This window comes from Notechis scutatus, chromosome 5, assembly GCF_049901735.1.
Source record: "Notechis scutatus isolate UNSWTSFEM ecotype Mainland chromosome 5, rNotScu1.2, whole genome shotgun sequence".
Taxonomy (NCBI): Eukaryota; Metazoa; Chordata; class Lepidosauria; order Squamata; family Elapidae; genus Notechis; species Notechis scutatus.
Window position 1 is genome coordinate 75,789,843 of NC_142013.1, and position 144,179 is coordinate 75,934,021.

Here is a 144,179-nt window from a genome sequence, read left to right on the forward strand (position 1 = left end):
CCTATAAAGTGGTAAATTGGCTACTTGCTGCCCAGATCAAATCATGGTAATCTGCCTTATTCAGTGGAAGAAGAGGCTAAATTGCAAGGTGCAGTTAAATGTGTCATCAGTTTGGAGTCCATGAATTCTATTGGCCCTTTTCTATCACCAATTTAGCTTTGATCATTAGTTGAGTGGATTCATGCATTAGATGTAGCAATAATAAACTCTTCTGTGCTTTGAATTCAACAAATGGTCCTGGTTATTTGTGCCTAACTGTATTAGCTTAGGATTGTCTACCCCCTTGGACATTAGCTTGACTAAATTTAGAATAGAGTTTTCCCCAGTCCTACATGGAGAAATGAATCAATCATGGCATTTTCCCCTTCATCTAAAGCAAAACTGGCTGGGGAATTCTGGGAGTTGACATTTACACATCTGAAATTTGCCAACTTTGAGAAACACTGATATAAAGTCTTTCCCTTCTTCTAAGGAATAGTGATGACTGATCTGCAAAGGAAAATACTTGTGTCTACACATAGAAATATTTTGTAGTGGTGATGGGAAACATACTTTAGTCTCTGAGATGAGCAAAGTGATATACTAGTTAGGTCTTTTATCTGATCAATATGAGCTCTCATGAAATTTGGGGTGGGTTTGGAGAGAAAATGGTAATGTGGAGCAATCTTTTTAGCCTCACTTAAATCTCTTTTCCATATTAAAATAGTTCTTTGGAGAACATTTGATTCAGCAAATTAATTGCAATGTTGAGAAATAAGTTATACTGAAATATTGCTGATAAAAATGAAACCTCCTGAATTAATAGCTTTGCATCCTACATAATTCAATATTAATTGTTTTTAATCTGAGCAATATTGTAGAGAATGACCTTTTGAGGTATTCTCTCCAGTGGCCCTAGATACAATAAAGTCTCCTTGCCTTTTGATGGATGACAGACTTTCACTGTTATTTCACCCAATGGCGGGTTTTAAGACTGCACTGAGCCGTCCATGCATTTTAATCACTACAAGAAGCTAGAAATGTTTTAATATGCCTCAAAAACAAAAAACCCTGGTGTGATTGGTGGAGATGATTTTGTTATCATCAGATCTCTGGCAGGTAGTGTTGACTGTTTTGTAGTTCACATTAATATCACCGTCTTAAAATGTGACTCTGGATATATATTATTAAGAATTGAAAAAATTGATTAAATTCAGGATATTAAAACCATTCAATGCAAACCACAATGTATTTCCTAAGTAAGAAGGAATTAAATATTAAAGCTTATGATAAATAAAATATGATGGCATACCTTGCTCAGTGCCATAAAGATAGTGGGTTTCAAACTGAGAGTTTCACTTCATCATTTTTTTGAAAAATATGCTGCTTCTACCATTTGACCCTATCCTACCCCAATCACATTTTCCCATATAGAATATGTCAGTGCTGCATAGGAAGCAGGAAACTTTTTGGTTCTTGATTTTCTTTGGAAAACAAGTCTAGGTGTTTAGTTGTGATAATGCCCTTCCTCATAGTTTCTAATCCAAACACAATCAGAGGGGAGAAAAAAGAGGAGGAAATAATCAATAATATGCTACTAAAAAAATATTTTTCTCAAATGGGCTATGAAGTCCCATGGCTCCTAGCAAAGTCCAGCTGCATAAGTTAGGAGTCAGATTGTGATGTTCATAGTTCCTGACATTCGAGGCTGAAGACAATGAAGTAAGAGAAAATTCTGTGATATTAAAAAAAGGTTTGGTATGAATAGAAACTTATTCAAAATAGAGCTGGAAGGGATCTTGGAGGTCCAACCCCCTGCTCCTATACTATTTCAGACAAATGGTTGTCCAATCTCTTTTTAAAAACCTCCAGTGCTGGAGCACCCACAATTTCTGGAGGTGAGTCGTTCCACTGATTAATTGTTCTAATTGTCAGGAAATTTCTCCTTAATTCAAGGTTGCTTTTCTTCTTGATTAGTTTCCATCCATTGTTTCTTGTCTAGCCTACTGGTGCTTTGGAAAATAAGTTGATCCCTCTTCTTTGTGGCAGCCTCTCCAATACTGGAGGACTGCTATCCTGACACCCCTAGTCCTTCTTTTTTCTAGACTGGCCATACCCAATTCCTGCAACCGTTCTTCATATGTTTTTGTCTTCAAGCTGTCTCTCTGTTATGGGATTCCTATCTTTAGGTTCTCTCTTCATAGTCTTCAAAAGCAAAATGATGACAAATACCTATTTAGTACAACTCCATCAAAGATTAGGGTTAGGCTTTAATGAAGTCATGGTTAAAAACAGTCCCTCTCCCTCTCTCTCTCTCCCCCCTCTCCTCCCTGTCTCTATCCATTGTAAAATTCTAATTGGAAGGATGCCAGCTAATGTAGCTAATGTTAAGTCAGATTTTATTCAACACAGGGCTAAAAAACAAAACCACAGTTTTGGGCCTCTTATATTTATCTCTGGACCAAAATAATGGGGAAATGTCATGCCCGAAATTGACATAAGTGTAGCCATTTTAGTTAGGCTTAGTATATATTCTTTTTCTTACTTTCTCTGTGGCAGTCATGGGGGAAGGGTTTCGGGCTTGCCACATTCCTAAGGGGGGAGGAGTGGAGATAAAGAAAGTGATTTGGCTAGGTGATCTTTCTTCCACTGGGAAACGAGGTGGAGATTTATGACATCAAGCAACACTGAATTACTTCTATTGGAGAATAGAAGTCATAGGAATGGGAGTTGTTTCCAACTTGTAATATTGTGGGGTAATTCCGGGTTGTGTCAGATCCAGAATTACCACGGACTTTGCCAATTTGATGTTTTCCTAAATAAAAGAATTTGTTTTGGAAGATGGACTTTGTTCTTTTATTTTTAAATGGATTTAATCACTTGGAAACCTGACAGAAAATACCAATGAGGGGATATGTCTACTTAGGGATATCATTATGCTTCTTTAAAGTCAGGACACAAACACACAAAAATAATGGTAGATTTATCCTGGAACAAACGGCATGGGAAAAGACATTCAATATGAAAACAACGCATAGGAATTGGGTTAGGTTTCCTAAAACTAGATTGAAAAAAGCAACATGAAGCTCAGATTCAGGATATATACTGTGTGTGTGTGTGTGTGTGTGTGTGTGTGTATGTATGTATGTATGTATGTATGTATATATATATATATGTATATATGTATGGCATTCGGCTTTGTTCGGGTATTTTCCCACGTCATTGTAGTTGTTCTTTTAAAGTTGTAGCAACGTTTCAGCGGAATCTCATCTGCCATCATCAGGCTTCTGTATAGTGTTCGTCTGTGAGTCAGACTTTTACAGTGGTTTCAGATTTAATATATTTATATTTATATTTATTTATTTATATATATATATATATATATATATATATATATATATATATATATAAAATTCAGCTTTGTTCGGGTATTTTCCCACATCATTATAGTTGTGCTTTTAAAGTTGTAGCAACTTTATATAACTCATAGCATCAACTTCAATGGCACCAAAACCCTAGCCACTATAGAAAACCCCAGCCACAGAATTATCAGAGAAGCCATAGAGATTGAAAAAAGACCTGAAAGCATGAATAGAAGAGATGATTCCACCAGACTGTCAATCATTTGGAAGCCTGCACTCACAAACAAAAAAATCTCCACACCACTAGCCAGGCAAACACCTGGGCACAAGCAGATCCCCACTGATACCTCCAGCTCAAACACACCCCAACTAGGCACCCAGATGAAACCTAGCTTCCTAACAAATGATAGACGTCCATTTACTCGGAGCCAAGCTGCACTAAAAGCCTCCAATACAGGAACACAATGTTGCCAGCCAATCAAGACACAAAAAAAGCCACAAAACAGACAGAAGATATTAGAAACACCAATCAAGCAGAACACAGCAAACTCCAAGACCAATAAACACAGACCAAGACTCCCAACCAATCAGGATGAAGAAAAAACCATTCTGGCACAGCAGTAGGCTAGCCCCAAATTTAAAACTGAAATAGCTGTAAAAGTCTGACTCACAGACGAACACAATACAGAAGCCTGATGATGGCAGATGAGATTCTGCTGAAACGTTGCTACAACTTTAAAAGAACTACAATGACGTGGGAAAATATCCGAACCAAGCCAAACACCATACATGTAAGTACCCGCGAAAACTTAAGAAAACATATATATATATATATATATATATATATATATATATATAAATGTATATATGTATATATATATATATATACCCTGTTTCTCCAACAATACAGCCTCCCCCAATAGGAAGTCCCAGCATGTTTTATAGGCATGAAATGAAATTAAGCCCCTCCCCCCAAATTAAGGCCTATATTAAAACATGCGAAATGAGGGGAATGGTGGGGGGGCTTGCCGTTAGGGAATACTTTTGTTGCACACCCGGATATGGTGCTGCCTGCGTTGACCCCGATACGAAGTGCCCCACCAACGCCGAGGTCAACATCCAAGCTGTCACCACCCGCCCGAAGATGCAAGGGGGGGAATTAAGTCACCCCCGAAAAGACAGCCTAGCCATTTTTTCGGGGCTCAAAAAAAAATAAGACCCGGCCTTATTATATGAGAAACACGGTATATATATATATATATATATATATATATATATATATATATATATATATATATATATATATATATATATATATATATCCGAACAAAGCTGAATGCCACACACACACACACACACACACACACACACACATATGCATTCCCCCATTTTTGTATACAATCTTTTAATCTACAGATATATTGGTCCCAATTTTCTAATGTACAATGTAATTTAAACTAATGGCTGAAATGTACGAATTTTGTACTAGAGAAAGATCTAAGGAGCAAGCCTCTATTGTTTTAGAGACTATGTTATCATCAAAATCCTTTTTTTCGTTTGGGGTTTGCATTTCCTCCTCTTTCATTTCCTCCTCATTTTAAGTCATCTGTCTTAACTGTGTTGCTTATGTTGGGAATTGCGTTGTATTTCCTTTATGCAGTTCTATCTTTTCATCTGTCACCCTTTGCCTTCATTCAATTACTTTTTCCTTCATTTATGTAGACACCCCAGACAGTTTTGTTCTCCATTTTTGTGAGTAGATGTTAAAAAAGGGGGTCTTACACCCAAGTCAAAGGTGGTATTCAGTAGGTTCTGACCAGTTCTGGAGAACCAGGAGCAGAAATTTTGAGGAGTTCAGAGAACCGGCAAATACTCACCTCTGACTGGAGATTTTACAGTATCCTTACCCTGCCAAGGGTATGCCCACCAAGCCATGCCCACAGAACCGGTAGTAATTTTTTTTTAATCCCACCACTGACCCAAGTGTATCATTATGTTGATGAAATGACATTCACCAATACAGTAGTTGTTGTATGTGGATCTATTAGGTGGATTTCATGTTTCAAATCTCCTTTCATGAGGTCTGCAATAAAAGGAAAAGAATGAAAATCCCACATGCAGGTGAAAGTTTACTTATATAACATAAAATGTAGTCCTAAAATGTTTACATATATCTCCAGATGGTCTTGATAAGAAATTATTTTCCCTACAGAAAGCGAGAAAACTCAAGGTCACAAAGTTGATATGTCTGCCTATTAGTGCAAGGAAACAGCCTATGCTCCTAAGAAGTTATTAGAACATTAGATTCTACATTTAATTAGAAATAATGAAAGCTATTTTTCAGAGCAGATTAAAATTAAAGTCAAAGCAGAATTCAAGTATTCTGATATATTTATGATTTAATATACTTTATAAACACCTTTTCAATGCAGTTCCTGGGTATCAAGGTCTGTGTCAGTGTCTCTGTGTAATTACATCTTGAGAAATTGAATACTTTCTTTTTAAAATGGCTTTTTCAAAAGTTCACAAAGAACATTATCTTCAGGGCAAAAGATCAATTTGTTCACTGTTATTTATTTTATTCCTAAATCTCTCAATTCATACGTGCAGCAACATGCAGAAAACATTTTGGTCTACTCTTCAACATACAGGTGAAACTCAAAAAATTAGAATATCGTGCAAAAGTTCATTTATTTAAGTAATGCAACTTAAAAGGTGAAACTAATATATGAGATAGACTCATTACATGCAAAGCAAGATAGTTCAAGGTGTGATTTGTCATAATTGTGATGATTATGGCTTACAGCTCATGAAAACCCCAAATCCACAATTTCAGAAAATTAGAATATTACACGTAATCAAACACGGATTGTACATAGAACAATATTGGACCTATGAAAAGTATAAGCATGCATATGTATTCAGTACTTGGTTTGGGCCCCTTTTGCAGCAATTACTGCCTCAATGCGGCATGGCATGGAAGCTATCAGCCTGTGGCACTGCTGAGATTGGGCGTTGGTTCTTACCTGATACGCCTCTTCTCGTGGAACTGCGTAGAGCATCCATAGATTGGGAGGTGCTCTAGTCTCGCATCGTACAGGCTGAGCTATAATTGAGGGAACGCCCTCCTCCTCCACGTGACTCCTCCTTGCGTTCCCCCAGTTTTACGAAGACGAGAGGACAAGAATAATCCTCTAACTTAACTAGAAAAAATCAACTCTGAACAATAATAAACAAAGTCATTGGCCGAAACAGGATTCCCTACCAGACGGAAGAAGAAGGGTGGGGATGGATGCTCTACGCATTCCACGAGAAGAGGCGTATCAGGTAAGAACCAACGCCCATTCTCCGTAGAACTGCTATGAGCATCCATAGATTGGGACATACCAAAGCATGTTTGTCCTACGGGCGGGACTCCGTCTGGATCGGAATCTCCTCTGGCTCTCTCACCACCTGTTGAAGGACTCGCCTACCAAAAGAAGCCTCAGCGGAGGCATAAGTGTCAATTTTGTAGTGTCGTATAAAGGGAGATGGGGAAGCCCAGGTGGCCGCCCTACAGATGTCATGGATGGAAGCCTGGGTGGCCCAGGCTACCGAAGTAGCCGCACTCCTGGTAGAGTGAGCAGTAATCCCACTAGAAACCGGCAGAGCCTGTGCCAAATAGGCCTTAGAAATGGTAGCCCTGATCCATCTGCCTACGGTAGATGGGGAGACTTTGCCACCCAGCGTCTTCGGCTGAAAAGAAAGGAAAAGTGACTCAGACTTTCTGATAGGCTGAGTTCGATGGATGTAGATACGGAGGCCTCTGCGCACATTGAGGGTGTGCCACTGCCGTTCCTTCTCTCGTACAGGCTTCGAACAAAAGTTAGGCAGGACCAATTCCTGTGCTCTGTGAAAGGCCGAATTAATTTTTGGCATAAAGACAGGGTCAGGCCTTAAAATCACCCGATCAGGATGGAAAATGCACAGGTCCTTTCTGACGGATAGAGCTGCAATTTCAGATATCCTTCTTGCTGAAGTGATTGCCACTAGGAACACCACTTTAAGGGTGAGATACTGGAGCGACGTTTCCCTGAGAGGCTCGAAGGGAGGCTTGGTCAACGCCGTTAAGACCTTATTAAGGTCCCAAGTCGGGTATCTATGAACCATTGGGGGGCGCAGATTGGAAGCTCCCCTGAGAAAGGCTCTAATACGGGGATGGTGGGAAAGTGGTGCAGACGAGTCGCCACGAACCACGGTTGAAAGAGCCGAAACCTGCCTTCTCAGAGTGTTGGGGGAAAGACCCTTGTCCAGGCCGTCTTGCAGGAAAGCCAGAATCTGCGCAACGGAAGGGGAGAGCGGATTAATAGAAGATTGACGGCACCATTTGGAAAAACTGTTCCAGGTTGCATTATAAATGCGAGTGGTGGAAGGGCGCCTAGCTGCCATAATGGTGGTGATGACCTGGGCCGAAAGACCCTCTGCCTTTAGTTTTTCCCGCTCAACCTCCAAACGGCTAACTGAAGCCACTGTGGATCCGGATGGAGGAGAGGGCCTTGGGACAGGGAGATCCTGTCCCGTGGAATCCTCCACGGAGGGGCCACCGACAGGTCACGAAGGTCCGCGAACCACGGTCTCCTGGGCCAATACGGTGCCACCAGGAGAATTTCCGCCTTCTCTAGAACCAGTTTCCGAATCACCTTGGGGATTAACGGAAGAGGAGGAAAGGCATATAGAAGACCGGGAGGCCAAGGGCAACGCAGGGCATCGTAATTCTCTGCCCCATTGGTGGGGTATCTGGAGAAAAACCTTTGTGTCTGAGCGTTGTGCGGAGAAGCGAACAGATCTACTAGAGGCTGGCCGAAGATGGTCACTGCCTCCTTGAACAGAAGAGGATGAAGGCGCCATTCCGCTTGGTCCAATATGGCCCTGCTGAGCCAATCCGCGTGCACGTTGGAGGTTCCCGAAATGTGTTCCGCTCTGATGGATAGGAGATGGGTTTCTGACCATCGACACAGACGCTCGGCCTCCCTCATAAGACGAAGGGAGTGAGTGCCCCCTTGGCGGTTGATATGCGCCTTGGTTGTGGTGTTGTCGGTGAGGACTAGCACGTGGCTGTTTTGCACCTGTGGTAGGAAAACCCTCAGGGCCAAGTACACCGCGTGAAGTTCCAACCAATTGATGCTGCAACACTGTTCGGTGACCGACCAAATGCCCTGGGCCGAAAGGGAGTGTAGGTGTGCTCCCCATCCTGAAAGACTGGCATCTGTAGTGAGCGTGACTCTTGGAGGATCCTTGAATAGATGGCCCTTGTTGATGGAAGATCTTGTCCACCATAGAAGGGAGGCGAGGACTCTTGGAGGGACCCTCACCTTGATGTTGGAGTTGCTTCGTCCGGAACGTTGGTACGGCAGAAGGAACCACTGCAACGATCTAGAATGCAAACGTGCCCATGGAATAATGGAAATGCAGGAAACAAGCTTCCCCAGCAGCTTGGATAAATCAAGCAAGGAGGCCCTACCAGACTGCCTAATGATTCTGATGGAGGCTTGAATGCTGGTGAGCCTATCTTGGGAAAGGAAAACCTTCTCCCTAACTGAATCAATAATGGCCCCCAAATGGGCTATATGGGTGGAAGGAGTGAGTTGACTCTTCTCCCAGTTCACAAGGAAACCGTGGGCCTGTAGCACCGAAAGGGTGGTGGCAGTGTCCCGTGTAGCCTGGGTTCGGTTGGGCGAAACAATTAAAATATCATCAAGATAACAATGAACTCGAATTGGGAAGTGCCTGAGGTGGGCCGCTAGAGCTGCTAGCACTTTAGTAAAGGTCCTTGGGGCCGAAACCAGGCCAAAGGGAAGGGCCACATACTGAAAATGCTGATGATTGTAACAAAATCTCAAGTATTTGGAGTGCGAGGGGAGAATAGGAATATGGAGATAAGCCTCGGACAAATCTACTGAAGTCATCCAGTCTCCCTTTCTAATACTCTGCAAAATGGATTGAAGAGTATGCATTTTAAATTTATGTCGGATAATAAACCGATTGAGCCTTTTCAAATCCAAAATGGGCCTCCAGCCTCCAGAATGCTTAGGGACTAAAAAGAAGAGGGAGTAGAACCCCTCTCCCCGCTCCGAGGCAGGTACGGGCTGGATAGCCCTAATATCTGTGAGATGCTGGATGGCTGATGACATAAGCGTCCGCTTAGCCGGGTCTCTGGATAGGGGAGAAACCATAAAATGATGTGGTGGTGGGGAATGAAATTGGAGGGAGAGACCGAATTTGACAGTGTCTCTGACCCAAGCATCCGAAGTGGATGCTACCCATTGGTCAGCAAAATGCCTAAGGTGGCCACCAATGGGATAGGAGACGGAAGGACTACCTGGGCCTTCGGGACGCCCTGTTTCCTGAACCTCTGAAGGGCCTCCTGTAATTTCCTCCCCTCCTGCCTCTGTCACTTGAGTCTCCCCTGTCCTGATAGGTTGGCCGAAAGGACTGCGAGGCCTGATACCTAGGGGTGAAGGAATGCTGGAAGGAGGGACGAAAAGAGCCCCTCCGAAAGGGCTGGGACCCTCTGGCATCTGATCTACGCAAAATGGATGGAAGAAATTTTTTCTTATTGCGTGTCTCCATGAGCAATGGTTCTAGGGCAGGGCCGAATAGCTTACCCCCCGAAATGGGTGCTGAGGCTAGCTTTGACTTGTTCTTCACATCGGCGTGCCATTGCCGGAGCCAGAGTAGCCGACGAGCAGCCACGTGGGAGGATATGGCCCAGGCCGAGAACTTCACTGAGTGGAAAGTGGCGTCAGCTGCAAATTCCGCCGCGGCTGTGAGCTTGGCGATGTCCTGTTGGGCTCTTGTGTTAGAAGCAGGGACATGCTGCTTTAGTTGTTTAAGCCACCTTATGGAAGAGCGGATAAAAAAGGAAGCCGCTGTGGCCGATCTTATGGCCCAGGCATCTGATTGATGCGCTCGCCGGAGCGCCAATTCTGACCGTTTATCTTCCGGTTTAAGCGCCTCTAGAGAGTCAGTGGGATTGGAAGAAGAAGAGGCCAATCTAACGATAGGATCGTCTACCTCCGGAGTAGCCAGCATTGCTGAGAATTCCGGGTCGAGATTGAACAACCTCTTGTCCTGATTAGAAGGAGCAGGGGAAGGGCCTGTAGACGCCAGTTGTCTTGCTACCAGATCGGAGAATATCAGGGGTGGGGTGGGGATCACCTCAGTCTCAATGATGGGATGACTGAATATGGAGTCTTCTGGACCCCCCGGGATAGCAGGAGACGGATCAGAGGCGGACTGAGGAAGAAGACCTGAGATATTTTTAGCCTTAAATAATAAGGATTTAAATAACTGAGGCTTGAACAGACCCACTATAACCGGCTGTTCGGGGGAAATGCCCTTGTCCTCTGACATTTCCCCCTCCATGGGATCCATCTCAAATAGGGGCTCAGAATAGTGAAGTGACCCCCTATCGGAACCTTCCTCATCCCCGAAGGACTGAAAGTCCCCTTCCTCCTCCACCAGGGCCTCCTCACCCTCCAGGCATGGAGTGTCCAATTGGAGAGGTACCTGTCCTTGCTGTGATGCCAATCCGGCGATAGGTCTGGTGGGCACGGATTCAAATCCAGGTGCCATTCCTTGAGGCTCCGACCTTGACAATTGTTGCATGCCTTCAGCAATCCCTTGACGGATGGCGAGTTGCATCCACTCCTTGATACTATCAGGAATAATAGAAGAGGCCGGGTCCTCATTCCATAGGCCCGCTGCAGTAGGTGTGAAGGTTGCCTCAGGGGCACGAGAGGTCTGAAGACTTCGGGTGGAACTACACCTGGAGGGGGAAGACTGCCCTGGGGGGGCTGAACAGCAAGAGAGGGAGGGGCAAGAGCTACAGAAGGCGAGTCCTTAGAGTGTTTACTAAATTCTTTCTCAAGAGCCTTATGACGCCGCAAGGCATCCCTTTGGGAAGCACTGGAGGAATCCTTGTCCCTTGTGCGCAAATAGTGGGTTTTGGATTTGGCCTTTAAAGAAGGCCCACTAGGATTGCGCTCTGCCATAATACCAAAGGAAAATAGGAGAGGCGGTTGGTGCGCCGAGCAGTTCGGCCTATTACCTAGGCCGGTTTTCCTAAGTTGGGTCACGTCCCCCTTTTGGAAGGAAAAAAGAGAATTTCTCTTAAATAACTATCTGCTAAAAATAGTCAAAAAAAATCTTTAAGGAAAGGTGTAGCCAAAAGGCTGACCTAATAAAAGCAAAAAAATTTTGTTTTATTTTAATGTCTAATTTTTAATTTAATTTTATTAATTTTATATATATATATATATATATATATATATATATATATATATATATATACATACATATATATATACATACACATATACACATACACACACACACACACACACACACACACACACACACACACACACACACACACACACATATATATATATATATATATATATATATATATATATATATATATATATATATATATATATATATATATATAAAAGGGGCAGGCCCCAAGGTAGTTAAGTATGAAATGAAACCTACTGAAAGACTAACTAACTATAAACTGTACAAGAGAAGCCAAATGCAACGCTGAGGCCAGTGCACAGAAAAAACTTTTTAATCCTTCTATATACAAAGGGAAGGACCACTTGCACAAACGAAAGCAAAAAAAGGTGTGTGAGGAAAGGCCTCCAAGGGCAGCCTCCCAGCGAACTTGGAAGGTCCCTGCCTGGGTCGCTGAGCGAGTTACGGGTAAAGACCAACACCAACAGAGGCAAAAGGAAATTAGAGGAGAATAACGGCACGGAGCCACGGTATTCTCAATAAATTCAGAGTCCACGCGGCCTATTAATCACGCTAAGGACCACCGACAACCACGCAACTTCGAGGCTTTCAAAATGGCGCCGACCACGAGGTGAGCCTAAAATGGCCGCCCGCAATGGCGCTAATAGCCCAGACACACACCAGCCCTTAAACTCAAAAAAGGAATGAAATCAGAAGAGCTGGGAGAGGAAGCGGAGCTTCCTCTAATAGCGTTAGTGGGGGGAAGACGCAACGATCGGAAAGATAAAAAAGGGGAAAAAAGCGGTCGGCTCCACGGAGCGCGATTTTAAACCGGCAGAGAAGAAATAAGGAAGGTGGGGGGGGGCAAAGCTCCAACTCCCCCTAACGCTCCCGCAAGAGCGAGAAACCTCGCTGAGGTAACAATTTGGACCACACTATTAACGCAAGGAACAAGGATTTAAGAAAAAAGGCAAACCTGATAGGAATCAAAGATTAGGAACCTGAAACGGCCAAGGAATAAATTAGCTGCCTGTCTCGTCGACGGCTGAGCTAAAACTGGGGGAACGCAAGGAGGAGTCACGTGGAGGAGGAGGGCGTTCCCTCAATTATAGCTCAGCCTGTACGATGCGAGACTAGAGCACCTCCCAATCTATGGATGCTCGTAGCAGTTCTACGGAGAAGTTATGGAAGACCAGGATGCTTCAATAGCAGCCTTCAGCTCTTCTGCATTGTTCAGTCTCATGTCTCTCATCTTTCTCTTGGCAATGCCTCATAGATTCTTTATGGGGTTCAGGTCAGGCGAGTTTGCTGGCCAATCAAGCACAGTAATCCCACGGTCATTGAACCAGGTTTTGGTGCTTTTGGCAGTGTGGGCAGGTACCAAGTCCTGCTGGAAAATGAAGCCTGCATTCCCATAAAGCTCATCTGTGGAAGGAAGCATGAAGTGCTCCAAAATCTCCTGGTAGATGGCTGCGTTGACCCTGGACTTAAGCACAGTGGATCAACACCAGCAGATGACATGGCTCCCCAAATCAACACAGACTGTGGAAACTTCACACTGGACTTCAAGCATCTTGCAGTGTGTGCCTCTCTATTCTTCCTCCAGACTCTGGGTCCTTGGTTTCCAGATGAGATGCAAAAGTTGCTCTCATCAGAAAAGAGGACTTTGGATCACTGAGCAATAGACCAGTTCTCTTTTTCTTTAGCCCAGGTAAGACGCTTTGGATGTTGTTTGCTGTTCAGGAGCGGCTTGACAAGAGGAATACAACATTTGAAGCCCATTTCCAGGATCTGTCTGTGTGTGGTGGCTCTTGATGCACTGACTCCAGCCTCAGTCCACTCCTTGTGAAAGTCCCCAACACTTTTGAATAGCCTTTTCCTGACAATCCTCTCCAGTCTGCGGTCATCCCTGCTGCTTGTGCACCTTTTTCTTCAACACTTTTTCCTTCCACATAACTTTATATTAATGTGCTTTGATACAGCACTTTGGGAACATCCAACTTCTTTTGCAATTACCTTTTGAGGCTTTCCCTCTTTATGGAGGGTGTCAGTTATGGTTTTCTGCACAACTGTCAGGTCAGCAGTCTTTCCCATGATTGTGCTTCCTACTGAACCAGACTGAGAGACCATTTAAAGGCTCAGGAACCCTTTGCAGGTGTTATGGCTTAATTAGTGGGACACTTTGAGCCTAGAATATTGAACCTTTTCACAATATTCTAATCTTCTGAGATTGTGGATTTGGGGTTTTCATGAGCTGAAATCATCATAATCATCACAATTATGACAAATCACGGCTTGAACTATCTTGCTTTGCATGTAATGAGTCTATCTCATATATTAGTTTCACCTTTTAAGTTGCATTACTAAAATAAATGAACTTTTGCAAAATATTCTAATTTTTCGAGTTTCACCTGTATAGTATGAAGCAGTGAGCAATCACTATTTTGTTTTTTGTTTTATGTTCTTCAAGAAAATATGTAATCTATCGAAGTATGTACAGGGGAACAGTAGGAGAGTGTCCATCAGTGGTGGGGTTCAATTTTCTTTACTACCAGTTCTGTGGATATGGTTTGGTGGGTGTGGCAGTGGAAGGTTACTGTAAAATCTCCAGTCAGAGGTGGTATTTGCCGGTACTCAAAATTTCCGCTACTGGTTCTCCAGAACTAGTCAGAACCTGCTGAATATCACCTCTAGTATCCATCTTTTGCTTGTGAGACCAGAGAGACAATAACTGCAAGAAACAAAATTCTGGATTGAAATGAGTGCATTGAATATGATTCAGGACAGCTATTCTAATATTCATAAGTGTATGTATGTGTGAATACAAATACACACACACTTGGAAAGATTATGGAGCAAATCATAAAGCATTCAGTCTGTAAGCACTGGAAACAATTCAGTGATTACTAGAAATCACATTGATTTCTGAAGAACAATTCTTATCAGAGTAGCTTTATCTTATTGCTTGAATGGTTTTATATATATATAAAACCATTCATCAGTTTGACAGCCCTGTGCTAGCCTATAGAGTTGGACTTTCTTTCTAATTTCCTCATCCAAGTACTACCTAGCCCTGCTAAAGGCTACTTGAGCAGAACAATGTTTAGCAGTACAGTGTTTTACAGTGTTTAGTTAGCTACAACCTAGCCCTAGCTAAGCACCAGTTAGCACAGTGTTTCTCAACCTTGGCAAGTTCTGTGGCTGAGGAATTTTGAGAGGTGAAGTTGAAGTCTACCCATCTTAAAATTGCCAAGGTTGAGAAACATTGGGTTAACATCTGAGCTAAGACAGAGTTGGCCAAATATTGCTATCTACCACTGAGATGGCATGCAAGCAAATTATTCACAATGTGATGCCTTAAAAATGCCTTAACATTTTTCTCAATGCTTGAGTTCATGTATCAGCATATATGTGTTCATGCTTTGTTACATGCAGTGATCTTTAGGGATTTGAGACACTGACTCGGAATAGTTGCTCATAGTTTCCAGAAATCATGTTGTTTTCTTTCATTTTACAGTAAATGCCACTTGGGCTTAGATTCATGATTGTTCTATTATTCGATGAAAACAACTATGCTTTTATAATGTCGTAAGCTCTGTAGACTTGAAATTAGTAATGATTACTTATGAGAATTATTTTGAAAATATTAGTCACCTTTAATTTACCGCCTACAAAAAATTATTTCCTGAATTTTTAGAGGTGCAAACATAATTCTCTTTTTTAAAAAGGGTAAATTAAAATTTTAAATAGGGTTAATGAATAAAGTTAAATAAATGAGGAATAATATGCTTTAAAGCTTGCCTTAAAAGATGCTACTGTAACTTTACATATGCTGAATTTCTTTTTTGCTCATTCTATGCATTAGTGTCAATATGTGACCTAGTTAAGGTTTGTCTTTCTACCTGTGTGTGTGTGTGGGGAGGGGGGGGGAATAGCTATATTCTTATGAAGTACATTTCTAGAAGTCTATTTCACAGTATTCCTCAGGCTGTAACTCTCACATAATTAATAATACAGTGGAATATACAACTATGTCTTATTCTACTTTGAATCTATGTTCCACTTCATGCATTATATTGTTCAAAATATTTGCCTCTTATCAACTGTTCTTCTTCCCCCTAAAACTCATACAAAGGTTAAAATCTCTTTTGAACTGAGCTTTACTCTGATGAATATAGAAGTGGTTTGCTATAGAACTTCCGGTTTGAGCTTCTTCGGTGACAGACCAAAACCTCGTCTCTCCGAGGCTTCGATCCGTGCTCGCTGCTGGAGCGCCCCGAGCCAGCTGGTTTCAGGGCTAAACCACCCCGTAGAGGTGGTGAAGAGGGGGGAGACTGCCTGCAGGGTTGAGGAGAGCCGCATCTCTCCTCCCCAGCTGGCCATTACTCCCTTTCCTGAAGGCGGTTGTAGCGGTGGTCAGAAATGGCCACCACAAAGAAGAACTTGACCGGAAAAGAATGTGCAGGAGGAAGATAAGAAGAGAAAGTTTTGGTTGACCGGGTCAAACAGCAAAAGCAACAAATAAGGTACCCTGGAATTTAAACTTAACAACATTGTTCCCAAAGAAGATTTTGAAGCTGCGAAGGAGAGAGAGAAGGGAAAGGATTAGGTTTTTTTTTTCTTCCCTTCCTTATACTGACAGCTAAGAGACTTAAGCAAGAAACTGAAAAAAAAATCCACTTTGACATTAATAGGCATCTAAGCTGAAAATAAAAGTCAAAGGGATAAATAAAGATTTCTGGACATTTAAAAGTTTTTAAAAGCTGGAAAGGAGAAAAAAAAGAATAGAAGGGCAGGATCTGGAAAAATGGAGGAGACTGCCTGGAATTAAGGAATGGAACTGTAATTAAAAGGAACTTACAGTGAAATTTTAACAAGATTCCTCAAAGATACATTTTAATGGAAACTTGGTAACAAAATAATAGAGCCCCAGGAAGAGAAAGTGAAAAAAAGAAGCAAGTAGAAACAGCCTTGGATTATTTGGATTACGTGGTGATTTTTGGTTTTTGCATCTAGATGACTAAAATTAACTGGGTGGTTGTTTAAAAGTTTTTAAAATGGTATCACTCTTAGAAGAACTGAAAACGGAACTTTAAAAATGGAAAGAAGATGCACAAGAAGGGAGAAGTTCTTTTGGCTTCGTGTTTCAATTCTTAGAAATGGAGATCTGAAACTATGAGAAGCAACAAGAAACGCTTGCAGAACAAGAAGATTGGGACAAAGAAGAAGCCATCTTTAATGATCAAATAATTTTAAGTGGTGGGGGGGAAGAAAAGGGAGGAAAGAGAATGAAAAGTTTAAGATTTGAAAAAAAAAAAAGAATAGTTTGAAAAATAAGTATAATATTAGAAAGCAACAGAAGAGGGGATTACAGATGAGAGAGTTAGAAGTAGAGAGACAAGGGGGTAAAAAGGGGAGGGAGAAGAAGAGGGGGAAGAAGGCAAGGAAAAGAAGCTGTAAAAGACAGAAACAAGAAATGGAGAAACAGGGAAAAGATATAAGGATTGTAACCATAAGTTTGTTTAGAGATAATGGGTGAAAATTTAATTATAAAAGGGATTCTGCAAAGGTACATAAGATAGCTTTGTTATATTACAAATAGAAATAACTTTAGAAAATATGATGATGGATAAAATATTTATTGTAATGCAGTGGGATGTTTGTTAATATATAAATGAATTAAAATGATTGAGAGAATTAAAAGGGAACATTTTTAATTATTAGTAATGATTTATAAAAATATAAATGAGAAATATGAAAAAAAAAAAGAATTAACTATGGAAAGTTTATAAGTGTTCCCAAGGAAGTATGATATTCAATTGAAAAGAAATGTTAAAGATGTTAAGATTTTAATGCATATTAATGATAGAATTGAATTGGAATGGAATGTGTTTTATTTACATATATATATAATTTTTTCTTTTTAAGAATATAGTGTCTATTTTAAGAATGTACCAAGCAGAATTCGATTGGAAGTTATGTATTATATTGAATGCTATAATCTTAAAGCTATACATTGAAGCTTAAATAAGAGCTTGAATGGATAAAATTAAAGGATATAAAGGTGTCATACTCTAATTGGTAACTACAGGGAAAAATTTGCTTAATAAGAAAAGATAATGTGAAATTGTAACAGGACAGACAAAAGTATAAATATAATGATTTGAATTGAGATAATTAAAACAAAGTTGAGAAAATTAGAAGAGGGGAAAAACTATGTAGAAAATATAAAATGGTAATAAGATATGGAATAGAATATAAAAATGAGCATGAAATTGAGTTTTGTGTCTGTATGAAGAAGTGATAACCTGGGACCATGCTATTTTCAAAAAAGATGTTTTATTTGTATTTTGTTTTTGTGAAAACCCAAATAAAATTTTCAAAAAAAAAAAAAAAGTGGTTTGCTATTGTCTTCTTCTAAGATTTTTTTTCTTTTTCTTTTTCCGGTCTACTTAAAGCATTAACATTTTCTGTTTTTGTCTCATCATACTCTGCTTTATTTTTTTCAAGCTCAGCCAAGATCACATAGACACTAGATCTGCTAAGGAACTTACAAAATTATAATATTAGGAGAAGATGTAAAATAAGGCAGTATTTTCTTATAGGAAGGCAGGGAGGGCAAACATTCTAGAGAGGTATCAAGAGGCAGTAAGTTATGTAGTATATTTCCAGTTCAGCAAATTGCTCTATTTTAGTATAGGTAGTCCTCAACTTACAGTAGTTCATTTAGTGACCATTTGAAGTTACAATGGCACTGAAAAAAGTGCATTCTGACTGTTTTTTGCAGTTACATTGCATCCCTATGGTCACATGTTCAAAATTCAGATGCTTTTTAACTGACTCCTGCAACCATGTTACTAACTTAACAACTGCCACGATTCACTTAACAACTGTGGCAAGAAATGTCATAAAATGGGTAAAACTCACTTAAATGTTTCACTTAGCAACAGAAATTTTGGCTCAATTGTGGTCATAAGTTGAGGACTATATGTGTTGACTGATTCTAATATATAGGACACATTAGGTAAATAGTTGCAGACAATAATACAATGTTTCCCCTAATCTATCATATTCTTAAGAATCACTTACAGTTTGCTCTTATTTTTCTGGAAATAAAGAAATTAAAGCATCCTTCTATATTTCCAGAACTAACATAATATACATAATCTTAACTTACCGTATTTGCCGGCGTATAAGACGACTTTTTTGCCCCAAAAAACATGCCTCCAAGTGGGGGGGTCGTCTTATACGCCGGTATATCCACTGCCGGCTTTCGGATGCTTGTTGGACGCAGCGAAGGCGCCTCTGGCTTCCCGGATCCCCTGCGTCGCTTCCGCTTCACCTCGCTCACCTCGCTCCGCCCGAGGCTGCAGCCTTCCTGCTCTTCCCATGGCCCCTGGCACTCCGCCCTGCCGCTGCAGCCCCGGGGATTTCTGGAGGGCGTTTCCGGTGGTGGTGGGGGGTCGTCTTATACGCCGGGTCGTCTTATACGCCGGCAAATACGGTACATTTAAACTTTCTTATTTTTAAAAAAAATACATTTAGTGTTTTACAACCAGATATCATATTCTGCTTATATTCATTGTGTTAGCTCCTAATTTATGTCAACTTAATTTTAGAAATGCCTATTTTTAAAACTAAATGTTGAATCAGTGTTTTGGTTTTAGGCATAATTATAATAATTTGCTTTTTGGCCCCTATCTTGCAAATGTAAGACTTTTAAACATCTCAGTGTGGATACAATCAGATATAATTTTTCAGTTTTGTAAAATGAACATCTAAATGCATTTAAAACCCTAATAATGATGTCTTTGTTCTTATACACCTATAACTGTATTTCATTTATAATATAACAACCAGTAAGAAGATAACTTTTCCCATCAAACTGCATATAGTAAATCTTTTTTTAAATAATAAGCAAAACACATAAGCAAATAAAACAGCAAATAACCTTTGAAATTTCATTTCATTATAAAAGATGTACAAAAGCTACAAAATGCAGCTATAATGCAAAATAGATCTGCAAAGAAATGGCAGAATGTTGCAAAAATACCCAGAATGCTTAAGAACACCTGCATTTCTGTATGCTGATACCCAGAAATTCTTCAGTTTGGTACCTAATTACTTGTAGAATAGCATTGCTCATTTTTATTTGCACCTGAATTTTTTAAAAAAGTAAACATATGCTAATTCCTTCATCCTTTAGCCAGCATATCTTCTTTTTTTTTGCTGGGTTTTTGTTTAAGTGATGTAAAACCCAGTTGTAACAGAAGCAATGAGAGAAAATGACTTTGTCAAGGAACAGATTTTTAGACAATTTTTTACACCAATGACTCACTAAAACTTCACTGAATCATGCAGCCACTGTAAAATCAATATAATCAATTTGTAGATATCTCTCCAAAATCATTCATTAGTAAAAATAAGTGAAAGGCTTCAATTTCTTCTGCACAATCTTTACAAATACGCAATCAACATTTTGTTTCATATTTATATTTTCCATGTTAGTCTTTTACCTTGCACCAAATAAAACAAAACAAATCTAGGTCTCACAGAAAAGCTACAAAATGCAGATGTCATAAGGGTCCAGGCAGCATTATAAGCAACAATTTATAGAAAGATCTTGTGGGTTTTCAGACAATCAGAAAAACTCCTAGAGGGAACTCCTCGAACTCCTAGAAGCAATATTTTCCTTCTCAATTCTGATTTCCATTTTGAAATACTTGGTCATACATAAGATTACTATACTTGCATATGTTAAGATTTCAAAGAAGTTTTATTTGGACAACTAAAATGAGAGTTCTGTAAAGAACAGACAAAAAAGGGAATATGAAAAATTATAACCATATATTGTTTAATTTCTCCCCTGCAATCTGTCAGCATGAAAATATGCCAAATACCCCATCTACTGGAATCATATACAAAATATAGCACTACATTTAGCATTAATGTATATAGGAGTAGAATGGTAAAGAAGCAATTCATGTGGAAACTACCATATGCATAATTGCTTGCACATTGCACAATGGCCATGTTGTCCATTCAGCTCTCAAAAATAGGGTTACATGATTTGTGCAACTTTGGAGGGAACTATTTTCTATGGCCCATCTCCATTTTGTGCAGAACTCCTTCCTCATTAGACATAAGCTAGAAGTTTTTGGGAACTTCCTAAGTTGTACAAGACATACCTCAATTTTTATTCAGTTCCAATCACTTACAATCAGTGAATGAGACAGACCTAACTGAGAAACCAAACCAGCTTAGCCACAGGATTTAGCTCAGCAGTGTATAGAATAATAAGAACATGATATTGGAAGCAGAGGTTTCAGATGAGACAGGGTGGTTTACTTGATGAGTTACTTGAAAATGACTTCCTAGTATTAGCTATTTGCATTGAGTCATGTCTTGCTTGATTGAAAAGTATTCATTTTAGGTACCAACATTTCTCAGCAACTCTCAAATTGAATGAACCCCCTAGTAAATCTATCAATAGTACAACAAAAATTATTAACAACTAAATAATGAAATAGCAGCATGGTTCCAAAAGGCCAGGGTTATCACAGTTACATGGAAGACCATGAAGGTTCCAAATAGCAATTTCCAAATAATTTCAAAGAAGTAAAAGTAAGGAGTCTTAATTTTATTTAAGAATCTTTTCCATTAGTGAAGTAACTGAGCCTCTCACAGTGGGAAAATTTGAATTCCTCCATATTTCTGAAGATGTTTATCACTATTCAGAAGAAACTGAACTCAGCCTCAGGGTCTACTTTCCTGCATATCCCTATTTAATTTAACGATCATCAAGCATTAAGCAATTGCTTGATAATTAATTACTTGCCATGCTATATATTATATCAGATTATTTTTTGTGCTGTTGTTTATTGTATTTAGTTTGTTTCTCAACAAAACATTATTACAAGAAATTATTTTAGATTGTGATGAGTCTCATATGATCCTTGTTACAATCTGACCTGTGAAGTCCTCCATTTGTGGTCTAACTTTTGTCCCATCAACTTTGGTACTCTTAGTCTTCTTCGCTTACTTCCTCCAATGAAGTCCCTTGCAAGTCACTTACTTTTATGTTCTGAGCATGGGTGCAAGGAACGGAGACGAGTCAGAGAACTAGTGAACTTCAACTCTTTATTAAGGATTAGGAACAGAGCGAGCAAACCCTGGCCAGCAGCAGCTCTTTTATAGAGCTGGCTGCTGACCCGTTAACCAATGAATTGTGTCCAAATGCTTAACTTTTGCCCAATGAGAGATGTTCAACTAATAGCCAATCAGGCTGCTCCGTAAGGACCAATCCCTGTTCGCTATCCATGGGCCAATCAAAGGTGCAGGATTACAAGCCTGCTTATCATGAGGTTGACAAGTTTTATTAAATAGTTTTTATTAGTTCATAATACTTACTTTCTCTACTTATCTGTTCAGTGTGCACAGTGTCTGGGGAACTGGGTTGCTTATATGTCCCCTAAAGTTATTTCAGCTTACTTATCTGAAGCAATGCTTCAATTCTATTCAATGGGCAATCAGCCACACACAGAAAAAGAGTTAACAGTAGCAATCAGTCAGCAGACTCTCTCTTGGCTCTTTTTCTCTCTTCCGTCTCTTCCTTCTCTCTCTCCTGACAAAATCCAGGTTTTTTTCTCTCTCTTCACTCTTTGGTGAAATGTTTCTACATTTTATTATTTTAAGGGCGACTACATGGACAATAATAATTCTGATTAAAGAAGCCATATCTGATACTATTTACATTCTGTTCAGCAGTACAGTTCTAAAAGAAGGAAAGGTAGGTCTACATTTGTGGTATATTGCCTTTTCATTTATATACTGCATTTAAACAGGGTTTTAGCTGGAAGTATAGAATTAGCTTGTCTTCAACATCATCCTGCAGTCTATCTTCATGCATCACTTTTCATTTGTGCTGGTGATATCAGGTGCAAATAGCTCAGATGAATATAGCAAAATGAAAATGTGAAGCAGGCATGATTGAATTCCTTTTTCATATGTGTTCCCCAATGAGGAAGTTTTATCAAACTACTATTCTATTTATCATTATCATGAAGCAATGAAAATATAAATGCTTGTGGAATTCATTCAGTTTTCTGTTGCATCCAATCTTTTTAATATTAAAACCTGCTTAGGGTTTTAATACTGTTATTTTGTAGTTTTATACCATCTTAATTTTCTTTATTAGATCTTTCACTTGAAAACTGGTATGTTATTTCAGATAAAATTTAGCTGATTATACTTGCCATATGAAGGTTCCTTTCTTTTATATGTTTGAAAAGTTCTACATTACAATTCATTTTTTCTTTTAGTTTGATCTGGCCTTACAGCTTTTCTATAACTTTCTTAATAGAACAATATCTTCTCAGAAAACAAAGATAAGACAGAAAAGAGTTAACATACAGTATTTATTTGGCAAAATTATTGACCATTATTATTTAGGTAATCAATTCAGTTTTCTTTATACCTAAATCCTTTGAGGAATATAAATAAGATAAGGATATAGATACATTCCTGGCCTCTGGAAAAAAAATCTGAGAAGTTTTGTCAGACCTTGTACAGTGTGTTGGAAGGAAAATCCACCTGGTTCATTTCCAAACTGGGAGAAAGATGCTGGAAACAACAGGGAGGCTGATTGGAAATAAAGTTTATTGAACAGAACCACAAAGACAGTGTGCAGTTCTGGGTCAGCTGAACAACCAACTGGTAAAAGGAAGGGTTCTTATATGGTTCTATGATTTTGAAGTTTGGGGATTTGTGCAATATGGGGTTTGTGTTCTGAAAAGGTGATGGGCAATTCCTATTGTGGCTAATTGCTTTTCTGTGCTGGATCTTGGGTGAGGGGCTGCTGTACTAATCCTACCATTCTGCTTTTGTTAGCTGTCAAACTTTGCTGCAAGGAGTTTTAAAATATCCTGCCTTGAATGGATTTCTGCCTGCAGTACTTGCTTTGCTTATGAATAGAGCCATCTAGATAATTGGTTTCCTCTTTTAAGAAGCTGTTTATCTGCTGTGGCATCTGCTGTGGGCTATTAAGAAATCTGGAGGTGGCTTTCTGCCTCTAAAACATGTTTCTCCATTTCTCCTTTAGGGAAATATAATTTCTACCTTCCCACAAATGCATAACATTTATTTGTGATAAAATTAGCTTCCTAATACTTTTTGAATCAAATTCCCTGACCCAATTTCAGAATTAAAAAATGAAGTGGTATTCAATGAACTCATAAAGAGTTTTTTGAAGTTTTTTGAAACAAAAAACCAATCCTTAATGGAACTGCACCTAGATAAAACGAAGTACAAGGCAGCTTTGTCTTAGGCCCAATACTCTTCTATATTTTCATCAATGATATAGGTGAGGAGATAGGTGGGGAACTCAGACGACACCAAGATGACAGGAATAGCCAACACTGCAGAAGATGGGCTTAATATACAGAAGGATCTTGACAGACTTGAACATTAGGCCTGATCTAAAAAAATGAAATTCAATGGTGAAAAAAGTAAGATTCTTCATTTGGGCAAGAAAAATCAAATGCACAGGTATAGTGTAGGTATACCCAGCTCAATAGTAGTAACTGTGAGAGGGATAGCAGACAATCACTTAAATATAAGCCAGCAGTGTGCTGCAGCTGCCAAAACAATCAATGCAGTCCTAGGCTGCATTAACAGAGGGATAGAATTAAGATCATGTGAAGTGTTAATGCCATTTTATTGGTCTTGGTAAGACCACCCTTGAAACACTGCATCCAGTTTTGGTGCCATGATTTAAAAAAAGATGTTGAGACTCTAGAAAGAGTGCAGAGAAGAGCAACAAAGATGATTAGGGGACTGGAGGCTAAAACATATGATGAACACTTATAGGAGTTGGGTATGTCTAGTTTAATAAAAAGGACTAGGGGTAACCATAATAATAGTGTTCCAATATTTAAGGGGCTACCACAAAGAAGAGAGGGTCAACCTACTCTCCAAATCACCTGAAGGTAGAACAAGAAGCAATGAATGGAAACTAATCAAGGAGAGAAGTAACCTAGAATTAAGGAGAAATTTCCTGACAGAACAATTAATCCGAGAAATGCCTCCAGAAATTGTAGGTGCTCCAACACTGAAATGATATAGGGTTTCTTGCCTGAGCAGGGGATTGGACTAGAAGACCTCCAAGGTCCCTTCCAACTCTGCTATTCTGTTATAAAAATAGATTATTTGGTGCAGGCATGCACTCAGAACACTGATGTTGTAGTCATCAGGTAAGAGGTGAGTAGACCAATTGGATATGCTGCACTTAAGACTGGGACTACACTGAAGTGGCAAATGGAAGACAGGGAAGGCATGAAAAGGGTATCATAAATCTAGATCTCAGATTTTTCATCAAGTCCCATTAGAATTATTTCACACAAATCAGCTGGAGAAAGGGGTGTTACTCAATTTCTGGCCTTTCAATTTATGGTAGTACTACAATGGATAGAAAAGGATAAACATAACCATATCTAGCAGTTGCACTCAGTTTTGTAATGTTGTCTGGATCTTGTTTGTTAAACAAGTGTGATATAGCCTGTTGAACTGGTTATGAGAATAAACTAAAAATCTAACAAAACCTGCCAGATTGTTAAGGATCACAGTAAACTCCAAGTTATATCAAACTTCAGGAACTCAGTGCCACCTTTTTTTGTAGTGATTGGCACCATTTATTGACCAGATTTCTATGCTTGATGAATTAGATTATCCAGGGGTGGGATTCAAATTTTTTAACAACCAGTTCTGTGGGCATGGCTTAATTGGTGGGTGTGGCTTGGTGGTCATGTGACTGGGTGGACATGGCTTGGTGGTCATGTAATTGGCTGGACGTGCCCAACACAATATCACATCGAGGCACGCATCTCCTCACTTGGCCTCTCATGACTGTGGGGATGCTGCAACAGTTGTAAGTGTGAAAAACAGTCATAAGTCACTTTTTTCAGTGCCATTGTAACTTTGAATGGTCACTCCACACAAACAAAGTACCAGCAAAGGAGGGAAAATAACTCCAGAGAAATTCCAGAGACAGGAAGTCTAGTCCTGCCAAGAATGTAATAAGGGTTAACGGAGAGGCAGTTTCTGTAAGCAACACCAGAATGTTTCCTTCCTGCCTTCCTTACAGGATTAGGCCAGTAATTTCTTCCAACAACTGGTTCTCCGAACTGCTTAGAATGTTAACAACCGATTCTAGAGAATAGGTGGGAACCTGTAGAATCCCACCCCTGAGATTATCTAATAATAAGTGGAAATATAGAGAAAGAAAGCTTGAAACTTACTGGATATTAGCCAAACATTATACTTTTACTGCTGACACTTTCCTGTAAATATAAATGTCAGACTGCTAATGAAATAGAAATGGAGAAATATAAAAGGTCACTCCCACTTTCATTTTGTAAAGTTAGATCAGGGAAACATAAATTTATACCCTGTCACCCACATTAAAACATTAGAAAGGAGTTGTAGAATACCTACAGACAGGGGTGAGATTCTACCAGTTCACACCTATTCGCTAGAACTGGTTGTTAACATTCTAAGCAGTTCGGAGAACCAGTTGTTGGAAGAAATTACTGGCCTAATCCTGTAAGGAAGGCAGGAAGGAAACATTCTGGTGTTGCTTACAGAAACTGCCTCTCCGTTAACCCTTATTATATTCTTGGCAGGACTAGACTTCCTGTCTTTGGAACTTCTCTGGAGGTTATTTCCCTCCTTTGGTGGTACTTTGCTTGTGTGGCGTGACCATTCAAAGTTACAATGGCACTGAAAAAGGTGACTTATGGCCATTTTTCACACTTATGATGGTTGCAGCATCCCCACAGTCTTGAGAGGCCAGGCGAGGAGATGCATGCCTCAATGTGAGTGATATTGAGTTGGCCACACCCAGCTAATAACATGACCACCAAGCCATGTCCACCCAGTCACATGACCACCAAGCCACGCCCACCACATAAGCCATGCCCACAGAACCGGTTGTTAAAAAATTTGAATCCCACCCTTGCCTACGGATCATACTTATTGCCACATTAGGTAAGTATCCCCAAACAACCAGTAATTAGGGTTAGGGCTAAGGTTACTTTAGCTTATAGTCTCATCTCTGACTCCTCCATGCAGTAACACATTTGAAGAGTTTGGAAGCTATGCAAGAAAATAATAGGTCCAAGGATTTATGGTAAACCTTTTGAGACTTGGTCCATTATTTGACATTTACTTTCTCCTTAATGTTTTTCCTCCCTAGAGCCCAGAACTAGATAATGTTTAAATCAAATTAACTGACCCTCTCTCCAAAAGCAATACCATGCCACTGATACTATTGAAAAGTACACAAAAACCTGTCTGCTCCTGCTGATGTCAGACAAATTGGGGCTGTTCTATAGTGTCCTACAAAGAGTTATATGTTGAGGCAGGGTTAAGTATTAAGGTCTCCAAATAATCCTGTCATTTTTGTTGCTGTTTGTCTGTTATACACATTGTACTAATTTATTTACCAAATTTATTATCAATTTTATGGACACTTATATCATCATTTGGTACCGCCTCAAAGTAAGAGAACACAGTTAAGGACATACACTTTTTAAAAGAAAAATTTAAATGTATTTAAAAAACTAATAAAATTCTATGCAAATTCAGTAATAAAACATAATCTCTCTCTCTCTTTCTCTCTCTCTCTCTCTCTCTCACACACACACACACATGTAGGCACACACGCGCGTGCGCGCACACACACACACAGACAGGCATACATCTTTTTTTTTTAACAATGTACACTTGAGGGAAGCTACCTCTATGTGTCAAGAAAAGCTTATGTTAAAAAGTTTTGTATGTATGAGATGATTTTCTGCTCCTTCTCATTCCATGCTCAGGTAAAATAATTAATTTCAGAAAGTATTTATTTGAGGTAAGATAATTAGCACTTCCCCCTTCCCTATCCCCTTCTTCTCCTCCTATCCTTTCCCTTCCTCTTCTATTCCTTCCCCCTTTCCTTCCTCTTTTCCTTCACCACCACCTCCTCCTCCTCCTTTTCCTCCTCCTTTCCCTTCTTCTTCCCCCTTTCCTTCTTCTCTTCTACTTCTCCTTCTCTTCTGTATTTTAGAGAACATCGAATATCCAGTCTAAGAATATCCAGTCTTTTTATTCTTCTAGAGACTGTAAAAGATAGGAAAGTAAAAGAATTTTGCAATGTTTGTTGGGCATTTTAATTTTAGAGAAAATTTAATAAATGGGAGATATTTGAGCATGGGCTTAACTCTCTATCAGAATTCAGTAACTTCCAAGTGTTTAAGCGAAGCTGTGTCACACAACCTGTCAAATTACTTAGAAGGGGAAAAAGTCAGATCTTTATTACTTATGAATTGATGGGACTTAAAGTAATACACTTTGTACCATTAGTGGTAGAATGCCATTAAAAGATCACTGTGCAACATTTCGTAATTTTTTTGAAATTAAAGAACTGCAATTTGGAGTTTAAATGACCCATGAATTATTTATGTGTTTATACAAAAAAACTTTTAATTTATTCTACTTCTCTAATGCTGTTTTTTTTTCTTACTAAAATGCTTGAAGGCAACTTCTCTGCTTTCATAGTACTTAGCTTATAGTCTAGAACTGTCAATCCTCATTTCCAAGAAAGTGTGTAAATTGCAAGGCTGGTAATTTGGAGCAATTATATGCTTTCTTAATTACTAATTTGAGTAAATCAAGATACAGTAATTTCTGCACTGTGGGTGAGAATACACTAAACTTCAACCCAGCTGTTTCTCGCTACTTTATATAACATGAATATTAATGCATTTTGATAACCAGAATAATTCATTTCATGTCACAGATTGACATTCAATTAATAAAGATGAAACTTTTTTTGTCCCAGAATAGATCACAAGCCCAAAATTAATCAGCAGAATTTGCAATAAGAGCTAAATGCTGGATTGAGTGGATGGATTCAACATGCAAATATCAATCAGGATGTTTACAGTATTCATTTTTAATTTGTAAATGTGCCAAACATTCAGATGCATTTTGATAAAGTCTTGTCAAGAATTATTTAGGAAATCAGAAAGTACATATTTTGGAACTTAAATTCTAGACAAGACGGAGGGAAATTATGTTGGAGGAGGAAGTAATAACTTTCACTGGTAATCACATGGGGGGGGGGGGATGAAAAATATATTTTCAAATAACTCTCTAATACTTTTCAAAATTAAGGAAATCTTTCCCCTGGTTTACACATTTACTGTAAATTAGTTAGTTAATTAGTTACTTATATTGTATTGATTGGGATGTATTAGTCTCTTTTCCAAATGCAGTCCCAAGAACATTGAAATTTCTAAAGTATCCACAATTATAAAGAAATAAAAGTTGAGCAGAATAAAACTGCTACTTATAACTCTTCTCTCTGAAAGTATATCAGAATACTATTCCTTTCTCTCCAGTGCAAGAAAGCAATGTGGTATGTTGTGGTAGGTCAACAAATCCCACCCAATGACTCAGCACATCAAAATCTATTTGCATATCCATAAAGCTTATATTTTTATTTTTTCAGTAATGGCCAGGATTGAATAGGATACTACACAATTTATTTCTGTTATCTGGTCATGTGGTACTTCAAAAAGAATTTGGATTAGCTGAACAAAAACACTACATGACCAATTTCAAATTATTAATGATTAGTCTGATATTTTTGTTTCGACAATATAGAATTAAAAAGAAAAAAATACGGAGTTTTCTTCTTTGTTTGTACCCATATTATTAGCATATCTTGAGAGAGAGGGGGGAGAGGGGGGAGAGGGAGAGAGGGAGAAAGAGCAATGTGGGATTGTGGAGAAAAGAGCCAATTCCTCTGACTGTTAATCACCTGTGAGCAACTTACTTGTTTCTTTTTCACCATGGTAGAAATGATGGATTAAAGCCAGTCCTGTAACTGATGGCAATGTAGAAAGCAATTGTATTTTAACAGAGAAAATTTTGAGAAAATTAAATCCCCATGATCCATTGGGCTCTACCTATATAAGTCTGTAGGCTGCAATGTAAACCTCTGATTGGCTTTGTTGCCTCCTATTGACTTGATAAAGGAAAGTCAGTATACAATACTGTCAAGACTAATCATAATCCCCTTATTCCATCTGATCTTTCAAACCTTGAGGAAAATGAGATTATTTTCATTTTGTATAAACTGCTGTTCTGGAATATAATAAATGGTAGATCAAAAAGGTAGTATTTTTAAAATATGGCAGGAATAGAATTGTTAAAAAATATAGAGCAGACTACAGCATGATGCATATTCATATCGAGGTAAGATTGTTTTGTTAAGGTTGATGTTATTTTTGCTCTTTTTTGATCAAGGTAACAACAGATGGACATTTGTGTCATTTGTGTCCCGGGTATCTTTCTCTGAAAAGAGCTGGAGAGATAGTCCACCTTGTTGTTGTTTTTGGTCTTTAAAAATATGAGCTTTAATAAACCAATGTTTTATTCATATTAAAAAGTGTTAATATTTCAAATCTGAATTTCCCCTGAGAACATGTAAAATTTAATATGAAAGCCATAATTTGACATACTTTTAAAAAAAGTCTTATACATTGTAATGTCTACTTACATTAGAAAACTTAGGTCTTGTTTAGAAAGTACTATAATACTTCTATAATCTATAATAGATTTGAGCCAGAGTTTGTTCCAGAATTTGCTGAGTTGTTAGATTAGATACTAGAAACCAGAGGTCTCCAAACTTTGCAACTTTAAGACTTGTGGATTTCAACTCCCAGCTATATTGGGTGAGGAATTCTGGGGGGGTTGAAATCCACAAGTGTTAAAGTTGCCAAGTTTGGGGACCTCTGCTCTAAGTAGATACTCCTCATTGCTAGCCTATCTATCTATCTATCTATCTATCTATCTATCTATCTATCTATCTATCTATCTATCTATCTATCTATCTATCTCTAGTCACCTAGCCACTTCATTATCCAATAGAAGATGAAGCAGGTAGGCAAAGGCTGCACATATGGATAAGGAAGGCAGGCTGAGAATATTTCAATATGAGGATTGCCATTGTAGTAGGTTCCTCCTGGAAGATAACCTTGAGAAATTCCGTTTTGCTTGGATGTCTAATGTGATAATTTATTCATAAAAGAAGCTGCATCATTGGTTTGGAAGTCAATTCAATTTCCATATAGTAATACTATTAGCCTTATAATGTAGTCCAGACAAAAAGCACAAGCAGGAATACCAGCTCTATCCTTATTGTAAGGTTACTTTATCAGAATGTTGCAAACCTGAAAGTATCCTTCCTATATCCTCCATGTTTACTCTTCCAAAATCTAAGAATGGTCCCTCCTGATACACTTTTGCTCCCATTCATCTTTCAAATGACATTTTGCTTATCAGACTGTTGATGTAAGTCTTTCCAGATAGACCAGACAGGAAACAGGAATAGATAAGCTAATTCTACTTTATTGCCAAGACTTCATTAACACAAAGTTGTGGGTCTGAAAGTACAAACTTACAGATGCCACTTTTAACCACCTGCAAGTCCTTCCTAAATTTCTTCCTCTAATCATTAATTCATTGGGGGCTCTTGTCTCTGTCTGATTTTTTTTCCAGGCAGTATCTCTTCCCCTTATCCCATAAGGCCATCCACTTCCATTAGAGTTATTTTATTTTTTTATTTATTTATTTATTTATTTATTTATTTATTTATTTATTTATTTATTTATTTATTTATTTATTTGCTTGTTTGTTTATTTATTTATTTATTTATTTATTTATTTATTTATTAATTATTTTATTTTGTCAAATGATTATTAGATAACAGGTATAAGTATAAACATGGTTATAAATACATGAAATGGATATGAATAAGAAAAAAAGAAAAAAAATAGAACAGGGACGGTAGGCATGTTGGTGCACTTATGCATGCCCCCTACAGACCTCTTAGGAAAGGGGTGAGGTCAATAGTAGACAGTCTAAGGTTAACATTTTTGGGGTTTGGGGAAGAAACCACAGAGTCAGGTAGAGTATTCCAGACATTGACCATTCTGTTGCTGAAGTTGTACTTCCTGCAATCAAGTTTGGTGCGGTTTATCTTGAGTTTGTATATATTGTGTGCTCCTGTATTGTTTTGGTTGAAGTGAAGTATTCATTGACAGGTAGGACATTGCAATGTATGATTTTATATACTATACTTAGATCAAACCGAAGGCACATAGTTCTAGGTTGTCTAGGTCTAAAATTTCAAGTCTGGTGGAATAATGGTCATGGTCATGATGTGCACTGAAGATGGTGTCTGATTTCATTGTATGAGGTGCAAAGACAATAAAGTAAAGTAAAGGTATTCGGCTACAAGTAGAGCAGTGGAAGACTCTTCTTGTAAAACATTTCTTGACTTTCTCAATTGTATTAATATCAGATATGTAATGCGGGTTCCAGACTGATGAACTGTATTCAAATATTGGTCTAGCAAATGTTTTATATGCTCTAGTTAGTAGAGTGATATTATCAGAGAAAAAGCTATGCAGGATTAGGTTAACAACTCTTAATGCCTTTTTGGCTATGTAGTTACAGTGGGCTCTAGCACTTAGATCATTAGAGATGAGTATTCCAATGTCCTTGACAAAGTTTGTGTCATCAACAAGGTCTTGACAATTCAGCCTGTATTTTATTTTCTGATTGTTTTTTGCCAATATGTAGGACAGAGCATTTATTTGTTGAGATTTGAAGTTCCCATTTGTTTGACCATTCTGACACATAGTCAAGGTCTTTTTGAAGGATAGCAGTATTGCCAGTGGTGTTGAATAGCTTTACATCATCAGCGAAAAGAATGCAGTTGCTCTTAATATGATCACAGAGGTCATTTATGTAGAGTATGAAGAGAGTTGATCCTAGAACGCTGCCTTGGGGAACACCACTGTTGACAGGTACAGAATTTGATAGGACGCTCCCAATTTTAACCATTTTTACCTGTTTGACAGGAATGTTTCTGTCCAGTTATGCAGGTATCCAGAGATACCATAAGATTTTAGTTTTAGGAGTAGTTTGTTGTGTACCACTGAATCAAAGGCTTTACAGAAGTCTATGTAAATTGCGTCAATTGCTTTGTCATGATCATGTTGTGTAGTCCATATGTTTTTACAGTGTAAGAGTTGAAGATTACAGCATAGTTTTTTTCTGAAACCAAATTGTTTGTTAGAGAGTAGGTTGTTTGTCTCCAAGTGGAGGATAATGGATTGGTTAATAATTGATTCCATGACTTTACAGGTGATGCAGCATAAAGAGATTGGTCTGTAATTTTCAACTAGGCTGGGGTCTCCCTTTTTAAAGTTGGGGATGACCGTGGCTAATGACCATAGGTTTGGCAAGAAGCTGGTCCTGAAAGATTTTTCAAAGATTATGCTTAGAGGTTCAGCTATGACAGTGGATAGCTTTTTTTAAGAAGTAGGCACAAATTCCGTCCGTTCCAATAGATAGAGATGTTTAATAAATATTTAAGCTGTGGCTTTTCCTTTTGTCTCCCAAAGACACGGTGGTGCAGTGGTTAGATAGCATGTTAACTGAGCTCACTACCAGGGGTTTGATCCTGACCAACTCAAGGTTGACTCAGTCTTCCTTCCTTTTAAGGTCAGTAAAATAAAGACTCAGCTTGTTGGGGGCAATATACTGACTCTGTAAACTGCTTAGAGAGTGCTATAAAAAGTGCTACAAAGCACTATAAAGTAGTATATGTCTAAGTGCTATTGCTATTCCCATATATCATATATGGGAATAGTAATATAGTAAAGTTGATTTAATATCGGGCATTTCTGCTACTCTAGTTCAATGTTAATAAACAAGCAGAGCATGCTAAAAATGGTCTATAATTCAAAAGCACTGTTCTCAGCCAACAAAATAAGAACTCATACATTGTGTTGTTAATAGATTTCTCTAATAAAATCAGAATACACACAATATCCCTCCCAAAAAATAAGGCAGTTCCAATATGATGGTTGACATTGAAATAGATTCTTCCTGGCAGATGGTCTTTCAGAAATTCTCAGTTAGGCAATATCATGTCTAATAATAAGGCAAGTCATTCATTCATTAAATATTTCTCTTTATATAATGATACCCCCTGCATGTATATCAGGAGTACAGAATCTTTTTCATACTCCTTGAATGCAGACATGAAGACTGAGAAATTTAGTGAAGTTCCTTCCATGAACATACCAAAGAAATAATTTTGGATGGGAATTAGTGCATTTATACTATATCCTGCAGTCATCACCAAAGAAACATTTTTCAGATAGAGATAACAGTGGAATAACATGCATGCTAGCTTCAAAAGTTTGTGTCTATGTAATTCTCATAAGAAATTATGATTGGCCTTCATTCTCAGTGGCTTGACACTATCACACTAGAAGGGAAGAAATGGAAATGCTATGATTATACTTACAGAAGAGCACATTTATGGCAATAAATAAATACAGCTGAAATACCATTTTTCTATGCTGCACTATCCAGTAAGCACTGGGCGTGAAAAAATCATTCATTGTATCACAAAACATCATATTTGGAAATAATTTGTATAAGACAAATATTCAGATTGGGAAACTTTAATAAGTTGATATCTTCAGCTGAAGGATCATAGTATAAGAGAGATACTTGCCATAGTCATTTCGGTAATAGTTAGTGTCATGTGCAGCAGGCATTTGGTTCTTATCATTGGGAAAACTTGAACAGTGAAACCATTACATGAGTAGCAAAAATCCTCAATACCACAGTCTTGTAACCCATTCAACATAAAACTAATTATACAATATTTTCTATAGTCCATGGGCTTTGATATGAAAAATCATTGCCACTGTTAGCTTGTGAAATATATCCCACACATACTTCTTTCAGAATAGAATGATAAAATGTAATGTATTGCCTTTTTATGCTTCATCACTGCTTGAACTATTCTGTTCCTTCCTGGTTTAAATATTTCCTGTCTACTCAGAGAACAGATTCAAGGTCATCAGATAATTTGAAAGCCATTCATTTTGCAACAAAGGAGTAAGTTGGTATTGAAATATAAAAGACGGAGAGAACTCCACTCTTAGCTTTTCTGAAAACATCTTGGAGTTCATTGCTAATATTTTCCAGAATTAAACGTCTTTTCTTTTGTCCATGTCTCAATAACTCTTTTAATTGAGAACAATTTAATTATGCTATTCTTGAACATATTTTCCTATCTTGTGCAATAAAATTGCATTGTATGCAATACAGTAAAAAAAATGGAAAGAAGAATTTATGTCATTTTTATCACAGAAGCCTAATTCATGTTCCTATTTCTTCCACTGTGAATATCTCTGCATAAATCATAAAGTCTTTCAAAGTACTAATTTATTAATGATAACACTGGATAAAGAATCTTTTGATACAGTGAGAAAATGATACATGGGCGAATAAATGTTGACTAATCTTTTATTCATAAATGTTCCCTTAAGTCAGTTTGCCCCAATCTGGCAATGTTGAGATATGTTACCATCGCAAAATTAGAAAAAAAATCAAAAGCATTCAGTGTGGCTTCCATGGGTCTTTGGCTCATGAACAATATATCATGCATTCCTAAATATATGCTTGGTTGATCTTATCAGAATAATCTGCATTTTACCCAAAGAACCTACTTTTACCAGAATAAATCCTGGTACAGTTTTATCAAATTACTTCCAGAGCACGGACATGTTCTATATTCTTCTCCTTCAACTTGTGTCAACTTTCTGATTTACATTATAATTAGGCTATAAGAGTAAATGAAAATTTTCACAAAATACATTTAATAGCAAAGGTCTAGCACTAGTCTAAATCTAAAATGGTCTTGGAAGAACTGAGCACATTTTAAGCTATTTGTTCGTGCCTGATTACTATATGAAAGTCAAAAGACTCAAAATGTCAGTATCTGTCAATCAATCAACACAAGGTACAGAAATCTTGACCTTCCTTCTTGTCAACATATTATTTGAATTAGTATGTTCTAAGTCAATCTGAACCTGGTCAATAGGACCCAGTTCTTTTAAATAGATGTTTCCAACAACTTTTTTGTAATACTCTCAAATTCACAAAGTAGTGAATTTCACTCTAAGAGATAACCCACTTGCATGGGTTAAAATCAGGGGTGGGATTCTACGGGTTCGCACCTATTCTCTAGAACCAGTTGTTAACATTCTAAGCAGTTCAGAGAACTGGTTGTTAGAATAAATTACTGGCCTAATCCTGTAAGGAAGGCAGGAAGGAAACATTCTGGTGTTCCTTACAGAAACTGCCTCTCTGTTAACCTTTATTACATTCTTGGCAGGACTAGACTTCCTGTCTCAGGAACTTCTCTGGAGTTTTTTTCTCCTCCTTTGCTGGTACTTTGCTTGTGTGGAGTGACCATTCAAAGTTACAATGGCACTGAAAAAAGTGACTTATGGCCATTTTTCACACTTACAACTGTTGCAGCATCCCCACAGTCATTAGAGGCCAAGTGAGGAGATGCGTGCCTCGATGTGAGTGATGTTGAGTTGGCCACACCCAACCAGTCACATGACCACCAAGCCATACCCATCAACTAAACCACGCCCACAGAACCAGTTAAAAAATTTGAATCCCACCCCTGGTTAAAATGATAACTATAATATATACTAGACAACAAAGATACAAAACAGTAACTAATGTATTCTAGCTGCTAGAAAAGAACAAGGAATGTATGGGAGATACATAGGATAGGATAGGATAGGATAGGATAGGATAGGATAGGATAGGATAGGATAGGATAGGATAGGATAGGATAATAGAGTTGGAAGGGACCTTGGAGGTCTTCTAGTCCAACCCCCTACTTAGGTAGGAAACCCCATATCATTTCAGACAAATGATTATCCAATCACTTCTTAAAAACTTCCAGTGTTGGAGCATTCACAATATCAGAGTACTGCCAGGAATGTTGCTTTGTGCTTAGACTTTCATGTGTTGCGTAATTGGCAGCAGTTTAAATCTAAATAAAAGGAATAAAAATATGTCACATCTCTTTCAAGCTTAATATTATAGTTACTTGACTGTGAATAACAAGCAGAAAGCATTAGCTTCCTAACAGATCAAGAAACTTCTTTTCATAATTATTAAAATCAACTCCATAAAATTGCCACCTAGGAACATGCTCTATATAAACTTTGCAAGTGCTAAATTGGTGTTCATGTACAATTAGCAATATAGTTTCTTTATTAGCTACACACAGGCCAGTGTTAAGGGCAATTAGCAGGAGAAAACAAGAGAGAGAGAGAGAGAGAGAGAGATTTCATATTATGCACTAGCCTTTGTTATTTACCCATATTCATTACTTATTTGGAGAAGAGATTAAACTTTAGGTGCTATATTCACAATTTTAATTAAAAAAGTGTTGTGAATCAATAAAAGTAACTTGGCCCAAATGCAAAGCAGGTTTTGAAAGCCTGCACACCTGATTGGTCCTTAAACAATGAACAAGGATTGGTCCATAATAAGCCCCTGATTGGCCAATATTAGGACACTTCTTATTGGGTTTTAGTTGAACTTGTTGCATATATTATTGGTTAATAGGGTAGCAGCCAACCCTATAAAAGGGTTACTGCTGCCCATAGCCTTGCTCTGTTATGTTCTATTTACTGTTATTAAAGAGTTGAAGTCACTGGTCAGATGTCTGGTCTCCATTACTCTCCAAACTTAACACTGGCGACGAGGATGGGATGCGGAGACCGAAGAGCTGACTGATCTACAGAGCAACTAACAGAGCACGTGGTCGAACACACACTATCAACGGCAACATGGCCAGCGGTGCCGTACCACCCGCTCCATTCGACCCAGAAACCGAAGACTGGGAGTCGTACATGGATAGGTTCCAGATGTTTCTGGAGACCAACAATTTGAAAGATGCAACAACCGGCAAAAAAAGAGCTATATTTCTAACCCACTGCGGGCCTACCGTGTTTAAAATGGCAAAATCACTTGCCAAGCCAGCCGAAGTAAAAGAGATGGACTGGGACGTCCTCGAGCCGTTACTACGGGCCCACTACGCGCCCACCGTGCCAACCTTAGTCAGAAGACATGAATATTACCAGAGGAACCAGCGGAAAGGCGAAAGCCTTGCCAACTACGTCGCAGACCTCTGCAACCTTGGAGGCCTCTGCGGGTTCTCTGACTTAGAAGAAGCCCTCCGAGACCGCCTAGTTCTGGGCCTAGAAGACTGCGCGGTCCAGAGTAAAATCATGGCTAAAAGGGACATCAGCCTCACCGATGCCCTTAAAGAAGCCACTGCAGCGGAGGCAACCAAAAAGTCGGCAGCCCGAATGCGTCACACCAGCGCACCGCCACGTCAACTCGCCAACGATACCTCGCCTCGCTCAGAGAGACACCCGGTATCGACTCACCACGAAGACCAAGAATCCCCGTCAGAAAGCGATGAGGAAGAGGTCAACCGACTCCGAACGGAACGAGACCAGTCCACACAACGCTCATTTCGACCGTGTGCAGGATGTGGAGCTAATCACCCACGATCCGGCTGCAAATTCCTCGACGCACTCTGCCGCATTTGCGGGAAAAGAGGTCACATCGCAAAGGTTTGCAGAAGCAAACAAAATTCCAAACCCCGACAGGCCGAATACCAGTCTTCAGGATTCTTCGGCACAACCCGAGACAAACTGAATCACCAATGGGGAAGCCACTCCTACAGAAACAAACTGTCCACCACTTCCACCAGGCGTGAAGAAACCAGGCGGGAAGAGACCCACCAAACAATTACCATAGGCCACGCTACATCCCTTGATGCCGGGAAAATCAGAGTGAAGGTCGCTATTGAAAACAAACCTTGTGTAATGGAGGTGGACTCAGGATCATCCCTCTCGATGGTGTCCTGGAAGACGCTCCAACAGCTCATTCCGACGATTTGCTGCCAAGACCTCTACCCTCAAAGGGTTATACTCAAAGACTACCAGGGTAACCGAATTCCCGTTATCGGGTCCCGCCGATTCCAGGTCTCTTTCAAGGACCGCACCATCGCACTGCCATTGACTGTCGTGGACCGTGACCGGCCTAGTCTTTTAGGCCTGCAATGGTTCAGACCGCTCGGAATCACTGTAGCCGGAGTCCACCGTGCCGAGAGCAACGATTGGGAGGAAGCCCTCGTGCAAGAATTCCAAGACATTTTCGCGAACGGACTAGGCAAGTACAAGGGGACCCCGATCTCATTTAACCTGAACCCTGAGGTAGCACCCATCCGCCTTAAGCCGCGTCGGGTACCGTTCGCCCTGAAACCTAAAATCGACGAACAACTCGATAAGCTAATAGCACAGGGCGTGCTGGAACCCACCGACCACGCCTGGTGGGAAACCCCAATAGTGATGCCTATCAAGCCTGATGGGTCACTGAGAATTTGCAGAGACTACCGGGCCACCCTAAACCACGCACTTCAGCAAAGTGCATATCCAGTGCCGGTAGTGCAACACCTGCTCCATTCCCTGGGCGGCGGGAAAGTTTTCGCTAAATTAGACCTAGCGCAGGCGTATCAACAATTGCCTGTAGATCCAACCATCGCGGAGGCGCAAACTATCGTCACGCATAGGGACGCATTTAAATGCAACCGGCTCCAGTTCGGGGTAAACGTTGCACCAGGAATCTTTCAGAGCTTAATGGAAAGGCTGTTACAAGGAATAAGAGGGGTCGTACCGTATTTCGACGATGTACTCATCGCCGCCCCTAACAGAGACATTCTAGAAAAATGACTCCGAGAGGTCTTACAAAGGTTCCAAAACGCAGGCCTCAAAGGTAAAAAAAATAAATGCCAGTTATGTACCGAAAAAGTGGAGTTTTTGGGATACCTCCTGGACAGTCAAGGAATCCATCCCACTGAAGACAAATTAAAGGCAATTAAGAAGGCCCCCACTCCAAGGAACAAGGCAGATCTACAGGCGTTCCTTGGACTTATCAATTTTTATAACGTCTTTTTACCCAATAAAGCAACGGTAGCTGAACCATTACATAGACTCTTAGACAAAAAAGCAACATGGGTTTGGGGACAACGTGAACAATACGCTTTCCAACAAGTAAAGAAATTGCTAACTTCTGATTCTGTACTTATGCAGTACAACGAGACTCTCCCGCTAACTATTACTTGTGACGCCTCACCTTTTGGGGTTGGAGCAATCCTGGCCCACGTATTACCGAACGGAGCGGAAGTTCCCATCGTGTTTTTTTCGCGAACTTTAGCTAAAGCTGAAAGAAATTATAGTCAGCTGGACAAAGAAGCTTTAGCTATTGTGGCTGCAGTTAAAAGATTTCATGAATATGTGTATGGGCGTGCGTTTACAATAATTACTGATCATAAACCACTACTGGGGATTATTGCGGGTAATAAACCAACCCCGTATATATTGTCCCCCAGAATGATCCGCTGGTCTGAATTCTTGGCGGCGTACAACTACACCTTGCAACACCGCCCGGGGAAATCAATTCTCCACGCTGATGCATTGAGCAGAACGCCGCTCCCAGAATCGGTTGAAGATCCAGCCCCAACCATCACAACGCTGCAAATTGAGGCTCTACACGTACCACCACTGACAGCGAGAGACATTGCCCTCGAAACAAAACGTGATCCGGTTCTGCAACACATCCTACGCTGGGTTGAACGTGGTTCACCAACAGAACAATTATCACCTGAATGGGCGCCTTTCAAAGCCCACCAAACCGAACTGTTTTCCCAAAAGGGCTGCATCTTGTGGGGCGATAGAGTCGTAATCCCGGGCAAACTGCAACAAACTGTTTTGGCGGTATTGCACGACGGACATCCGGGCATCGTGCGGATGAAAGCACTCACACGGAGCTACGCCTGGTGGCCGGGAATCGACAAAAGAATCGAGGCCTGGGTCGCTACTTGTCAACGTTGCCAGGACGTCAGCAACGCCCCACCTAAAGCAAGCCCAACCGAATGGGAAACTCCGAGGGGACCATGGTCCCGTATTCATATTGACTTTGCGGGGCCTACAAAAGGACACACTTTCCTTATTACTGTCGACGCCTATTCAAATTGGCTCGAGATCCATCGAATGAACACAACTACAACGGACTCAGTCATCAACAAATTAAACAGGCTATTTGCCACACATGGTTTTCCGGACGTTTTGGTCTCGGATAATGGCCCACAGTTCACAGCATTACCATTTGAACAATATCTTGCTGACCGGGGCATCCGCCATGCGCTAACCTCGCCCACACGCCCTGCGGCGAACGGACGTGCAGAGCGCATGGTACAGTTTGTAAAAAAGACCCTCCACAAAATGGAATTCGGAAACATCGATGAAAAAATCAATCGAATTTTATTGTTGCAGCACATCACGCCCCACAGCGTTACCAACAAAACGCCCGCCGAACTTCTCATGGGGCGGAAACTACAATCACACCTTGACCGGCTCCACCCCGCATACGCACCCGAAAAGCCTTTCGGCTCTAGCAGCAAATGCCGGGAATTTAAGGTAGGCGACTTAATCTTTGCCAAAAACTTCTCCGGCGACCCTTTATGGATACCCGCAATCGTCACCCACCTCACAGGGCCTAGATCTTACCGCCTGCTAACAGACGATGGAAGGGTGTGGAAACGCCACATAGACCAACTCCGTTCGAGATTACCACCCAGCGCCCAGGGCTCCCCGGGTTCACCAACTGAGGGGGGAGGAAATATCGAGGAAATTGACTTTGATATGACAAATAGCAGGCCAACGGAAACACTACGGCCCAGCGAAGTACCGGGAATTGAAGCGGGGAGGGAGTTGACTGTCCCATGGGACCTTAACACGGGGGAAACCGAACTGCGAAACCCCGAAGAAACACTGATTGGCGGAGACAACCATAGCGGTAGCAGCACGGAATCACCGTGCAGCGAAACGGAACTTAATTGTGATCATCCAAACGCTCCACCGGAACCGGACTTTAGGCCAAACCCGGTGGAGGAAATCATCCAGACAGACCAAACGGCCTGTCTATCTTGAAGATTTTGTTACAGCCCCCCTCAAACGGAACCCAAGGGGGAGGGGTGTTGTAAATCAATAAAAGTAACTTGGCCCAAATGCAAAGCAGGTTTTGAAAGCCTGCACACCTGATTGGTCCTTAAACAATGAACAAGGATTGGTCCATAATAAGCCCCTGATTGGCCAATATTAGGACACTTCTTATTGGGTTTTAGTTGAACTTGTTGCATATATTATTGGTTAATAGGGTAGCAGCCAACCCTTTAAAAGGGTTACTGCTGCCCATAGCCTTGCTCTGTTATGTTCTATTTACTGTTATTAAAGAGTTGAAGTCACTGGTCAGATGTCTGGTCTCCATTACTCTCCAAACATAACAAAAAGCATGCTCAAAATGGATGGCTATGAACAGTGGTGGGATTAAAAAAAATTTATTACTGGTTCTGTGGGTGTAGCTGGGTGGGCGTGGCAGGGGAAGGATACTATAAAATCTCCAGTCAGAGGTGGTGTTTGCCAGTTTTCCAAACGACTCAAAATTTCCGCTACCGGTTCTCCAGAACTGGTCAGAATCTGCTGAATACCACCTCTGGTTATGAAGGTTAAGGTACTCATTTTGAATAGCCTCACAAAACAATGACATTTCACCACCAGATTGCTCATGCTTTAGTGATATGTTTTGTGATATTTTGACAAATTAGCTCTAGACAGACAGCAAAACAGTACTCCAGATCATGCCTAGAAGACTGTTAGGGATAACATTGTTTTACCCTAACTGTTTTGGGTAAAGATAATAAAATGATGAATCATGGTTTGTCAGATAAAGTGTATGTGACTTTAAGCTAAAGGAATGTAATTAAGGGTGCAGCTGTAAAAGTACTATATAAGCAGCAAGGCACTCTCTGGCTCTTACTGGCTGGCTTATTGAAGACTGCATTCTTGCTAGATCGGGGAGGAGAAGAAGTGTTGGATTACTTTGAAGATATTTCTCAACGGAGAGAAGATAAGTTATGGACAGATTTATTGTAAGTGTACTGACATTGGCTATTCAACACGGACTTTGCAAATAGAGTATCCCTGACAAGACTTGACTGAAATTGATATATGACTACTGGACTGTTTACATGACTATGCTATAATTCTTAAATGGAATAAATTATAATTTTTGATAGCACAAGCGTATCTGTATTTTTACTGCGTGTTAACTAAAAAACTTATCTCACACATTTACCTGTCTTTCCTATCTGACTTCGCTGCACGTTCTGTTATAGTTTGTTTTCCTTAACACCCGTTGGGGAATCCAGGCTTAACAAAGACAACTGTTTGCCCAAGTCACCTTTCAGAAACAGTTTTGACTTGCTATGTTCATATAAAAAGTGATCTGATCCATAGGGATTCATTCATATTCTGTTAATTTTTGAAAATGGTATATGGATAAAATGAAAAATGCTTATAATAAGAAATCAGCATGATTTCTGAAAAGATTTTCCTCACTTTCAATATTCAATAATTATCTAAATGTGGGTGGGCCGTGACATTTATAATTTGGGTTCTTTTCTCCTTATTTAGTTTATAAGTCTCACATCCTATATACATGAGTATGGATGGCTTATATATAAAACAGAATTTAAAATAATAGAAATAACATGAAAATATCAGCCAATTATAATAAGCGTAAATACTCAAATTGTCCATGAAATGGCTGATAAGCTAACAGATATTTAAAGAACATTTCACAATGGCTCCAAGATTCCTCAACAAAATCAATAACCATAGGATAAACAACAAGTGAATTTGAAGCTAGTTAATATATAAAAAAACCAGAAAGTAGTGTGGGAACAAATACTTCAATTATCCTGATATCAATTGGAAAACTAATTCTGCACCAAGTGAGAAATAAAATAAGTTCCTAACCAACCTGACAACTTTGTTGTCCAAAAGGTAGAGGATGGAACCAGAGGAACAGCCATACTGGGACTTAATTCTTTCAAACAGAGAAGAAGTGATAGAGGGAGTTGAAACTGCAGGAACCTTGGGTGAGAGTGACCATATCATACTAGAATTCAACATAACACAAACACAAGCAACAGAACATAATGACACCAGAGTCTTGGATTTTCAAAGAGCCGATTTTAATAAATTCAGAGAGAACTTGGGAAAGATTCCATGGACGAAAATCCTAAAGGGGAAAACAACTCAAGAATCTTGGGAAACTCTGAAAAGTACGATCATAGAAGCCCAGACCAACACAATACCACTGAGAAAGAAAAACAAGAAATCCAAGAAGAAACCAGCATGGCTACACAAAGATCTCTCTGTCAAATTGAAAGAAAAAAAGGACAAGTACAAAAAATGGAAAGAAGGACATACCACTAAGGCAGAATATCAGCAGATAGCCAGAATCTGCAAAGACGAAGTCAGAAAAGCAAAGGCTCAGAACAAACAAAGACTTGCAACAAAAGACAAAAATAATAAAAAAAGTTTCTTCCAACATATGAATAACAAGAAAAAAAATCAAGGAAACAGTTGGTCCAAGAAAGAAAGAAGATGGCAAGGAAGTAACAGGCAACAGAGAGAAAGCAGAACTGCTTAACTCATTCTTTGCATCCGTCTTTACACAAAAAGAAACTATAGCTCAACCCACCAAAAACATAACTTTAAAAGACAGACCAGAAATAAAAATTAAAATAAGCAAAAAAATAGTAAGAGAACACCTGTCTGACCTTGATGAACACAAATCACCAGGGCCTGAGTTTTAAAGGAGCTGGCAGCTGTCATCTCAGAACCACTGCACCATATCTTTCAAAAATCCTGGAACACCAGGGAACTACCAGAGGACTGGAAAAGAGCTGATGTGCTTCCCATCTTCAAAAAAGGAAAAAAAACAGACCCAGGAGACTATAGACCAATCAGCCTAACATCAATACCCGGAAAGATACTGGAAAAGATAAAAAAAAAAGATCTGCCAGCATCTAGAAACAAGTAAAGTAATAAATAACAGACAGCACGGGTTTGTTAAGAACAGATCATGCCAAACCAATCTAATTTCATTCTTCAACATAGTGACTAAATTAGTAGACCAGCAAAACACTGTGGACATAATATATTTAGATTTCAGCAAAGCATTCGACAAATTAGACCACAACCTACTTCTTAGTAAGCTAGAAAAAAGTGGATTAGATAGCACCACCACTAGATGGACTTGCAACTGGCTGACAAACTGTACTCAACAAGTAGTCCTTAATGGGTCTAAGTCTACATGGAGGGAAGTAAGCAGTGGGGTGCCACAAGGTTCTATCTTAGCCCCAGTACTCTTCAATATCTTCATTAACGACTTAGATGAGGGAATAGAAGAGGAACTTACCAAATTTGCAGGTGATACTAAGCTGGCAGGAATAGCTAACACCCAAGATAGGCTCAAGATCCAGATGGATCTTGACAGACTAGAACACTGGGCCATATCTAACAAAATGAAATTCAATGTAAAGAAAAATAAAGTCCTACACTTAGGTAAGAAAAACCAAAAGTACCCATATAGACTGGGTGAAACCAGGCTCAATAGCAGTAACTGTGAGAGGGATCTTGGAGTCTTAGTGGACAACCAGCTAAATATGAGCCAACAGTGTGCAGCAGCTGCCAAAAAAGCTAATGCAATCCTAAATTGCATTAACAGAGGGATACAATCAAGATCAAGTGAGTACTAGTACCACTCTATAAAGCCTTAGTAAGTCCACATCTAGAGTACTGCATCCAGTTTTGTTCACCACATTATAAAAAAGATGTTGAGACTCTAGAAAAAGTGCAGACAAAAGCAACTAGGATGATTAGGGGACTGGAGACTAAGGCATATGAAGAACGGTTTCAGGAACTGGGCTTGGCTAGTCTCGTGAAGAGAAGGACCAGGGGAGACATGATCGTGTTCTTCCAATATATGAGGGGCTGCCACAGAGAGGAAGGATTCAAACTATTTTCTAAAGCAGGGGTCGCCAACCTTTTGGACTTCAGGGACCACCAAACTCATAATTTTAGATCCCAGGGACCACTAACTGGTTCTGTGGGTGTGGCCTAATTTGTGGGTGTGGCTTGGTGGTCATGTGACTGGATGGGCATGGCTTGTATGCAAATATTATAAATATTTATATAAATATTGAATGTTTTATAAAAAGAGAGCAACTTTTACCCAAAATCAGGCAAAGCAGGCAGGCAGATTGAGTTGCTCACAGAATCATAGATGCATTCAGAGATCTATCTATCTGCCATTGGCTAGCTCAGTCTGTCACATAAAATTTGCTTGCAAGCAAACTCATAAAATTTGCTAGCAAGCAAACTCACAAAATTAACTCACAATACACCATGCATGTAAATATTGAATTTTTTTATTAAAAAAAGAGCAACTTTTATCCAAAATCAGGCAAAGCAGGCAGATTGAGTTGCTCACAGAATCATTCAGTGATCTATCTATCTGCCATCGGCTAGCTCAGTCTCTCATATTTGCTTGCCGTGAGTCTGCACTGAATTTGCTTGCAAGCAAACCTTCAGTCCTAAGGGAGGTTTGGCTGTTCTGAGCCGAAGATCTAAAGACTAACTAGAAAGCAAGAAATACAATCATTTCTTGTTTCCTAGCTAATCTAAATCTCCCGGCGCAGCAGAACAGATGATGGTCGGAAAAAGGAAAAATAGCAATTTAGCAGGCAAGTTTACCAGATAAGGAGTGAGTGGGTGGGGAGGGTTCCCGCAGGCCATGTGGACGGCGCAGCCTTGTGTTTCTGCGCAGCCTGGATTAATTGCTTTGTGGAGGTGCTCTGGGGGTGAGATTTCTCTGCTGCCCACCAAAATTTTCTTCCGGCCCACCAGTTGGCGACCACTGTTCTAACCACTGGTTGGACTAGATGACCTATAAGGTCCCTTCCAACTCTGATTATCTGTTATCTGTTACTTTTATTTTTCTAATTTTGTTACTAAAACCATTTAGGGTATTAAAATTAGAAAAGTTAGAAGATACATTAGAAAATATATTGGAGGAAGAATCTCTGCAAGCTGAGTCAAATATGACAAATGTGGTTCATTGAAGAAATACAAAATGATAAACCTCAGAAAAAAAATGGAAACATCACACATATCAGCGGGATCTAAGCTGGTAATAACTTACCAAGATGTTGGGCAGCTCAAAGAAAATGTCAATCAATGTGCAGCTCTTGTAAAAAAGGGAAATTAAACTCCATATTTAAAATAATTAGAAAAAGAAGTATAAAACAAGTAATTAGCTTGCAGATAATATTACATTGTCCTTTTCAAAGCAATGAACATTAAACAAAGTTCAGAAAATGAATAAGACACTCTAAAGTAGCAGAATAAAACCATGAGGTAAAAAAAGAAATGTAGCAAAATCTAGTTTATACCAACACTGAAAATAGCATTGCCTTTATAAAAATGAATGATGAGATTGAACTTTAAAGTACTAAATGCAGTTCTGGTTAAGAATAAAGCTTATTGTAAGGCTAGAAAAGAACAAAAATAGCCATCAAAATTTACAAGGCTAGAGCATTTTTTCTATGAGGAAGCAATACAGCATCTGAAGCTTATGCATATACCTGGGTTGTCCACAGATAAGTAGAGATCAGATAAAAGCATGTGAGGGCGTAAATGAGGTAGAAAATGCAGACTGAGAAAAAAGAATTCTTTTCAACACGTTTTCCATGAAACTAATCTAATAAAGGAAACTGTTGATTTACACAATTTATATTTGCTCATCTAAATAATTATGGTTGTTATACAAAAAGCTTTAAAATAATTTGGTGAATCAAGCTATTGGACTTGCCTGTCTGATGCAGGTGACATGCTGTGACTACATATGGTGCATACCTTAGGGTACCTTCCTTACCAGGTGGAGCTTCCTGACTACATTTGCCTGGCCACTGAACCGCTGAGTAATTGACCCATTTGTTCAAATAGTTAAGTCCTAGTATTGGTATGGTCTTCATTGGGGATTTAGTGTAATTATTTCAAGATCAAAATAATTTCACAACTATGGAATTAGAATTTTCATATTTCATATTTCATAGGGCTAGGAAAAGCTGCTTATGGAATATGATCATTGGAAATATTTGCCAACTGACATGGACTATATGAAGACAAATAAATTTGAAGCCCACATTTGAGTAATTTGACAGCTCATCCTTATAGGTTCAGAGTAACAAATTTATTCTATTTTATATCATTTCCTCTTACCAATTTACATTTCTGGGCTTTGGTATAAAGTCAGTGTCTGCCTTGTTTTCCTTTCTTATACAGGTATACCTGTGTGCTATTAGGAATGAGCCTTTATTGGAAACAATAATTAAAATGAACAGTATTTTCTTTTCTTTTTTCAAATTTAAAATTTAAATCACAGTCTTCTGATTTTATGTTAAATTTGTTTATTTCATCTAGAATTATTTCTATTTGCACTTTATTTTCTGTTTCCATTTCAGAATCCACAACCTTTTTTTACAATTCTTCTCAATTTGTAATTAGTTCTATTGCTAATTTGAAAAGATTTTTTATTGTTGTTTGTATCTGCAATTTTTCCAAGGAAGGTTTTATCAGAATTAAAATACACGGGAAGCATTTATAAGCACTTATAAAGAAATGAAAATTTTATTTTTCTTCTTTGATTATTTTCCTCCTTTTAAAAACTGTATGTCTGCCTTTGGAAGTATGGCCATATATTTGTATTCCCTTCCCACCATCTTTAAACAAGTCAAAAGGAAACAAAACAGGGACTTGCCTCTCAGTAGCTAGCAACAAGTCTCATGACTCACTAAAAGTTCAAAGATTGCTAATCTGGATAGAAATAAAGCCTAGAAAAATGTTGAAGAGAAGCAAAATTATTGGAAGAGAAGGAATACTCATATTGGACTTTGTTGAAGTCCTATATAGAAGGAAAATTTCAATTGCAATGAAGATGCTACTACTGTGTTTCTGTGAAAATAAGACTCAACCAGAAAGTAAGCCCTAGCCTATTTTTAGTGTGCTTGTAATAGAAGACCTACCAGCAAAATAATCCCCAGTTAAGGTCGTCATCAGCTGGGGGGCATGGCCAGCACCAGAGGTGGCAAGGCACAGGAGTTGACAGTGTCTGGCAGCAGCTGCAGCCCACCTTGGTCAGTGCGCTCTGGGCCTATCCAGCCCATGTGGCATAGGTGAGTTGATTACCTGTCCAAGCAGCAGGTGAAGGCAGAGGTGCAGGAGGGAGGCACAGAATCTAGATGCACCGTGTGGACCATGGGGAAGCTGAGAGTCAGTCAGCTGTAGTGGATTGCTGGCCACAGGAGGCTCATCTTTGCATGGTGCATCGGCAGCAGATGGAGACAGAGGTACAGATTTTATTTTCAGGGAAACACAGTAGTATTCCTCCAATTGCACTATACGTATGTATGTGTGTGCGTATGTATGTATGTATGTATGTATGTATGTATGTATGTATGTATGTTAGGGAAATTCTTATTTATACAGAAGTATACAATAGGGTTGAGGGGAGCACTTTAAAAACTGCAATGCTACTTCCTCTATATGCATACACTTATATTTTCATTGTTAGAAAATACAGGCAGACCAGCCCTATCCTGGGATGACACTTTTTGAGAAGTCCTAATAATAATATAAAACATCTGGGGGAGGTGAATGTCTCAATGAGATAAACAGCTTTACCACAGCAAAATGACCTACTTAACATCTAGATAAATTTCAGTTTGGAAGAATTTATAGTGAAAGGTGAAAATGAAGAAAGTACCCTAGACTTGGTTGATCTTGTGAATGTAGTCAGTAGGGTTTCCTGATGTCAGAACTGCTTTTAAATATGGGTACACACCAGTGGTGGGATTCAAATAATTTAACAACTGGTTCTCTGCCCTAATGATTTCTTCCAACAACCAGTTCACCAAACTGCTCTGAAAGTTAACAACCATTTCTCCTGAAGTGGTGAGAACTGGCTGAATCCCACCACTGGTACACACACACATTCTATAGGAAATTTAACTTTCTTGAATACATTGTGTGATTTTTATGGGTAGTCAGTTGAAAGCAACTTACCCATTGCCCTTATTTTGAAATTGTTCATATAAAGAGATTTTAGCAGGCTCTAGTTATGACTGTCAACCATTTTTAGCATTCCATATAACCATTTATATAGCAATCCTCCATCAGCAATAGATCTATTCATGATCCACTTTTTGTTCCTTATCACCTATTATTTTTCTATCAGATTATATTATACAAATATTATATAATGATATTTACATTATTGTTGATATAAAGTTCATTTCTAAATGAAAATTCCTCCAAATATCTAATAAGTGATCTATAAACAAGTGTAACAGATGTGCAGTATTTTCTTTTGGTGATTCATTTCCATACAAAGTTAATATATGTGGTACTTACACTTAGAATAACTATATTGTTATTTTCTCATTATATTATTTGGTTATTACAAATTGAGCAATTTAAAGTAAGTATATGAATAATGATTAAACAGATGTCTCAAATCCATCTCATAATCTGTAAAACCAGTTTCAAGAAGAAAGGAAGCTTTTTGAATTGTGTGGTATTGATTTGATTTCCTGCATAATGCATCAATGTAAGCAAAGCGAATAAATTATGCACTATAAATAACATGTCAAACAATATATCTTAAAGTATCAGTCACCAAACCCACTGTAGATTGCTGAATTTGCGTATGATTTACAAATATGACCGTACCACAGAAGCATTTTTAAGTAATACAAAATGAACATTTTCTTAAAATACATAAAATACAAAAAATGACTTTATCTATACATAAGGTGCTAAACAAACAAACAAAGAGAGCAACTATAATTAGTGGATAAAGAAAGAAAAATAAACTAACAATATAAAAGTAATTTCTAGCTTTTTAAAAAAAAAATCTATTTATTACAAACTTTGATAGTTTTTTTTATCAATCTCTTTATTAATCATGTCATTATCACTACATAATGTATATCGCAGGTGTCAAATTCATGGTGTTGCCTTCACATGACATTTCGTGATGACTTTTCCATTTGTGGAGCTGGGGTGGGTGTGGCCTGCACATGATTTATGCGCTAGTTTGACACCCCTGGACTGTATATTTGTTTCCTTATTTTTTTCCCAATTGAATGATATATAGACATTTTAGTACTGATAAAAGAGAGGGTTAAAGGGCTTTGTACCTACAAAACAGTCCTACTAGCCTAACAGAAAATGACTGGTGTAAAGATACTCAAGTAATTTCAAGACTGAAGAAAGATTTATATGCAGGTCTGCTATTCCAGATTCAAATTATGCTAGCATATTGTTGATAAAACATTTATAATTTAATCACTTGAATATGTAAACATCCCAAGAGTTGGATGTTTTATAAGCCCTCCTTTACCCTACAGTCCTTGCTTTGTTATAATATGTTTGTGGCTTATTACTGTTGATGCTATTTTTGAGAAATAAATCCAATTAAGACATGTGTATACTATATCCTGGGGAATTGTACCATCCATTTGCAAAAATTGACTTTTGTGATTTTGCATCTGCCCATTGTCCTGTAAACATAGTCTCTCTATGAATGTCATTTGGAAATTATGTTTATTCTAATTAAGATAATGCTTTTATTCTTGCAGTTTATGTCTAGGTATAATTGCTCAAATACTAATTTCATATTGCCCCATTCACTGGCCAAGCATCCACACAGAAATTATACAGCAAACGATTCTTCAAGACTTCATTTCCTTAGGGGTGAATATTCCATATCCTTCTGCAAATAAAATAGTAAAGCTGATACATTACATTAACCAGGGGTGGGATTCAAACTTTTTAACAACCGGTTCTGTGGGTGTGGTACATTACATTAACCAGGGGTGGGATTCAAATTTTTTAACAACCGGTTCTGTGGGTGTGGCTTAGTTGGTGGTCATGTGACAGAGTGGACGTGGCTTTGTGGTCATGTTATTGGCTGGGTGTGGCCAACTCAATATCACTCACATTGAGGCATGCATCTCCTCGCCTGGCCTCTCATGACTGTGGGGATGCTGCAACAGTTGTAAGTGTGAAAAATGTCATAAGTCACTTTTTTCAGTGCCATTGTAAACTTTGAATGGTCACTCTACAAAGCAAACTACCAGCAAAAGAGGGAAAGAAAACTCCAGAGAGGTTCCTGAGGCAGTCTAGTCCTGCCAAGAATGTTAACATTGCTTACACAAATTAGACAGAACCCAGGAATAAAGGGGCTAAACATTAAGAAAGAAGAATACAAACTGAGGTCATTTGCGGATGATATGGTGTTTTTTTTATAGAGGAACCAACTGAAACAGGTCAAGAACTACTGAAAGAGTTAGATCAATTTGGGAAAGTTGCAGGACTTAAAATTAATAGGGAAAAAATGAAAATAATAACTAAAACTCTAACAGAAAAACAGAAATTAAAACTGGAAAGGATAATGGGACTACAAGTGGTTAAAAAAATTAAATACTTAGTAATTTGGCTGACAGCTCATTATAAAACCCTAATGGAAAATAACTGTAGTAGATTATTACAACAAGTCAAAAAGACTTAGAGCTATGGGTTAAATTGCAAATCTCCCTATTAGGGAGGATTTCTACTATTAAAATGAACATTCTTCCTAAATTTATCTATTTATTCCAAAGAATATCAATAAAAATACATAAAAATTATTTTGTGGAACTTAATAGGATAACCACCAAATTTATTTGGCAAGGCAAAAAACCGAGGATAAATCTAAAGGCAATACAAGATATGAAGAGCAGGGGCGGGTATGGCACTCCCAAATTGGGAACTATACTATAGCGCAGCCTCCTTACTTTGGTTAAAAGAGCAGGTAAACTTGTCAAATAAAAAAATCCTATTCCTAGAAGGCCATGACTTACAGAAGGGGTGGCATGCATTTTTATAGGACACTGGAAAAACCAAACAGAATTATTTCCACAGACATATAATTAGAGACTCTTTATTGGCTAATTGGAATAAAATAAAATAAAAATCTAAAAATCCCAATTTGGATCTCAACGATGGAGGCGATGATCATCCAAATAATTTGGATCTTAACAAGATGATAAAATACAAAGACCTTCTAGATGCCCAAGGAACTTTAAAATCTTGGCAGGATTTCCAAGAACAAGGGCTACGAGTAGACCGGTGGGCTTACCTGCAAATTCAAAATAGATACAGTCAGGATAAGAAAAATTTCTGAATTTACAGTAAGCTACAACGACTAGATAAAATCTTATTAGGTCCAGATAAAAAATATATAACCAAATTCTATAATTATCTATTAGAGATAGAATTAGAAGAGGAAGTAGTCAAAGGCAACATGATAGCTTAGAGTAGAAATATAGGATGTAGCATCACATTATCAGAATGGGAAAAGGTCTGGATCAGGAATAATAAAATCACAAAATCAGCAACATATAAAGAAAATGCCTATAAAATGTTTTATAGATGGTACCTCTCCCCTTCGAGAATAGTGAAGATGTCTCCTAACATGAATCCGAATTGCTGGAAATGTAAAAAGAAACACAGAACATTCTTTCATATGTGGTGGTCCTGCACTGAAACCCAAAGATACTGGCGTAGAATAAAAAAATGGTTAGAGGAAATAACGATAGAGCAAATTGAATTAAAACCAGAATTCTTCCTATTAGGGGTATTTAATAGACAACTTTCTAAAAAAGCTAAATATATAATATTGCACATTCTTACTGCAGCCAGATTAGCCTTCGCACAGTGTTGGAAACAAGCTGACATTCCAACAGAGGAAATGATCATTCAGAAAATAACAGCCTGTGCAGAGATGGATAAACTAACCCTAGCACTTAAGGATAAAGAATCATCAGAATATTATAAAAGCTGGCAATGTTGGTATGATTGGATAGAACAAAAATAGAAAATATATTAGTAAATATTGTTAAATTGTAATAGAGGTAGTATTTACACATTCGCAATAAGACTTATTTGTAATATGACACCAATAATGATAACAAATAAGGAACCACAGACTGTTGATAATGGAATTGTTTGTTTTTATTCATTTTCATTTTCTTTTCCTTTTTTATGTTGTGTATGTGTTTGTTTGTTATTTTAGTTGTATAATCAATAAAGTTTGCTTTTAAAAAAAAGAAGAGGGAGAAAGATTTTTCTGATGAAATGAGATAGAACTTACAACTCAACACTATAAAGGTGAAATAAGAATTCACCTTGCTATCTAAATGAATTCAGATCTCTGGGGATAGTGAAAGTATTTTCCAGAGCATTAAAGGAAATTAAAGGAATGATCTCAGAATTTCAGAATATAATATTTGAGAACTATCAGAGAGTAAGGTGCTGGAAGACTGGAGTATAACAAGGTTCATGTTCAAAAAGAGAATGAAGATCCATTGAACTACAAAATAGTCAAAATGAATAATGATACTAGAGTAGGTGATCAAGCAGAAAATCTGAAAGTATTTAGGAAAAAAAGCAGCAAATATAAGAAGATGGTGTTAGTTTTTAAGAATAGAATACATTGGATTAAATTTAACTGTTTTCCTGACAATATAAATAGTTTGATAGACAAAGAGAATGTTTTGGGTATAATCAACTTTGATCTTAATAATGTTTGATATGAAATCTTGATAGCCAATATGTAAAAGTTGTGTTCAGGTTGTCCTTAGATGAATAAACATACCAGAAGTTGCTCATAAATGATTCTACATTAATTCCATTCTAGCTCCATATATTCAACATCTTTATAAATTCCCAAGAGCACAGGATGAAAGAGATGCTAATCAAATATGTAGCTGACATCAAAGGTAAATTGAGTAATACCTAAGAGTAGAAAATCATAGTACAATATTATCTCAACAAAACTGAAAATTAACCAAATCCCAATAGTCAAAAAGATTGGGCACATTTACCTTGGATAATACTAAGAAGACTAAGAGGGAGATATTATAGTAATCTGTATATAACTAAAGATAACCTATTATATGGAAGGAGAATCATATATATTCTTTGTTGAAAACAAAAAAGAAATTAAAAGACAGAAAATCCAGATGGAATATTAGGAGGATGCTCTTGGTATTGAGAAAGCTGTTAAACACTTGAACAGATTGCCTAGATTTTTGGTGAGTGGTCAACATTGGTGAGTGGTGACTGTCAGAGATGATGGATGGATTCCTGCTCTGGGCAACTGGGTGGCCCAGATGACCAAAATATCTCCATTATTCTCCTTTTATTCCCATTCCTATTTAGCCACATTTATCCTGGGGACATTTCTACAGTGCCGTGCATTAAAAGTTGTTAAGCAAATGAGAAAGCAAGAACAATTAAGGGTATTGTTAGCATGAAACTAATTTTCTGCTGCTGAGTATAAATTGTAATTAAGCTAGGCAAAATGAATACATTGCCTTTCATTTCCAGATATGATAAGAGATAAATGCCCTTAGCAAGCAGCCAAGAAATACTGGCAGCTGAGATTACATTTCCCTTCCCTGTGATCCTTTGACTGCATTTACTTGCACTAGGTTTTTAAGTTCATACTACAGAATTATCTGAAAGAGTCAGAAACATAGATTGGACTGGTATTTCTAAAAAGTATCAAAACAATATTGAATGTCAGCACAGGAACATTTATAAAATGGTAAAATCTTTCAGTACTGCAATATAAACTAAAATAACCAAACATTTTCAAGATGATTCAACAAGAGATATTTAATTGCAGTTTGTTGGTTTTTTTAAAAAAATTCCATTTTCTCTAACTTTCATTATTAGATTAAATGGCAGATGAGCACATCTAACAACTGGCTGAAAAACAAGAGTTTCGCTGAATCAGTGGTGAAATGCTACCTGTTCAGCCTGTTTTGGCCAAACCGGTAACAAAAATTGTAAAAAAAAAAAAACTTTTGACGATCAACTGAGAAGAGAAAGAAGAGAAAAGCGCAGGATTGGCCCTCCCCCCTGCCCCTGCATTTTTCTGTTCTTTATCCTCTGAGCTGATTGGTGCGGCAGAGCCTCAGCTGGTGTTTGGAAAGCTATGTGCGGGCATTCAGTGCAGCGCGTGAAATACACACGAAGTGCGTAATCAGTGAACCGGTAGGGAAACTGGCCGAATCTCACTACTGTGCTGAATGTCTGCATTCATGAGGTAACCACATCCTTTGTATGTGGTTACCTCATTTTCATAAAATGTAAATCTACTCAAAATGTGAATATGAATACAAATGATTCTGATGTACTAAATCAGGGATCCTCAAACTACAGCCTGTGGGATGGATATGACCTTCCAATGCAATCTATCCAGCCTGTGCACAGTGATGATTCATTCCCGCCCCTCTCCTCCCAGCCACCCCTTTCATGGTTGGCTGAGCTGCCTGCATCACCCCTCCTCCAGCTGTCACCCTTATCTTCCAGCCCATAGCAGTCTGCTCACTGCAAAGAGAATGTGATGACCTGGAGTGTGGCACAAAGGCAACACAGTCACATAAGTAAGAAAAGTCCCTTTAATACCTCCAACTTTGCCCCCAATGTCCAGTTACCTTCCGCTGGAGAAAAAAACACTCCCAAGAACAGGCTTTCAGTCCAAAAACAAAGTACATATAAACTGTAAATAAAAATCCACACAAACCACACTACAGCAATTAACTGGACAGGGCAGGATAAGGAATTGCAGACTTCAAAGGCAAACAAAATACACGCAGTTGGGAAGATGCCAGGAACCCACATAAGCCTCGACAAAACAAGATAATACATGATTTAAGTTACTCTGCACAAATTTCCTTTTTAAATACTGTTCCCAGCTGCAGCTAATGAAGGGAATCAGGGCCCTTTCCTCCCCTATAAGCCAACAACTCACGTTGCTCCCTTCTCCGTTCCTCCCTGCATGCCCTAGGATGAAGAGGGGATGGGCCTGGATCTTCCTCTGAATTCCCTCTGCCTTGCTCTACCTCTCCACTGCTCTGCCCAGCCAGACTGTGCCCTTCCTCAGTTTCTTCCTCAGCCAATGGAGCCCCACTCCCACTCCCTGTCAGCTGCTTGGCCTCCCCCTCAGAATCAGATTCCGACAGGGGCATGACAGGTAAGGGCGAAGGACGCGGTTAAAGTTTGCTCACTGCTAAGATAAGGCTGAAGGTCACAGGCCTGTGGATGGGTGGGTGGGTGGGTGAGATGCTGACGGCACAGCCACATGGTCCCTGGCTGCCCACAGCAGCTGCACTATGGAGAGTCCAGGTGGAGATGTGGGCTGGAGGAGGGGGCTGAGCACTATCAGTCTTACCTTTCAGCCCATGGGGCTTGCAAAGCTTACCGCAGCTGCCTGCGAACATAAAGCTGACAGTGGGGCAGGGAAACATGCCCCGCACCCACTGCACAGCTGAAGGGCACAGGCTGGTGGGTGAGTAGGAGAGAGCCAGCTGGCCAGTGGCACAGCCACATGATACCTGGTCACCCCAGCAGCTGCATTGCGGAGAGTCTGGGTGGATATGTGGCCTGGGAGAGGAGTAAGTGTGCTATCAGCCTTACCTTCCAGCCTGCGGAGCTTTCAAAACTCACTGTGGCTGCCCGTGAATGTAAGGCCAATGGCAGGAGAGGGAGACTCACCATGTTTGGCCAAAGGGCATGGGGCACCTTGGGGACTGACAGTGAGGCTTTCGGGCCTGCCTCTTGTCTTCCATGGAGTCTTTGGACCCCTGCTGCTCACCCTCCCATCTGCCTTGGGCCCTGCATCTAGCTGGGGAATGCACCGCTTCTGGGCCAGTCCTGAAGTATCACCTGTGAGACCCAGCAAGAGATGAGACACAGTTTATTGTTTTCACAAGTTACTCTATGTCTCGGTTACTTCTTTCTGCTGTTGGATTGGTTCTCTTCGGAACCCTTTTGGATGGACTTTTGTATGTGTATGAAATCTGCAGGTGTTTTGTTGCAGATGGGGTTTGTGGGCAATTTGTTTTGTGTACCCTGTTTGAGTGGTGGGAGTACACTGACTTCTTGCACATGACTGAAACTGCGCTAAGCTGCAATCTCATTGCTGCAAAGCCGGGTGACCGTGGGCTAGGAATTTCAGAAAATTAGAAGGGGCAGGTCACCTGACAAAGGAAGCCATCCTTCTTAATCAAGCAGATTATCTTTGAAATAAAGCAGGATTTTATTGCTGGCTTTCCTAATCACAGACTTGATTTCATCACAAATATCAAAGTTTGGACACAGGTAAAGTGTGTTCTTAAATGTGATCATAATATATTCTCTTGGATTGGAAAGTTTTTCAAGACATGATCTTGATAGGAACAAATCCTTTGTTGAAGGAGAGGTGTTTAACCAAGAGAAGGGACAATAAGAAGCAATGAAACCTTTCTCTTCAAGCCTTTCAAGAGCTTTCCTGTACTAAGCAAACAGATTTGCTTCATGTTTCAGAACCAGTGAGTTCATATTATGAGGAAGGGGTTTATATGCTAATCACAAAACCTTTCAGCTTTCAATAAAATAAAAGATGCCACAACTCTTTCAGAAATAAGGTGATCCAGTCTATGCCTCACTCAAGATCAGGATTTTTATGGGCTTTGCTGTTGGAGGTTTTATCTCCACTCTCTTCCCAGGTATTTGAATATCTGCAATATAACCAGTTATAAATCCATATTAATAAATAAATTGGCCATGCCAAGTTACATTACCACCTGGCCATGCCCATCCTGACAGACCACCACCCCAATAGTCTGAGTCACTGTGAATTGGCCCCATTTAAAAAGTTTGAGGATTCCTGTACGAAACTAATCATGGAGAAAAGTGGAACGGCTTGCCTCCAGAAGTTCAGGGGGCTCCAACATTGGAGGTTTTTAAGAAGAGACTGGACAGCCATTTATGGTATAGGGCTGTGATGGTGAACCTATGCCATGCATGCCGGAAGTGGCACGCTGAGCCATCTCTCCAGACATGCCAGCCATTACCCATTGCTCTTCTGGGTTCCAGCGCTTGCATGCACACTGGCCAGCTGGTTTTTAGATGCATGGGAGTGCCAGAATCTGTAAGAGCAGCTCATTGGAGCGCATGCATGCACCGGCCAGCTAGTCTTCATGCGTGTGGGAGCGCCAGAAACCAGAAGAAAAGTTCCCCAGAGTGCATGCACACGCTGGCCAGCTGGTCTTTGCGTGAGCATGCACGTTAGAAAGCAGAAGACCAGGTGGCTGGCACATATGTGCGTGTGGGAAAGCTAAGCTTCTGGTTTCTGGTGCTCCAACGCATGTGCATCAGTAAGCTGCTCTTCCAGTTTTCGGTACCGAAAAGTTTAGCTACCTGCATGAGCAGGGGTGTGTGGATTAGAAGACCTCTAAAGTCCCTTCCAACACTGTTATTCTAACTATACTGACTAGATTTTGGCAGGATAGTTATGGTTCAGAAAAAAGCGCCCTGGTGTTGGGGCAATTCCCAATACACACATCCAAATACGCCCTGGTTTTCAGATTCTATGCTGGCTGACCAGGAGCAACAAGAGAAGCAGCAGAAATCTTGAATCACAAGAGATTGTTTTGTTCTGGAAGTCCATTCTAAACTGCTTTCAGAACATTTGTTATTGACTCCCTTTAAATGCAGAAGTCCATCTGATTTTATATTCTTTATCACATATGTCATACATGCCATGTGTATACAAGCACCCATCCTTAAGTTCATTTTCTATTATACTTTATTATTTTTTCTTTTGTCTGCAAATAAAAAAATGCAAATACCTTTAACAATAGTAAAATCCTTCAGTTTCAGATATACAGCCATAAAAAAGCTGAACTGTAAATGGCTGGCACTTTATTTTTGATTGTGGTTGAGCAACTGGATTGGTTGGCAAACACTCCATACAGTGGAGTTGAGATGCCATCAGTGGTTTTCTCTTTTTATTCAGATCATTACAGAGCAAGATTAGTGATTAAATGGAGCTAGTTTTCTTTTCCCAGAGTGGCCTTGGATAGCAAAGCCTGTAATTTCCTAACAGCTGCAGAGAATTAGCTGAAAACAATCTTCTGCAAGCAAAGACAATTCAGATTATCCAACAAACGCAAACAAGCCATTTATACAATCAAGAGCCTCATTCCGCAACTTTATTTAGATGTGATGATCTACTTCAGGGTGAGCAGAAAGGTAACTAATATAACCGTGAAAAAAAAACATATATTTTCTGGTGACTTGCGACTTTTTGATGAGCTCAGGTACACAACCTTTCATAAACATATACATAGACTTATGCACCACTGACCACTGACTTAGAAAATTTAGTTATTTGATCCCATAGGGCAGGGATGTCAAACTCGATCCCATTGCGGGCCATATCAGGATTTTGTTTGCCCTTGGTGGGACTGGGGTGGGCTGGTTGTCACAGCTGACTGGGTGCATGGCCAGGGCCTGGGGCGGCACAGGGAGGTCCCTTGCTGTCCCCAGGACAGTTCTGTGGGACAACTATGGGCCTATCCACCTGTTTGACACTTGTGCTCTAATGCTTCAACAACATTTTTGTTCCATAGGAATTTCATATAGGGAATTAGGAGAACATATTCCACTCCTGAAAAGGTATAATTATTTATGAAAACATTGCCAGCTTAACAATTTTAATAATTTATTTTGTGCTACAATAAAATCCATATCTGTTTTTTTTTAATTGATATGCTGTTTCCTTCCCTCCAAATTTGCATTTTTTTTAATTCCCTGGTAAAGTGGCACTACTTTCTCAGAAAGGAAAGTTCTCTTGAACTTTCTCAGAAGTTAAAAGAAAATTCACACCCAAAAGATATATTGTTATTAATAAGTAGTAGTCACATGGATATTTAAAGACTAAAATAAAAGTTTGGAAGGAAAATGTGTTGTTCAAAGTGCTCAACAATACCTGTCATAATCTTGTAGATTTATAATATTGATCTCCCTATTAATTTTAATTTATAATTTTATAATGAAAATAGTTAATCCATGACTTGCTATGTCATATTCTTTACACATGTAGGCCAGAGGAAAATCCCTTCTTCTTATTACCCTCAGCAGATTTTTGTTGTTATTTGGGTATTATTGTTATGCTGATTTGACTCTTAGTCAAACCTCATTTGGAAATCTCCTGTCTTGGTTAGGTCAGCAGATAAATAGAAATGAATAAACTCTCGAGTTGCCTGTTAGTTCATTTAGTGTTTAGTTCAGACTCTTTGGGTGTCAGTCACTCAACAGTGATGTGTGACCTTTTTTGCAAAGTTGTTATTTGTACTAGAGTTGAGTTAATTGAAAAGATGAACTTTTACTTCACAAGAGACTTAATACAGTCACTTGATGCAAGATATCATTAGCTGTCTTGTCCTTCTATTTGAAATAGCCTTTTAAAGTTCAAAGCTTGCCCATTTCATTTTAAATCCATAATGCAAGATTTTGTTTAGAAGAAAAATATTGGTTTTAATGTTATCTCAAGGCAGAAGATTTTTTTTTATTTTTTATTCGGTAGGTTCGGGAGTTATAGTTCAGGATATTATCTATAACTTGCAAAAATCTGGATAACCGCTTTGTAAAAACAAAAAGGTTAGAGAAAGAAAATCATTCTTTGATGTAATTTAGTGGTCTTCAAGACTTGTTCAGCACAAATGGAAATCATACTGTAATAGACAAATGAAAAACAAATCAAGTGGAGAACTTTCCTTTCCTTCTGTCTAATCTTACACAAGCAAAGATCATTTTTCCTTCTAATGTCTTTTACTCCTGGTGAATAAAAACCAACGGTACTAGCCTTAAGCAACAAAGATTCTGCACTACCTATTATTTCCACCACACAGTGTTAGTGTGTGTCTTGAACAGCTTGAAGAAATAACTCATCCAGAAAAAAAAAAGATATCTCTTGTGGTGGATGCTGAGATTTTCTAAAAGCCTAGAGCAGACTGCCAAGAAATCATTTACTAAAAGCTAATAGACCATAGAAACATCTAGAATTTTATCATCCACACCTTATTTCAAAGGTTGCTCCTCTAGATTCGCTAAGTTTTATGACTGAGGAATGGTTGAATAGTTAGAAAAGATGCTTTCTTTAGCACTTACACACACAAAAAATGAATAAAAGAAGTGCAGATTCAATCAGACCTTTTAAAGTACATTTTTGGCCCTCTGCACACTTTAGTCAATATGAACATAATACACAGAGAAGGAGAAAAATTGCACATATGGCCTTCATTCAATCCTCACTTTGCATCTTTACATCAAAATCACAATCAAGTTTCCTATGGCACTATCAGCCCTGGGAATGGCATATAGATCAATGAGACAAATACAATGTGCTCATGGGATATTATATTGCGCATGTTATATTCGTACAACTTTGACTGAAGCTGGAGGGTGTCAGACAGATGTAATACAGTTTTTATCTTACTATAGTCAGTTTATATCTATTAAAATGAGATTAATGTAAATGTTTCTGAAACATAATTTCAATTATATTATGGTGGAGGGGAGACATATTAAGCACTAACCAGAGCATCCTGCATCCCTTATCCAATTAAAAACTTTAGAAACTGTATTTATTTGCACTTGCAGGTAATCAATTTGCATCAAGAGATATGTGCTATTAACTTTATGAATATATTTTATTACAGTTTTTTTCTGAATCATATGAGATATTAAATTGCAAAGTGAGTGATATCAAGATTTGCCACTTCTAAAACTTTCAATCATTTTTTTCAGGGAGGGAGTAAAAGACAAGTTCTTATGCATCATTAACCCACTGTGGAGGTTCCCACTCCTGCAACGATTGATTTTTTTTCTGGGTCCATTTCCACCCCAACAGGTGAAATACAATGTCCCAAGAAGTCAATCGTGGTTTGTGCAAACTGACACTTCTCATGTTTAGCAAACAGGTGGTTATCATGCAAACATTGCAACACTAGCCACACATGCTGCCAATGTTCCTGCAGGAAGTCTGAGTAAATCAAAATGTCATCTAAATAAATGACCACGAATTGATCCAACAAATCACAGAAAACATTGTGCATGAAATGCATGAACACAGCTGGGGCACTGGTTAATCCAAAAGGCATCACGGTATACTCAAAATGCCCGTACCTCGTCCGGAAAGCTGTTTTCCACTCGTCCCCTGCACGAATGTGAACCAGATTGTAGGCCCCATGCAAATCCAACTTCATAAAGATCTTAACTTGACGAAGCCGCTCAATCAGTTCAGGGATGAGAGGAAGTGGGTACTGATTCCTCACTGTGATTGCATTCAACTTGCGGTAATCACAACACAAATGTAGCTCCCCCAATTTCTTTTTCACAAAAAGCACTGGTGCAGCCAATGGGGAGGTAGAAGGCCGGATAAACCCTTTCCAGAGGTTCTTGTCAATAAAATCCCGCAACATGGCCAACTCCAGTTCCGACAGGGAATATATCCGACCCACCGGCAATTTTGCATTGGGCAACAAGTCGATTGGACAGTCATACGCCCGATGCGGAGGCAACTGATCTGCCTCCTTCTCCCCAAACACATCAGCAAAGTCCACCAACTCCGCAGGTAGATCCAGGTCCACGGGCGTAGCCATACTCCCTGCACAGGAGCGCAAGCAATGGTTGTCACACTTCCTTTCAAGGAACTGCACAGCTCCAGACGACCAGACAATCTGTGGATCATGGGCCTGTAGCCACTCCAAACCCAGCACCACCGGAACATGAGGCACTGTGGTAGCGTAAAACATGGTTTCCTCCACATGCTGCCCAATACGCATGCAAAGGGGTTTGGTTGCAGCAACCACAGGTCCTGAATGAAGGGGCTGACCATCAATCATCTCCACCATTACTGGTGGGGATACCTGTTGCTGAGGAATGAACCACTGCTTGACAAAATGAGCATCCATGAAATTGGCTGTGGCCCCTGAGTCGACCAAAGCTGGGATCTCCACCACTCCCACACCAGGCACGAACGCACTTGCTGGCAGCCCAAAATGCTTCACCAATAGCGACTGTGGTTGAGATGTTGAAGATGTCAAAGGTGGTGAGGATGGCAAGGTTGGTGGATTTTACACCCCGACCTGCAGACCCCCGTAGGCCGAGTGATGCTCATTTCCTGCCACCACAGGTGTCGCTGCTGTGGATGTCTTAACAGGACACTTGGCCACAAAATGGCCTCGATTGCCACAATAGAGGCATAAACCATCACGACGACGTCTATTCTTTTGTACTTGAGTCAGGCGAGGGCGGCCAGCCCCCAACTGCATGGGTTCCTCCAAAGGCACTTCCACCAAGGGTGCCATCTTGCTGGAAACAGATACAGTCTCTGTCCATCATCGCACCCGTCACTGCTGAAGTCTAGCATTGATACGAAGACACAAATGCATGAGCTCCTGAAGGGTGTGAGGGCATTCAGTGTGCGCCAACTCATCCAGAATCTCCGATGACAAACCCTCCTGGAACTGGTCTAATAGTGCTGCCTCATTCTATTGTACATCCTGAACAACCACACGAAAACTAGCAATATAATCCATGAGTGAGCCACACCCCTGCTTCAACTCTCTCAAACGTCTGCTTGCTGTTTGGCTTCAAACAGGGTCCTCAAACATGGCCTGAAACTGACGGCAAAACTCGGCGTAATTGTCCAACACCTGGTTGGGCTGGGTCAGCAGAGGCGTCACCCAATGTGCTGCACAGCCTGACAACAAACTAATCAAAAACCCCACCTTATCCCGGTCAGTGGGAAAGTCCTCAGGCCAAAGGCTCATGTAAAGCTGGCACTGCCCAAAAACTGCTGGAAATTGGGCCAGCGAACCATCAAATTTATCCGGCACTGCCACTGGGCATTTTCGGCATGGCTGGCCAGCTTGCATTTGTGCCACCTGTGCAGTCAAAAGAGCCACTTGCTGAGTTAACTGGGCAATCTCTGCTCTGAGCTGATCCATGTTCACCCCCCCAAAAAGCAAAAATAAGTTGAAGGGGTGGCTGAAGTCAAAATGTGATGACCCATAGTCTCTCAAAATAACCCAAAAACCCAAAACATATATTAAAGTCCGATAAAGCCTTCAACTTAACTTCATTGTTTTATTAGGCACAGTTTAAAGTCACAAAAGTAAATAATGAGGCAAACAGAAAAACCAAAACAAACCGCATTTATGAGAGTTCTGAAGCAAGCCAAGATAACTAATTATAAACTCCAGGAAAATAACCGAGAAAAGTCCATGGGAAGAACACCAGCAAAGATAAACCTCTTTCAAGGTAAACACTAATTGACTTCAGCAATTCTAACTGCGCAGTTGCAAACTTATATACATAGCTCCCACCTGCAAGCCATGACGAGGCTCATGGTAATCTCCTCTTGAGTAGACCTCGCTTTTCCCTGATCCTCTCCTCCCTGCGTGACCTAGGATGGATAGGGGGTGGGCCTGGATCCTCTTCTGACTGTTCAGCTGGCCTCTGCCTTTCCCCAGCCTCCACCACCACCTCTGGAGCCACACTCCCACTCCCTGTTGGCTGTTCCTCCTCTTCCTCAGAGTCAGACTCCACCAGGGGCATGACAGAGTCTGCCTTTAATCCTGAATGAAATAAAACTTTAATTATAAACTTAAGAATGTAAAATAAATAGCAAAAAGCAAAAGACAATTATAATAAGAACCTAGGTGTGAGGGTTTGAGCAGAAATCAACAGTTCTTAGTGTGGTTCAGGGCTAGCTAACATGGTATAAGAATCTGTTAATCTACAGAAATAACAGGAAGAGGAAAAAAATCAATTCATTTTATCATATTAGGTATAAGGGTAAAGATTTTGATATTTCCCAGAACTTCTCAGAAAATCAAGAGGCTTGAGATTGTGCACTGGGAGCAATCATTCAGAAGCAATCCTATTGAAAGCCTTCATCACCCTATGCCAAGTTAAATTAGTTTCTAACTGGAAAATTCTCCAAGCCCCCTCTGGAAATTGATTGGATTCAATAAGCCCTTGAGGTGAATGAATGTATTTGCTACATCTTACTTGTAACAAACTGTGGTTCAAGAAAATGTTTTTTTTCCTATGACATTAAATTTTTTATATTCCTAATTACAGATAACATCTCAATTACTCCCACATCTAATATTATTCCTTCTTACCTGCTTATCAGCTCATGATAATATGAGACAAACCAACAGTTGTTGCAGTGGCCATGATATCAACTGATTATTGAGAGAGGCCCAGAATTTATGGCATGTTCCTGGAAACCCAATTTTAACTACTGGTAGAAAAGTACCTTGCCTTTGAGATAAGTGAAAATATTAGGATCCAAGTTAGACCCCATCTTTGCCCAATTTCCTTTCAGATTATTAGCAAATATGCATGTACAAATTTTAAATTAGATCTAAAACTTGAAGCTAATACATAAAATGTATAAACTGAGCTGACAAAAATCTTATATATATTTCATCGAATGCAGACTTTTAATATTATTCTAATTTAAGAATAGTAATTGCATTCCCAATGTTGGTAAGGAAGTTTTTAGTAGACTTCAAAAATGTGTATTATTTTTGGTTTCAGGCATTAGTTAAATATTCTAAAAGAAGTAAGAATGTCAGCACTTGCACTTCATTGTCTAAATATAAAGCAGACTTTGAAAAACATAGATGGTGAAATCTTTCATTGTTTCTCATTATGTTCATATTTTATGAAGCAAATGTCAGAGAAAAAGTAATGACATTGCTCCATTTGTAATGGCAATGATCATTTCTGAAGCATTATTGAAACATGAGGATCAAATTAAGTATAACGTGTGGTGCATTTTTGTACTATGTTATTCTCATGTAAGAAAAAAAGTCGGCTGGGTTTTGATGGTATTAGACTAAGAGATTCTTAGATGGCATTAATCTCTCCTTAAGTGTTTGTGGTGTAGGGTAAATGGAACCTGTTGATGTTTAACTGTGAAGAGGAACCAATGTTAGACAAAGAGTAGTGAGGGACATATTTTGAGGTGACACAGTATGAAGGAACTGGAAGGGAGGAGTTAAAAAAAATAAAGCAGTTTGTGTGCAGAGAACTCACGTGTTGGGAGTATTATTACAAAATACGACAGTGTTCAAGGCCTATTTTTTATATATATATATATATATATATATATATATATATATATATATATATATATATATATATATATATATGTGTTTTCTTAAGTTTTCGCGGTACTTACATGTATGGTGTTCGGCTTGGTTCGGGTATTTTCCCACGTCATTGTAGTTCTTTTAAAGTTGTAGCAACGTTTCAGCAGAATCTCATCTGCCATCATCAGGCTTCTGTATTGTGTCCGTCTGTGAGTCAGACTTTTACAGTAGTTTCAGATTTGAATTTGGGGCAGCCTATTGCTGTGCCAGAATGGTTTTTTCTTCATCCTGATTGGTTGGGAGTCTTGGTCTGTGTTTATTGGTCTCGGAGTTTGCTGTGTTCTGCTTGATTGGTGTCTCTAATATCTTCTGTCTGTTTTTGGCTCTTTTTGTATCTTGATTGGCTGGCAGCATTGTGTTGCTTTAATGGAGGCCTTTAGTGCAGCTTGGCTTCGGGTAAATGGACGGCTATCATTAGTTAGGAAGCTGGGTTTCATCTGGGTGCCTGGTTGGGGTGTGTTTGAGCTGGAGGTATCAGGGGGATCTGTTTGTGCCCAGGTGTTTGCCTGGCTTGTGGTGTGGAGATTTTTTGTTTGTGAGTGCAGGCTTCCAAATGATTGACAGCCTGGTGGAATCATCTCTTCTGTTCATGCTTTCTGGTCTTTTTTCAATCTCTATGGCTTCTCTGATGATTCTGTGATTAGGGTTTTCTATAGTGGCCAGGGTTTTGGTGCCATTGAAGTTGATGCTATGACCTGTGGCTTCCATGTGTTGGACTAGTGAGGAAGTGTGTTCCAGCTTTTTGACTGCATTTTTGTGTTCATCCAGGCGGGTGCTTATTCTTCTATTAGTCTGTCCAATGTATGTGGCCGGGCATGATGCACAGGGGACTTCGTATATGCCTTGGTTTTCCAGGTCAATTTTATCTTTGGGGTTGCTAAGGATGGCTGCTATTTTTCTGTCTGTTTTGAAGGCAGTCCTGATGTGATGTCTGTGTAGTACCTTACTAATTTTGTCTGTAGTACCTCTTATGTAGGGCAGGACAGCTGTTCCATAGGTCTGTTCATCTTCTGGGTCTCTATTATGTTTCAGTGTGTTTTTGTGGATCAAGCTGGTGATTTTGCTTTTGTGGAAGCCGTTGGCTGTCAGTACTTTAGTCAGGGTGCATAGTTCAGTCTTAATGTGTGTCTTGTCTGCCAGGCGTTTGGTTCTGGTAATTAGTGTTTTAGCCACGGAGTTTATCTGTGCTGGGTGGTGGTGGGATTGGGCGTTGAGGTAGCGGTTGGTGTGGGTTTTCTTCTGGTATATGGTGTGTCCTAGTGTGCCATCTGTTTTTGTAGATTAGTACATCTAGGAATGGTAGTTGTTTGTTTGTTTCTGTTTCCATGGTGAACTTGATTTTGGGGTGTGCGCTGTTTAGGTGTGTTAGGAAATTGTTTAGGTTTTCTTGTCCATGGGGCCAAATCACGAATGTGTCATCGATGTATCTTAACCATAGTTTGGGTTTGAGGGTGGCATTGGCCAGGGCTCTGGATTCGAATTCTTCCATGAACAGGTTTGCAATGACAGGTGACAGTGGTGATCCCATGGGAGCTCCTTCTATTTGTTTGTATCTTTGTCCTTTGTATATGAAATATGTGTTGGTTAAGCAGTGTTCTGTTAGTTCCATGAGGTATTTAGCTGGTTGGTATTTATTTTTGATGATTTCAAGGGTCTCTTTTATCGGGACTTGAGTGAATAGTGAAACCACGTCAAAACTTACAAGCAGATCTTCTTGCTCCACGTGTAGATCTTTGATCATTTCCAAGAAGTGGTATGAGTTTTTTACAAAAGAGCTACAGCCCCATGCTGAAACAGCAGCTTCTCATGTAAAAAACTCATACCACTTCTTGGAAATGATCAAAGATCTACACGTGGAACAAGAAGATCTGCTTGTAAGTTTTGACGTGGTTTCACTATTCACTCAAGTCCCGATAAAAGAGACCCTTGAAATCATCAAAAATAAATACCAACCAGCTAAATACCTCATGGAACTAACAGAACACTGCTTAACCAACACATATTTCATATACAAAGGACAAAGATACAAACAAATAGAAGGAGCTCCCATGGGATCACCACTGTCACCTGTCATTGCAAACCTGTTCATGGAAGAATTCGAATCCAGAGCCCTGGCCAATGCCACCCTCAAACCCAAACTATGGTTAAGATACATCGATGACACATTCGTGATTTGGCCCCATGGACAAGAAAACCTAAACAATTTCCTAACACACCTAAACAGCGCACACCCCAAAATCAAGTTCACCATGGAAACAGAAACAAACAAACAACTACCATTCCTAGATGTACTAATCTACAAAAACAGATGGCACACTAGGACACACCATATACCAGAAGAAAACCCACACCAACCGCTACCTCAACGCCCAATCCCACCACCACCCAGCACAGATAAACTCCGTGGCTAAAACACTAATTACCAGAACCAAACGCCTGGCAGACAAGACACACATTAAGACTGAACTATGCACCCTGACTAAAGTACTGACAGCCAACGGCTTCCACAAAAGCAAAATCACCAGCTTGATCCACAAAAAACACACTGAAACATAATAGAGACCCAGAAGATGAACAGACCTATGGAACAGCTGTCCTGCCCTACATAAGAGGTACTACAGACAAAATTAGTAAGGTACTACACAGACATCACATCAGGACTGCCTTCAAAACAGACAGAAAAATAGCAGCCATCCTTAGCAACCCCAAAGATAAAATTGACCTGGAAAACCAAGGCATATACGAAGTCCCCTGTGCATCATGCCCGGCCACATACATTGGACAGACCAATAGAAGAATAAGCACCCGCCTGGATGAACACAAAAATGCAGTCAAAAAGCTGGAACACACTTCCTCACTAGTCCAACACATGGAAGCCACAGGTCATAGCATCAACTTCAATGGCACCAAAACCCTGGCCACTATAGAAAACCCTAATCACAGAATCATCAGAGAAGCCATAGAGATTGAAAAAGACCAGAAAGCATGAACAGAAGAGATGATTCCACCAGGCTGTCAATCATTTGGAAGCCTGCACTCACAAACAAAAAATCTCCACACCACAAGCCAGGCAAACACCTGGGCACAAACAGATCCCCCTGATACCTCCAGCTCAAACACACCCCAACCAGGCACCCAGATGAAACCCAGCTTCCTAACTAATGATAGCCGTCCATTTACCCGAAGCCAAGCTGCACTAAAGGCCTCCATTAAAGCAACACAATGCTGCCAGCCAATCAAGATACAAAAAGAGCCAAAAACAGACAGAAGATATTAGAGACACCAATCAAGCAGAACACAGCAAACTCCGAGACCAATAAACACAGACCAAGACTCCCAACCAATCAGGATGAAGAAAAACCATTCTGGCACAGCAATAGGCTGCCCCAAATTCAAATCTGAAACTACTGTAAAAGTCTGACTCACAGACGGACACAATACAGAAGCCTGATGATGGCAGATGAGATTCTGCTGAAACGTTGCTACAACTTTAAAAGAACTACAATGACGTGGGAAAATACCCGAACCAAGCCGAACACCATACATATATATATATATATATATATATATATATATATATATATATATATATATATATATATATATATATATATATATATATATATATATATATAAACAGTGAAGAGAAGAGAGAGATAAAGATTCAGTTTTCTCACACAATAAATATTGAAATAACTCTTACTAATTAATTAAAGAAAAAGACAATCTGAATACTGAGCAATGTCTAAATTGTTCTGAGTCATAATATTGATTTTGGATGAGAGCTTTTACCTGTAGTTCTCCCTTTTGTTTAGGGTAGAAAAAGCACAATTCTAGCAGCCTCTTAGCCAGTAGTGGGAATTCAAATTTTTTTACTACCGGTTCTGTGGGTGTGGCTTGGTGGGCATGGCATGGCTTGGTGAGTGTGGCAGGGGAAGGATACTGCAAAATCTCCATTCCCTCCCCACTCCTAGGGAAAGGTTACCACCAGTTCTTTGAACTACTCAAAATTTTTGCTACCAGTTCTCCAGAACTGGTCAGAACCTGCTGAATACCACATCTGATTCATAATCACACTATATCATTGTGAAGAATAGCCATATCATCAGCATATAAGAACAAGGATCGAGTGTCACCACACCCTTAATATCTTGGCTGTCTAATAAAAAAAAAGAGAGAGAGAGTGCCTTTTACTTAGAGCTGACAGATTGAAGTGCCCTAGGACCATAGGTTTAGGGAATTCTACCACAGGAACAGAGAAGCTGTTATGCAGCAAGGAGACTGGTATAATAGCAACAATCCCAACTGACTCCTACAGCTCAGCTCATTATTAGGGTCCCAGTCTAGCTCTTTATGGAATGGTATCCCTGACAACCTTCTTGAAAAGTCATATCAGCAACCTGCCTTAGCCCAGAGGTCATGCAAAGCTGATGACAAACCTGGAATTAATCAGGTCATATTCTGGCTTCTCCCCAGCCTAGCTAGTTTTCCCCAGTCTCAGAAATGTATGTCAAGTTGGTTCTCTCATCCATTAAATCTTGAATGAGGTAAAAGAGCATCTGGGTATTCAAGGGTATCAGCCAGAGTCCAAAGCCAGGTGATAGTTCAATAACCAAGTTGAAGGTTACATTTGACAAGAGGCCATTCTAATTACTGCCATGGTGTAATCTGACAAACAAATCAATTTATTAATAAGTTTAGCCACTGGGATATACTAAATTGAAATATAATGAACAAAAGAGGATGGAAGCTTGATTTTAGAACACACTTTACAAATTTAAACTAAATCGTGTTGAAGACCATGTCATGTCCAACAAAATTAGAACAGATGGTTCCAATTTGTCAACTGCAATATCCAAAATATCAATCATTATAAGTATAGTTAGTTTTTATAAAATTGAGATGTGTGGATTATAGATAGCATTATAACAACATTATAGCAACCTAATAATTTTGCACTTCTGCTGTTGAATTCCAATATTTTGGGGTAATACATTTCAGAGTGTTTTCAATTTGTTTTGAATTCAGTAACACCAATTTTAATTTTGCTATTATAAATGCTTGGTATGATTCATCTATGGGATTCCTAGCATATAGCAAAAGTAAAATTTAACTATCTCTTCCAAGTGTATAAACTAGAATCTTTGAGTCTCTTTTTTTTGCTGAGGCAAAAACAATAATAGGTCTCCAATAAAAGCCTTAAACAAACCTTATGAAATTAATTTATTGGTAAAGCATTTGATTTATTGGTCTATTAATTTCCTTCTTGGAACACATCAATATTTTCTTTCTTGATATATTCTAGCAGTTACTTAAAAGAGAAATATTTGGATACCATTCAGATTTAGCTAATTTATAGGCATTGGAACAAGATTACAGAATTACAGAATAACAGAATTGGAAGCAACCTTGTAGGTCATCTAGTCCAATGCCCTTCTCAAGCAGGAGATCCTATACCAGTATTGACAACCCTTTTTGGCACCAAGTGCCAAAACAGGAGTGCGCGCGTGCATGCAGGGGAGGACTAGAAACAGGTAGAGCACTAGAAATAGGTAGAGCAGCACACATGCACATGTTGGGAAGCCGAGCTTCCAGTTTCCAGCATGTTTATGCACGCCGGCCACCTCGTCTTCCAGTTTCTGGTGCACATGCATGCATGAAGGCCAGCTGGCTGGCGGCATGTGGGCACCAGAACCCAGAAGAACAACAGGCAATGGTTGGTGTGCCCGGAGGGATGGCTCTGTGTGCCACTTCTGGCACACGTGCCATGGGTTCACCATCACGGTGTGACAAATGGCTGTCCAATCTCTTCTTAAAAGCCACCAGTGATGAAACACCCACAACTTCTGAAGGCAAGCTGTTCCATTGGTTGATTATTCTCCATCAACTAATCAACCAATGTAAAAATGTGAATTTGCAATGAAACTTATTGACTTGAGTTGATCCAGCAAAGTAAAAGAGATAAATACATAACTTAATTTAAAGCAATTGTGGTATTCATGTGAAAAGATATATTTATTAAGCTTTGGATTTTAAAAAGCCCATATCTATTAACTTTAATCTAACTTTAATTTCAATACATATCTTGCAGTACTTTCCAATTTTGGGAAAAATTAAACATTTTTTTAAAAAAGTATTTCTATTTAACTCAGATTTTTTAGTTCACAGATTACTTTAAAATATTTGACACAAATTATGTATAGTAGTTTGTATTATATAGAGAAAAAATTATGAATTATTTCAAGAGTGATTTTAATGAAACCATATAACTTAATCAGAGCAAAAATGATGGTAACTATATTTAATCAAACCATATACTCTCATATACTGTTTTATATTTTGATACTGTATTTACCAATCGGTCACATCTTCCTCAAAGGAATTCTGGGCAGTGTACAATACAGTACCAAAATAATGAATAAATGAAAACGTTCTTCAGAATTTTAATATCCACCAACATTTTCAAGTTACTGTTAAATGTAATAATTAGCCTACATGGTATTGTGGGGGGTTTGGCAATATGGAGCACTGTTTTACAATGGGTCCATTCCACCTTCAGTAAGTAGTTCAAGTCATTAGGAATAAGCATGAAGAAGGAGGTCAACCTGCTGGCCACTCTTTTATGAAATTTTACATTATATGTAACTAATTGCAGGACCACATATTCCAGCCAGAACTTGATCTGCCCAAGGAAGTGCTTTTGTGAGTTGAAATGGGTTGAGGCTAGCAAGTATTCCTTTTTTAACATAATACAAGTATACTAGAGCAGCTTTCTTCTAGAAGCTAGATGGCCACATCCAAATGATAGCTTCCTATAAGTCAGCGAAGCCCTAAACTTTCTGGACAGTCTGTGAGATATATTTGATCTCCATCAATATATTATAATTTTATTTCATATCATAATTATTCTTTGTCCTTTTGATTTGTTATCATTTATTTTATGCTGTTATTTGGGGCTGTGAGTTAACTTTTATTAGAGTTGCTTTATTGTATTTCTGTTATTTTTTTCTCCTTATAGAATGTTTATTTCACTTTATTCTATTGTAAGGTGCCATGAGTCTAGATTTGCTTGCTTATTAAATTATCTATCTACATTTATTTCTGCTAACCTATTCCTTATGGAGAACATTGTCTCCTCTGTTTCCAGGAATTTCCAACTCAAATTACAGTAAATATGCAAGAAGACAAGTTCATTGAGTCAGGGCGACAATCCCGAAACCCTTTATACATTGAGGCAAACTTATCTAATGATTCAGAAATAAAGAAATCAATAAATAATTAAAACATTTATTAAAATTGTTTTTAAATGCTTTCTGAGAAATTGTGCTACCTTTGTAATTAACAAGATCTGTAGTGTTTGCCCTGGTTGCCATTGCATATCATAAATCCCTTATCCATCTGAAACTTGACAGATTTCAGATATATCTGAAAATTATTTCCAAACAGCAAATATAGATTTTGTAATACTGGCAGAAAAATATAATGACTTTGGCAATAAAGGTGGGTGGGGAGAATAATAGTTTCTTCCTTTAATTTTGCATGTATCATGCTTTCAGAAGAGGCTATAATTTCTCTAGATTTAGTCAAATAAAATACTTTTATTTGGGTACTTTTAATGGAATGCAAGATAGTTATTTGGTCATTTATTTATGAAATGTGTAAATCACCTCAATCTCAAGGTGATTTAGAGGAAAAACAATATAGTATAAATACAGTAAAAGTATAACATAATTTAGAATAGTATCACATTGACACTTGGAACTAAATAACTGTAATATAAACTCTAAAGGATTTCTGGGAAATGAAGCTTTTTCAAGTTTAAGAAGCGAAAAGAACAGGTTAGCTCTTGCACAAATACTATCACCCTCTTTTTTTTCCTGTCCTTCTCATAAGCCTTTATAATAGTGGGGACATTTAATTGGCATTCTTTCCTACAAAGAGTCAATAGGCAACATCTGTCCACAATTATGGATATTATAGATATTCAGGCCCTGAACCACACAAGACTTTCTAAATAATCAGTGCCATACTTCCAGCATGAAGTTTGTAATTATGAATTTTTATTGCTATTGTTGTTCTTTAATTTATCTGGAGCTCCACCTAATGGCCAAACATGAGTCTTTATTGAGACCTGACCCTTTAAAGGTCATCTTCCCACCATCCCTTATTCCAAAAAACAAATGCATCCTGGGAAGCCACGCTCCCTTTCCTTTAACATTTGGAGGAAACAGAAGTACCAGGGAGAATCCAGCTGAATTCATAGCACATGTTCAATGAGGAAAAAATCCCCATCCCATACACGCAATATTACTGGTGAGATTTAACTTTATCTCTATTTGTTCGTTGTTATGCTCACCAGCAATTCAACACTACTTATTTTGTATTTGGGTTATCTTATGGTATGTGTTTTTAATTTTTCCTAGTTTCACTATCCTGTTCCCTTAATAAAGGAACCAAATCTATGCATACAGTCTGTTTTATTGGAAGATAAATGGGTTTAGCTGAATGTCAGGGTGCACACAGAGTAATATGGTGAGGACAGAATAACCAGCCTCTTGAACTCAGAAATATACTGTTAGCCAATGTTTGATTAAATAAATCAAAAAAATTTCAGACAGAAAGAAAGCAATTGCCATTTGGTGTTTTCCAATTATAATGAATGGGGAAGCATGGAGAAATGATGTTTTTAATAAAGTTTAATGCTTGAGTGTAGATTCACTTACTGTATAGGATTATCTGGGACTGACAGATGGACCACTACTTTTCTGATGACCTTGCATTGGGAAGGGTAACATTTCCAGGAAGTGATGCACCATAAATCCCAAACCAGGTGCATGTCAGCATTCCAGAAAACCTCAACTCCAACCAATAACTCAGAGACAGATATCTTCTCAAAGATTAGAGTAGTCAACTGGCACATCTGGGAAATCCCAAATCTGAAAGTTCCGGGTTTCCCTTCAATAAATAAAATATTACAAATCTACCCCCTGCACCCCTCATTGAATCACATGCCCCAATCACCATCCGTCCCAACTTGAGTTGTCCTCTCAACCACTCCTCAGCCAGGTGTAGAAATAACATGACCTTGACTTAGAAGAAGAATGCTATTGTGTCTAACCACATATGCTCCAAGAAATTTCCCCCTCCCATTTCCCCAGGCTCAAGAATGTGGCAGTGTGGAAGCGTCTGGTGCTAATATGGCTTCCAAAGCTGACAGTGCACTTCCTAGATAACAGGAGAAGAAAAGTCATATGAGAAGATCTCTATGGAAAATGCAGCACCTTTTCTTTTTTTACCTTGACAGTGGAAGACCATAACTGTCAGAGGCAGGAGCAAGAGAATGTCCTATTTTAGCCACTTGGGAAGAGACAGCTTTCCATTCTTCTCATCAGAAAGCAACCAAGTTCACTGGGGTTTGCTGAAGGATTTCACATCATTGCTGCTTCCCACCTCTTCCTCCTCTCCTGCCATTTCACAAGTAAGGCAAGCAGAGCAAAAGAAGACCTGTGCAATGGTAGTCTCACAATACCTGTCCTATGGTCACCATCTATATGAAACAACCAGAGAATCCGAGCAAAAAGTGGTGCACTAGACTGGGAGGAACATGGATCTCTTGACAAGAATGATGGCCAAATGCTATCCTTGTCTTCCTTACTGATGGGAACAAGGGTGTGTTTCTGATATTACTTTAGCCAGCAACATCAGCAGCAAGGTGACATATCATATCCTTAGTTATGATATAAATTTGGCATGGAGTGGAAGTGCACAAGATGATCTAAAGGGTCAAATGCAGCTTACGAACTGTGTGTAAGATCCTAATCTTACAAAGTGAACTGGGGTCTACTATAAGAATAAACTACTGAACATACACCTTCAGTTTGCTAGCAGAAGGAAAACAAAGATGAGAAAATGCTTTTACAACCCTTGTAAGAAAAGATGAAAAGATCATTTTTTCAAGTAATGCAGAGCTATATGCAAACAACCTGTGTTTGCTTTGTGCTGTATTTTTTACCATTTTGTTCCAAGAAACAGGAACTGAGCAAATAGATGATGTGGGAAAACAAGCAGTTCAGTGAGAGAAAAGATGAATGATTTTGCTTTTATAGCTTGTAAGGCATTTAATATTACTTTCTATATGTACTGATGGCAATGGCAACAACAGGCAGGGATTTAGATCTGTTCAGAAAAATAAACTGTGTTGCATTCTCTTTAGTTTTAATTCACTCCTTCCTAGAAATTATCAGACAGTATTCATGACCTCCATATAATATCTTATACTAAACAGCTTAAAGGAATTATTGTTATGTATTTGAGTTACCAGCTTTGGTTCAAATTGTCTTTTCTACATGCAGCAGATATTTACCTAAATGGGCATTTTGACTTTAGTTCAGCGACTGAAAAATTAACTTAGAAGCTGTCGTGTTGTTAAAATCAGTGTGATTTACATGAAGTATTTTTAGGAGCACAAGGCCTTAACTGGGGGGAAGGTTTCAATTGCTATGAATCAATAAAAATTCAAAAAAATTCAAAAAAAACCCCTGCAATTTTGTGAAAATAAGGAATATTTTATTAATGTGCCATGTAATGTGGATTTATTTAGCAAGATCACTTCTTGTCATTCTTACAAAGATACCTTATATGTGGATTTGATATTTCACTCATATAAGGACAAATAACTTGGTACTCTCCAGATTTGTGGACTACAACTTCTATAATCCTGCCTCTAGCACTGTCATTGCTGCCATTTCTAATACTCGAAGCTAATATAACTGGAGGTTATAAAAACTGGAGAAAGCTAAATTACTTGTTTTGCTGAGGTGATCAGTTTTTCTGATACCACTCAGTATACCAAAGACTAAACATGAATTGGTGATGTATGGATAGGGTAAAAGAATTTAAAAAATGACCCCAAGCATTTGCAAACACAAATCTGTCAGCATTTCCAGCAAAGAGCTCTATTTATATTCAGATTAATACCACATAATGAAATCAGAGATATTGTGGTTATACTAGCATGGATGAATCTATACACCTTACTCAAAACAGGGTTGCTGAAGAAATTTTTGAGGTGCAAAGTTCTTTATTTAGTCAACAGATAGAAGGAAAAATGAGAATCTGAAGAAAGAGGAACTGAAAAAGGAACTGACTTGAAGAAAACAAGCAAACAAATTAACAGAGGTGACAAAATGAGATGTTAATGAGAAAGAAATGAATGTGAGGACAATCAAGTGGTTAAGACCAGGATGTTCTTAATTGCTATGAGGAAGAGGGGTGAACATGGAACCGGAAACAACAAAATGCAATTTTGAAAAAAAAATTGAAAATTATAATTTATCAGAATATCAGGAACATTCACATAAACCTCTTCAAGTACTATAAGCATATCTGGATTGGGCAATCGTGCTAACTCACCCAGACCTCCCCTGCTACTATGCAAATACACAGTGAATTATATTAAATAGTTGAGTTAATTTTTGAACTAATTAATTATTTTTGCTTTTATGTTTTTACAGCAGTAAAAAAAATCTGAGGTTATCAGAATTATAAGAGAAGAAAATGTGATTATATTGGACTAGGAAATTGGAGGAACCTAAGCTAAGAAATAGCAGTTTGTTTGCTTCAAAGACTAAGGAAACTAAAAATGAGTTACCCACTTAATATTATTTTTATTCATATGGTAATAACTCTGCATTTTATATCTTTCTATCACAAAGTGACCTTTGATGAAAATGTTAAACTTTAGTTTGATGAAGAATTAACATTCCCCCCAAATGTTAACTTCTTGGCGTAAGTTCTCCTGGCCCAGATTCTTGCTTAGCCATTTTTAACGCCCTGCATTTAGGTCGCAAAACTGTCATCTTGTCATTTACTGTAGCTTTGTCCATTTGTCAGGAAAGTTAATTTGACTCCCTATATATAGCAGGTTTCCTTGGCAACTCTTTGTTATGACCTGGAAATAGAGAGGCCTCTATTGCCTATTTGTGTGAATTCCAAGAATCATCTGCTTCCAATATTAAGTGGAAATATGCAATTAAAAATAATTCAGACAATGAAGTTAAAGTTGATCTGATCATCTTTTTATTTTTATTACTAATAAAGATTTGATAGGGGTGGAAAATAAATTTCCTCATGCAATTCAATTTTCTTGCCATTGCATGCCAAGTTTCTGACTGTTGGCAAATAGATGGGAGGGTACAGGATGCATTTTATTAATCTGGATTGTCTATGATCTGAATCCTTACAAACAACTTTTGTTATAAATATAATAAACATAAAATATGATATACAATGGGTTGAATTATACCACTTTGGGTTGAAGATACTTTCAATATAATCATCAGTACAAACATTTTCTAGAAGATGACATAAAACATCAAAAATGAATCAGTGTCTAACATTATAATATAATGTTATTGTTGTGATGATCTGCAATCAATAGAGATAATAGTAAGAATCTATTATCTTTGAATTCTGCATATGGATGAAAGCCTTTCTCATCCAGTAGGGCATTCCTCTTGTTATAAAACAGGGTGTCAAATTCAATTTCATTGAGGTTCGCATCAGGGTTGTGTTTGACCTCTGGGGGTAGGGGGGGCATGGCTAGGGTAGGTGTGGCCAGCTCGATGTCACTTGTGTCAGGGGTGCCTGTGGTGGTCCGAGTGCTCTGCCAGTGAAAACAGGCTCCCAAGTTCCGTTTTTGGTTAGACAGCCTCCTACAACCCTCTGTCAGCAAAAGTGGAGCTTGGGAGGGCTGTGTGCAGCTGTCCCAAGTTCAGTTTTCACTGGCAGAGGCACCATGGGCCAGTCCTTCTCTATTTCCAGGGTGGCCCCATGGGTCAGATCTCAGCAGCCCATGGGCCAAATCCAGTCCCCAGGCCTTGAGTTTGACACCCCTGCTATAAAGTAAGCCATTTTTAGGAAATCCCATATGAAGAGATATTTTGTCTCCTGGGAAGTGGTACAACAGAGACATACAATTTTCAAACCAGTAAACTTATGGTTCAGTTAGTCACTGGGTTAACACTGTGGTGAGGAGAAGGTGTCTGGAATGCATTATCCACTTTGACATCAACCAGGTTATAGTAAGTAATAGTTGGAGATTAAGCCTCTTGGTTTTAGATTGTTTGACCAAGAAATATTTTCCTTATAATTAAAAACATCAGAAATACAGTGAATAAATCCAGTTCAGAAAAATGAAACTTAGGCTTCTGTCAGAAACAGAAATAATTACACATTCGTTAAAAAGGGGAATCTTCTTTGAGAAATTAATTTTGGAAATAAAAATTATTTATTTGTTAGTTTGTAAATTCATTCATTCTATTTATTTATCATTAAATCTGCTAGGAACTCCCAGTAGTTTACAACAACAAGTCATATATTATACAATTTAGAAGAGTCAGATAATTAAATTAAAACATCCTTGGCTTATTAATTAAATTTTTTAAATGCATTTATTATAAGAAATCTCATAGTGCTGTCATAATCCTGAACAAGTGACAAAGCAAATAACTAGTAGTGACAACCAATTAATTCCAAATGGTCTCAGGAACAGTTCTGCCTTTACCAATTTCCAGAACAGTGTTTAAATAGGGAAAATGTAGTGCATCTCTCTCAACACCAGACCTACCCAAGATCTTAAACAACCAATAACAGTCCCATCATGCTCAGTTTCAACTTCATCCATGTCCCTACAACCAGGGGTGGGATTCTACCGGTTCGCACCTATTCGCTAGAACTGGATGTTAACATTCTAAGAAGTTTGGAGAACCGGTTGTTAGAAGAAATTACTGACCTAATCCTGTAAGGAAAGAAGGGAGGAAACATTCTGGTGTTGCTTACAGAAACTGCCTCTCCGTTAACCCTTATTACATTCTTGGCAAGACTAGACTTCCTGTCTCAGGAACGTCTCTGGAGTTTTTTTCCCCTTCTTTGCTGGTACTTTGCTTGTGTGGAATGACCATTCAAAGTTACAATGGCACTGAAAAAAGTGACTTATGTCATTTTCCACACTTACGACTGTTGCAGCATCCCCATAGTCATGAGAGGCCAGGAGAGGTGATGCATGCCTCGATGTGAGTGATGTTGAGTTGGCCACGCCCAGACAATAACATGACCACCAAGCCATGTCCACCCAGTCAAATGACTACCAAGGCACGCCCACCACCTAAGCCACACCCACAGAACCAGTTGTTAAAAATTTGAATTCCACCCCTGCCTACAACATTCAGATATGTGTACAGCATCACCTGTTTCGCCTAAGAAAGCATTGAATAGCTTGGTATTGTCATAATGTTAATGATACCAATACTTCCAAGTGATGGATAAGCAACTTCATTAAGATGTTAAGCAATAGCTGAAAAAAGACCAAACCTGTAGCATCCCACATATGATTGGTAACCAAACTATTCCTTTTCCCCATGTAATTACTGGATTGACAAACACAAAAACAAACTCATCCATGCATCCTCCTCCATTGTCAATAAAGGAATGGATACCCAATAGTGCATCTTAACCTTTGGCCACATGTGGTCCCTGTGTCTGAAGGCTTTTTGGATCTGGAAGAAAAGGAACAGACCCAGGCTTAATTCTAACATAACCAAGTGGCTATGGTTATTGGCCTCTCTCAGCCTCTATCTTTAGTCTTAGAGGGGATAGCACTTCCCTATTTAAGACTGGTATGCACTGTGGGGTAATTTTGGATTTGTAGCTCTTGTATAAAGATAAAATGGAGGTTGGGACCAATATCTTTGCACAAATCCTTTTAGTGCACTAGTTGTATCTACTTGTGGATCAGTATACTCTCCAGATTGTCAGTCATGTCCTGATCACTTCGAAAATGGACTACTATAAAGGTCCAGAGACCTTTCCTTAAAGAATATATGGAAGATATATCTGCTTCAGAGAAAAAGAGAGCTTGTGAGCAATAATGGACATGTCACAATATGCCCACATGATACCACTGCTCTGCAAACTGTACTAGGTTGTAATTGGGTTCCAGATAAAATCTAAAGTGCCTTGATATCAGTATTTCTTTTTTCTTTGTATTTTTATGGAGACACAGGAAGGTTAAGAAACACAATAGACAAATATACTTAATTTATATGTACCCAATTTATATGACAGTTTGGGAACCTTATACTACTGTAAAATCTTTATAAATAGACAGTAGTTTTCTACTTATATAACAATGCATTTGTAAACTGAGATTTGTTTATGTAGTAATCTTAGTACTTTGTTTCAAAAGATAAATTGTATTTATTGCTTAAATTTCTTTAATGTAATAAAGTTAAAGAACATATTGGGCTGATTTAGTATTATCTTAAATAGAAAGGGGAAGAAAAAAGGTGTGAGATGGCTGCAAAATTAAATGAGATCCTCTAATTTCTTCATTTCTTTTGTTAGTATAATATATTATATATACTGTTTATCACTTTCACCTTTTCTTGATGATAGTGTTTTTAAGATGCATTTTTGCACAATCAACCTATGGTGATAAGTATGTTTACTCTTGAACTGATTGGTCTTGAACTGATTGGTTATATCTAGATTTCTGTACTATTATGCAGCCTCAGCTTTTCTAACCAAAGCATGGGGAGCAATGTATAATTAATGAATTGCTAAAGTTACTTTGGAGCACACTGAAAATTTCTAGCCCAATGGAAAGAGCACTTGGGGCAATATAACAAGAAGAATGGAACTCCAAAATTTGCTCTGAGGGCTTTTGAAAGTGAGGATATTAATAGAAAGCAACTTCATGTGTTCCTGTCCTGGACAACAAAATAGTGTTGCCAAGCTCTAAATTAGTTTTAAAACTGTTTTAATTTTTAAATAGTATTTTAACTAGGTTTTGTTAAAAGTTTTAACTGTAAGGTACATGTTTAGTGTTATTTTCTAAGAAACAATACATTGTCAGAGATTTGAAAGAAAAAATGTTGATTCATTACTGAATAGCTGATATATTTTAATCTATAATCCATTATACTTACCAAATTTATTAGGAGTAAATTTATTGAACTCAGGAGTATTCCTACTAGTCCTTCAGAGAACTGCATTGCTATAGTTTACTTACTAACCAATTATATACAAAATTACTTACAGCAACCTATAGGTTGCAAAACTAATGGTTCGCAGTGCTGTCACTGCCTGTCACTCTTAGACAGAAAATTGAAAAGCGGCAACAACTTTACTTCTCAGGCAGGAACTGACAAAATTAAATTAATGTATATATTCTTGTAGCTTCAGAAATAAATACTTGGAAAATCATTTTTAAAGTTTATACAGCTCAAGAACTTTACTTAACTACATTAAACAAAATCAGAACTTGACTGTGTGGATTCAAATAGAATTTTCTCTCCAGTGTTGCCTTTGAATATGAAATGACAATATCTACAGTTGTTTGCATGTTTAAGGATATTTTTTTTAAAAAAAAACCACACACCTTCCATTCCCTTTTTTCCTAAAAAACCAACACATTTTTGTTATGAACTGCAATATCAAGTGAGAGGTAATGCACTCATTTCTTATTAGTAGATAGAATTTAAGAAGACTTATAAACATGAGGCAACTTCTCAATTTTCTATCACCCAAGCATTTAGAGGCAGAACGAAGGCAGCTTTTCAGCCCCCAAAAGGTCATAAATGAAATAGAATGCCACAGTGCTGACAACAAACACTTTAAAGGTCTGTTTCAGGCCTGTTAAGGGCTGTTTGCTCATGTATGAAGGATTGCCTATTAAATTTGAAAAAGGTTGCAAGCTGAATAAACATCTTCCAGCAGAGTCAGTCCTCTTTAAAGTCATGTAACAGAAAGCAGTTAATGATTTGGGCACTTGGTAATACCCACTAGATTTACATCAAACCAAATGCTGATGGAGGATCAGGGCAAGCTTCAAATGCCAGTTATAGGAATGGGCTTTAGCGGATTCATTATTTGTTTAATAAACAAAAAATACTGTTAAAACATTCTTCAAATATTCTCCTCCTACACAGGACAAAGCTTTCTATTTTACCATATCTGAAGACAAAAGCGGACCAAAACAAAATGTAGAAAAGCTGAAGACCAGTTGAACTGTCAAAGAGGTCAGCAAAAACCTCAGTATCCTGGTCTTGAGAATGAGAGGTATTTAATATATTTTTTCCCAGAGAATTGTTGAGTATTGTTGATAACTTCCTCTAAGAAGCCATCTCCACACAAAAATATATTATTACCATCAGCCGTGTTTTAGGAAACTTGCCACACAATTTCAGAAAGAATTGCTGAAAGTCTCAAGAAGAGTCATAGGAGAGCAAACATCGTGTGCTTAATGGTTTTGCCCAGCTGTTTTTCTTTCAGAAGCTCAAGGACTGGGATCAGTCATACTGTAAAGTCTATCTTTAGGTTAACAAAATACAATTGCTGAGTTCACACAAAAAGCTATTCCCAAACAGATGAAGTTAAACCATAGTACAGCTTAACATAGCAGCCTGCATCACAAGAAATGCTAACACAATGCTCTGCTGCTATAACACAGAATCACAAAAGCACTCTTTAGAGTCTAGTATAGCATATGATGAAAAGACAGCTAAGATGGCAGTTTCTGAGAGAGTGCAAAAGCAGAGAGAATGTTAAGCATTCAGACCACGTACATCAGGGGTGTCAAACTCACGTCGTCACAGTGGCATCACATTACTTATTGGGCCTTTTCCCCCTTCGTTAAACCGGGCATGGGTGTGGCCAGCATGTGACGCATCTGTCCCACTGGCTGGGAGTTTGGCAACCTTGACATATGTGGTCAACCATAAAGATCAGTTTAGAAAATTAGCTTCAGAAAATTAGACCTAAAATGATGGTAGTATTCTTATCAGTAACATAACACTATGTTCCTAATTAATACATAATCATCCTGTTTATAAATCCACAGAATATCAGAACAGTATGTCTTTCAAGATACAGTGTTTCTTGTTAATTGATTTACAGTAAAGCAACACATGCAAGATATACAATATGTACTGTACATCTTATATTAGTGTCATATTGGAGTTTCAGTTAATGTTAAAGGGTATCTTCATGCTAACAAGAAAACAATGCTTTCTTTGAAGCAGCTGCTGGGTTTAAATATTCTAACAAAATCAGCTTAGCAATTGGTTCATAGCATTCTTTTGCTTTCTATTCCAACTGACTTTTTTTGCTTATACTCATTATACTCTTCAAGAAATGTTTTCTGAGAAAAGGCAATTTATCATTCTCACCTAGGATGCAAACTCATGCTTTTAAATATCCATACTACTTGACCAGGAGTAATACAGCAGTAGAAAAATGCAAGTATTTTCAAAGCAATAATTCTTAAAAATCTATGCCAATCTATATTTGCAAAATAGTACTGATGTGCTTTATTTTGTTTCTTAGCTTTGAAAGTTTCATTCTTAGTGATAGAAGTGAATTTAGATTATTCATTTATAGCCACATTAAACAATTAAAGTCAACAGCTCTGTTCAGAGACAAATGAGCTAGGAACTGCAGTAGAAAACAAAAGCTAATGAATATCCTAATAAATGGACATGAATTTGGTATAAGTTTCCTTTTCATTTTCCCCCCTTTTTTCCTTTCTGGTAGAATGAGATTTTAGCATTACTGATAGAAATTATTAATTCCAATTCTGGTGATTTATTGCTACTAAATATGGGAATCATTCTTCTCCGATATACATAGACCTCTAAGATCTTTACAGGGCATACTATCTGGAAGGGATTTATGAACACCCTACTCCCATTCTGATTAGTACTATAAATAATAAAGGACATAGAATGATAAATATTAAAAATAAGCCCAATCTGACTTTCTTGGGAACTTCTGAAAATCAAAGCCTTGCCTTGTCTCATACATTGCAAATATTGAAGTGATAAGGACATCAACTAATAAAGTCATTTTGAATTATTGAAAACTGATTAGTTTATTTTCTGATTGGAGATCAACTGTCTTCCACTTTCTTTATATTTTTACTGGTTGATATGTATTTTTTCTTATCATTAGGTCAGGATCCATTGGAAAACATGAAATAAGATATTAATTTAATTCCTCTTGGATGAGAGGCAAATTTGTGATCAATAGGATAAAGTTGCTGTCAGTCTGAGGCATTCAGGGGTGGGATTCTACCGGTTCTATCCAGTTCTATAGAACCCCTTGTTAACTTTCTAAGCAGAGAACCAGTAGTTAGAAGCAATCTCCTTTTGTTTTTTTCCATCCTTATTACATTCTTGCCAGACAGCCTAGACTTACTGTCTTTGGAGCTTGGCTTTCTTAAAGGGGAAAGGTTGTTTTAAGATTTTTACACTGCTGTTGGGAGGAAATACTTCCCTGGACAATCAGCACTTTGAAGAAATAATTGAATAATGAAGCAAAGCTTTTAGTGACAGGGAACCAAGATGAGTGACATTCACCAAGGCTTCTTGGCTAGCTTGAAAGATTGACATTCAAACGTGAGTTTACATACCCTTTCTGAGTTTTGGTCTAAAACTGGTTTTTGGTGAAGGTTAATTCTGTGCTTGGTGACGTTTAATCCTGTGTTTATTCAAGGGATAATTTTCCCTATTCAGCTTCAACAAACAACAGCTACTGTTGTGATTTAATTATTTGTATTGTGTTTGAATTTTTCTTGCCTCGTGGTTTCTTTTTCTATTTGGGGAGGGGATCTTCCTCACTGCTTTAGTACTATCTGGCACTGTCCTTATGGGGTATACTTCCTAGAGGCAGGATGCAAGCTTGGCACTGATTTTTTTTACTGACTTTCTGGGGGACATGTGACCTTTCCTTAAATCTGGATGATTTCCTTAGGATATCTTGTGAGGTGAGTGAGACCAGCTGGTATTTTTAAGTGGTGCAAGTGGATCTAAGGATTGCTTTTCCTGGGTGTGCTTTTTCTGGAGAGCTTAAATGACCTCTTTGCTAAAGGGTTTCGCTTTATGAACAAGAGTTGGCTGCTTGATAGTTACCACTGCATTTAAACTATTTTCATTCCTCAAGGTGCTCTGGCACCCTGCCTGATTTGTAACTCCGGCTTGCAGGTATTTTTAATCTAATGATTGGTATTTAGGGCAGCTTTTTGCAAGCAAAGAAGCTTTTTGTATTTTTGTACAGATAATCCTTGACTTACAACAGTTCATTTAGTGACCATTCAAAGTTACAATGGCACTGAAAAAAGTGACTTATGACCACTTATGACCATTGCAGCATCCCCACTGTCATGAGAGGCCAGGTGAGGAGAAGCGCCCCTTGACATGAGTGATGTCGAGTTGGCCACACCCACCCAGTCACATGACCACCAAGCCACACCCACCAACTAAGCCATGCCCACAGAGCCGGTTGTTAAAAAACTGAACTCCACCCCTGGAGGCAGTGTATTATTTTTAAATATATGAAGTAGCATGCATACTACCACCAACAAGGTAGGAGAGGCACTTGAAGTTTAAAATAAAATCACAAAAAGAGGTCTGGTTTTTTCCAAACAGTCCCCAACATGTAAACTGTAGTGCTGAGTGTTTAAGGGGACATTCCGTTTTGTGGGATTTGGGTCTGGATAAAGAAGTGTGTAGCATGTACCAGAAACAACAGATTAATAACAAGGTCAATAGTACAGATGCTTATCCTTCCAATTAGAATCAGTGGTATTTAAAGAAAATATGAGTCCAGCATTTCCTGCTGCCATTTTAAGTGCTGCATGGAATTTGGGTGCTTTGATCAGACCATGGGGAGAGATCTTACCAGAGTCTCTGTTCCTTTGCTGGCTCTTGTACTACCTCTTCTTCTGATACAAAAGATTTCTAATTAATATATCAGAACAGACTTTCTAGCAGGGAGAAGGGTCTAAAAATCTAGTTTCTCCTAATTTCATCAGTATAAATGCTTATCTGAATCAGAAGTCATCTATTATGAAAAAAAAACTTTCACTGAAGGAAGAGAAGTTGTGCCTAGAACCTTCAACTTAGCATGTCATTAGGAATCTGAAAATAGATTGCTACATGCAGGGAAGCTTTCTCCAAAGTGTATTAGAGATACTTGGCACCTACTTTATTATCTTTCCAGCTCTATGAATGGACATTTTTATTCACATAGGCCTTGTAATATGGTCATATTTTAACAAGTCTATTAAGATGCAATGGAGCTTTTAAACACTTTTTTCCTACTGTGTTCTTTCTTTCCCCCTGCTGAGAACTTAATACTTTGAATGCTGGTATTTTTAGCTCCTGTTGTTGGTTAAATTTTAATCTGTTTTGATTCTGTAGACTGCCATGGAGAAAACTTTGTTTTGAAAGCTGGCATAAAAATGTTAGAAACAAACTAAAATAAATGTCACAATTCAACCTTCAGAGTGCTCAGATGTACCAGAACTACTCCTTAAACACCAAGATAAAATTGTACATAACCGGCATCTTGAACTTCATACAGTTCTGCTAAATATCACATATGGTAAATTTTGTTTAGTCATAAGTTTATGAAGAGCCTGGACCACAAGTTAAGGTAGATATGTTTAAACTATATACTGCATATCCTTTGACTTTGTAGAGTTAAATGTTTAAATGTCAAATAAAATAGGGGCAATGGGTGATCCTATTTATTTCTGGATTTGAAGACCTCCAGATCTTTAGTTGGAAATCTGTTCAGGGATGTCATGTCATATTATTGCAATTAAGTGTCAATTAACATCAAGTGATTCACTGCTATGCCCTTTTTGTCTGTAGTGAAAGATGAGCTGTGGTTTAGTTTAGCTTAGTTTATCTTAGTTTAGATTAGATTAGAAAATGTAATAGCAGTTGAACACCACTTCCATACTATTGTCAATAAAACTCATGAATGTAATGTAGTTAGATAGTCTGTAAGAGCAAAGTTGGATGCCCTTAGAACCCAGAGGCAAGACTTGCTGATCCAATGTTGTTATTATTAAAAAAAAGATAGATCTAAAGAAAAGCATTAAGACTTAAGCAACCTAATTTATTCATCTATCAAAGTGAATGAAAACTCTTGAGATTGTGTACTATATATTCCTAATTTTTAAAAATGTGTCTTCACTATAAATCTATCAAGTAAGATAAACAGAAAATCTCAAGAAAATGCAACTACTATAGTAATATAAATGTGCAAACATAATTTTTCTTCTAGTGTACATCCGTTGCCAGTCTTACCATGTATTCTGTATTGGTGGGGGGAAATCTAGTTGAAAGTAATGTCAAAAATTTTAATATATATTGATAGATGAGCAATTGTAACTCCTTTGGGATAATGTCTTCCCTATCACAATCAGCAAGTGGATATATGCGTGGTATAGACTTCCTATTCCTTCTGCAAATGAGGAAGATTGGCAACATGATAAATCTGAAAATGAAGGGCTAGCAAACGTGTTCCTGTTTTATATCTGCAGATAATTTTAGGATGGACAATCTGAAGTTTTGGGTACCTCTGACAGATAAACCACATTTTAATTTTGAATTGAGAAATACATAAAATGAGTATAAGTATCAAATGAATATAAATATAGTTGTATTCAGTGATACCTTCATGTGAAGATCTCAATCTGTATATGGAATTCAACATAGGAGGCTCAGGGAATAGCCTTTTCTTTCTCTAAGATGCTCTTGTATGTCACTGAAAAGCCAATCACAATGAGTATAGTATGAATGTATGAAGTGAGGAGCTTTTGCATGCTATTGTTCTTACATGAGCCAGATCCTGCAGAAAATTGTGTATGGCTTGCCACATAACAGAATAACAGAGTTGGAAGGAACCTTGGAGGTCTTCTGGTCCAACTCTCTGCTAGGCAGGAAGCTCTATACTATTTCAGACAAATGGTTGTCCAATGTCTCTTAAAAACTTCTAGTGTCGGAGCATTCATAACTTCTGGAGGAATTAATTGTTCTGTCAGGAAATTTCTCCTTAGTTCTAGGTTGCTTCTCTCCTTAGTTAGTTTCCATCCACTGCTTCTTGTTCTACCCTCAGGTGCTTTGGAGAATAGCTTGACTCCTTCTTCTTTGTGGTAATCCCTGAGATATTGGAATACTGCTATCATGTCACCCCTTTTCATTAAACTAAACATTCCATCAACCATTCTTTATATGTTTTAGCCTCCAGTCTCCTAATCATCTTTGTTGCTCTTCTCTGTACTCTTTCTAAAGTCTCGACATCTTTTTTTACACTGTGGCAACCAAAGCTGGATGAAGTATTCCAAGTGTGGTCTTACCAAGGCATTATAAAATGAACAAACACTTCACATGATCTTGATTCTATCTGCATTTTAGGACTGCATTGCCTTTTTTTTTTTTTTTTTTTTTTTTGCGTGGAGGGGGGAGTGGAGCATACTGTAGCATACTGCTGGCTCACATTTAAATGTTTATCTAAATGTTTATCTCCAAGATCCCTCTCACATTTACTACTGTTGGGCCAGGCACCACCTATACTATACCTGTGCATTTGGTTTTTCTTGCCTAAATGTAGAACCTTACTTTTTTTACCATTGAATTTCATTTTGTTAGATCGGGCCCAATGGTCACATTTGTCAAGATCCTTCTGTATCTTAAGCCTATCTTCTGGAGTGTTGGCTATTCTTCCCAGCTGGGATAGTAAACCCCATAGCCTAGTCAATAGTTTTGTTGAAAGCAAACAGAAAGATGCTTATATCCCTTCAGTTTGGGGAAACATATGTAGCAATACACAAACTCTCATGAGACTGAAAAGCCATGGCATGGTAATGTAATGTGATTCTAATCTACAAAGAGATACCAGTTGAATGGCTGTTTTCAGAATTTATTCTGTATAACCAAGTCATGATTAAATATTTTAATTTTCAAAAGGAGCTAGGAAATATCTATAAATTATCTTCAGCTGCCAAAAAAAATGAAAGAAAGACCCTTTTTAAATCAATTTCAGCTAGTAATTCCTTTAAGCATAGTCAGGATTGGTCATTGGAGAGTTCCATTAAATCCTCAAGATGGCCATGCTTTTCTTCACTTCTCTCTATGGTTGCCTATTACTGAATGGTGGAAACTCCAGATAGGATTTTTATAGAACAATACATCACAACCTTTTAAACCCCTTATGTGCAGATGAGAATGCTTGTAATGAGTTCAAGATTGTCCCCTATTAGAAATTTATCAGGAGCTGTAGTGTGTATCATACGCTAAATACTATCAATACCCTTGCAGAACAGAAGGTCTTCTGCTTTTACCAGAGGATACTTTATCTACTTTACTTGATTGTCATTGCACCTCATACAACGAAATCAAACACCATCTTCAGTGCACATCATGACCATGAAAATAACCTTCACCCATTGAACCGGAAATGCCCGACACCACACCAACACTGCATTATACAGCAGAATTCAAAAGAGCTACTGCCCTGCGATAGAAGCTGTTTTTCAGCCTATTTGTCCTTGTTTTTATTATTCTGTACCATCTGCCAGATGGTAATAGTTCAACAAAAGGTTTCCCAGGATGAGATGGATCTTTGAGAATGTTTTGAACTTTCTTAAGGCAGCGGGAGCTATAAAACTCTTCCAAAGAGGGGATAGGGCAACCAATGATCTTCTGGGCAATGACATTAACCCTCTGGAGTGCTTTCCTATCTGCCACTGTGCAATTGGCAAACCATACAGAGGTGCAGTATATTAAAATGCTCTCTATGGTGCAGCAGTAGAAGGTCACCAGCAGTTTCTCATTCAGTTGTTGTTTTCTGAGGAGCCTCAGGTAGTATAATCTCTGCTGGGCCCTTTTGACCAGGGCTGCAATGTGGGCACCCCAGGTCAGGTCCTCTTTTAGGGTAACACCCAGAAACTTAAAACTGGCCACTTGCTCCACTCGGTCTCCACTGATAAGCAAGGGCTGATCTGTTCCTTCTATAATCCACTATAAGCTCCTTGGTCTTATTGGTGTTGAGGACCAAGTTATTGGCTCCACACCATGAAAGCAACCAGTCCACCTCATCTCGGTAGGCAGACTCATCCTCCTTGGATATTAGTCCCACCACTGTTGTATCATCTGCAAATTTAGCAATAGTATTACTAGCGTGAGTGGGAATGCAGTCATGTACATAAAGAGTATAGAGTAAGGGACTCAACACACAATCCTGTGGTGTACCAGTGTTAAGAATAAGGGCTGAAGAGGTATGATTACCTAATCTGACCCTCTGTGAGCGGTCAGACAGGAAATCCATAATCTAAAAGCAGATTGAATTAGAAAGCCCAAGGTCCAGAAGTTTAGACACTAGTCTACATGGAAGAATTGTGTTAAATGCAGAACTAAAATCCACAAAAAGCATCCTCACATAGCCCTCCCGCTGTTCTAGATGAGTAAGAGCAGTGTGAAGAGTGATGGTTATAGTGTCCTCTGTAGATGCTATCTACTCCTAGATACAGAAAGAGATACATATTTTTGTATATGGAATGTGTGCACACATATTCATCCATGGCAGTGCTTTTGTACCCATCATGACAATTAAATGAGATTCTAGCTTATGGCAAAGTATATTCTTATAACGGAAACAAAGCTGAATATTATAAATTACTCATATGAAATACAGCAGTTTTTATTTTCTCTTGTTCATCTAGGTCAGTGGTTCCCAAAGTGGGTGGTACCACCCCCTGGGGGGCAGTGGGATGCCTTGGGGGGGGCTAAGAGGAAAGGGGGACAACAGGGGGCACTAAGAGGCAGCAGGGGGGTGTTTGAGGCACCAGCTCCATAGGCTCACCCCATTGAGCCCCTTGCACCACTCTGGTGCAACAGTCAATGGTATCCATGGATCACCTAGGGGGAGGCAGAGGAAGGGGGGCTTTGACCACATGCCCAATATCCAGGATCCCGCTTAGCCAAGCCCGCACCTCTTTGTAGTTGCCGTGCCTGACAGCAAGTTCACAGGCTGCCCCTCCCGCCAGGGATCAGCCTTCCAAGCTGCCCCCCCTCCCAGGGCACTCATGTCATACTGTTCCCTCCTTCCTGGAGCCAGTACAGGGCAGGGTTGAGGAAGCCCAGGGCAGTCGGCGGCAGCACATTGGGAAAGTAGAGCAAAGCCTGCGGGGGCAGCAGCGGCACATTGGGAAAGTAGAGCAAAGCCAGAGTGGCTTTGCTCTACTTTCCCAACATGCCGCCACTGCCTGTCCTGGGCTTCCTCAACCCTGCCCTGTACCAGCTCCAGGAAGGAGGGAACAGCACCGCGTTCTACAACGTGAGTTCCCCAGGAGGGGGGACAGCTTGGGAGGCTGATCCCTGGTGGGGGGGCAGCCTGTGAACTTGCTGTCAGGCACGGCAACTACAAAGAGGTGTGGGCTTAGCTGAGCGGGATCCTGGATATTGGGCATGAGGTCAAAGGCCCCTTCCTCTGCCTTCCTACCTGCCTGTCTGTCTTTCTGTCTACCTACCTACCTACTTATCTACCAATATATCTATCTATCTACCGATATATCTATCTATCTACCGATATATCTATCTATCAACCAATATATCTACCTACCTACCTACCTACCTACCTACCTACCTATCATCTATCTATCTGTCTGTCTGTCTGTCCGTCCGTCCATCCAGTCCATCCATCCATCCATACATTCATACATACATACATCAATCCATCTATCTATCAATCTTCCTACCTACCTACCTTCCAATATATCTATCTATCTATTATCCATCCATCCGTCCATCCATGTTCGAGGTGCCGGCCCTGCAGGTACATCGGGAAAGTAGAGCAAAGCCAGTCTGGGAGGGAGGGAGAGAGTGGGGGGAAGACATAGGAAGAGAGGTAGACCTGATGTATCAGATTGAAATGAGGCCTAGTTTAGACTGAGGCCCTTTTCCACATTGAAACATCTTTGCCAACACATTGAAACATCTTTGGCTTCTATTAAAGGTTTTGTGGACGAAACATGGTCAAGACTATCAGGAAGCTCTCACATTTTGTTGAGGCTTTAAACAGGATCTATTGGACCAGACCTCCACCCTAAAAAATTACTTTTCCCCAATGTATTACAGTGCCAATTCTGAAGAAGGCAAAACCAAAATGTACTGGTAAATTACAAGGAGAACATACACACACACACTCTAACACACTCTAATCCTGCTGGAGCAGGTGATCGGACTAGAATAGATATTTCATTATCTTTCTCCTCCCTCCCTCCTTCTTTATTTCTTTTTCTTTCTGTCCCCTCCTTCCACCCACCCCTCTTTTTTGTTCCTTTTTCTTTCTTTCCCTTTTCTCTTTCTTTTCTTCCTTCTCTCTTTCTCTCTCTCTCTTTCTTTTCTCTCTCTCCCTTTCCCTCTCTCAGGCTCACCCCATTCACTTGGTGCACCACTCCACTCAGACTTGCTTGGGCAGGTCACTTCGGTGCAATGGGCTCAATGGGGTGGACCTGCAGGACCGGCACCTAGAACATGGCAGTGGCAGCACGTTTGAAAAGTAGAGCAAAGCCAGAGTCAGTAATTTTTGTTGCAAAGAATCACAAAAGTTTCTGGGCTATGCACAAGAAGGGACACACATGTCAAAGCAATTCAGCAACATAAAATAAGGAAATAAAAATAAAACAAATCAACAAGAATCAGCAAAGCATCTCTGATTAAATTCTATTCACTACTAGAATCTAATCAGTGATGCTTTGCCAATTCTAGTCCAATGTCCTGCTCCAGTAGGGTTAGAAGGGAATGTGTGTATACGTGTGTGCATGGCTGTCAAAACTCCAAAAATAGGTCAAGTAGCTCTGGGGAGGCCAGTCATAAATTAGAACACTTGCTAAACAACCAGCCATTAAGTGAGGACCACTTGTATTTGGTTTGCCAGTCACCTGGCCATGCCCACCCAGTCACATGACCACCAAACCACACCTACCTGGTCATGTGACCACCAAGCCATGCCCAGCCAGCATGCATGTCAGCCAGTCATGTGGTCAGAAAGCCACACCTGCCCAATCACATGACCAGCAAGCCACGTCCACCCAATCACATGACCAGCAAGCCACACCCTCAAATTAGGCCACGTCCACAGAAATTTGAATCCCACCAGGGATAAGTTTGTAACACCAAGGGGGCGGTGGACTGAAAAAGTTTCGGAACCACTGATCTAGGTAGACAATTTTTTTCAGAGAAAAGCAGAATTCCACATATTGGAAATACTGTTTGCGAAGGAAAATATTTTGTTTTGGTTTGATTTGGTTTGTTTCCTTATCTAAAGGCAATCAATCAGACCATGAAGCATGAGATTTAATTTCTCTTATCATTAATTTTCACAACTATAACTTTTATTTGATATAGTTATAATTACCCTAACTTAAGAAAAGAAAAAATAGAAAAAAATATTTGTCTTATATTTCTGAAGTGCAGATGGGAATGGTGAAAGAATCCACAGGTTTTCTGTTTAGATGCTTGTTCTGAAATTTTGGGAGAGAATCAGAGTTGTTGCTGTAAATTAAAAGGGCATATATCAAATGTCAATATATTTAATGTACTGGCAGGACATGAGTTACAGAATGTTGATGTTGAATATAGCCTCTATCTTCTACCAAATAGTGAGTACATGCTGGAAGTAAAATCCAGGTTTCATTTTATTTGAGCAAACTATCTCTCCTAATCATTAGCAGAGAATATGATATGTTATGGGGTATACCTAACACTGGCAACCTAGTCAATATTTCCATAACGTCCTACAAAATATTATGTAGTGTTAGGGATAACATTGTTTACCCTAACTGGTTTGGGTAAAAATAATAAATAAGGTATCATGGTTTGTTAGTTAAAGTGTGTGTAACTTTAACTGCAAGAATGTAATTAAGGGTGTGGTTGTAAAAGCACTATATAAGAAGCGAGGCAATAGCAGCTCGCTCTCTCTGGCTTACTGATCCCTAATTACTGGATGGATTGATGACTGCATTCTTGCTGGAACGGGGAGAGAAAAAGGAGTGTTGATTTTTCTCAACGGAGAGAAGATAAAGATTGGACTGATTTATTGTAAGTGTACTGACATTGGCTATTCAACACGGACTTTGCAAATAGAATATTCAGACTTGACTGAAATGATATATGACTAATGGACCGTTTATTTTGACTATGCTATAATTCTTAAATGGAATAAACTATATTTTTGATAGCACAAGCGTATCTGTATTTTTACTGCGTGTTAACTAGAAAACTTATCTCACACATTTACCTGTCTTCCTATCTGACTTCACTGCACGTTCTGTTTAGTTTGTTTTCCTTAACACCCATTGGGGAATCCAGGCTTAACAATGTAGTACTTCAAATTCCTAGATTAATAAAATCCATGATAATTTAAAATGTAGAAATCAATATATTTAATATCTGAAGATTATCAAAAACATAAAAAAGATTGTCATTTGGAATGTAAAAAGAGTTAAATGTGCCGACTTATTATTTTATTTCTTAGCTAGTGTCAGGTGCTTCTGTACTACCCAACTCAAGCAACTCCTGCTGGTTTACAGTATAAAAATAAAATATATAAACATAAGTAATTACAATTATTTTCTTTTAAAAATGGTCATATATTCTAATTTCATATATTGCACATCAGCATTTATATATTCATTCAAAAAATATTGCCTTAAAGAAAGTAATAAGGAATTTCCAGATTATTTTTGGCAGCAGGTGCCATCACTTACAGAAATTTGTCACTTTGATTTCTCATAAGGATAACAGTCTACACATCTCTTCTTCATCTGTACATGGAATGAATAGATTCTATCTATAGCACACAGTCTCTGAAGTACCTTGGAAAAAGCCATAAAGGGATGGATAGATAGATGATAGATAGATAGATAGATAGATAGATAGATAGATAGATAGATAGATAGATAGATAGATAGACAGATGATAGATAAATAAGGAGGGAGAGAGATAGGTAGGGAGAGAGAGAGAAAGTGAGAGAGAGAAGTGTAACTTGAACCATTCATAGCAGCTTTCACCACTCGTCTATTGCAATTGACGCTTTGCATCCAGGTAATCTTCAATAACAGCCCTATGCAGACTGTTATGGTAATCAAAATGTGGTGATAATGGCACAGCAGTTACTATCATCAGGGTTTCTTGGTCCAGGTAAAGCCAGAACTGATGTTTCCCACTTATTTTTCCATCAGGAGTAATGCATCCAAAAGTTCCCATAAGTTGTAAATGGTGGAACTAATAAACAAACAAACAAAACATACTAAACAGAAGTAGCTATTCTCAGCCAAGTAGATTGAATTATGATAAATCACATAAACCAGCATTCTGTATCTGGAGGATAGCTGAATAGGTGGCTAGATCTCAAAATTTGTTTGCCATATTTTATCGTTATCTATTAATAATGTTAGTATAGATTCTTTGTTTGACTGCTGTAAGCCACTCAAAGTCATTGAGAGTTGGGCAGCATACAAGCTTAACTATCTGAATTTGATACTGTATATTAATAGGAAACCTATTAATTTTTGGAACAATAGATCTTTATGGCTGTTACCCTTGGTAAGTACCATATCAAATAGGGAGGTGAAATAGCTGCAGGAAGACTGGGATACACTCTGCATGTCTTCCCATGCAGCATGCCAAAATTACCCTTGAAGGCAAAATATTTATGATTTATGAAATGTTAGTTTTGGATTAGCTTTTGGAGATCTTTTCACATAAAATTACTAAATCCTTAGAGTTCAAAATAGAACACAAAAATCATCACAGAAACAGGCACTTGTAGTTTGGTCATTAAAAATATAAGTGTTAGAATTATAAAATTGGATTTTGCCTCATGATTAAATTAATTACACTCTCCAGAATTTCCTGAAAATGCTTGCTAGATGAAAAAAATGATTTCCTCCTATTTAAATTAAATGAAGAATAATACAGAGCTGAGGATAATGTGGAATTGCTAAAAGTTGTTGGCTGTTGATGGTGAGTTTTCAAAATATAACTTATATTCAGATTAAAATAACAGTTATCTTTCACAGATTTCCCTAAGCAAGATATCATTATCATTTTATTGTAGTATGTATCTGTGTTTACCAAGTTAATCAATGTATATAAGCTTTCTTATCAAGGCTGATTATATTTAAAAATAAATTTATTTATTAATGTTTACCTACAATGAAGAAAAGAAAATATTCAACACACCTGGGGCCAACCACTGAAAGGAAAGTATTAGATGTTCAATCTGGTTTCAGAAGAGATTGTGGCACTCATGACCATATTGCAAATCTATGCTGGATCATGGAAAAATGTTCAGTAATATTAAAAGAATGTCTAAATTTGTTTTATTGACTACAAGAAAATTTTGGATTGTGTTGATCAGCTATGGGATGCCCTAGAAAAGCATATCTACTGATATATCAGGTCAAGTTGGTGCAGTTGCTGTGGACAAATCAGTAAGTCACTGTGTGGACAATATATGAAACCCCTAGTCCTTAGCATTGCTGAGGATTGGACATATTTGAAAAGATAGCATCATCCTCACAATGTAAAAAATATTTAAGGAATTACATAGAGGATGCCACAGACTAAATCTGATTGAAGATGATTATTTTTGTCCTTAGGAAAGAACTTGTGTGTCTGGAGGTAAGGAAATAATTAAAATATATGTATGTTCTTCTCTATTCTTCTGTTTAATGCTAGAAGAAGTGTATTAATTATTTGAGCATTCTCATCCTCTTTCAGCTTTTAATGCTTCATAGGAAAGATTGACAATTCTGTTTTTTAAGTTTTATATTTAGCATTGTTTTTTAGCCTTTGTTAGTTATGTCCAGGATGGAACAGGGAAATTTCCTCCCCTTTTCTATTAAATCATTGCATGTATAGATGTTTAAGCTGCAGTAGTTTTTATTTTTTATTTTATTACAAAGACAATTAATTCTTATTTGCATTCTATGTCTGATTGAAACTTTAGCATTGCTGAGCATTTATGCATTGTTGATTGCATCCCTCAACCATCAGATAAGATATTTTCATCACAACAAAGACCAAAGCGATTTGCATAAAATTCACTGTAGTAAAACCAGTCTGTGTCTGCAAGTGTTCCACACCTTCAGCTGCATGCCAGCTAGACTGCAGACATTCTGAAAATATATTTTATGTCTCCCAAACACAAGCAACATGTAGCTTCACTTCAATCTCTCTCACTCCAGGAAGAGGTGGTGGCTTTATTTTTCTAGCGCACTGTAGGCACAAATCCTGGTTAAAAAAGGGGAGGAAACCATTTGCTTCTAACCTCTGATTAAAAGGGAATTTTCAGGAAAAAAAACAGCTGAATCAAAAGCGAGTTTGATTTAAATATAATTTTACTTTTAGAAGAGGGAAATGATGAGGGGATGAAAATAACTGATAAATTGAATCTTCATGTTCTCTGTGTGACAATTCAGCTTTATTATCTTTTGTGTTTATTGCTTTATAAAACATTTGACAATTGACCATTCAACTTGGAACCTTAATTATCTAAGTCAAGGTGGACTATGGAAAATACGATACTGGTATGTCTAGAGTCTTTTAGAGTAGGGTGACTATCATTGATCAAATACATGTATATATACATACATACCTTTTACTTTGACAGTTTTATTGAAAATGATTAATATTAACTAGGAATCCAACTCCCACTTCTATTTGTAGCAAAACCAGAACATTTTGTGATCTGATAGGATCCATACATCTAACATAAGACTTTTCATTCTTTTTAAGCTTCTTCCCTGTGAAATTGAGCAGTTCTGGGCACCTTTTCATTCATATTCAATTTCTACATTTAAGATTTTAAGTTAAAATGGATGCTACAATGCTTTTTTCCCTATTTTTCAATAATTTTGTTTAAAAGATTATACCATGCAGGCAAAACTAATACCACTACATAATGCAGAAATACATCTAAAAAAAGATGCAGAAAAATGAAAAAGAGAAAGAAAAGATAAACATCCCCTTTCATCCCCAACAAATATAATCAACATTAACACCTTATCAGTATGTCTTAAAGTACAACTAAACACTTCTTTATTCCCATCTCAACGAATCTCTATCAGCCTGTTTCTAAACTTCATCTCTCCATATTAAACAGCAAAAATCCAGTAAGGGCTATCACAAATAACAATATAAGTATTACAAACTTTATATATTACACCCAATTTGAATTCTTCCTTTTATATTTTTATTTCCATTTCTATTTAATCAGACCTCCCCTATTTCCTCTTTTCAAACAGTAAGTTTTCTCCTATTTATTTTTAAATAATGTTTAATTTGCTCATGTGAACTGATAATGCTAGATATATACCTTGGATTCTATATGACCAGGAATGGGGCTAGAAATATTGTTGTCATTACTATTTTATACAGTAACAGCAGAATAGCATAGAATAATACAGAATAACAGAAATAATGTAATGGAATGTTGTTTTTCACACACCTCAATATTAATGAGGAAGGCTCCAGATGAAGTGGTTCCTAGAAAACAGGTGGCAGCTGTAAAAACTACTAAGCTGCTATTCTAGGAGAAAGGTTTATGGGATAAGAAATAAGAGATCTTAAAATGTTCATATTATGGGCTAAGGCAGTGGTTCTCAACTTTTTCTTCACCATGGACTCCTGTGCTGCCTTGCTCCCTTCTCATATGTACAGCAAGAGTTCTACAGGTGCTTATTCAAACCCCCCAAACAGGTCTCCAGAAAGCACCCTCATTGCATAGGTCCGGATTCTGAGTTCAATATGACAAGAGACACTGGGTAAATGAGTCCAATGGGCACATATGAAATCCAGGAAAGCAGTCAGCTCAACTCCTCCTCCTCTGAACTCATATCTGGAGAGGGGCCTAGGAGTTGATCCATGATAACTCGCTTTAAATGCCTTTTATGGACCAGGGACCCCTAAGATTAACTCAAGATTTAAATCATAACATTTCTTCAAGCCTTTGTGGACCCTGTGTAATGACATTGTGGCCCCTCAGGTGTCCACAGACCACAGGTTGAGAACCATTGGGTTAAGACATGCCAATGCATGTACATTTGATAACATTCATTTTGGAAAATGTAGACATCATTATTCTTATAATTTAAATAGAAATACATGGAGTATATCACAACATTGTGGGGAGGTGCAGTCAAGGGAATTTCTTTGTTGGCTAAGCTTACCAACCAGAGCTAACCGTTGAAGACTAATTTCAGACTCATTGCATTCACTTTTTCTGCTTTGTTAAAATTTAAATGTGATTTGAATTCAGATGCAGCATACCTTCAAATAAAGTCCATGTGGAATTAGGCCACATGGTCAGCCAAGCTCTAGATTTCCTGTCATTTAAATGCTTATTACCCCTAATTCCCTCTGCAATGTCTTATTATCTTCTGTTGTCAAAACACTCGCTTCATGATATCATGCTACTCTTGTCAACTACAATTGTAAGAGAAGTTTTTGCAACTTTCTCTGGTGACAGATTTCATTTCTAGAGGCTGCCATTGATATTTCAATATAAACTTAAACTTTAAACCAAATGGTGTTTTGCTATAAAGCATGATTCCCTTTAGTGATTGATTATGCTCTTTTATATGTCAGTGGAGTTCTCCCCCATTTTTTAAATTGTTTTTTAATTAAATGATATATTTTACTTCTGGCAAGCAGGGGAATAATAAGAATTCAAGTGGGCTGCCAGATGTTTGGATGAATTGCATATCAACAACACTTCCCTACAGGCAGAGAACCAAGAAAGCTTGGGGAGTTTTAAAACAGGCTGCTCTGTCTGTAATATATACTGTTTACATATTCTTATTGTGTGTAAACACTAGTGGAGCTGTATTTGTTTCTCTCCATGCCTGCCATTTGTCTAATGGGCTAATGAATCTGACAGCATGCTAATCAATTGTTTACAGCTTCGGAAGGATCCCTTCAACAGAGAGTTAGAACAACCATGGAGTTGTCATGGGGCAAATCATGCTCAGGAACAGCCTGCTAAGTATTATTTGAAGAATATATGAACAAATGTTATTCCTCGTTGAATAACAGATTGTAATTCATTGAAAGACCATTTGTGCAGAGTTAGTTCTGCAGTCAACTATGCCACTCTATAATGATCTGGCATGCATTCCAATTAGGCTAGCAGGACAACAGAACTTAAAGCTTTTTGTCATATACAGTACTTTAGGCCATTTTGCACTCCTAGGAAGAGCCTATATGCATCTGACAACAAAAATATGCTCATGTCTATTAACTGTCTGTCTGTCTGTCTGTCTGTCTGTCTGTATCTATCTATCTATCTATCTATCTATCTATCTATCTATCTATCTATCTATCTATCTATCTATCTATCTATCATCTTTCTATCATCTTTTCTTCAGTTTATATCACATATATTCAATTGATAATCTATTCTGTCAATGTTTTGTCTTCTCTATTAAACAGGTGAAAAAGCAAATTTAGTTTGTCATTTCTCTAATGTGTATTTTGCATACTTCTTGTAAATATCATTCCCATCTTTTACAAATAGGCATTTTTGTAGATAATTTTTGAACCCAGATTTACAATAAATCAGACTTAAATGATGACATTAAATGAGACGATAATTTGTATGATAGTTCATAATATGATAGATTCGATTTTGCCAGATAATATTGTATCCATGGTGAACATTTCTGATTTCTCTGCATGGACTCTACATAGTTTTACCTTTATATATGTAACCAAAAAATGAGCAAATATCTCATGGGACCATCAGACTTCCTCAGTTACTTACAGATTTAAAAAATATTTATTACCTGTTTATAGAATTCCAAATATGTCCCCAGCTCCCAAATATTTTAAATGTCTGATTTCAAATAAATGGTTCATCTTTCTCTCCAGTGAATGTGCAAGACTAAGATAGCTATATAACCAATGCATTAGGTGAGACCCAAAAGCATGGTCTTGTTTCATGCATTGATCTTGCTTTTAATGAATTAGACCTTCTCTGATGATATTGCAGGGGTCTGCAGACTATAGGTTGAAAACCACTGAATTAGATGGTTGTACAAATCTTTGAAGGGTTCCTCACTCTGACCAAAGGTATTTGAAGCAGCCATGGAAAAGCAACTGTGTGAAGCAAAGTGGACTATTGCTTTTATGAAGGTAGGAGCAGAACAGTCATTTGCTTTGCTTCACCTAACTATAGCTTCTTCACAGGCATGGGAATCACTCTTATCAAATTGAGGTGACCAAATAAGGCAGTTTAACTGTGCCTTGACTTTTCCCCCTGAAATGATGTATGTATACATATTAAATTACCCTTTGTTCAGTAGTATATGCTGCAATCCAATCCCAAATTTATATACAAGGAACTCTCATTGAACTAAATGGGCTTACTTGTAATAAATGCATACAAAATTCCCCATTTTCATTGCTTATATTAAGGACTTTGTTAATTTGCTACAAAAATCAATTCTCAATCCACCTGTGAATAAAGTATTTCTGTTTCTGTTAATTTTTTCTCCTAAAGAAATAGATTATTTACCCTTTTTTGGTGTAGGTACTCATACAAAACATCCAAGTTACCCCAGAGCTTGTTCTTCCTGAGACCATTATCTGTCAACTGACCTTAAATATCACATTTCGGTTCTTACTATGTTACAGAGCCCCTGATTATGACATTGAACATGTAAACCAGCTAAATACACTACTAATATGGGCAGCATCCTGCCCACACGCTTTTATCTTTCTTGGTGACTTCAATCTACCCCATATTAAATGGACCCTAAAGAAATGCTCAACTGAACCCATACATGCAACCTTCTACAATGCTGTAACAAATCTGGGACTGGAACAACTAGTAATCAACAATATTAGACTTAACAACTGCCTCAATCTCATCTTCTGCAATAGTTTGAATTCAATTTACGGAATACAAATTAAAGAACTCTTTTCCAACAGTGACCACAACATGATTGACTTTTGTCTCAATATACGTCCACACAAAATCATCACAATAACAAAATCCCCAATTATAACTTCAAAAAGGGCAACTATGATCTTATAATCAACGATCGCTCTTCCCTTGATTAGCAATTTCTATTCACTGGATGCAATACTATTGAAGACCATTACAACATATTCTTACTAGAAATCAAAAGAGCCATCAAACTATATGTACCAATAACAACTCCCCAAACCAGGAAAAACAGATTACCCATAACAATAAGGAAGCTTCAATCCAAAAAGAGATCACTTTGGTGGAAAAACAAATCTGGTCATGTTGCCAACTTCAAAAGCCAATACAAAAATCTATGCTACCAGATAAAAACTGAATGCACTAATTATCACATGAAACAAGAGGAAAAACTTCTACGCACCAATTCCACCCATGCTTTCTACAATTTTGTAAACAACAAACTAAAAGACTCAAGGTCTATCCCACCCCTGAAAGGACCTAATGGCAAAGACTGCAAGGACGACACCATCAAAGCCAACCTCTTTAACACATTCTTTGGCTCAGTATTTGTAAACAGCAATGGATCAAGACCAGTACTTCCTAGTCGAACCACAGACAACTACAATGATCTAATACATATCAATTTTACAGAAGACATTGTTGAAAAAGCACTGCACAATCTAAAACCATCCCTATTGATTGGACCGGATGGAATATGTGCCTACTTCTTAAAAAAGCTATCCAGTGCCGTACACGACAAACTACTCAACAAATAAATGCTCTGTCTTACATATTGGCAAAAAAAAATAAATATCAGAAAATAAAATACAAGCTAAAAAGTCAAGACTTTGTTGAGGATCCAAACTCTGTCAAGGACCTTGGAGTACTCATCTCTAATGATCTAAGTGCTAGAGCCTACTGTAATTACATAGCCAAAAAAGCATTAAGAGTTGTTAACCTAATCCTACGTAGCTTTTTCTCTGGTAATATCACACTACTAACTAGAGCATACAAAACATTTGCTAAAACAGTACTTGAATACAGCTCATCAGTCTGGAACCCGCATTACGTATCTGATATTAATACAGTTGAGAAAGTCCAGAAATATTTCACAAGAAGAGTTCTCCATTCCTCTACTCATTGTAGAATACCTTATGCCACCAGACTTGAAATTCTAAACCTAGAAAACCTTGAATTACGCCATCTTCGGTCTGATCTAAGTATGGTATATAAAATCATACATTGGAATGTCCTACCTGCAAATGAATAATTCAGCTTCAATCATAACAATACAAGAGCGCACAATAGATACAAACTCAAGGTTAACCACACCAAACTTGACTGCAGAAAATACGACTTCAGCAACAGAGTGGTCAGTGTTTGGAATACTCTACCTGATTCTGTGGTTTCTTCCCAAAATCCCAAAAACTTTAACCTTAGACTGTCTACTATTGACCTCACCCCCTTCCTAAGAGGCCTGTAGGGGGCGTGCATAAGTGCACCAATCTTGCCTACCGTCCCTGTCCTATTATTTCTTTTTATTTTTCTTATAAGTATCTATCTCATGTATTCAAAACTATGTTTATTCTTATACCTGTATCTTGTAAATGACTGACAAATCAAATAAATAAAAATAAATAAATAATAAAAATATGCTCACACACAAGATTTGAACAATTCAGATGCTGTTGGTTACATCAACATCTTAACATTCTAACTTAAACAAGTTTATTTAAAAATAAACTTCTGTCTAGTGAGACAATTTCCACTAAGCATGCATAGAGATACTGGCCTGATCTTGAAATTTTGACTTTGTGTTTGGTTTTTCTTTTTACTTTGATTTATGATGGATCAGTAAGATTAGAAAATGTATGGACCCCAGGTAATGTTTTCTGCCAAGATGTTATTACTAATCCCCAGACTAGTTTCTGTAGATAAATAATCATTTCTTTGCTTTACATCCCCCAGATGTACTCAAACTGCAGGATCCATTTTTTTCTTTCAGTGATGACCTAGGAATTACAAAAGTTGTATTTTAAAAATAATTTGAAAACTAGCTGGAGAAATTTGGAATAACTCAAACAAAATAATATGTTGGTTAGTTTCATCTAGAAATCCTGCAGGCCTTGGGTTTCTGAACTATTTTTCAGAATTAACAAGGTAGACAGCTAGTTTGGTGTCATGGATTAAAAGTACTACCCTAGACTTTTAGAGATGGTGCGTTCTAGTCCTGCATTATGCATATTGCCACTAGGTATGTTTGAGCTACCGTCCCCCACTGTCTCCCTCCTTCCTTACCTCTCTCCTCCCTCTTGGAAGAAAGTAATACAAATGACTTCCTAAAATATTGGCAAGGAATCTGTCTGGAATTGTCCAGGCAATGGCCAGGAGTCAAGACTAACTTGAAAACAGACAAACACAAATGCAGAGAGAGTAAAACATCCATTTGAGAAAATGTAATTGATCTCAGGTCATCCCTGTCCTACCAGTTGATACATCAACTGAAAAAAGGTGCTTCTAATTATTCAAGTCATCTGTTCTTTTGACAGAGATGGATCCAGGAAAAATCCCAAATAGCATCTCCTCAAGGAGAACATGTTCTATTCTTCCTCTACTCGTCTGGATTTTTCTGAAGACAATTTTAAGATGTTAGACCAATCTAGGATATAAAGAACAGCATATTTAAGAACTCTACTATTTTTGCATGCTTTATGAAAAAAAAAATATTTGCTTCATTTTCTACAACACATGCATTCTTTCCAGTGGTGGGATTCAAAATTTTTTACTACCAGTTCTGTGGACCATGCTTGGTGGGCATGGCAGGAGAAGGATACTATAAAATCTCCATTCCCTCCCTATCCCATTAACCTGCTTTCCAGCTATGTTCTCCTGTAACAAAAGAAGAATGGATGAGGGCGGGGCCAGTCAGAGGTGGTATTTGCTGGTTCTTCGAATTACTCAAAATTTCCACTACTGGTTCTCCAGAACTGGTCAGAATCTGCTGAATACCATCTCTGATCCTTTCCAACAAAAGTTATTTCCATACCACTTAACTAACAGTTTCACTTATTTATATATTTCTTTACATCTATGAAAATCTGTAAACATCTTCTGACAATACTATGTTTGGGAAGCATTTTCTCTGTAATATACATCATGCAGCGTGCTATTATCAGTAATGCACTCATTTTGTTATCTAGTTTTTCAATTATAAAATAGTACCAGGAAATTGAGAGAAGTGACAACTGGAGAATAATTTTAGTCTACTTCAAATATTACTCTGAGTGATAAAGATTACACTCATTTGAATTAAAATATAAGACAAGTAAATTATTCCTTATTCTGAGCATTATTGTATTTGTCTTCTTTTTTCATCCTTTGAAAGAAGAATCTAAAAATAGTTTACTCATAGGGAGGCAGAGATATGGCCTAATAAGAATTTTATAGGGCAGCTTTTTAAAGAGCAAGTGCTTAGATTATCTAATCTGTTCTTTTGTAAACAATTCATATTATGTAAACTCATTCCTATTTTAGATTGAATCAGATTTCTAAGGAGAGATGTAATTTTATTTACTTCAGCTGTCCTTTAAATGAGACAAAATAGGTTGTTTTGTTAAGATCAAATTTTATTAAAAATATTGGAAGTAATATTGAAAGCACAAGTAAACTACTTTTGTATTTTGCTTAAGAAATTGGATGTATTCATGAAGTCATAAAGAGTCACCATTTAACAGAAGACTTTTATCATGTTAAAAGAAATACCTAACATACTATACTCATATTGAAATATATTTCATTTATAGTTTTGCTATCGTTGTCAGACTTCGTTAGAAATAATGCTTAAAATGCATTCCATTAAAACAGTATCTCCACAAAGGCAATATTTATTTATTTGGAAAATTTATATTGCTGCCTATTCACTCACAACAATTCAAGGCAGTTTATAGGAAATAAAAATACAATATAAAAGAAATAAAAATAATAAATAATAACCCCAGTGACAACACACTTATACCAGTCATTTAATGGGCTCCATTCTGTTCTGGGTTCCCCAGACCAGAGAAAGGAAGTGAGCCAGGATATCACAAAGCCCCCCCCCCACCTCCAACCCCTGAAGCTGCTCCAAAAGGATACCATGGTCAATGGTATTAAAAGCTGCCGAGAGGTCGAGTAGAGCAAGGATGGATACACTACCCCATCCTGCTCCTACCAGAGATCATCAAAAAGTGTGACTACTGCTGTTTCTATCCCATATCCAGGACTGAATTGAGTCCAGTAGTGGTCTAGATAATCCATTTCATCCAGAAACTTCTGGAGCTGCAGCACAGCTACCTTCTCAACAATCTCCCCCAAAAAGGGAAGGTTGGAGACAGATCAGAAATTATCCAAAAAGAGGGCGGAGCACAGTCTCCTTAAAGTGCTGGAGCACCATCTCCTTCTGTAAAGAAGCATTAATCACCACCAGAGTCCACCCACATGTCACCTCCCAGAAAGCTTTCACAAGCTAAAACACAGGTGCTTGTGTCCATACTCCCTAGCATCCTGTCCACTTCTTCAGGATGGAGTCAAACTATTCCCAGATAAAAGGGGCAAAAACCTATCCCAGGGGTGTCCACCAGACCAGTGACCACAACTGTAGTGTCCCTGACTAGCTAAGTCTTCAATCTGGTCCGCATTCTGAGCGGGAGCACCGACTGTTCCCATTGGTTGGTGCCGTTTGGCAGCAGACTATAAAAGGAGCTGTCAAACGGCATCAGCTGCTCCAGCCAGCTGGCTGCCAGCCCAGCTGGGCAGCCACGATAACCTGTTACTCTTCAAATAAAAGAAACGTTATTCTTCAACTCCGTGTCTGCCTGGTGTGTCCGTCTGCCAACACAACACCGGCGACGAGGGTGGGATGACAGAAGAGACGCCCAGGCAAGACAGCTGAGCTAAGTCACTGAAGAAAGAGCCAAAGCCACTGAATGTCAGGAGCCACAGACAATCTCTGCGCGCGCCAAATTTAAAGAGCCTCCTCAGCTGAGGGGACAGTCACTGCCTAACAGGCACTGCTGCGTGTGCCCTTTTGAGGGCGCAAAACTGAAAGTCTCCCTGACTGAGGAGAAAGGCACCACTGCCTGCGTTTCAAAGAGCGCAAAGTTTAAAGGCACTCTAGCCTCCCTGCCTGAGGTAACAGACGCTGCCCGAACTCCCGCCGGTGCTACCAAGAGCGCAAAAGTCTAAAGCCTCCCCAAGTCTAAAGCTACCAAGCCGAGGAACAGACATCGCCCGAAAGGCACCCCCGTTGGCGCTACCAAGAGCGCAGAAGTCTAAAACCTCCCCAGCCGAGGAACAGACGTCGCCGAAAGGCACCCCCGTTGGCGCTACCAAGAGCACAAAGGTCTAAAACCTCCCCAGCCGAGGAACAGACGTCACCCTCCAGGCACCTGAGAGGGCTGCCGTGCCTGCGGCTCGCCCGTGAAGGCTGGCGAGGCCCCCAGGGCAAGCATAGAGCTGCCTCCCGTTCCGGCCGCCTCTGCCGCCGCCGCGGCCTCCGCTGCTGCCGCCCCCCGTTCCGGCCGCCTCTGCCGCTGCCGCGGCCTCCGCTGCTGCCGCCTCCGTCCCGGCTGCCTCTGCTGTTTCCACCGCTGCTGCCACGGCCTCCGCCGGCCGCCTCAATCCGGCCACCGCTGCAGCTTCCGCCGCTGCCGCCTCCCGTCCCGGCCACCACTGCCGTTTCGCCGCTGCCGCTGCCGCCGCCGCGGCCTCCGCTGCAGCCGCCTCCGTCCCGGCCGCCGCTGCCGCTGCCACCGCTGCCGCCTCCCATCCCGGCCGCCGCTGCCGCTTCTGCCGCTGCCGCTGCCGCCTCCCATTCCGGCCGCCTCCGCCACCGCCGCCGCTTCCACCGCTGCCGCCTCCCGTTCCGGCCACCGCCGCCGCTTCCGCCGCCGCCGCGTCTCGTCCCGGCCACTGCCACCGCCGCCGCCGACAGCCCGAGCGCCTCTTCGACTCCCAACGGCTGCTGAGCCACGGGCCACTGCCGGTGCTGCCGGCGCTGCTCCTCTATACGCCGGTGGGGCTGTGCCTGCTGCTGGTGCAGCTCTTCGTGGGCCTGCTGTGATTCAGCTCCTGGCCCTTCTCCATCGTGGACTCGGTGCAGCCATTGGCTCTGCAGGTCTGCAGGCCCTTTGTGGCTATGAGCATGGCTGGCGCTTTTTTCCTGGTTCACTGAGCTGTTTTGGACTTTCTTCGTTCCTTTCACCGTTTGTTAAGTAAAGGTTTCTCTGCACCCCCCACTTCCAAGTGACTCTGGGGAAGGGGTCCTGTATTTAGGGGGTAGTGGGTGTCAGGAGCTGAACTAGGAGGCGCGCACCCACCATTAGGGTCCTTCCACCTGGCCTTGCATTCCTTGGCGGTGGCTATATGTCCCCAGGGGGTCTAAAGCTAGGTGGGTGGGAGGTTGGTTTGTCACTACCCTAAGGGGGCCGGGGGAGCACGACGTGCCTGCTCCTCTTTCAGCCCTTAGGTCTTGACCTTCGTAGTCAACTCCCTAACTCAGCGGTCCCCACCTTCTGCACATGTCCCTTCACGCAAGCCACATCTAAACTTGCACGCTGCTCGCCCAGATGCCTGCCATCTCTGCAGCGTTGGTTCCAGACAGGCGACTGTCAGTATTGACCCACAGCCCTTAGGATCCGGGGACCCCTACTCCGCCACATGCTGGAGGTCACCAAGGCAGGGTTACTCACCACGCTTGTCAGGGCCTCCTTCCCAGGCCAGGTGCTCCTACCCTGCCCACTAGTTCAACTTCCTCTTCTGTACCATGGATCCTCAGAAGGCGGGGCCGCGCATGCACTTAGCTAGGGGAAAGGGGTGTAGTGTCCCTGACTAGCTAAGTCTTCAATCTGGTCCGCATTCTGAGCAGGAGCACTGACTGTTCCCATTGGTTGGTGCCGTTTTACAGCAGACTATAAAAGGAGCTGTCAAACGGCATCAGCTGTTCCAGCCAGCTGGCTGCCAGCCCAGCTGGGCAGCCACGATAACCTGTTACTCTTCAAATAAAAGAAACGTTATTCTTCAACTCCGTGTCTGCCTGGTGTGTCCGTCTGCCAACACAACAACAACAGCATCTAAATTGGAATGAAGTCGAGCAATTTTGTCTTCAAGAAAACCTGCAAATTCCTCAGCATGCTCCTTTAGGTGGCATGTCTCCTCTTTCCTCAGGAGGAGACCACCTTAAAGAAGGTTGCTGGTCAATGCGGTGAGGTCTAGGAGCCCAGGTAGGGAAGCTGCCACACAGCAGGGAGGCTGGTACAGCAGCAGCAATCCCACCTGATCCCTTGAGCCCAACATAAGAAAAAGCTGGACACAGCTGGGCATGTCAATTTGATGCTTTCCTAAATAAAAGAATTCTTTTTTGAAGATGGACTTTGTATTTTTATTTTTAAATGGATGTCATCACTTGGAAACCTGACAGGAAACTTGTAGAGCCATGGCCCTGGAGACTGCCAGAATTGTTCTGATAAAAACAGCACACACCCTCCCTGGTCCTGAGGTCTAGGTTGGTGCCATGCTTGATAACCCACTGGCCACATTACTGAGAGGGGAACACCTCCCTTTGGGCCCAGCCAGGTTTCAGGTATTTATTTATTTATTTATTTGGTCAAATGTTTACAATATAAAATAAGAATAAACAGTAGTTTAAATATAAGAAATAGGAACTAATAATTGGGGACAATAGGACAGGGATGGTAGGCACAATTGTGCGCTTATGCACCACCCTTACAGACCTCTTAGGAATGGAGTGAGGTCAATAGAGGTTAGTTTGAGGGTAAAGGAGTGGGGGTTTGAGCATATGACAACAGAATCAGGTAGTGAGTTCCAGACATTGACCACTCTGTTGCTGAAATCGTACTTTCTGCAATCGAGTTTGGAGTGGTTTACATTAAGTTTATATCTGTTGTGTGCTCTTGTGTTGTTGTGGTTAAAGCTGAAATATTCATTAACTGGTAAGATGTTGTCACGTATGATTTTATGTACTATGCTTAAGTCCAATCTTAGCCGGTGTAGTTCAAGGTTGTCTAAGCCTAGAATCTCAAGTCTGGTGGTGTAGGGTATTCTGTGGCGAACAGAGGAATGTAGTACTCTTCTTGTAAAATACTTCTGGACTCACTCAATTGTATTTATGTCTGATATACAGTGCAGATTCCAGACAGCAGAGCTGTATTCAAGTATTGGTCTAGCAAAGGTTTTGAATGCCCTAGTTTGCAAATCAGTATTACCAGAGGAGAAGCTTTGTAAAATTAAATTTAGAACTCTTAAAGCCTTTTTTGCAATACTGTTGCAGTGAGCTTTGGCTCTTAGGTCATTTATTTGAGAACTCCATATGAGAACTCCAAGGTCCTTGATATATAAGGTTATATATAAGGAATATATAAGGAAGATTATAAGTTATATAAGGAAGATCAGCCTTATCTTCAAGAATCAAATTAGGCTGATATGACATTTAAAAGCAGCAACCAAGACCAGGGCCACCACAGATCTGCTGATCAGGTAAATGTAGCAAGTGCAAGGAGGAAAAATGAAACTGGTTCTAAACACTGAGGTTGCAATCTCAAGTGCATCTCCCCCTCTTGCCTCCCGTATCTCCCATTATGCCATGAGGCTACTTGATTTAGATAATACATCAGTTCTGCAAGCTACAGCTTCTAATGGGAAGTTTAAGTTTAAAGTGTTTGAGTAATAAAAAAGAGTTACAATTAAAGCCAAGCATAATACAATACAAATACAATTAAAGCCAAGCAAATCTAGGCAGATGAAGAAGGAAGAATATTGATGGTTGAAATAATAGATAATAACTCAGAAGTACTTTTCATTGCAATCTATGCTCCCAATAACCAGGAAGACCAATTCTATAAAATCTACATAATAAAATAATTGAACTGGATTATGATAAGATATGCATTCTAGGAGATTTCAATGCAATTGTAAATACTGAACTGGACTATAAAACACATAAAACAAACAAGAAAAACAGGAAAATATTACCTAAATTTTTTTTAAGATGGTGGAGGAGCTGAGTATTAAAGATATTTGGAGAGAATTGAATAGCAAAAATAGACAATTTACATTCTACTCAAATAGACATTTATTATGGTCAAGAATAGACATGATTTGGATGTCAACAGATTTAATACCTTATATTCAAAAAGCAAATATTGATACAAACATTTGGGCTGACCACCATCCAATAAGAATTAAATGAAAAGGACAGAAGAAAAGATCAAGATGGACTTTGAATAATTCAATTTTGAAAGAAAAAGAATTTATTAAACATCTGAAAAAAGAGCTGGCTTTCTTCCTTAAAGAAAACAAACCAGGAGAAATGTATGGGACACCATGAAAGTGTATACCAGAGGGATAATTATAACCTATACAAGAAGAAAAAATACTAAAAAGAGACTAAAACAACAATCTTTAGAATAAGAGTATAAAAAACTAGAGAAGGATTTACAAAAATATCCACAACATAAAGATACCAAAAACCAAATGGATATAATTAAACACAAAATTGGACTAATGGAAATTAAAAAAGAGTTAAGTGATATACTTGCTGTTGAAAATGGAGCTTCCTCTCAAAAAATCCTCAATATGATATTAGTACCTCCTTATATATTTGCTTTGTATAAATAATGAAGTCAATTCTTCCTTTTGATTTGTTTAAAAAAGATTTGTAAAATATTTGTACATAATTTATTATTAGAAAAGTTATACTCTGCTGCCAAGGATTTGTGTTTGGCAGACAGAAATTTATTTTGATCATTGACCAATGAAATTACATTCAATAAAAATATTGCCTAACAAGAATTAATGGCAATTTCGGGTAAAGCTTATACAAAATGAAGCAAAATTTGGGTCATCATGTAATAGAATAAGTGATCAATTTAAACACACAAATGCTCGTGCTAACAGTCCTATAGAAAATAAAAAAAATAAAGAGGTTTTTTTTTTAAATGATTTTTTTGTGTTCCTAATGGAATTCCTAAAGGAATTCAGAATTATCTGAATTTATCTGAATTTTTATTTTATTAATTCATATTGGCGTTCAGAGAAAATTTCATTGTGGAAATGTAGCACTGTTTTGCACATTTAGTTACAAGATGTCCAAGGTTATATCTTTCATTCAATTTCTACTCACACGTCACTCAAAACCCAAAGGATGAGATCAGAGAAGAGCATATATGTTAGGAATGTAAGCCACCTAACAGTTATTTGGGTTGGAAATATATAAACTAGGATAGACATTTTAATACTATATCTTTAAGAGAATACTAATACTGTAATTGGGTGTGGTTCCGCAAATGGCCATAAGATGGAGCCAGAAACCTGGATTGTTTAGTCTCAGAAGAGAGTCTCAGTGAAGTGAGTGAGTCTCTGTTTCCTTCTGTTGGAGAGTTGCCATTCTTCCTAATGACTGTTACTGATCATTGATGTAAGTCTGTTACTGAACTGTTTTTTGATACTGGACTTTGATATTTGGATTATCCCTGAACTGAACACTGACTGCTTTACCTATGAATGACTTGGACTGCTTATTTTGGACTGTGCTTAAACGTTTATTGGAAGTAAAAACCTACATTAACTGTACAGTGTGTCTGTGTGCTGTATGTGTATTATTCTTCACTACTCTCACTATGTCTCCCTGTATGCGCTCATTCTCCTAAGGGGGAATTACCTCAACAATATCCATTGAGCTTTTTCAGTAATGTTGCTATTAACAGTGCTACATGGAAGTCCTGTCCTTGAAAAATTGCTGGAGAACTTATCCTTCTATCCATTCTCTGGCCAAAAATCTGTCAAAGAGTTTCAAAATATTTTTCATGATCTATCTAATTTGGAAAGAAAAGGACGACTTTGTCTTCTGCAGAAATATTTAAGAGGCATAATTAATATATTTTATGAATGTCAGCAGAAATGAATGTTGGGAGTTTGCATGTAATAATTCATGCATGTGTAAAGCTTTGACCCAGCTCAAATTATTATGATAGCATTGGAGATGAGTAGATGTTTTCCATAACTACACAATTCTCCTTGATTGGAACCCTTCCAGTCACATATGCTAGCTGAATAACTTTCAGCAAGATTTAACTCCTCATATTTTGATCTATATCAGGTTTACAGACAAGATTAAAAAATATTTTAAAAGCCAGTCTGGTTTGGCTGTTCGCTGTTTGGATTTTTCAGTATATTAGTCACATAAATTATTCCAAGAATCTCCCATCCCACAGATATCTAAACAGGAATAAATATACCTGATAACATTAGCATATTGAGTGATAACTTCTCTGGATTGCTAGTTATCAGCTTATTTGAAATCAATAAGCAGTTAAAAACTCCCATTTTATAGGTATACACAGAAAACACACAAGTCTCAGTTAAGAGAAATAATTATGTTTTCTCACAAATATGCTCAATATATGTCTCATTTTATTAATGTGCTATTATAACATACAAGAATTAATGGAAAGATGTGCTACTAAACTATTTTAGATCTACAAAAAATGCACACATGGAAAGGCACATATTAAATAATAATTTTTAAAAGTAAAAATATATGAGGAAGAAGGAAAATAGAAAAATGTAAGTTTGGGAATATTGCATATAAATATATGCTTATTAGGTAGAGATTCTTTCCAAATATATGGTTTAAATAATATATGGTACTTATTTAAAAAAATATATACTCAGAAAAGTTGACAAAACTAATGCAGGTCTGATATATTGTATTAAATGTGTAAAACACCCTTTAAAATTATGAATGAAGACAAATATTTGTGTGCCAGAATAATGTTTCAGGATCCAATCTGGGTTGGTTCCTGAGACCAAAGGCTTAGTCTTCTGAGCATTCAGACTCTTTCTGGATCCTATCCTCAGGGTACTTCTCTCTCATAAGAATATGTTTGGTGGACAGAAAAGTTCCCTGAAGATGGACTGCAGCATGAATCCAAAAGCTCGAAAGACTATACTTCTGGTCCTGGTGATTGACCCAGATTGAATCCTGCAGCATTTAAAGTTGTCCAGGAATACCTGGAGGAATGTTTTGTCTGTGGGATTGCAATGGGTTGTGTTAGGAATATGAGTCACCTAACAGCTATTTGGGTTGGAAATATATAAACCAGGATAAACATTTTAATACTGTATCTTTAAGAGAATCATAAAAGTGTAATTGGGTGTGGTTTCTCAAATGGCCATAAGATGGAGCCAGAAACCTGGGTTGTCTTAGTCTTAGTCTCAGAAGAGAGTGTGAGTCTCTGTTTTCCTTCTGTTGGAGAGTATTGCCGTTCCTTCTAATTGACTGATATTCATGGATTTGATGTAAGTCTGATACTGAACTGTTTTTGACACTGGACACTGTTATTGGATTATCCCTGGACTAAAAACTGACTGACCTTACCTGTGAATGACTTTGGACTGTGTTTGAACTTTGCTTAAACTTTCTGGAAGTAAAAACCTACATTTACTGTACAGTGTATCTGTGTGCTGTGTGTGTATTATTCAAACACTACTCTCAATACGTCTCCCTGTATGTGCTCATTCTCCTAACAGAGAATTACCTCAACAGGTCGGACACAACTTTGCAACTAACAACAACAACAATACAATTTCAGTTGCATGTAATAATATAGATTCAATGGAAAAAAAGAGAATTTTGAGCATATTTTGGTGAGCAAATGGCATCTGTGTTTTCCTGGGAGCACATTTCAGCACCCATATGATCCCTTCTCTTTGGTACATCATTCCTCTGATCTTACATTGACCATGAAGACTTTCAAAGTCTTTCAAAGAAGACTTTAAAACCTTGGCTCTTCATCCAGATTTTGGGTTGAATGAGTATGGGTCCTCTATATTTTTTTCTCAGCTAGAATGGCTGCTTTTTCCAGACATTAGAAATTTTTCATTTCTATTATCTGTACTTTGTTTACATTTTTTGCATGCCACCAGGAGTCATCATAGTGATGTTATATATTTAATAAGATAAAAATAAATCCAAAGGATAGAGAAGAAATGTTTCTCTACTGTTGACCCACAAATATTCCAATATTTTTATTGTCCAAGTTCTTCACAGAACTAGATATGAAATGGCTAATTATAATATTTGAATGAAAGCCGCTGTATTTTTGTATAAAGTATACTCTGCCTCTGTTATATTGTTGCTAATGTCAGGGAAAGAGATTATTTAATTCTTGTTGTGTCTGTGATGTCATTTTGGTATATTATAGGAAAGAACAACAATGCATCCAGATGGATTTTAGAAGCTGCTTTTGAAAGAGGTTACAATACTCTACTTGCTGTATTGCTATGGGACATTGCAGCTATTATAAACTTTTATAAGCTATTATAAGCTATTAGATATTATAAGGTATTATGTAGAATTACAAGCTGTTATATTAGGTGTGGGTGTTTCACTGGAGGTTTTTAAGAAGAGAATGGATTATCATGTGTGTGCAGTGATATCTCTTCCTTGAGTAGGGTGTTGGCCTAGAAGCTCTCTAAGGTCCCAACTCTGTTACTTTGTTATAGCAGTCCCACCAGAAGGTGAGTCAGTCTGAGCTTCTCACCCTGAAGCTAGGTGAAATTTTTAACAGTTCATAAATGCAACAGATTAGAAAATTAAAGGAAGCAATATTTCCCTAAAGAATACATTTTACCACATATCATTGGTTTCTGGATCAGGTTTCTTTATCTTGCTGTTTGTAGGCATTCTGTTTAAACCTTTTAAAAAATGTGTTCTTATCTAAGGCATCTTGAGTCTCTAAGGCATATTGACTCATCCCAAAAAGACTAAATTGACTTGAATTTGCATGTTGCAAGGTGAAAAAGAATTTGGTATTGATTTATTTTGGCAAACAGCTGATGTATATAAATAGAATTTATAATAGGTATAGACATTTGTTTTCTGGAGTGGTTACTGAGTAAATTCATAAACATTAATACTGCACAAGTCCATGACAGATTCATATTGCTGTTTTTTTCACACCCCTTTCTGTTACAATGCTGAAATAAGATTGACTATTCTCCTGCCATGCACTTTTAAAAATATCTTAAACTCATCCAAGAAGGCACTAGTATTCAATCTAAAACTGGATTAATGCAAACGGTAAAGAGAAATGACAGGCTGTAGAAGCTATCTTAGCTTCTTCTCTTAGAATACATGCATCTATTAGTTAGTGGCATTAGGTCAGCAAACTCTGCACCTTGTTTGGCATATTTGTTTCAAGATATAAAAAAATCCAGACAAAATGTAATCACCTGCAATCAAGAATATTTTAAAAGTTATTCAGTTTTAGTACAGAAATTTTCAGTGGTAAGAGTGGATGGAAAAGTCCTAGAATAACTATCAAGTGGGACAACTGGCCACAGCCAATTCACCACTGGCCAACTTGACATGGGACAAGAGTTGCACTAATATTTAACAAATAGTGGAATAGAATCATTAAAAGAAAGGATGCCAAAGGCAAGCAAAAGGAATTAAAAAATTAAAAATATTTTAAAAATTATTTTAAATAATTAAATTGTTGAATTGTTTCACAGCAAGTTGTCCCAAAGTGAATTGGCCATGGCAGCCTGACCATGGCGAGTTGGCTATGGTGAATTGGCTGTGGTTAATGGTTCCATTCCACTATTAATTATCTGTGTAGAAGTGTTCAAATGAATGATTGTGCAATGTTTATTTTCCCGACCTGTTTCTGCTGTGTGTTATACTGTAAATTGATGAAAAAAATAATGAATTGAACAATTCATGAATACACACACACATACATTTGACTAATAAAATTGTATTATACACATACGATAGTGTTTCCTTTATTTCTCTTCAAAGTAGGAAATGTTATACAGGCAGGCAGAAAAGAACCAACAATTTCCTAGCCTTCCTTTATGTCTATTCCATATAATGTGTTATGATATGATCCGCCCCCAGTTCCTCTATAGCAGTGGTGGCTAACCATTTCAGCACAGAATGCCAAAATGGGAGTGGGCATGCATGTGCCATAAACTGGAAGAACAGCTCCCCGAAACGTGCATGCAGGAGTGCCAGAAACCAGAAGCTTAGCTTCCTGGCACGTGCATGCACACCGGCCACCTGGTCTTCTAGTTTCTAATGCACATGTGTTCATGAAGGCCAGCTGGCTAATGCGTGCATGCATTCTGGGGAGCTGCTCTTCTGGTTTCTGGTGCTCCTGCACATGTGAAGACCAGCTAGCCAGCATGCATGCATGCACCGGAACCTGGAAGAGCAACAGGCAATGGTTGGCGTATTCAGAGAGATGGCTCTGCGTGCCACTTCCAGCATGCATGGCATAGGTTCGCCATCATGGTTCTAGAGGATCAAGTTGCCTCAACATAATTCTTTAATACTGGTTTCTCAATTTTGTATTGAATTCACATTCTGTAGAGATTCTCAGTCATTCAGGTCATGGTTGTCCCAAAGATGCTTTTTCAGGAGGCAACTGGACTTTGTTTTTTCTTTTAAGACGTTTCACTTCTCAACCAAGAAGCTTCTTCAGCTCTGATACGATAGTGGGGAATGGAAGGATTTTGGTCATTTTCCTCCTTTTAGAGCAGGGGTGTCAAATTCAAGGCCCACGGGTTGCATCCACATAAAAATTTAGTTATTTTTATCCGGCCTTTAATATTTTTTATAAGTAAGTCAAGGCAATGACTGTATCTAATATTCTTTCTTCCTTGTCGACCTTATTTGGTAAACTAGAACAGGAAATCAACTCCATAAGACAGGGGTGGGCAAACTACGGCCCGCGGGCCACATCCGGCCTGTTGGTCTGTCCAATCCGGCCCGCCCCTGAAAAAAAATGCCCTGTGCCACGTGGCCCCCAAAGCTGCAAAACAGTGCGAAGCACTCTCGGGGTAGGAAAGAAAAGAACTTTGCAAAGGCCTCGGCTGGGAGTTCGAAATCACCTTCGAGTGCGACCTCTCCGAAGGTGAGTCCCCGCCGATCCCCCTTTTTTTTCCGGGGCTTCCAGGCTTAAACTTTGCAAAGGCAAAGTTTGCAGGCTGGAGCGTCTTCCCGCCGAGGAGTGGGAAGGGTTCCGCCCGGCGGGCGGGCGGGCTGCTTAAACTTTGCTTGGGCGGCACTTTAAAAGCCTGCTCCCAGCACCTGAGCAACTTCCCAGCAACTTTCGGCTTCCTTTTAACTCGCGGGCGCTCGCGCCTGGCCCGGAGCCGCACGGCGGAGGGGAAGCCCAGCGGGCGGGCGGGCTGCTTGGAGGAGGCGACCCGGCGGTGCTCCGGCAGCAGCAACAGGCAGTTCCGCATGGGCTCCACTCAGGTGTCCGGCTGGGGCTGTCAGGAGTTGCTACCACTGGCGCAGCTCCGCGTGGCTCCAGTCCCGCGTTGCCTTGGGAAGGAAAAGGCAAAACCAGGAGCCGCTGAGCCTGAGCCTCCGGTGCCGCTGCTCCCATTGCAAAGCACCACCGCGGCTCTTCCTTTTTGCCTTTCCCTTCCCGAGGCAACGCGGGACTGGAGCCGCACAGAGCCGCGCCGGCAGTAGCAACTCCTGACTCAGGGGGCCTCCGAGGGGAGGGGGAGGAGGAGAAGAGGGGGGGAAGGGGGGGCGGTTCCCAAAAAATCTTGTGCTGACCCGGCCCGTCTGTCAAATTTTAAAAGTCAATGCGGCCCCCGAGCCAAAATGTTTGCCCACCCCTGCCATAAGAAGACTAAAAATATTTTTATTGAGATTGACTGTAAGAATAATACAATCATTGCAAGTTTGTTGTGCTGAATCTCCTCCTTTTTCCTATAATCCAGTGAATGTGGGAGGCATCTACATGAGTCACTTTTTAATATTATCTCACTATTCTAGATTTTTAAAAAATGCTTCAGCCCCTTTTGCCTAGGTAACATTTTTTTGCATATTTCTATCAAGGCATTTTTCTTTCTCCATGTTTTATCTAATTTCCATCCTGAAAAATCAAACCAAGCAAAAGGATTTGTAATCACTGTAGATCACTGAAAATGTTTCTCTGTGAGTGTGATAGTATACAGGTTTAGAATAAGTGACACATTGTGCTAAATATTAGTATTGGATTTAGATTGAATACATTGGTGTGTGTGTGTGTGTGTGCGCACATGCGCGCACGTGCAGAAACACACACAGAGAGTCATTTTTGAGAAACACCAGTTTTGGTTCCAGAACTCAAGACAGAGGTCATCAATTCGTTCATTTCCTATACATAGCACCACCTGTTTTCATTTTTGTAATCCATTCTGCAATGTGGCAGTGCTGCATTACTGTTTTGGTTAAAAGACATTACATGATAACATTTCATATATCAAATAACTTTGCTAAACATCTGACCTCATTTTCATATTAATGTTATTTTCAGTTTAGTTCCATTACTGAGATTACCAAACTGGGATATTTGATTTAATAATTAGCATCAGTAAGGTATGGTGATTATTAGACTATATAGCCATTTCTTAAAATTCATGTTTGTAGCAAAAAAAAAAAAAAAGGTTTTATTTTCTCCATAAAATACTTATAGGTATTTTGTTTCACCATATTAACCTCTATGATTGTTAGACATTTTTATTTTTAGCAGTTCATAACTTTCTCTTTAATAAGGAAGGGAAGTTATTTATTGAGTGGTTATTGAGTGGCTGCACTTTTAATAACTTTGTGAGCAGGTAAATGGGGTCCCATTATGTACATGGATACCATTGAGTTTTTATGGGGAGCTTTTGCATAATTTTTTATTGATGCAAGAGGGAAAAGGGAAAAAACTAAATGAAACAAAAACAATGTATATATAAGTACGCATGTGATATTGAGGCCATATTTTATGCAGAAACCTGTTTTTCTTAGAGGATGGTACGTTGATTTGCCTTTATTTTGATTACATTATTTTATTCTATTTAATAATTACATTTATTTTTTCCTCAAAAGAATGGCCAAGTGAAATGTGGTAGTATAATCATAAGGGCTTAGAGGGGGATATCAAAGAGCAAGTAAAGTCTACTAGTATTGCTCCATGCTTAGCTCGTGAAAATGATTGTTTGAGTCTCCTCAATTAATTAAGATATAATTAAGGACAGTTCTATTCTGGTCACATCTACATCCTTATGTTTCCAGATTCATCTGAAGCAAAATCTATGAGATCTCAGTACTTCCAAAGTTTCTTGTATGTATTTCTTCTCTTTTCCTGCATCTTTTTTTTTTTTTTAATAAGGAGCATTCTAGAATTGGGAAGTGGAGACAGCTGGTAGGATTTGTAACCTTCTATTTGATAGCTATAGAAATAACTAGAAATAAATTGCAGTAAAAACATTAAAAATCTCAATTATTATTCTTAGAAATAGAGACTTCTATGAATGTGGGGTTCTTGGTGCTCTCTGAGCTTGGTGATTTTCTTGCATACATTTCATTACCCACTTATATAACATCATCAGTGCATTATGATGTTACCTAGTTTGGTAATGAAGCATCTGCAAAAAACCCCACTAAGGATCCTAGATTTTAACCATGAGCTACAAATATTTTATATTGGCTTCGATGAAGAATGGTTAAGAATCAGCACAAAATGTATCTGTACATTGTTGTCTCTCCAACAGATTGCTTCTGCTGGCATCAATTTGCCAAATCCTCACAAGCTAAGAGAAACCCTGTGTTAATCATTAATCTTCAATTTTTCATGAAGTTTAGAAATAAGATTGCAAAATGCACAGTGAACCAAACTCATAGTAATTCAAACATTTGTATTCCCAGTGAGTCCTACTGTACCTTCATTCTGTTTATTATTCAGTGCCCTGGGGGGTGGGGAGAAGGGGCTACCTTTCTTAAACTGTTGGTCTAATTTTCTACTCACTGGAATTTATTGAAATATTAACTGCAACAATTTTTAGTGAAATCTTTTATTTTATTTGGCTATAGTAGTTAGCAGGAGCCTATAAAATATAGAAGCATTGGCAATGTATCAAATGACTACATGAAGATGACTGCAGCTGAAGGAACATATCAGCTTCAACATGAAAGAATCTAAGTAAAGGAATTAGTGAAGGATATGCAAGAGTTTAAATAGCAGTTTGAGGGCAGTTTCTCACTGTAATCTTTTCTGCTTGTCAGTCTCCTGAAATTATTGAAAGCAGAGTCTTCATCTTTGCTTGCTGATTCAGAAACACTGAAGGCAAAGAATAAAGATCACTAACCTAATCAGAGTTGCTAAAAACCATTCAGCAACGAAAATAATCTTATCTTCATTCCACATTTAAAGGAAAGGGGAAACAGTGCTTTGCATAAGATCTTCCCCCACTCCTCCCAACAAAATTCGACATCTGCTAGCATTGCCTGGGCTACTGAAGAACAGATATGAAATGTCAAGCCAGCCAGCATTTTCTCTTTAGAATCTGCTAGGGAATTCTAAGACCTATGAAGAGGGGTGAAACAAATGTTTTTCAATGGGGAAAATGGTCATTACCAGATTCTTGTTAAACTCAATTGTTTTCAGCAAAATAAGCTGAGCTATTACTCTTCATCATAGCTAAACTGGAAACAAAACTTAAAAACAAAGTTTTTAAAGGACATATTAGCATGGTATTATAAGGATATCAAACTGATTCAAGAGAAGCCCAGTCAGTTTGTACGGATGCACCCTAGATTTCCAACAGTTCAAGAAGATTGATGTAATAATCCATCCTAGTAAATCTATAATAGTACATAATAATACTATATGCATACAGGATATTCATGTTTCTTCTGACTGCTTAGGATTCACCACTGATGTTCTAACATTAGAAGCATCTGTTCCAAAGAGCTTTTATAGTCTAGCTTGCTATTTCTATTGGCAGGAGAAAATAGAAGGCAGCAACTGAGCACTATTGCCTTTTTAAATCAGGATTCTCAACAATTCTGGCTTTGCATAATGTTCAGATAAGACCAATTTACTGTGATTTAAATTATTAGCAATGATATGTGGTCTGAGACTAAGGAGAGAAAATGCTGCTTATTTCTCTCTCTCCAGTTGGCACTTTTATATAGGATTTAACATAATGGTTCACTAGTACTGTCAAGCAGAAAATCTGTTTAACGGTGGATTCAACTTATCTTATAAGGTTTTGTTCATCTCCTACTGAAACTCAAGATACTGTAGTATTTTTAGTTCTATGTAAGGTTTTCCCAATGCATCAAAACATAGAGACAGATAGGAAAGGTTAAATTTTTAAGTGCAACATTGTTTCTTTTCTCATCCATTGTCATAATGGGGTATAACAATAGAAGTAAAGATTAAACACTTCAAAGTGCATTTGAAAATGAATGAAATTGCTCTATACTTGTAAATGTATCTTTAGACTTTAAGATTTATTCTGACAATGATTTAAGCAAATAGAGTTCCAAAATCATGATAATCCATTATATTAAACTTAATTAGAACTCTTAATTGATATGACTTACAATAAAGTAACAAAAATGTGTATTGCTGATTATATCATTACAGGATGTAAGATGAAAGCGAAGGAAAATGGAAGATTATAATTGCTTTTCGGTGCTGTCTTAATTGTGTTATAAGAGGCATTGTATCCTTATTGTATATAAATTACAAGATAATTATTTCAATTATTTTCTATAAATAGTTTTTGAATAAAGGTGTTCTAAAAATACCTCTGGGCTACACTCAATCTTTTATTTGTTCTAGAAAATCAGTGGTTCATTATATTGTCAGTTGAAAAAAAAAACACCCTTGCTTTGAGGTTTATAACTGTATTAAGTATACAGTCTACCATTTATAATACTCTACTTAAAGCTTCCTGGGAGTGTCTCAGCAATAATGGAACAGTATGTAGTTATAAAGCCAATAGGATTTGTATGTTGCTCTGGGTCACACACAATATTTCTGTTGGTGCAAAGGTCTCATTGGTTTGCTTGATGAAATTGCTTCAGCTGACTTGTCACTGAATTTAGCTTAAAGCAAAATGTTGAAGTTAATTCTGGAACACTTGTTCAAGCAAAACAAGACTTTTTTAAAAAAAGAAAAAGTTGTAAGATTACTTGACTAAAGTGGAAGGAACTGCACAAAGTAAATTGACATTTGATTTCCTGCAGAATAAAATTTATGATATTAGATCCTACCAGGAGAATTTAAGAAATATTGAGTGAAGTATTATAGCATTAAATATTGCAGGAAATTCTGGATAATTTTATTTATGTAATTTTTATTATTTATTTATTTAATTTATATTGCCCATGCCAACTCATGGTAGCTTACACAATGTAAAACCATATTTAAAACAAAAAATAAAAATAAAAAACAATAAAAACTAACAAAAAGAATCTAATAAATGAGTAAAGTACAATAGAACAAAATTTTGGGGAAAAAACCCAACTCCCACCCCCCGCCCCAACGACAACAGATCACACTAGCCATTTGATGGGCTCCATCCCGCTCTGGGTTCCCCAGGCCCACTGGCAAAACCAGGCCTTCAGAGCCTTTCGGAAGAGTGCTAGAATGGGGGCCATTCTAATCTCTGGAGGAATGATATTCCAGAGAGAGGGAGCCACCATGGAGAAGGCCCCTCTTCTGGGTCCCACAAGGTGTATCTCCCTCAGGGGTGGGACCTGCAACATTGCCTGCCTCCTCGCTCTAATGGGACAAGTAGATGTGATCGGCAAGAGATGTTCCCTCATATACCCGGTTCCAAGCCATGAAAGGCTTTAAAGGTGACAACCACCACCTTGAATTGCACCCGGAAGCAAATCGGCAACCAATGAAGCTCCTGCAGGAGAGGTGACACATGTGCACACCAGGATCTACACAAAAATATGCGGGCCGCTGCATTTTGCACCAACTGGAGCTTCTGGATGCTCTTCAAGGGGAATTGGCTGTGGTTAATTGTTCCATTTAATTTAAACACTGCGAAGGCAGTGACTCTTAGGTGGCTTACAAAAATAAAAACCCAATATACAAAGAGTGAAAACAATCCTTCTACCAGTTTTACTAATGAATAAAAAGAATGCACTGTTAACAATATAGTGATGATGTACCACTCTTATTCTTCTTTCCTTCTAATTTCAATATAGAAGTCTTGAAATAATTGCCTGTGTTCTGTAAAAGGGCATGCAAGGTTTTCTTATCATGGTAAATGACAATGTCATTTATTTATTTATATCTTATTTCAATGTATGGATACTTTGCTATTGTTTTGGTTTATTTTTCATTCATTCATGTACCTTTTCATATTCTAAGGTGTCTTTCTGATTTTAGATTGCTTTGCAATTTTAATATATTTTGAAGTAAAGGATTTGTAAACTGCTCTTTTTGGGTGGGAAGAAAGTAAGGAGAAATATTGGATTCAGGATCAACATATTCATCTTCAAACTAAATATTCATTAAGATCCTCCCACCATTAGTTGCCTCAATCATTCTCTTTGGATAAATGACAAATTAAATTTTGTGTGAGTGAAGGGACTCAGAGAAACATCATTCTAGTGAGTTGAATAATAGAGGAAAAGGATATAGGAGAGGTTCTCAATCAAATTTTCAGGCTCAAATAGTTTCAATAAACCATTGAGCATCTGGTTATTCTCCCACATATCTTGGGGTGTGTTCATAATTGAGCACCATGTTAGATGAATTTTTATTTATAGGTTTCCCTTTGGACTGGTTATGAATTCTTTTTCTTTTATATATTCTTTTTTATTTGCAAGTTAGCAAAAGTTGTTGGGAATTGGGCAATCACTGAATTGAAGTAATAAATGAATAATATTACTGAGAAGTTTTCATGCAGAGGTCACCTGAGTAAGTTTCTGTTGCTATAATCAGTAGGGGAGGAAAAAACCCGAATAAGACAAGTATATGGAAAAGTTGCAACACCCCGAGTTAGCGTTGCAATCCAGTTTGGGAAAGCATCAGAATCAAGGTCACCTGAAAACATGGTCAAGAAAATATTAAGACAGTAATATTACCCCTTCTTCTACCTTACGAAAAATAAAATCCATCCAACTTTACTTCATCTAGCTGCTTACTAGGATCTATTGGCAGGCAGAGTTATGTGACTGAGACATCTTTTAGTTTTGACAGAGTCTGGATAGAAATCATCCAGAGACTCTTCCTTTTCTGACAATTTTGTTTAGAAGAGCATTCGCACGTACTGAAGTTTCTTTCATTAAAAAAACCAACACCAGGCATTTTTCTAATAACTTAATTATTTCATTGTATGCATAAAATAAATTTTACCTAATTTGTTTGAACCATCTGGAATTGATATATAGACCTGAGGAATGCTCAAACTCAACAGTAGTATGATTTATTATGATGATTATTATAAACTTTTATTCATTAAACATGAAACTCAGTCAGCTGAACATTTAAAAATGTATCACAAATATTATTGACTGGCTCTGATAGTTGCTACGGGTTGCTACAAGCATCAACCAAGTATCTTCTTAAAATGTATGTTATTCTGAGTAGTGCAGTCTTTTGCAGCTCTGCTGGAGCTACAGCAGGAAGCTGCAACTTCTTAAGGTAAGTTGCAAATTCTTGGACATGGTATCAAATGCCCCAATGACAATGGGTATCACTGTTACATGTTTAATTCATAATCATGTAGTTTCGATGGTCAGGTCACGATATTTTGTGATTTTTTTCCAGTTCTTTTTCTTCAACTCTGGCATCTCCTGGTACAGCGATATCAATAAATTGTAGTTTTTGGTTATTTATTATTATTATTATTATTATACTTTTCATTAAATATGAAACTTGGTCAACTGAACATTTAAATATATTATTATTATACACAAAAATGACAGTGTACACAGCAAACGAGATAACTATGCTGGGTTTCATATCACAAATCACTAGTTGAACACTTTGCAGGAGTTTAGGACTGCGTGATGTATCGGCGGATTATGTGAGCAGATCCCAGTAAGGTGGCCTTCTGCAGCTGACCAATGGTGATCTCGTCAGCGCCAATTGTTTTTAAGTGCTTGCCGAGGTCTTTAGGCACAACACCCAGCGTGCCGAGTACCACTGGAACCACCTGCACTGGTTTATGCCAGAATCTCTGCATAAACTTGAGTTCGATTCTCAAGTCCTGATACCTGGTGATTTTTTCAAGTAGTTTCTCGTCAATTCTGCTGTCATCAGGTATGGCAATGTCAACGATCCACACTTTTTTCTTCTCCACAATTGTGATATCCAGGGTATTGTGTTCTAAAACTTTGTCAGTCTGTATTCGGAAGTCCCACAATAGTTTTACATGCTCATTTTTGACCACTTTTTCAGGCTTATGTTCCCACCAGTTCTTTGGTACAGGCAGATGGTAGTTGTGACATAAATTCCAGTGGACCATCTGAGCGACTGTGTTATGACATTGTGTGTAGTCAATCTGAGTGATTGTCTTGCAACAGCTCAGTATGTGATTGATGGTTTCGTCCATTTCTTTGCAGAGTCTGGGTGCCGCCTTGACGTGGCGGGGGGTTTAACTGCTCCAATGAAGCTGAGATCTGTGCTGGCAGTAGTGCAACCTACCAGCAGGTCCAACCATGTCAGAGAGGTCTCGGCCGAGGAGCAGAACTGAGTGCACCCAACAACCCATGCAATGAATCAAGGTGAAACACAACCGAACGAAGCCTAAACCTGTTCGGTCGTCACCCGGGTTAACAAGGACCGCGTCGGGTGTTGGGGAACCTGGGCATCCATCGACAAGTGGGCTAGAGGCCACGGGTTCCATAGCTGAGCAACCAGGGCATGGGCTTGCAGGGCTATTGGAAGCTGAACAACCTCAGAAGCGGTAGAAATACACCATGTCAGAGAACCACACTGTAATGAAATGCTACTATAAAGCAGAACCAGGAAAACTAGGCTACCAAAAAGGATGTACAAATTATTATTATTATTGTTGTTGTTGTTGTTAAAATAGTGAGACTCACAGCATTTGAGGCTGGTTGATAGCTCAACAACTTGAGTCATAACCAAGGACCTAGGAACTGTTCAGGTAGTGTCGGATTATATAAGCTGTTCCAAGTAGGGTGGTTTTTTGTAGAATAATGGTATTCAAGTCTGATAAATTAGTATTTGCAAATAGCGAGGTAGGGCTCCAAAGGCTCCAATTACAATTGGGATAACACACAATTTCTTTTTCCAAAGTTGCTCAACTTCAATTTGTAAGTCCCGATACTTTGTGATTTTTTTTCTTGCAGTTATTATTATTGTTTTGTTGTTGTTGTTAAAAAGTGTCAAATTACATAGAAAGTGAAACATCAAGCAAACTATTGTTTTCACAACAGTAGATGCCCAGCAACGAGTTTGATATCAGATCTATTACTCCAACAAGTGATAGATATAAATAATTAATTCAATTTGATGGCTTCTAGTGGGTGAAAGAGAAAAGTACAATAATTTGAACCATGGTCTCAATAAAAATCCAACTTGCATGTGCAGTCACTAAACAGTCAATAAACAGCAGTCACTGACTTCATTAACTTTTCTGCATGAAATCTTCATAACATAGCTTCAGTGTCCTTCAGAGTTTATTTCTTCAGTTTCTTTCCAAGCTAGTTGAAAGAAATCTGGAAATCCTTTTGTACATTAGATGTTCTAGTTTGACTGTGAAGAACCTTCAACCCTGCTACTCCAGATTATGCCACAGAAGCTCTTGTGTGTATAGGATTTATTTTGTTTTTCTTTCTTAAAGATAGTAGTCACCTTTCACAGTGACAGTTCTTCCCCTTTTTGTCAGTAAGCATATTGGCTCACTAGGTAAATACATAAAACACCCACAGAGTGTGATCACTGTTCTTTCTGGATTTATTATCTGGGAAAAAATTGTAACAATGTACTCTGCAGGATTCATTACCAGAGGCTTATTTCAAAACTTGTTTTTCCAACTGCCTGATGTGATTGACCAAAGTACATCAGAATTTTTCATCAGTTTCTTTTTTGATAATTCGTTCTGTTTCCCCTTTTCCAATCTCTTATATACCAATTTCTTGATACTCCCGATCAAGGCAAATCAACACCTGTCATGCTATAATAATTTTAGTGTTTATTACGGTCAATGATCCATCAATTTAACAAAAGAATACAGGACACTAGTCAATAAAATAAGTGAAAGAGATGTAAGCGGTAAAGTAGAATAAGTGAGGACCATGAAAATACCTAAAATATATCGTATGGCCAACAGGAAGAACCCTAACCCAAAAATCAAGTGAAATTATGATTAGTTGTCATAAAAACACAATAAATAAAATTTTGCTTACCATAAAGGATATATAAAACTATAAGAAAAATGAATACATTTATTTTTTAATATTACAGAGGGAACAATATAGGAAAGCTAATATTTGAGAAAGAGATTATGGATTCCGTAGGTTTATCATGATGCAGCAGTCTGACAGACATATATCTCATCTTTCTATCTAGTAAACACTTTAAAACAGGAAGGTTTAGGGTGTCTCATAAGTCCCTTAAAAAGTTATCTGTATATATAAAAGTGAACTACCACTTACGCATCATCACAAAATCTCCAGAACCATAAAGCCTACGAACTTGATATTTGGCACATATGGTCTTGGCTTCTAGGTGTTCACAAAGAAAGGATTTTTCAAAATGACCATAAGAGCATTAGTATTTCATATATTATTATTAACACACTCTGATGCTAAGGAATTCATCTCCCCCTCCCCACCTGAAAAGAAATCTCTTCCAAATGCAAACCATAAGCAGAGGAGAGGAGTTTCAGTTTTAGTTTCACAGTGCCAAGCAGCTTTAGTACAGAACAGTTGAGCTAAGCCAGCCCATGCTCCTTGTTGTCTTCTTTTTGCTCAAACAGGAAGTATCCTTTCAGTTTCCAAACAGCCCTCAACTCTCTCACACACTGACAGGATGCTAGCCAGATGAATACCGATGGATGTTGGTAGGCAGAGACAGAATCCCCCACTATTTTCCTCCCCCAAAACTAAGCCCAACTACATAGTTTCATACCAAAGCACAGGTATCAAGCTCATAGTATAATCAAACTTAATTCACAATCTCAGTTCCCTGAAAGCTACTGAAGAAGAGATGTTTCTGATAGTGTGTCTTGTAATATCTATCCTCAATAACAGCTATTAATAACATTTGGTTAAGGGATTCTCATCCATGAAACTGTTATCTTGGATGAGAAGAGAAACATCTTCAACAAAAACAAAGGAAGTCCAGCTGCCCTTTGAAAAGCACCTTTAGGACAACCATTACCTGGATGACAGAAAATCTCCATAGTTATAATTCATTAATATTATTTTCTAAAATGTGCTATCTCCTTTACAGAAGAATTTTAAGTGGCAAAACGGTATGTAGACATTGATTACAAGACACCAATGTTAGCAAAATTGATTCAGGCTTGGTATTGCATAAATAATGGGTTTATTGTACCTATTAAAATAAATACATTCTACCAACCGGGTTTCTGGTATTAATAATATGCCATCATATTTCCCTTCCAATAGTATTCTGGGAAAGATGAGGTTTGAAACCTATGATATAGGTTAAGTATCAATCTGAATAAACATTGTGGTTTCCTTTGATTCAATCCTCATTTAGGGTAAGAAGTCTCATTGGATAGAGCCATATTAAGATGAGATGAATTAGCTTAGGTCGGAGTTTCCTCTTTAGAATGAAATTGCTCATTGTTAGAGATTGGCTAGGTGGAGGACTTCCTCACCTATGATGCTTATTTTGGCAAGAAAAATAACTGACAGAAACCACAAGGTCTATCTCTGTATCTCCGACTTTTCAATATAATTGGAGTAGTTCATTCAAATTACAGGGGTAACATGATGTTGAGGTTAGTTCAATATGATCATCAAAATGATAGAAACTAACAGACAATAACCCGAAGTGTGTATCACCCAAGCCTAGTTGAAAATTATAGGCCAATCTCCTTATGCTGCGTCACCTGTAAAGTCATGGAATCAATTATTAACCAATCCATCATCCTCCACTTAGAGACAAATAACCTACTCTCCAATAAACAATTTGGTTTCAGAAAAAAACTATCCTGTAATCTACAACTCTTACACTGCAAAAACATATGGACGACACAACTCGACCAGGGCAAAGCAATAGACGCAATCTACATAGACTTCTGTAAAGCCTTTGATTCAGTGGTACACGACAAACTACTCCTAAAAATAAAATCCTATGGTATCTCTGGACAACTGAATAACTGAATAGAAGCGTTCCTGTCAAACAGACAACAAATGGTCAAAATCGGGAGCGTCCTATCAAATCCAGTACCTGTCAATAGTGGTGTCCCCCAAGGCAGTGTTCTAGGACCAACTCTCTTCATACTCTACATAAACGACCTCTGTGATCATATTAAGAGCAATTGCGTTCTCTTCGCTGATGATGTAAAGCTGTTCAATACCACAGACAATACTGCTACCCTACAAAAAGATCTTGACTATGTATCAGAATGGTCAAACAAATGGCAACTTCAAATCTCAACAAATAAATGCTCTGTCTTACATATTGGCAAAAAAAATCAGAAAATAAAATACAAGCTGAATAGTCAAGAACTTGTTGATGACCCAAGCTCTGTAAAGGACCTTGGAATACTCACCTCTAATGATCTAAGTGCTAGAGCCCACAGCAACTACATAGCCAAAAAGGCATTAAGAGTTGTTAACCTAATCCTACCTAGCTTTTTCTCTGGTAATATCACACTACTAACCAGAGCATACAAAACATTTGCTAGACCAATACTCGAATACAGTTCATCAGTCTGGAACCCACATTACGTATCTGATATTAGCACAATTGAGAAAGTCCAGAAATATTTCACAAGAAGAGTTCTCCACTCCTCTACTCGTTGTAGAATACCTTATGCCACCAGACTTGAAATTCTAGAACTAGAAAACCTTGAATTACGCCGTCTTCGGTCTGACTTAAGCATGGTATATAAAATCATACATTGCAATGTCCTACCTGTCAGTGAATACTTCAGCTTCAACCATAACAACACAAGAGCACACAATAGATACAAACTCAAAGTAAACCGCACCAAACTTGATTGCAGGAAATACGACTTCAGCAATAGAGTGGTCAATGTCTGGAATACTCTACCTGACTCTGTAGTTTCTTCCCCAAACCCCAAAAACTTTAACCTTAGACTGTCTACTATTGACCTCACCCCTTTCCTAAGAGGTCTGTAGGGGGCGTGCATAAGCGCACCAACGTGCCTACAGTCCCTGTCCTATTGTTTCTCTTATTCTTCTTTTATTTTTCTTATATGTACCCATTTCATGTATTCACAACTATGTATACACTTATACTTATTATCTTGTAAACAATTGGCAAATCAAATAAATAAATAAATAAGATGGGATCTGTAAGAAGGGTAACTGATTGGTGCCCTTAACATTACACTATCCATACCTATGCAAGTGTGTAGATCCAATACTTTTTCATTTAAAATTAAAAAATGTTCTAGTTCATCAGTAATTCACTATTGGACTTGGGTAACAATTCAGTGCCCAGCCTGAAGCAGAAAAGTTGAAAGTAGATCAGACAAAGTTAACTATGAAGAATGTTATGGATGGATAGCAACATGAAGGACCACTCATTCAAAGTTTGCTAGAGAAAAGACTGTAAGCTATAGTAAAGGTTTAACTTGAGTATGAAAGATGGACAAATATTCCTGGTATTTATGTTGTGAGATGGGCCTGAGATCTATTCCACAATCAAAAGGCAGCCATGGCTTTGGACAGTCACATGATCTGAATATGTAGTCCATGAAGATACAGGTTTTTTTAAAATCTTCATGTTATTTGTTATTGAGTGTCCACGTATGTGCATATCTGAACAGACAAGTTATTTTAAAATTAATTTAAAATTATTTTTGTACAAAGATTAAAAAAGAGGAGAAATAATGATGCCATAGAGTTTATTCATAATGAATATGACTCAATTTTATCTCATTAACAAGTTACAAGAAGAAAATATTAATAGGTGATCAGGCAGAGTTATTTCCTTAAAATAACATTTCTCCTATCAAAGGGTACATTATATAACCCTGATTTGTCCTACTGGAAAATCAGTCTTACAAAATGTATCTGATTCATTTGGTCATTTGGATCTTTATTTTGACTATAGTAAGCAACTGTTAGTTGCTTACAGCTGTTGAACAGGATTCTATTGGCTATAATACCATATCATTCATTTCACATTCTATATATACGATATGATAGTCAATTATTATTTGAGTTGTGAAATATTGTTGTTTATGTTAACCTTGAAATCTTTCTCACTGTTTAATTGAAGGGGGAAAACTAAAGGAAGAAAGAGAGACGGTGGCTACATATCTTTAGTCATAAATACAATAACTCAATTTAACATGATGAATATTTTCACATTTCTTTAAATAAGATCCTGTAGCAAGATAGGCTTGAAAATAGCAGAACCAATTCTTTGGTTGATTTTTCTTAGATTTTCTTTTTATTTAAACAATTTACAACTATAATAATTGTTTGCTCCTCTAGCAATGGAACACAGCTCCTCTTATATAATAGAACTGTGCAGTGGCAGCTGGTAAGGGTACCTAAAAATTAATGATGTCTCTGAAGAAGAACATTGCCTTGAGAATACCCAGAGGATTTTAAGGATCCTGGTGAGCCGCACAGCCATGTATTCTGCAGAACAAGCATTTCACTCCCATCAAATTCCTCCTATATTGGGATTTTAATTGTGGATACAGGAATCCTCAAACATAAATCACTAAAAGTCAGCATTTTTGTTATAGCTCTGTATAAGAAAGATACAAACAATAGTACGCTACTTTCCCCCTCTCTTTAGCAAAATGTTTTGTTTTCCCATGGCTACAATTATTTCTATTGTTTGTCTGTTTATTATATTTAGATGGACAACATCTCATAAAACATTTTGTCCATAAAAAATACTTTTAAAAAGGATGGACTTCCGGTTTGTCGGCTTCGCGAGCGGCAGGGATTTGCGAAGCTGCGCGATCCCTGCCGCGCTAGCCGTTTTTGGGGCTCCGACCCAGCCGGGTCGGAGCTAGGCTGCCCTGCAGGGGCAGCTGAAGGTAGGGGGGATCCGGAAAAGGGTTTGGGGGTGTTGCAGACCCCCTCCCTGGCCGGCAGAACCCCCTTTTCCCAGGACGGTGCAGCGGCGGTCCGTAATGGCCGCCACAAAGAAGCTGGCAGCCGGGTAAGAATGCGCAGGAGGAAGTGGAGAAAGTGATTGAGAGGAGAAAGTTTTTCTTGGCTCCTAGGACTCTAAGACATATTTAATAAAATTCCTGAAAAGTATGACTTTCTGAATAATACCTGCCAGAAGAGGAAAAAAGCGGCTGCTTGAAGGTGCTGAAAGGATAGCTTTCCCTCTTTTCCTACGGAATAAATAACTGGATATTAAGAAACCTATTTTTTTAGGTGGAAATTGGTTTTAAGCGATGAGTGGGAAGAGAGAGGATTAAAAAGAAAATATTTGTATGCTAAGATTTGTTGGAGCAGATGCCTTAAGGATTTGAAGACTAGAATATATTGTAACAAGACTTTAAACAGATTTGGACTTTCTTTCTCTTTGATTTATATTACCCCAGAAGGAGAAAGTGAGAACTCTGCCTTGGTTTGGACTGATTGATAACTTTGGGACTGTTTTATCTTTTTTATTTTCTTTTGAATATTCTGGTTGTTGTAAGAAGAAAGAAGGAGAAAAGAAAAGAAAAGATTTATAATGGCTCTTTCTGTTGAGGAACTAAGAAATGGTGTGGAAGAAGCTTTCCTTTTCTTAGAAATGGCGCTTACTAATTATCAACAAAAATTACAACAGATGAAGACAGCAGAGGAACAAGAAAGAAAGGAAGGAGCCATCTTTAATGAACCTCAGAATTTGATCCAGAAAAAAAGAAGAGAGAAAGAAAAGAAAAGAAGAGAAAAGAAGAAAACTAAAGGATTTAAGGACTTAAGATCTAAAAAAACATTTAAGAAAGGGAAAAATAAAGTGCAAAACCAATATGATGATTGTAAACAAAGGGGAAAGAAATACGACAGAGAAGGGAAGCCGGTAAGGCAGAGGCTAGAAGAAGGGGGGGTAGAAAGGTTTGTTGGGAAAAGAAAGAAAGGGAAAAGGTGGAGAAAAGCTACAACGTTTTGAAATTAAATGGAAAAAAGGAATTTTTTATGGATAATGGATAAAGTAAAAAGATTTTGCAAGGTACATAAGATGAGATGGTAGTATTGCAATGGTTTAAGAGTTGATAAGAGATTAAAATGTTAAAATGTTTAAAAATGATTGGTTTTAAAACTTAATAATAGGAGGGGTTTAGAATATTGTTTTAATTAAAGAGTTTAATAAAATTATGGTATTGATGTTATTATGAAATTTTTATTATAGTATTTCTTTTTAATATTTGGATTTATGCTCTAATTATGCACTTAATTGTGTTGGATGTATTAGTTAGATAGAATGTACCAAGCAAAATCTGATTGGGTATTAGATATTATTTTAAAGATTAATTTGATTAACTTAGGGGGGAGATAGAAAGGCATCATACTCTGATTAATGATTTCAGGAGAAACTGATTTTCTTTTTTTTTCATAAGGGATGAGACAAAGGGATGATAAAAAATGGACAAAAGATACAAATATAATGATTTAAACTAAGATGATTAATTAAGGTAGAATTAAGAAGTGTGAAATATGTGGAGAAGTTAATATAGAAGGCTTAGAATGGTAAATAAAATAAGTAATGATATGTAAGATGAGCATGAATATAATTGAAGTCCATGAAGAGAGAGACACCTGGGTCCAAGTTACTTTCCAAAAAGATATTTTTTTATGTTTTGTGTGTTGTGTGTATATGTCTTTTTTGGGGGGAGAATTGGTAAAAAACTTGTAGAAATATAGAATGAGAATAATGGTAACTAAGTCAGAAAGAAACAGATGAAATAATAATAATGATATTGAATAAGAGTAAAGAGAAGTAAAGAGAAATTGAATAAGAGGTTTTGGTATATTATATGGAAATGGTTTAAAACAGAATCATAATTTATCTGACTTGTTAAATTTACAAGGGAAAAAGGTTTAAACATGTAATGAATAATGATAATTTGTGTGTTTTAAAAATTAATAAAACTTGTTTTAAAAAAAAAAAAAATACTTTTAAAAAGCATGCTGCAACTAAAGCATTATTATTATTAAAAGCCTATATCAGTTGTAGCCACATTCCCTTGGGATTTCCTATCTGTTGACCCACCCACATTTTGAAGAACTTCTGGAAGGTTGTGGGGGGATAGGAGAAATCTCACTGCAGAGGGGATAAAGTTCCACAAGGCAAGTGCCACAGAAGAAAAAGCCTATCTCCTAGCTGTGTCTTTTGGGTCAGAAAAGGCCTGTTTCTTGGGTTTCACCAGCTATAGCTCCTTGGCAACGTACCTGTTCTGCCAGACCTGATGGGACAGCATATGTAATTCCTCAACCCACCCAGCCATGTAGTGCTTTAACAGTCCAAAACAGGACCTTTTATTTTTTTAAAAAAATGGTCAAGTCACCCACTGCTCTTGTCTAATTTTATGACTCTCCACCATGTTACATCTTTTTGAAATATTCAAACTGATATTTCATACATGTCCTTTCCTTTCCTGATGCCCCTTGACACAGTTGGACAGGCAAACAGCTGCAGGCAATGTCAAAGTTATACCCCTGCAAAATGTCAAAAGTTCTTCCAATAAAGCTTGCCAGCTCAGTGGTATCTATTCAGATGTTTGAAACATCTCCCTTTGGCCGTCTCTTGCTTCTCTTCCAATCACCTTCTCCCTCAAGAGCTCATCACTTGGTATATTGATTTCACAACCTCATATTACCAGAACAGACATGGAGTCTACACTGAGTTGATCCCACAAGTTTCTCCAAACTGCTTTCATAGCCTGGAATTCATACAGCAGTCTAACTGTAGGATAGACTTAAACATGTTTTATACATTAGGGGAATAGCAGTCATTTGGTCCACAGATTAAATGGCTTACATTAGTTCAGAGGAAAGAAAAACAGTACCATTGTTATTTCTAATCTTAAGGAAATTATTTCTTTAAATTAAACATTAGATAAGGCAAAATGAGAGTAATATATTGCAATATTAATTAGTGTGATTATTATTTATGAAGTCATAACTTATTATTTATGAATAGCTTTCATAGATTCTTGACTTGTGTTTTTTTTATACTCCCACCTCTACAGTAATTCTTTCATATATTTGTGTGATATAACCAAACCTTTAGATGAAGTTCAAACATGCTATGTAGTTCTGGAGGAGGGTACCATTCTTTCATCTATGACCTTCACCAATAAGAATAACAGATTGCAGCATTTCCTGCATTCTTTTTAAGTAAATGCATGTATAATTTCCTTGTTCTAGTCTCCTTTATGAGCTTTAGTTTTGTTGTTTTGATTTTCACAGAGGCATTTTGAGTTCTGTTTCATTTTAATTATAAATATAATTATTTATTCCTAAATCAATGTTTTATTTCCTTTAAAAGTAAGGAGATATAACAATTTTGTTGCATTTTTCTTTGTTGCAGTACCTTTGAGTATTTTCTTCAAAATTCTACTCGGCCATAAAACAAAATGACAACTGGTTTACTTATAGTTATTAATATATTATTACAAATTTAGCAGAAATTGATTTTATTGTTGTTTAAATTTATAAATATATTTAAAATTCAAATTCAAATTAATCAGCTAGATTGAAGTGGTATAGAAGTCGTTGCAAATGAATATGGTTTTAATTTCAAGATGCTATTCCGCAGTGAAAAAGTACTGTATAAGAAAAGTTTAGATTAAGATAAAGTTTGTGCAAAAATACATAAATTAAAGTAATTTAAACATTTAAATTTTATTTGCAAAAATGCACACAATAAATAAAAGAGCAAACAAAAATATAAATTTGCGCATACATTTGGAGAAATGCATGCACAAATCAGACTGATTAGGAATGTGACAAATGTGACTGAAAATATTAGAATGTCAGATTAGTATGTAATAAATATCTGGAATCTAATCCAACATGATTAACAAAGAAAATGCGAAAAATGATTTATTCTTTATTTACCTAGAATTTCTGCCTTTTATTTTTAAAGTCTTAAAGCAGCTTACAAACAGCAACATCAAATTAAAATATAAACCTATAAACAATCAATGAAGAACAAATATCAACATCATAAATCAGGAGATGTGCCACAATTTAGGCAGCAGAATTTTTGAGCAATCTTCCTTTAAAAACCATGTTTTCAGAACTGATGTGGGCTGATGTGCTCCCATTCAGATATCTGGGGGTGGACTGTTTCACAGATGGACAATTACCCTGGGCATACTCAAGTGAAAGGTCATTGTAGATGGTATTCCATCCACATCAGGAGCCTAAGCAAGTCATTCATGCTGTGTTTCACTGGGCAAGCTGATTTGGATTTCTGAAGGAGATATTGTCAACTAAAAACATATCCACAAAAGTGGAGTTGATGACTTCAACAAAGACCAAAGAAGCAAACAGGTTCCCTGTATCCTCTCTGGATAAAAAGAGGATAGGAGTTTGCCTGTATGCTCTCTGGAGAAAATGCTTCTTGCAAGGCAGTTGAAGGACAGCAGTTTCTATGGGTTTGACATAGGGAGATGAAGGGATTAGCTCTCTTTATTCCAATGCTGCGGAGTATTTTAAAGAACATTAAATTTGCAAACCTCATTTTCTAATCATTTCAAGAATTTGTCAATTGACCTTCTTAAAGTTACAGATGTTCAGAATGACAAATTTGAGAAGAGTTTTATCTTCAATTCTAAATATTTGAAAAATAAGCTTAAACTTAAATAATTTGAAATAAAGAGCAAACATGTAAATATTTTAAATCAAAGTTATAAATCAACTAAAGATCGACATAATTTTGGAATATTGATTTCTACTATAAGAGTTTGTAATTAACTATAAAAATTACAGTTTCTTATGGGAAAGATTTATTCTGACTATTTTAAAACTTTTTTTAAAAAAATTAAAATCTTCTAAAAATAATTTTTTTAAAGTCTTACCTTTTTCATTTTAAGAATTCAAAACCAAAGCAGTTTTTCATGGGAAGAATTCTTTGTAATTCTAAAATCTTATTTAAATTTTTCATGAACTTTTAATTTATCTATATATTTCATGAATTTTTAATTTATCTATATATTTTTTAAATTAAAGCTTTAATAATCTTTTAGCTGTTTATTAAAAAAATAAGTTTTAAATCTGTGGTTTAAAACTTGTGAATCCAAAGCAGAGGTGGTATTCAGCAGGTTCTGACCAGTTCTGAAGAACTGGTAGCAGAAATTTTGAGTAGTTCAGAGAACCGGCAAATATCACCTCTGACTGGCCACGCTCACCAAGCCACGCCCACAGAACCTGTAGTAAAAATTTTGAATCCCACCACTGATCCAAAGGTTCCCAATAGCTAAAAAGCAGTTAACAAGCAATTTTTGAATGCAATTTCGAACTCAGTGAAACTTTCAAATGACTTCTAGAGGGAATGCGAAGTGAATTGTACTAAGTCTAGCCTTGAAGTGACAGGTATATGAGTGATAAAAGCGAAGCTAACTTCCCCATAGAAATAATTCCAACCACTGTATAAGTTTTAAGGGTGCAAAGATCTCCAGGACATAGGTTCCATCTACTATTTGAACAGAAAATATTGTGAGTCCAGGAAACAAACCTCACCCCAAGCAATATACAGAGTCTCTCCACTGAATGTGTTAAAGATGTGTCAGGTTACATTGGCTTATGAGTCCACAACCATTGCAACTTGTTGGGATTCAGCATTATTGGATCTCATAGAACAAAAACAGAGACTGAGCCTATCACAAACTTGATCACCAGGTTTTAAGATTTTTCAATAACCAGATTAGTTTGCAAAAAAAAGTCTATATGGATTGAAAGCTACCTCAGCTTCTCAATGAATAATTTCCTCGCTGCTGTGATTTACTGCAACCCTCTTCCAGGAAAGCTAATTGTCTTCCTTTGTGTACAACATTAAATAATCAAGTATGCAGGCACAACATAACACCCCCCCCCACTCCACTTTCCATAATGCAATTAAGTCCTTGTTTCTATTTACTAGCACTTTTGAAATATTTAATATTTCAGTGTAGCATATCAAAATTTGGTATTAATATTAGATTTATATATTCCACCATTACTTTGTATAAATTAAGGCAGGGTGTATAATGCTTCTGCTCATTTTCAGTATAACAATGATGTTGTGGGTTGGATTGAGAAAAGGTGATTGGTTGAAAGTCAGATGGTCAGTTTCCATAACTAAGTGAGAACCAGAATTCATTTAGAACTAGACTTCCTGGTTTCTAGTGAAGCACCAAATTGTCGGTATAATGTAGAGTAGTTAGTATACAGTAGCTCTAACAAAAGAGAGTATATGTAGTTCAGCGTTGAATTGTGAGCTTAGTTTTTTTCAGACATTTTATTACCTGATTATAGAAAATCATCATCAGCATAGTTTAGTTTTAGTTTTAGTTTACTTTTATTGTCATTGCACCTCGTACAATGAAATCAAACACCATCTTCAGTGCACATCCTGACCATGACCATGAAAATAAACACAAACACACATCCTTCACCCTCCACACATTGAACCAAAAAACCCCGACACCGCACCAATACAGCAGAATTCAAAAGAGCTACTGCCCTGGGATAGAAGCTATTTTTCAGCCTATTTGTCCTTGTTTTTATTATTCTGTACCGTCTGCCAGATGGTAACAGTTCAAAAAAAGGGTTCCCAGGATGAGATGGATCTTTGAGAATGTTTTGAACTTTCTTAAGGCAGCTGGAGTTATAAAGCTCTTCCAAAGAGGGGAGAGGGCAACCAATGATCTTCTGGGCAATGACATTAACTCTCTGGAGTGCTTTCCTATCTGCCACTGTGCAATTGGCAAACCATACAGAGGTGCAGTATGTTAAAATGTTCTCTATGGTGCAGCAGTAGAAGATCACCAGCAGTTTTTCATTCAGTTGTTGTTTTCTGAGAAGTCTCAGGTAGTATAATATCTGCTGGGCCCTTTTGACCAGGGCTGCAATGTGGGCACCCGAGGTCAAGTCCTCTTTTAGGGTAACACCCAGAAACTTAAACTGGCCACTTGTTCCACTTGGTCTCCATTGATAAGCAAGGGCTGGATGTATTATCTGTTCCTTCTATAATCCACTATAAGCTCCTTGGTCTTATTGGTGTTGAGAACCAAATTATTGTCTCCACACCACGAAAGCAACTGGTCCACCTCATCTCAGTAGGCAGATTCATCCCCCCCCCAGAGATAAGTCCCACCACTGTTGTATCATCTGCAAATTTATCAACAGTATTACTAGCGTGAGTGGGAATGCAGTCATGCACATAAAGAGTATAGAGTAAGGGACTCAGCATGCAACCCTGTGGTGTACCAGTGTTAAGAATAAGGGCTGAAGAGGTATGATTACCTAATCTGACCTTCTGTGAGCGGCCAGACAGGAAATCCATAATCCAAAGGCAGATTGAATTAGAAAGCCCAAGGTCCAGAAGTTTAGACACTAGTCTACGTGGAAGAATTGTGTTAAATGCAGAAAATCCACAAAAAGCATCCTCACATAGCCCTCCCGCTGTTCTAGATGAATCAGAGCAGTGTGAAGAGTGATGGCTATAGCATTCTCTGTGGATCTATTTTTTCTGTATGCAAACTGGTGTTTATCAAATGTATGCGGAAGACCAGAAATGATGTGCCGGCAGAATAATTTCTCAAAGCACTTCATGATGATAGGAGTGAGTGCCACTGGTCTGTAATCATTGAGGTTATTGATAGGCAACTTCTTTGGCAGCGGAACAATGGTGGAAGCCTTCAAACAAGTTGTAATAGTGGACTGGGATAAAGACCGATTGAAGATCCTGGTAAAGACTCCAGCCAACTGATCAGCACAGTCTTTAAGCATTTGGCCAGAGATACCTTCAGGACTGGCAACCTTTCTAAGGTCCACAGCCCTCAGAATGCTTCTCACCTTCTGTTCCTCCACAATGAGGTGGGGGCTACAATTGGCTGGTGGTTGTATTTTATCTGTCTCTGATGTCTCCACTTCAAAACGAGCAAAGAAATGATTAAGTTCCTCTGCCAATGAAGCATCCCCCTTAGCAGGGATGACATTGGTCAGTTGATGGTTTGTAATTTGTTGAATCTCTCGCCACACCTGCCTCATGTTATTGCTATAAAAATTATCCTCAATCTTCCTCTTATAATCATTCTTTGCCTTCCGAATACCTTTCTTCAGATTAGCTCTGGCAACACTGTATCTTGCCCCATCACCAGACATAAAGGCCTTGGTCCTGTCATAAGAGGTGCTGGACTTCCTTGGTCATCCAGGGTTTCTGATTGGGATAGATCCTAATACGTTTATCCACAGTGATAGTATCTGTGCAGTGTTTGATATAGCACAGAACAGTTGCAGTGTGCACCTCTAGGTCAGGGTGGTAAAAGATGTCCCAATTTGTATTCTCAAAACAATCCTGAAGTTGTTGGGAAGCATCTTCTGGGCAAGATTTCACTGTCTTTATTATAGGCAGAGGCCGTCTCCTAAGAGGGATGTACGCTGGTGCTAAAAGCAGTGACATATGGTCTGATTGTCCCAAATGTGGTAATTGTATAACCTTATAGCCATGTTTGATTTTGGTATATACTTTGTCCAATATGTTTGCTCCTCTAGTAGCACACTTAATATGCTGATAGAATTTAGGGAACACTTCTTTTAAATCAGCTTGATTAAAGTCCCCTGCTATGATATGCACAGCATCAGGATACTTATTCTGCTGATTGCTAACAATGTTATACAAGAATCCCAAAGCTATGGTAGTATTGGCATCAGGTGGGACATAGACTGCAGTAATCAAAACCATGCAGAATTCCCGTGGAAGATATATGGGTCTACATTTTAGAGTCATATACTCCAGATCCATGGACCAGTGGCTGTCTACAGTCTTTGTATTGATACACCAGCTTTTGTTCACATAAAGGCTTAAACCTCCTCCTTTGATCTTGCCAGAATCTCTACTCCTGTCCTGCTGGTGAGCTATGTAGCCTTCCATTTCAACAGCTGCATCTGGAATGAGTGAATGAAGCCAAGTTTCTGTGATTTAGCAAAACATAGCAGTCCTTGATGAATTTAGTCTTTGCAATCTGTAGCCTTAATTCATTCATTCTGTTAGTCAGAGATCTTGCATTGGTAAGAAATATACTTGGAATTGAAGGCTTGTGTGGAAACTTACTCAGCCTAAAGAAAACTCCGGCACGGCATCTTCTCTTCTTCTTCCTGTTCTTCTTTCTCTGCCTCTTCCTCATTCCTACAGGGATAGTGATCCATGGCTCCCCCAGGGGCCTAGCTGCCTCCTTCAGTATGTTATGAGTTTATAAAATCATCCATAATAGCCTTTTCACATTTCAGTCCAATTTGTAACAAGGCTTGCCGACTATAGATGCTCCTTGCCCCACAGGATTCAATCAAGGAAAGGATCCAAAACACACAGAGAATCATACACACCATACATTGAAAGCAGGAGCGGTTAGCTACAGCATCCATGTGTGCAGCCATCTTGAAA